Source organism: Oryzias latipes, chromosome 10, assembly GCF_002234675.1.
Source record: "Oryzias latipes chromosome 10, ASM223467v1".
Classification (NCBI taxonomy): domain Eukaryota; kingdom Metazoa; phylum Chordata; class Actinopteri; order Beloniformes; family Adrianichthyidae; genus Oryzias; species Oryzias latipes.
Genome location: NC_019868.2, coordinates 16078379 through 16222557, shown reverse-complemented (window position 1 = coordinate 16222557; position 144179 = coordinate 16078379). Strand labels below are relative to the sequence as shown.

Genomic DNA, 144179 nt, shown 5'->3' with positions numbered 1-144179 from the left:
TTACATTTGAGCTGATCAATTTCCCATTTCCACGTCGATTATTACCAACATCTGTAGCTTGTCAGATACAATTAAATGGATGGAAATAAAATGCCCCATCACAATGCGTAATGACGCACAATGGCTGATCTTGCGCTCTTAGAAGATGTGGCAAATGGAAGAATTCGGAGTGAACGGATCATTAGACAGCAAGAAGACTTGCTGGCAAACGAGGACGAGTGGCTTTTGAGCCGGTTCAGACTTCCTCGAGCCGTCCTGTTGGAGCTTTTGGGGGGGTGTCACCCGGTGCATCTGGCGCGTCGGTGTTCCCCCTGCGCCTCAGTCACCACTCCACTTAAAAGGGATTCCCCAATAATTGCCGCCAGTCTCTCATCAAAAGGGGTCAGCTCCGGTGCCCCCCCCCCCCCCCCCCCCCCCCCCCCCCCGTGGCAGACACCCTCTGGCGATGCAGCGCTAGGCGTTTTTTTGCCTCGACTTCGATGTCTGACCATTTCATTTTTATTTGGGCCACGGTCCGAGGTTGTGAGGCTATAGCATTAACGGCGTTTGCCGCTCACGTGCCTTTTTGGCATTAGTAATGCCCACACTGTGCCCTCCAAACAACACTTTTCTCCTCTTTTCCACCTCGCCAACAATAACTTCTACTTCACATTGAGTGAAGTTACGTTTTTTTCATTTCCTCTCGGTGTTTGCCATTGTTTCGCAGTCAATGAATATTCATTTGTGGGCGTTTTACAGACTATTTATGGGCAACTATGGGCGTGTCATGAAGCCGCAAAAGCTGCGCTGCATTTAGAATTAGTTGTGATTTATTAAGGGAAAGATGCGTAGGATGTGCGTGCGCACAGTTTTGTAAATCCAAATATTACTGTGCGTACACACGTCCTATGTTTCATCCGTACGCCACTTCTGACGCAAATCCTATGCAAAGTTTTATAAATGAGGCCCCAGGGCAGGGAGTTTGAAAATAAGCTGTTTGAAAAACTACAGCAACACAGTGGAAGAAAAGGGTCGAGGACTACACCATACTGTCCTCAGGGGAACGGTAAGGTGGAGCGCTGCTGGCCATGCTTCAAAAGCAAAAACAGACCCAGAAACAACAAGGGAAGAGCTCCACAAACAGAGCAAGAGGACAGTTCAGGGGATGATGATGACTGGACAGGAATCACAGGATGGCCAACAGATCATCAGGAGCGTCAGTGTGAAGTGGAACCTCCAACTGATCAAGGAAACACCGCAGCTGAATATCAAGATGAGAATGAACCACAGAATGAGGGGGGGAGGCCTTCATGAGGACATTGAGATACAAGAAGATGAATGTTCTAATGGTGCCAGTCTCAGTCAGCCTGAAACAGAAAGCAGTGATCAAGAAGAGGTCCAACCGACACTTGCTGAGGAAAGAAAGTATCCTTTCAGAATGAAAAAGCCAAAGTTAAGGTTTACTTAACATCAGTTAGGACAGCCTGTTATGGCGTCTGACTGAAATGTTCTATTAAAGATTTAAGATTAACGTGACAGCTAAGTTAGAATTAGTTTAGTTCAGATGTTCATTTCCAGTAAGACAACAAATCCTTTTATTTTGTAATGTTTAAGTGTTGTTTCTATACTGAAAAGAGACAGTATGCTTTATTTTGTAGAGGGGATGATTAAAGTGTTATGTTAAGGTTACTGTACCATACGTGAACTAGGAGGTTTAAACTATGTTAACATGCTTTACTCAGAGGGAATACAGATAACCATGCAAGTGATGGACGTAGCACTGGACTGTCAACGTGCACAATGACACTATCTGCAAGCATATGGCAGAGAAAAGAATAGAGAATTGAGGAATTGATACCCTCTGTAGTAACTACAGAGGCCCAAAAAAGACTGCAATTCCTTCACACTGCATGGCACAGGCCATTCCTTAACTGCATTTATTTTATTTTATTTTATTCTTTTTTTTTTTTTTTTACTTGTCCTGTCCAACAGCTGGGCAGGCAGATTAGAGCTGAAAACCTCTTGTTTTGGACATATTTTACTTTAACAAGAGGGGTTATTAATCTTCAGACAAACCAAAGGTATGACTGAATAAACCCCTTTTGTAATTGAGGCCAAACTTTATTCATTTCAACCATGATTGAAAATCTTTGGTGTTGGACCGGACGGAAAAGGAAAGAAGGGAAGAAGAGGGAGGGATGTCAGGGGGGGGGGGGGGTAGTGATAGGGGGGTGGTAAGACCATGAAGCAGCATAGAGCAGACAGGTTTACTGGCTGTTTATCATTACGGTACAGTTCGAATGTAGTACAAAAAGGGCGGGGCCTGTTCACACACACTCAAATATTATCAACACACCTGCTAGCTGCAAAAAATGTTCACATGTCAACATGTACACAAAACAGATAGTGTTCACGAACGCATACCTATGCCTTTAAACCAACTAGTGTGAAATCTTTAATTCATTCAATCATGCAAACTATTAGTGCAAAGGTGAGCTAACACCTGTGCTCAGGTGAGTGTTTATGTTCTTCTAAAATGGATGGTGGAATGTGAAAAGAAGGAGGAGGAGCGCCCAGCCACCCCCACACCCAGACCCCCGCCGCAGCAGCAGCGGCAGCCGGAATTCCCCCAACGCCACACGGGAACAGGCAGGGAACAACCGCCCCCCGGGCGACCAAGACCGCCACCCAGGCCAGGGACAGCAGGACCGCCGCGAGGCCCCCAGAGCCCGAGAGCAGGGAGGCGCGGAGGGAAAGAGAGCGCCGCCCCAACTGCATTTATTTTAGATGGATCTGTTGCAGTTCCATCTGCAGAAATATGGTGTCCTAAAAATCTCTCTTTCTGAAGAAAATTGCACTTCTCCCACTTCACTTTAAGGCCTGTATGTTTAAGGCGCTTAAACATCATCTCAAGTCTTTCTAGGTGAGATTGAAATGAGGGAGAATACACCAGGATATCATCAAGATATACGAGCATCATTTCAAACATCAAGTCACCCATAGCAGCCTGCATTAACTGTTGAAAGGTTGCAGGACCATTGCAAACACCCATTAGCATATGCAGGTACTCAAAAAGCCCGAATGGTGTTGTGAAAGAAGTTTTATGTCTGTCATGCTCATCACTTGCCACCTGGAGGTAGCCACTTGTGAGGTCAGTGGTAGAAAAGTATTTGGGGCCTTTTGGAGCATCAAAACTCTTGTCAATCCGTGGCAATGGGAATGCATCTTTCTTTTTAGTTTTCAGATTCAGTTTGCGATAGTCTACACAAAGACGTATGCTACCATCTTTTTTCCGTACCACCACCATAGGTGAGGCATATGAACTCTCACTCTCCTGGATGATACCTTTTTTCAACAGTGTTAAATTGTGCTCCTGAACTTCCTTATACTGGTAGGGTGGAAAATGTCTACATGGTTGTGTCACTGGTACATCATCATCCAACTTAATTTCATGCTTTACTTTTTTTTTAGTAAAACCCAAATCATCATCATCATCCACAAAACATCAACATACTGAGTCAGTAATGCATGTAGAGCAGCTCGCTCTTCATCAGTGCCCCCCATGTCCAAGTTGTCTAAGACTGATTGCACTTTACTGTTGTTGCATGCCGAGAAGCAACAAAGACTTGCTCCACATCTGCAGAGATGAGATGAAATTTAACATCACAAGTCTTGTCACTTTCCACACTTTCAACTACAGAGATAATACCCAGCCTGGTTCTTGGGCATAACCACACATCTTCAGATGAAAAGTTAACAATCTTGACTGGCAAAATATGACTTTTTCTGTTTACTAGAGCTGGAATAAGGGTCACATCTGGTGGAGGAGGTGTCTTTGCAGGCTCAATTATCAGCTGACTGGTTCTGTGTACCTCATCCAAGTGACCCTTAACCATGATTGTTGCCATCGAAGCAGCTGGAACATGTACCTTTTCTCTACCTGAAATTCTGACAATTCTCTTTTTTTTAACAGTACACGTCTGAATTTTCTGGAAACACTTCTCCAGCCTGAGTCCAAAGAGCCCCCAATGGCAGTGTCAAATTCTTTTGTAATCAGTTGTTGACATTTGCTTATGATATTCATGCCAATTATACAATCTCCTGACCCAGTGGCAAGATTAGGGCTTTTAAAACTAAGAAAACACAATTTGGGATCTTTAAACCCATTGTCTCAACCCGTATTTCAACACAATCCTGATATGGAATCTCAAGACCATTTTCAGCACTTATCTTTGGCCAAGTAGCAGTGGAAAGAATGGAATTGTCATCCCAAACATTTTCTTTCTGAAAATGTAATCTGTGATGGTACTCACTTGACTGCCCGTGTACTGAAGGGTTCTCTGTAGCTATGTTCCTTCTCTGTGGACACTGTCGTGCAATATGACCTGCAGTTTGACATATGTAGCATATTTGTTTACCATCGGCAGTGAAATTCAGTGCAGCCTGAGCCCTACCTGCTACTGGGACTCATTTTTGGTTGTGAGTAGTCAAATCCTTTACAGCCTTGGCAACTTCATTTATAACTTTTCCTTGTTCTGCAAGAAGCTTCACAACATTATCTAGAGAGACAGACTTCTTCATACACTGTTGGGATGTGCTGATCTGCCCTTGGTTCGGAAAACCCGTTCTGACACTGTCCAAATGCACTAGTTTCTTGTGAGCATTTACAGCTGTACATTGTGCATCTGCATAAATGGAACTACAGTAAACCCTTGTTTTTCGCGGGGGTTACGTTCCAGAAAGAGCCCGTGATAGTCAAAAACCGTGAAGTAGAAACCTCTATTTTTTTTTACAATTATGATACAATTAAATACTCTATTATACATTGAAAAGAAAGAACAAACCATTTTATAGGCTCAAGCATTTGTTTAACAAATCAAAGTACTTTAGAAACGTTTTTTAACAAATAACTTCTGTTCTGTACTGTCAAATAATAATTCTAATCATCAATGTGAACAGAAGGCGTCAAATCGCGGAGATTAGCCCTGCCCATCGCAACCCGCTTAATTGGATTAAACGGGAGAAAATATAAAATGATGATTATGAAAAAATACAAAGTACAGTCGCACAAATAGTGACTCGGGTGTATTTAACTGCTCTAAATTCAGACTGAGCCGCTGCATCCTGACTCCGCTCTGCAGATTTTTCTTCTTTTAAAGCCCGCGGTGCAGTTGCAGGTGTGTTTGTTCGGGAGAAGAACATAGTGATCGGCAGTTGGTGTCGCTCTTTTTTCTTCTTCGCAAAAACATCCTTATACTCCGACATGCCAACATCAATAGAATTTGCAAGTACATAATGTAAATTTGGCAAGCTGTTTTACGTACGTGTACATATTAACTCAACGTTATTGACGCACAGGTAGAGAAGAAGCAGAGTGGCTTTTTAGCCAATCAGAATGCAGAACACAATGCACGCTGCAAATCCGTGAAGTAGCGAAACCGTGAAAAGTAAACCGTGTTATAGCGAGGGATCACTGTACCAGACTTCATTTTGCTCTTCACTCCTCTTGTGCCTGCTGTCAGATCTTCTGAGAACCAAAAGTAAGCTTCTTCTTGCACTTCTATCCGAGATGAGTCAGGATGAGCTCTGACATATCTAAGAAGCTCTCTTCTCAAAGAAGGATCAATCAAGCCCTCTACAAACGGATCCCTTTGTGCTACCTTTTCATTTGCTAGTGAGTTGGGACAACGTTTAAGTACAGAGCTTAGTGTTTGCGATAAAGCATGAGCGAAGTCACGTATATTCTGACCTTTCTTTTATTAGCTAAAGTAGTTTAGTCAAACAAAAAAAAGGTTAAAGCTTTTGATGAAACTCGAAAATAAAGTTTTTAAAATGTCTTCCACTGGTGTTGCAGAAATTCAGTTGAAATACCAGAGATGTATTCTTCATAAAAGATGATTTTAGATCTCTTAAAATTAGACCCAGTATCGTTAAGTGCTTTTCATTTTCTCCACTTTGGGTGAAACTGAAATTTTTTGCAGCTCTGTGCTAATTTAAAAAAAAATGTGTTTTATTTTTTTTACTTCTTAATTCATTATTTCCTCCTTTCTTTTAGGAATATGAAGGAGAGCAGGAAAATGATTGTAATGGAGACATTACAATCTGTGACAGAGACGTTATAATTAATAGTTCATTAAAACACTCTGGAAAAAAAACACCTGGTTTCAACACTATCAAGAACATTTCAACATGTTTTGGTTCAGCTGCTGGCCTGAACTGCTGCTTTACAGAGGATTTTTGTTAGAAATGTTGAAAAAATGAATAGTTTTTTAACAAATATGCCAAACCTACATCAGTTCCATCTGTGTTCACCAGACGTGTTGAGAACTTGTGACACAGTAATGACTAAACTTGATGAAATCTGTAGAAAATGAGTCTGTTGTAACCGTCTTTGTCTTTCTAAATTGTTTGTGTTCTGAGTGAAGTTTGCGTTTTCTTCGTCTCATTGGGTTAGAAGTGGCTGTTTGTTGAGCTTCCTTCTTTCTTCAAGAAGTCTGGTGTGTCTTTATTTCCGTTTTCAGCTCTGATCGCTGCAGAAAAATGGAAGCCGTGGTCGCTCAGGGTGATTCAACGTGTAGAAAATGTATGTTTTAATATCTTATTCTTCATTATGTTATAGCTTTATCTTTAGTGTGAAGTGAACTCATTTTGAACTCATCAGGACTTATTCTCCAGTGACCTTCACTTGTGCTTTGTAGTTGCAGCAGCAACTAGGACTTCTTTGTGCAAATCTAGGAGTTTCCAGAGATGCAATAAATATGTCATGGACTACATTTCTACTATCTGGGTTGAACACCTTATCCTTGGGAAAGTGTTCAGATTCGTGTTCTCATGTAGAGGTTGGAGCTGACCTTTGCTCTGGATACCGGTAAAGGAACCTTGGGTTGTCCAGGAATGATTTACTCTGACCAGATGGGGACTCTTTTGATCATCGGACTGTGTGCGCCGGTAAAACGGGCCCCCGAGAGGCGGAGCGCATCTGAAGTTGGCAATCGTCAGCTATTGGCCAGAGGAAGCAGGCGGGCTATCAGCTGACGAATCAGAGCGACCAGGGGCGGAGATCCAGCGACCATGATCTTTCCGGAAGGCGGAGATTCAAACACATCTTAAAAAGACTGGTTTTAAAGTTTTCCATTGTTCTTAGGAAAATCTACGAGTAATTCGCATGTAACTTGTGCGTCAGTAGATCTTTACTTGAGAATCCAGATATATATGCATTAATGTTTAATCTGTGCTCTAGAACTATTGTCAGGGAAATAAACTTCGTGTATTTTTAATCCGGTTGAATCCTTGTTTGCTTTACCACTCTCGACTATCGAACACGCATGTACGGAAAGAACTGAAAAGCGAAGATTTCTTTCCTACAAACGTTTTGAAGTTTTATCTGACAGATTCTGTATTTCTTCATTTAAAGTTTGAAAACTGGAGAACTATTGTGTTTTGCTTTTTCCAACGTTTACTGCGACTGCACAAGTGTGACCTACACTTCAAAAGCCCAAACTCTGAAAGTGCTTCTGTCACAAACAAAAGAACATCAATTTAGACTAAACAGCTGAAAACTAAAATTCTGAAACATTTTAAAGGATTTGCTGTATTTTTGTTGTTCTACACAAAATAAAACATTAAAACTAATCAAGATACTTTTTTTCAGGTACAGAGAGTTTCTGTGATTCAAGACAGGATAAAGCTCAGTGTTATGGAGCTGATGGTGGAACTGTGTTCATACAGCTGATAAAGAAGACATAGAGACAGACTTTCCGGAACTTTCCAGAAGTTCCGGTTCCGGGTTACACAGCAGGACGCGTGGCGTGCCTCTCTGCGAATACTACTATCTTCAAATTACTTAAAAGGTTGATTTTCCCCAAAAAAGAGAGCTGACCATGCCCCAGAAGAAACCCCAGGAATACGAAGACCTCAAAAAGACTCTTGACATTATTCAAGAAACGCTGAAAAGTTTTATGGAACAAGTGTCGGCTAAGCTAACGCCACTTTGGGAAATGATGGAAGAGTTCCGAAAATTTCGGGCTCAAAACGAGCAGCGAGAAAACCGGGTCGAGATTCTGGAGAAAAGACTGGACGATGTGGAACAGCAAGTAAGGATGAATAATGTCATTCTCACTGGAGTACCAATCAAGTCTTGAGCGAAGCTGGATGCAGCAGGAGCCAACACTGCTAATGCTAGCGCTAGCATAGCTAGCAGTGCTAATACGGAGATCGGTGCAGTGTCTTTGGAGCAGCAAATACATTCATTTCTCACATCTAAAGGGATTTCCCTAGATCTCAATACCATCGAGACCTGCCACCTGCTCCCCAGGAGAAAGGAGACGGATAAACCAGCGATCCTCATCAGGTTTGTGAATCACAAACACAAGCTAGCTTTCATGACCCAAAGGAAACACCTGAAAGGTTCGGCTGCTTATCTGAACGACCATCTGACCAGAGGGAATGCTGAAATCTCAAACCATGCACGGCTTCTCAGGAAGCGTAAGCAGATTGAGAACACTTGGGTTAAAGGCTGCAGGATTTACGTCAAACCACTCGGTCCGGAGGACCGGTCCAAGGTTCTGGTTGTGAACACCATGAAAGACTTTGAAAAGTGTTTAATCACGGTCGTCTGAAACAACATGGAGGAATAAACCAAAGAGCCAAATAATTTCAAGAAATATGACACGTGGATTCATCACTTTCTCTGTATGTCTGACGTAACCTGAATAACAGCAGAGTTCTGACCTGCAGACAACTTGACCTCAACTTTCACCGTCGCTGATATCAGCTGAAGAAGGATATGGACCTGAATCTAATGTCTGCAGTCATAACATCGAAGAGAACAAACTCTGTTCAAACCCAGAAGATCAGCTGTTATCAGTAAAAGAAGAAATACCAACCTTGGACAATCGACAGTTATGGACCCTTTTTACTTTTCCCCTACCGCATTACTTTATTATAAAAAATAAAAATAAAAATACAAAAAAAAATATTAAAAAAAGGAAGACAAATGATTAATCACTTATTGAAAATTGTTAAATTGATTGACTTTTAATGATATTACTTCACTTTCTCCAAAAATTGATAAATTGATTCAAAAATCTTTCCTAATGTAGCATAATTTTGCACGTTTTTAACTTTTGATACTTGATGAAATTTTGCTATGAAAATTCCTGAAACAGTGTTGTGTCTACTTTACTGATACAGTATTATGTTTTATTCATATGAATGGCTTTTATAAGTAACATAATCTGCATATATTTCAGATGACTGATCTGCATTTGCCATGTTGATTTCTAAGATAGTTATTTTTGACGTAATACTTAAGTAATTCATCATTTTTTCATGTGCTTTATCGATATCTTATGATTTTTTATTCTGTCTGATAAAAACTGGGAACCGGATATTGATAAATCATGTAATAAAATGGTTATAGTATAACGGGGTGGGATTATATAAATTCGCTTCCTTCCACTCCCTTTCAAGCAATATTTATTAATATGTCTAATTATTTTAAGTTTGATTAGTTACTGTATGAATGAATAACACCCCACTCGGTCACTACGAGTACCAAGTAATGCCCTTTGGACTCACTAATGCCCCAGCCATATTTCAAAGGCTGGTTAACGACGTCTTACGAGATTTCCTCAACCATTTTGCTTTTATCTATCTAGACGATATTCTCATTTGCTCCTGTGATCTCGCCCAACATAAACATCATGTCCGCCTCGTTCTTGAAAGACTCCTCGAAAATCAGCTATTCGTCAAAGCTGAAAAATGCGAATTCCATGTATCCTTGATTCCCTTTTTGGGATACATCATCAAAAGTGGCAGTATTCGACCCGATCCAGCCAAATTAGCAGCAGTTGCTAAATGGGAGGTGCTGGATTCACGAAAGAAATAACAACAATTTCTTGGTTTCGCAAACTTCTATAGGCGCTTCATCCACAATTACAGTTCTATTGCCACCCCTCTCACCCAACTCACTTCCATTCTCAAGCCTTATACTTGGAACCCTGACGCCGACGGTGCTTTCAAAAAGCTTAAACAACTCTTCGTTTCCGCCTCCATACTCATTCAACCTGATGTCCATAGACAATTTATTGTGGAGGTGGATGCGTCGGATTCAGGCGTCGGGGCTGTCCTGTCTCAAAGGGAAGCCTCGTCAGGGAAACTCAAACCCTCAACACACTTCTTCCGGAAACTCAACCCCGCTGAACAAAATTACGATGTGGGCAATCTTGAATTACTGGCAATAAAACTGGCTTTGGAAGAGTGGCGACACTGGCTGGAGGGGGCTGAACATCCATTTATAGTATGGACAGACCACAAAAACTTGGCATACCTACGATCTGCCAAACGTCTCAACGCTCGCCAAGCCCGCTGGTGTCTGTTTTTCGACCGGTTTGACTTCATAATCACTTACCGTCCTGGCAGCCGTAATGTAAAACCGGACGCTCTCTCCAGAAAGTACAATCACACTAATTCTGACTCTCAATCAACTATTTTTCCCCCACTTGCATTGTAGGGAACCTCACCTGGGACATCGAATCTAAGGTCCTGCAGGGCCAAGGTGAGGAACCCGACCACCCTCCATGTCCACCTGGAACTCTCTACGTGCCTACTTCACTCAGGTCAGACGTCATAACTTGGAGTCACTCCTCATTAATTGCATGTCATGGGGGCATTCGTAGGACACTCTCTCTAATTAAGAGACTTTTTTTTGGCCATCTATGGAAGGGGACCTTCGTGAGTACATGGCTGCTTGTACTACCTGCGCCCGTTCCAAGACCTCTAATTCACCTCCTGCTGGTCATCTGAAGCCCCTATCTACTCCTAGCCGACTATGGTCCCATATAGCGGTCAACTTCGTCACCGGATTACCTCCGTCTCAGGGTCACACGGTCATCTTCACCATCATTGACCGTTTTTCCAAAGCCGCCCGTTTCATTCCCCTCCCTCAACTACCCACTGCCACAGAGACTGCTGAAATACTAGTAGACCAAGTTTTTCGTCAACATGGAATACCCTCAGACATAGTTTCCGATCGGGGCCCACAATTCACTTCCCAGGTTTGGAAAGCATTCTGCAACTCTCTTGGCGCCACGGTCAGTCTAACCTCTGGCTATCATCCACAATCTAACAGTCAGGCGGAGAGGGCAAATCAGAAATTGGAGGCGGCACTCCATTGCCTGACCGCTCAGAACAGCACGGATTGGTCCAAGTTTCTGGTTTGGGTGGAGTATGCTCACAACAATCATCCCTCCTCTGCTACAGGGATGTCTCCCTTCGAGGCCTCCCTTGGGTACTCACCACCTCTGTTTCCGTCACAGGAATTCGATCTGGCAGTGCCCTCGGTCCAGCTCCATCTCCAGCAGTGCCAGCAGATTTGGCACCAGACCAGGGCCCATCTACCATCCTCGTCAAAGGATCTGGCTCTCGTCGAAGTACATTCCCATTCAGGCTACCTCCCGCAAACTGGCCCCCCGATTTATAGGACCCTACGCCAATGACCGGATAATCAACCCCACCTGTGTCCGCCCCAAGCTGCTCTCGGCTCTCAAGGTACATCCCACGTTTCACATTTCACAGATCAAGCCCGTTCACGAGAGCCCTCTGTGCCCGCCATCCGCTTCCCCACCGCCCGCCCGGGTCATTGATGGCGCTCCGGCATACACGGTCAGTCGGATTTTGGACGTCCGGCGCCGTGGTCGTGGCTACCAGTTCTTGGTGGATTGGGAGGGATATGGTCCAGAGGAACGTTCGTAGATCTCCCGTTCCATGATTCTGGACCATTCCCTCATCTCGGATTTCTATCGTGCCCACCCGGACCGGCGTCCTGGACTGCCCGGTGGCGGTCGTTGGGGGGGGGGATACTGTCATGGTGTCTCTGTCAGCCCCACCCCTCTCTGCTCTGCTCTGGAGGATTCCCAGCTGTTGCCACTCACCTCGTCAGCCACTCTGCTCTGCTCTGGAGGATTCCCAGCTGCACCTCATTAGCCCTGCTGCTTTCTTAAGGAGATCCACAGCCAGTATTCGTTGCCAGTTCGTTGCTCCTCCATGGTGCTTGCTTAGTCTCTCAAGTTTATGCCAAGAAATTTAATCCTGTTTAGTAATTTATCTATGCCTCGCTTCCAGGACTCAATCATCACGAGTGCTACCTGGGATTTCCTCCGGAACCACCTGTTCTGTCCACGCTCTCCTCACCTGCCATTCATGCCCTCTCAGCCTCCGCAGAAGCCCTCCAGCCATGCCTCGCCTTGCTGCCTCCTACCTGCAGTCTCGAGCCGAAGATATCACCTCTGGGAGATCACCCACAAGAACTAAATTAATCAAATTACTTACCTCATAACTCTCCTGTGTTCCTTCCGGGTTCCAGCATCTGGGTCTGTCTCAAAGCCTCGAATATCATGGCAGGATCTTCCTAAAAGATGCACTTTGATCTGTTTGTATGCAGCTGCCCTGATTTTCTTTTCTTTTTTCTCTATGCTAATGGGGTTACATTAAGAACATGACAATGTGAGGAAACTGCTGTAATTTCTTCCTTTGGTTCTGTGCTTGAAACTGGCCTCAACATAAGATGTCTTAAAGGCTATTTTATGTTATTTAGGCAAGGCAAGTTTATTTGTATAGCACAATTCGTAGACAAAGTAATTCAACGTGCTTCACAAAACAGAAAAATGCATTAATTTTTATCAATTTTTTATTTTTTAAAAAGGAAGGAAAGAAAAGTGCAGATAGGACCTTTCAGTCATATACACGGCTAAACAGAAATGTTTTAAGTCTAGTTTTGAATATGAACACAGAAGAGGCCTGTCTTTCGACTTCAGGGAGGCTGTTCCATATCTTTCTCTGTTCCATATCTGGTCAGGACTCGAGCAGCAGCATTCTGGATGTACTGAAGCTGTTTTACAGCTCGTTTGGAGAGGCCGGTGAGCAGGCCGTTACAGTAGTCTAACCTACTGGAGACAAATGCATGAATAAGTATCTCCAGGTCTGGCTTTGACATCATGTTTTTGATTTTGGCAATGTTTTTCAGATGGTAAAATGCCGCTGATGTTACTGACTTGATATGGCTGTTAAAGTTCAGGTCAGGGTCCATGATTCTGACTTGATTTGAGGGTTTAAGAGACAGAGAATGAAGGTAGCTGCTGACACTTTCTCTTTGTTTCTGTGGGCCAAAAATAACAACTTCAGTCTTGTTTGAGTTTAGCTGGAGAAAGTTGTTATGCATCCACGCACTGATCTGTTGGAGGCAGTGGCTGAGTGAATCCACCGGCCCATATTCACCTGTTGTCAGTGCCACGTAGATCTGAGTATCATCTGCATAGTTGTGATAAGATATGTTATTACTGTGCATTAACTGCCCTAGTGGCAGCATGTAGAGGTTGAACAGAAGGGGTCCCAGGATTGATCCCTGGGGCACACCACAAGTCAAGGCCATGTAGTCTGAGACTCAACTCCCAATTTCAACAAAGTATTTCCTGCCTTCTAGATAAGCCAACTTAGGGCAGATCCAGAGATGCCAACCCAGTCTTGGAGTCTGTGCAAAAGGATCCCATAATCAACAGTATCAAAGGCAGCCCTCAGGGCTAGCAGGATTAAGACAGAGACTTTGCCATCAAAGATTATGATGTTTGTTTTTCATCATTTCTCAGTGACACAAAGCATAGAAATGGTGCAAATTGATTAAAAGAACCACATGATCCACAAAATGGAAGAACAAGCTCTGTATGTGATAAACAAAGGAGAATGTTTGGAGGCTTCTTGATAACAGCTCACATACTCACTAACATATGTGTTAGTGTTATGTGTTATTATTAAAAAAAAAATAATAAGAATTTAATAAAAAAAGATAAGGATGACCACCACTTCTGTCTGGAAGAGGTCAGTCAAAGTTGTTTCAAACTGAAAATTAACTCAAACTCAGTTTGTTGTCACTAAGAAAATCAACAAAACTGTAAAAATTCAAATTTACACCCTGAATGTGATTCACCTGCAACCAATTTAAAAATTTAAAAATTGTTCTACAGATTCCTTACTTACATATTCTTTTGATTAAGAAAGTAGACAGAGAAGCACACTACAGATGTGAGACTGAAGAAAAAAACAAAATCCTGAACTGTTTTATATATCTGTAAGTTATTTGTGTTTCGTGTGATTATTGACTTTTTGTTTTTTGCGCCTGGAGGCTTAGCATGTTATTTCCAGTTGTGACATGTACAAAGTCCCTGATCTATGAATTAGTATGTTGTTTAACCAACATCAAAGATGGACACGTCACCCCTCTTGTTAAAGTAAAATATGTCCAACACAAGAGGCCGTCAGCTCTCATCTGCCTGCCCAGCTGTTGGACAGGACAAGTTAAGAAAAAAAAAAAAAAAAAAAAAAGATGGACACGTCAACAGCTTTTCAGAAGCAGTTTGTCTTTGTATTTTCTGTGCTGATGGTTCAGTGCTGTGCAGCATTTGCAAGAATAACATTTGACTTTGTTAGATAATATTACCCTTTTGAAATTTCTCTTGTGATCTTTCCGGAAGCACAATTTAAAAAGTCACAAATAAAAGTTTGTCAAAAAAGAAAAAATGTGTGTGTCCTTTGGATTTATAATAAACCTGTTTGGATTAGTCTTTGCTAATCAATATAGACTACATTTTTTGGTCAAACTAAACTTGGATGAATTGTGGTGTTAAAATGTGTCAGAAGATACAATGATAGAAAGTTACAAAAAGAAAGAAAAAGTTTATTTTGAAGAAGAGGCAGAAACTTGTTCAGAACCAGCAACATGTTATCTTAATTGGCCTTTAGAAAGGAAGCAGTTTATCTTTTTTTCACCATCAAGTCATGATGTCATAACTTACTGTGCTGCACTTCTTAAGGAATGTGTTCACAAAAACTAAAACACAAAGATCAGTGTCCTGCACACTGACATAAAGATAATGATTAAAATGTGGAGTTTTTGTTGTTTAATACTAGAAGAAAGAAAATTAAAAGAATCCTGACCCTGTTTGGAACAAAGACTTGATGATACTTGTGGATCTTCTTGGCATTAAAGCAAAGAGTTTCAAAAATCATTTTGGGTTTAATGTGTAATTTTTTTCTTGCAACAGTTACAAACATTGTGGATCACACTTGTGAGTTGCGATAGGTCTTTATATTTCTGATTTTAAGATTCTGAAGCCAAAATGTTTTCAGAAGCTAAAAATTCAACCACAAGGGGGCACAATTCAGTGCATTCATGTGCTCAAGCAGCAATTTGGGAAAAATAAACCCTCCTAATGAGCATATTAATACTTTCCACAGTCACAAAAATTTACTACAGATTTTGGAGAGCTTGATCTTAACGTGACCCATCTTAACGTTACTATAACAGGGCTCCAGACTGCGACCAATTGGTCGCATTTTGCGACCAAAATTTGAGAGTGTGCGACTGAATTTTACATCCAGTCGCACATGTGCGACCAGTAAATTTGCCTCCCCCACCATCCGTATTTTTTATACATTAAATGTGGAAGGGGCACGTCAACGATCGATGAAATGAGCAATGAAATCATCAATGAGACGCGAGCGCACACGCACGCAGACAGAAACACACACTCGCGCGAATACTCATGAGACTGGAGCACACGCGAGCACACACTCGCGTGTCATTGAGTGATGCCTGAGGCGGCCAATGCGTGTGAGAAGAATAGGGAAAGTCACTGCAAGTGGCTAAAATGCGTGGAGGGGGAGGGGCCTAGAGATAATCGAGCGCGCGTAAACATCTGTGGGAAGGAAACTGAGGAAAAATATCATCACAACCTGATATGTGCGTCTGAGCTATGAGCAAGCGAACTATTGATTCGTTCTTCCGACCTGCAGCTAGTGTACCTGTGACAGAACTACAGCAGGGGTCTCAAACTCGCGAAGCAAACCGCGGTTCTCATCATGCAGGGCTGTTACGGCAGCACACCGCTCCCGCGGGAGATGGTCAGCTGAGCATAAATGTCCCACACCTACATGCGTGACAGCTAACGGGGCTTGAACTTTAAACACGTGTGAGCGACAACACGATTTAGTCTTAGACGCACTTAAAACACGTGGGGAAAATGCAGCGATAGACGTGTTTGAGATGATCCAGCGCCCTGGGGGGGGGGGGGGGGGGGGGGGGCATGAAGGTGAAGCTGCAGCGAGACTGAAGAACAGGAATTAGGAGTTGTCCTTAACATTCAATTTAGTTTTAATATGCCTCTCCCCCTCAGTATGATCTGTGATATCACATCTTTTATAATTATTTTAAGGTTTTGTAATGGATGTAGCCTTTTTTTAATCAGTTGGTATTTTAATTATTTTAATTGATCAGTGAACTACAAAAAACCCATCAGGACGCATCATGCATTGTTTTGTAGTCTGTAGGGCAGCTTTCAGTCAGTTCAGTACTAAATTTCCAGCTGCATTCGCTCAGGCTGGGGTCTTGCTTCCGCCCCTTTCTGGTGATATTTTTGTTTTGATTGACAGGTGATGTTAGAGCAAAAACAAAAATATATGTCTCACACCAGGTGATCTGTGCAGCGTTGCGTCCATCTGGGTGATCTCAAATTATTGTGCATCTTGGCTGCACCTATTTGGTGCCGCCAACATGAATTTCCATCCCCTAATATTTACATACATTTAAGTATTGTTTGAAACAGCACATTGTAATTTTTGCTTCTATTATTAAAGTATTTATTCGTAATACAGTGGAAATCAGTAGATTTGGTTAGCATGTTGATTTACGGTATGCGCCCCTAAATTTTCTGGTTGTGCTCCTAAAGTTGTCAGTTAGGGGCCACTGTGCTCCTAGTGAAAAAAGTTAGTCTGGAGCCCTGTATAACCTTGTTAAGTCTTAAACTGTCTTTAATCCAACAAAGTTTTAGCAGGTTATGTACAGGAGGCCAAATACTTAATGCAACAGATGAACAGAACTCTCACACACACAATTAAAATGTAGTCTTTATCTATTTTTTTTAAAAAACTTTTCATTATCTCATCATATTCTCTGGTCGTTTTTCTGACACATTTAAAATAAAAGTTTGAGACACTGTATTGATCTGAAGGTTGAAGATCTTTTATCTTAATTCATGAAGTTGGATTATTTTTCACCAAAGTTTCTGCATATATTGAGTTGTGGAGTTTATTCTCTCCTTTTAATTTAACTACTTGTCAGGAGTGTTGTGTGACAGTAGAGTGTCAGCAAGACTCAAAGGAAAGGTGTACAAGACAGTGGTGAGACCAGCCCTGCTCTATGGGTTAGAGACGGTAGCAGTGAGACAGAGACAAAAGGCTGATATGGAGGTAGCGGAGATGAAGATGTTGAGGTTCTCCTTAGGAGTGACCAGGTTAGACAGGATAAGGAACGAGTACATCAGAGGGACGGCTCATGTTGCCTGTGTTAGCGACAAAGTCAGAGAAGCCAGACTGAGATGGTTTGGACATGTTCAGAGGAGGGATAGTGGATATATTGGTAGATGGATGTTGGAGATGGAGCTGCCTGGCAGGAGGGCAAGATAACGGCCAAAGAGGAGATATGTAGATGTCTTAACAGATGACATGAAGTTGGCTAATGTTAGGGTAGAAGATGTTCATGATAGAGTGAGGTGGAAAAGGATGATTCGCTGTGGCGACCCCTGATGGGAAAAGCCGAAAGAGAAAGAAGAATTTAACTACTTGTCTAAACTCAATTCTTCATGCCTCAAATGCTGTTTTAAAATTTAGAATATTTCCATCTGTCCCTCTCATCAGGTTTTTTTTGCTGGAAACCAAAAGGGGAAGTAAAACTTAGATCACTGCCTTTCTTCCTGTCAGTCTAAAAAAAGGAGTAGAGTGAACCTTTGTCTGGTCAAAGTGTTCACACAGTCACCTCCAACAGTATCACTGAAAGGACTCACTGCAGATTGTTCAGAGTTAAATCAAATCTAATTAATAAAACTGCATGAATCCCCGTAAATAATAGGATGTCTTTAGTCATAGTTTTGATCTTCTTTTATTTCCAAACTGTGCGTGTTCAAAACAACATGTCTGTTTGTTCTTTGTTCTCTCTCTCACTTTCTATAGAAGACATCTAAAAGTGGAAGCTAAAACTCAGATCACTTCCTTTCTTGTCAGTCTACAAAAAGGAGTAGTGCGAACCTTTGTCTGGTCAAAGTGTTTACACCGTCACCTCCAACAGCATCACTGAAAGGACTCACTGCAGATTTTTCAGAGTAAATTATAAATATTTCTGGTTTCAGTAAAAGTCTGACAAAAGCTTAAGGAGAGTCGACAGACTGAACTGTGCAGAAATGACATCTGTGATCGGACTGTTGCTGATGCTGATCACAGTCACTGATGGTGAGTTGATCATCTCATTCCTGTCTAATGTTCTTTCCTTAATTACTTCTTTTTTCAATTTAATTAAATTCAATTTTATGCTTATTTTTAAGCTATACTGGCATCCCTGCCCTTAGACCCCCCTTCGCAGTAAGGAAAAACACCTAAAAAAACAGATTCCGGAAAAACAACAAAACGTCAGGGGTGCCCACATGAAGGAGGGATCCTCCCCCAGGACGGACAGGCAATTTACCAAAACTCATAGAGAAGAATTAATTTATCTAACTCTACAACTACACATTTAAAGTCCAGCAGACGAGCTTCATCCAGATGGAGTTGGGGGTACAGTCAGGGGTGGGACTCAAGCCGGAGACAGGATCCACAGCCAGGTGAAAGAGCAGTAGGAAAGGCTTTTTTCAGTGGCTTTTCTCAGATTAGTGTTTGATTTATGTTTGATCTGATTTAGTAAAAAACATTTTTAAAAAAGCAAATATTTCTTTTATTTTAAAAAGACTGGGTCTGCAGTTTTATCAAGAACCTCTTTCGACTAAATACTAACAGATGTTAAATTGAAGTTAATTTTTTTAATACTAAAATGCATTACTTCATTATGAATATTTGCTTTATATGTCTTTTTGTTTAAAAGATTCAGTCAACAAAATCAAAGAAGTACTAAAAAAGAAGGAACTCTTCTGTTTTTTCTTTCTTAAGCTTCAAATCTTCCAGGTGTGGTGACCCACTGTGATGGCAGACAGAATGGAACTCAGTGTTATGGAGCTTTGGGAGGAACCGTTTCTCTCCAGCTGATGGACGACTTCTCAGGAATATATAGATACCAGCTGAAAGCTAAAAACGTGAAAGTACTATCAGGAAGAAATAATACACCACCAGTGATTATAATGAAAGACAGATCTTCATTTATTCCCTCTAATGGAACATTTTGGATCCATAACCTGAGCAGGAATGACAGTGGTGAATATAAACTTCAAACATTTGATTCAAATGGAAAACAGACAGAAAACCGCACCCTACAGTTATTAGTTCAAGGTAAATATGTTTTTATCAGCTGATATTTGAAGTGATGTTTATACAAAAAATTTGACTGTATGTGGACAATCTACACAATAAGTGTCAAAGTTGGTGTTTAGTTTTTCCACATCTCTGCTCTTCATCAGAAAGATTGTGAATAAAGGTGTGTGTTCTTCTCAGCTCCTGTGTCCTCCGTCTCGCTGGTCTCTGAGTGTTTGTCTCAGGGAGAGATGAAGGAGTCCTGCTCCTCTGAGGGAGGGGACAGTCCTCAGTACAAGTGGACTCTGAATGGAAAGTCACTGACAGAAGCTGAGCTGCTTTCTGGAAACAAGCAGACAAACATCATCACTTTGAAACAACACGTCTCAGGACGTCTGGTCTGCTCCTCCTGGAACCACGTCAGCTCTGCTTCTAAAGAGATAAACATCACTAACTGTGGTGAGTTATGTAATGTTCGTGTTTCCAAAATGATGAAGAGGCAGTTAGCTTCCAGTCACTTCTTTTATTAGCCACGTTGTGCGACATCCACCATGCCACTTTCTTCTTCTATATCACCACTTTTACTACCAACCGGTGAGCCACCTAGTGGTCAACATAAGTCATTGCATAATATCACAACATCCCCCTTTTTCAGAGGTAAAATGCAAACCCAGAAATTATCAAAACATCACAACAGTGATAATTACTTTTGCAAAAAAAAACTAACCACCCTTAACATACACCAACATACATTTGTTCAACAAATGACCATGTATGTCATTGAAAGTTCTTTCTCACAAGTTCAATCTGTCAGGTTTCCTAATTTCTCTTGAGGATCTTCTCAACTCAGGAGTTGGAGTGTGCGCGGCAGTGTCATTGTCCATCACAGGTTTAGGAATCACTTGAGGTTCATCACAGGTCACACTGAGCTCACCAACACTCTCTTGAGGTGTTTTCAACAGATGGTTGCGTCTGAGGATTTGTCCATCATTTGTTTTCACAGTATATGATCGTGGAGTGACTTCTTTCAGAACAGTTGCTCTGGTACTCCATCCATCAGCATCCTCAATTCTGACAGAGTTGTTGGTTGTCAAGGGAGGAAGATGTTTTGTTGTCCTGTCGTAGAATGATTTCTGCCTCATCTTCTGCTGTCGTAGTTTATGTTCAATCCGTGCGGTATTATTTTCCTTTGATGTGCCGCTCAGATGGTTTGGTAAGGTGGTTCTCAGTTTCCGCTTCATCAGTAGTTCAGCTGGTGACAGACCGCTCTGAAGAGGTGATGCTCTGTAGCTCAATAAAGCCAAATATGGATCAGAGTTGCTGTCAGCCGCTTTCTTTAAGAGGTGCTTCAGAATGTGAACCCCTTTTTCTGCTTGTCCATTTGACTGTGGATAATGCGGACTTGATGTTATATGTTTAAAATCATACTGCTCAGCAAACTGCTGCCATTCTTTGCTGTTGAAGCATGGGCCATTGTCGCTTATCACAATGTGTGGAATCCCATGCCTGGCAAAGATTGATTTTGCATGAGTTATGACACAGTTTGAAGATGAGTTTGTTAATAACGCCATCTCAGGAAAGTTTGAGTAGTAATCTATTACCACTAGATAGTCCTTGCCTCTGAGATGAAACAAATCCATTCCAACTTTATGCCATGGGGCTACTGGTAACTCAGATACCACCATAGGCTCTTTGCTCTGCTTGCTCCTGTGTTTCTGGCATGTTTCACATTTGCTTATGAATGTTTCAATGTCATTGTTGATTCCAGGCCAGAAAACTGACTCTCTCGCCCTCCTTTTGCACTTTTCAATGTCGAGATGATCCTCATGTATTCTGTGTAACATGTCCATTCTCAAAGCCTGCGGGATCACAATCCTGCCCCTTTTTAAAAGCAAGCCATCCACAACACTAAGTTCACCTTTGACGTGGTAAAATTGTGGACTTGCACCAACTGGCCATCCTTCATCCATGTTCCTCATGACATGCTGTAGCTGCACATCCTCTGCTGTAGCTTCCGCTATTTGTCTTGACTTTGTGTCAGACACAGGCAGTGCAGTCGACACCATGTTCACATGACACTGGATGTCCTCCTCTGTTGCACTCACACTTTTGCCAGCAGGTGCCCTGGATAGAGCGTCAGCGAGGATCAGATTTTTCCCTGGAGTATAAATCAGATCAAAATCGTACCTCTGCATCTTCATCATTAACCGCTGTATCCTTGGAGACATCTCATTCAGGTTCTTTTAGATGATGGAAACCAGTGGTCGATGATCAGTCTCAGCTATGAAAGATGGTAAGCCGTACACATAGTTATGAAACCGTTCCAGACCATATGCTAGTCCCAAGCATTCTTTCTCGATCTGTGCGTATCGGCATTCAGCTTCGGTCATAGCCCTTGAAGCATATGCAACTGGTTTCCAGTGCTCACCCTCAGCCTGGAGTAAAACAGCACCGATGCCATCTTTGGAAGAATCTGTTGACAGTTTTATCTTCTTGGTGTGGTCATAAAATGACAACACTGGTGCAGTGGTCAGCGTGTTCTTAAGTTGCTGCCACTCACGCTCATGTCTAACTGTCCATTTAAATTCACTCTCCTTGTGCAGAAGCTCACGCATGCATGATGTCGTTGATGTTAGGTTGGGAATGAATTTGCCTATAAAGTTGACCATTCCCATGATGCGTAACACTCCTGTCTTGTCTGTGGGTTTTGGCATGTTCTGTATTGCCTGTATTTTGTCTTGATCTGGTTGAACACCACTTGCTGACAGTTTATCTCCAAGAAAGAGTATTTCTTCCACACCAAACTCACATTTGTTTTTGTTAAGTTTTAGTCCATAACTTTGTATACGATCCATCACTCTGCAAAGTCTCTCATTGTGTTCTTCAGCTGAGGACCCCCATATGATGATGTCATCAATGTAGACTCGAACTCCTTCCAAATTCTCGATGATCTGTTCCATCGCTCAGTGAAAGATTTCAGGTGCTGACTTTATTCCAAATGGCAGTCTGAGAAAGCAGTGGCGTCCAAAGGGAGTGTTAAAAGTGCAGTACTTTGTGCTGCTTTCATCCAGCTTCAGCTGCCAGAAACCTTGTGAGGCATCAAGCTTTGTAAAATATTGGGCACCTGACATTTCACTGATGATTTCCTCACGTGTGGGTATTTGGTAGTGTTCTCGTTTTATGCTCTCATTTAGGTCTTTAGGGTCCAAACATATTCTCAGCTCTCCATTCTTTTTCTTTGTGATGACCATTGAGTTGACCCAGTCTGTTGGTTCGTTCACCTTCTTGATTACTCCTAATCTGATCATTCTGTCCAACTCTTTCTTTAGGCCTTCTTTCAATGGAGCCGGAACTCTGCGTGCTGCATGCACTACTGGTTGAGCATCGTCCTTCAACTGTATTTTATAGGTGAAGGGCAAAACACCAAAACCCTTAAACACATCTGAGAACTTCTGGACTATTGCTTCCACAGAGTCCTTTACTGGGCTTGTGGTTGGGATGATTCTGTATATCCTTTTCACAAGTCCCAATTCTTCACAAGCTCTGTCACCAAGAAGTGATTCACGTCCCTCATTCACAACAAAGAAGAACAGGTGGTGCACTTTTCCTTTCACTGACACACTCAGTCTGCATGTGCCAAACATTTAATTGGCTGCCCATTGTCATCTTTCAGTCCACAACTTTTCCTCTTTATTTCTGGTTTATTTTGCATTGCGTTTATGTCAGCCATGTTGATGAGATTTGCTTTTGCACCCGTGTCCAATCTCATAGTGACTTCAGTCCCATTTATCATTAGTGGAGCTAACCATTTATCCTCTTTAGTGACATTATTTTCCTTGAGTGGATTATTTTCTTGTTCATTTTCACAATTTACCATTCCAACAAAGAAAGTGTCACCTAGCTCTGGCTCTTCAATTAAGTTTACAGTCTTTCCTTTCCTTCCCTCTTTTCGTTTGGAGAAACACTGCTTGGCGAAATGGTTCTTGCCTTGGCAGTTGGAGCATTGCTTACCAAAAGCTGGACACTGTCTGGGCTTGTGCTGCGAACCGCATGTCCTGCAGCTGAACTCCTCCTGCTGCTGCTGTGCAGGTCGGGTCTGCATGCGTCTTTTCCGCTGAAACGTCACCGCTCCGACCGCTGCAGCACCGTCGCTCACCTGCGCTGAGGCGACCGCAGACATCTCATTAAACGTCTTTACATGTTTGTGGGACAACTCACTGGCCTGGCAAATCTTAATGGCCCCCGGCAGCGTCAGTTCAGTCTCTCGAAGCAGCCTCTCTCTGATCTTGTTATTCTCCACGCCGAAAACAATCTGGTCCCGAATCATGGAGTCCTTCAGAGTCCCGAAATCACAGGACTGCACTTTTAAACGGAGGTCGGTCAGGAAGCTATCAAACGGCTCTTGTCCCCTCTGTGTCCGCGACCGAAACACGTATCTCTCGTACGTCTCGTTCTTCTTCGGAGAACAGTGCGCGTCGAATCTGCCCATAACAACATCCAACTTTTCTTCATCACCAGGATTGTCGAACACGAACGTGTTGAATATTTCAATGGCCTGTGGCCCTGCTATCGTTAGCAGTAACGCTACCTTTCTAGCATCTGGCTTCGTTTCGAGTCCCATTGCTGCAACATACAGCTGGAATTGCTGCTTGAAGGTGCGCCAGTTCTCGTCGACATTTCCCGTCAGTTTCAAACTCTCCGGTGGTTTCAAATCCATGTCGTCCTTTAAGTTTTACTCCTGGTACCATGTAATGTTCGTGTTTCCAAAATGATGAAGAGGCAGTTAGCTTCCAGTCACTTCTTTTATTAGCCACGTTGTGCGACATCCACCATGCCACTTTCTTCTTCTATATCACCACTTTTACTACCAACCGGTAGAGCCACCTAGTGGTCAACATAAGTCATTGCATGATATCACAACAAGTTAGAGGAATAAAAACTTTGAAAAGTTGTGATTACTCTGAACATCATACACTTTGTTTTCTCACAGGTTTCATTTACATAAACTGCACCTTTAATGGGACGAAGATATCAAAGTGGGTGTTTCAGGAAAACAACACTCTGTGTGTTGAACCAACAACAGAGACGCAAAGCATTATGGGTAAGGAGTCAGAGTCACTAACAGCATTTATCCATCACATATTTGTTAACCAATCAGTAAATTCAAACACAGCAAAATCTGCAAATTATATTCTTATAAACTATTTGACCAAAGTCCAACATGAAGTTAAAACTGAAGATATTATGTCATATCTTGAAAGAGTAAACATTTTTTTATACTTTGTTATGAATGGATCAGAGAAACAGACATTTTTACAAAGTATTAAGAAAATTCACTTTGGTTTGTTTTTAGTTTACTGCACATTACAACCCAGTCTTCCTTAATTTACCAAACGCAGAATCTCTTAATTTTAAACAAAGATGCTTTTCTTCAGGTTTAGACATTTCTGTGATTCTAGACATTATAAAGCTCAGTGTTATGGAGCTGATGGTGGAACTGTGTTCATACAGCTGATCAACAAAGACACAGAGACATACTTTACATTTGAATGAAGGAAGGATAACTTGATATTTCTCAAAGGGGAAAAAATATTTAACAGATTAGAGAACAGATCTTCATTTTTTTTAAATGGAACATTTATGATTCAAAACCTAATTTCACTTTTTAATTTTGGACAGCAACATTACATTATCTGTACTTTTAAAGTAGAATCTCATCATTTCAATAATTTCCTTGGTCGTTGATATAACATATTGTGTCGTCTTTGTGTCTCTAGTTCACACATATCCGTCCATGCTGAGATGCAGTCTGATGTTTCTGTTTTCTGTTGTTTCCTTTGTTGGAATTGGCGTCTATTTCAAGTGGAAGAAGATCAAATATGAGAAAGCTGAACAGTTTGCTGCAAGAAACAGAACAAAGTTTTCAGAGGATTTCTATGAAAATGAACAAACACTGTAAAGTTTAACACTGTTTAACCAAAATCATCGTAACATGAAAAGCTGGATTTGTCTCGACAATATCAATAAAAACACATTTTAATGAATTTCCATACCTTCTGAGATTTCTGATCTGTTTTTAAACTTTCATGACATATATGAAATGTCATTGACTGTAAATATTATGCAAACAAATACAGGAAGATCAGTCTTTAGGTTTAGTGCTGTTAAATATGAAAAATCTTTTTGGCTTTATTTTCTAATTACTAAATCTTATGTAAATATATTTGTAACTTGTACAGCATTTTTTTATGTTTTAGAAGATATTATGACTGAAAATAATGTTAAGGTTTTTTTTAATTCAAGTTTTCTTAATGCGCTTTTTTTTGTCTTTTATACATAGATTATCCTCTACTTCGACACATTCTGATTTCAACTTTGCTTTTGCTCCTTTATATTGAGAGAACTTTACAGTTTGCATAGAGGAAATAATTGTTTGTAATGAATGACTATGACCAGACAAATGCCTGATTTTTTATGTAATCTAAAATAATAAAGAGAAACAAAGAAAAAAATGGTTTTGGTAACAGTTCCATTTGACAAAGTGCATGTTTTTTAAGTAGTCCCTGTCATTTAAGGTAAAGATGCATGTCTGTGTTGGATGTTTCATGTGGAAAAATGTTTGTAAATTTTTTTTTTCGTCAGTAAAATTTGTTTGTTGTAAATGTTTTTATAAAAGCCAAAAAAATAAGGTTTGTATCATGGTTTCCACAACAAAAGATCACAGGTTTCAACATGTTATCATCTTGTCTGCATTAACCATTCTTTGTTTGTATTTGTGGAGATATCCAGACAATATTGTTACACTTAACCCTTGTGCTATCTTAGATGACCCCACCCTTACATTGACGTGTTCTCCCTACCATGACAATGGTGGATAAAGGTGAAGAGGAATTCATGTAATCCATAGATACCAGTGAAGATCACAAATCATTGAAGAAAAAAGGTTCAGTGCACTGTCTAGTGGGTATAGATGACCCAACTCCCAATGTTAAAGTGCCTAGGATAGCACAAGGGTTGAAAACTCTTTCTGCTGCTGGAGTTTGTTTTTCTCAGTGCTGCAAATGTGACTGCTGGGACTGAATCACTTCTTGTTGAGAATCTCTTTATGGATCCCAACAACAAACCACTAAATAAATGGTACCAGAATGATCCATTAAAGAAAGTCAGGAAGTCCTGATAATTATGACTGTTTTTTGCAGTGTGGGCGCCCTCTAGTGGTGAATTATCATGTAAATATTTTTCAGTGAAGCTTTTATCTCACGTCTGACTATTCAAAACTATGGAGCCCGTGTCCTGACATTAAGATATTTAAATATATCTTGTTCCCACAGATTAAAATCTTGTTCCCACAGATTATTATCTCGTTCGCAAGAAATACTATTCCGTTCCCACAAGATACTATTGCGTTCCCTCGAAATACTATTCCGTTCCATCAAAATACTATTCCGTTCCCTCAAAATGATTAACTCGTGCGAACGCAATAATTAATCCGTTCGAACGCAATAATTATTCACGTCATAAGTCATTCACGCAGATATGCTCTCTGTACGCCGGCAAAAGCCGCTTTCAGCGGTAATTTCCGTGTCTCTGTGACCCACATTCGTTCAAAAAAGGAACATAAAAAACAAAAATGATCACTTTATTACTGTCTCAATGAATATAAGAAAAATATCAAAAGATTTATGATAACTAGGCTGCTTTGTCATACGATAGCTCCTGCTAGGCTACTACAGCTCTGCCGCAGAGCTCTTTGATCTATGCCGGCATTTGGGCAACTGGCTGGTCGGTTGACAGACAGCTGATATTGTAGTTTAGGGTCCAATAAGAATAATAATATTCAGGACTTGTCTTTTATTAACTTTAGCAGTCAGTCCCTTTACATTCGAAGACTATTAGGCTACATGCTAACTAACTAGCCGATCATTTATCCTGTTATTAATTTAGGTCATAGATTTACAGCAGAAACCTTCACATTTCTGTCTGTCTGTGTCTCATTACATTGCATTGAAGACACGGAGGATGTTTAAAGAACAAATTTATTTATCTTAAAAAGCACAAAAGCATCCATCGTATTCACGTTCATTCACATCATCCTGATGGTACGCCTTCCGTCATCTTGCTGCAAAAGCCGCTTCCTGCCGCTACTTCCGTGTCTCTGTGAGCATTCAATAGGGGTAAAAATAAAAGCAAGAATGGTCGATCTGTTATTGTCTCGATGAAAATCTGAAAAATATCATATTAAGCTGGCTGCTTCACCTAATGCACTTACCTTTAGCTCGTAGCATAACAACAATAGCAGTACGTCACGTTTCCTAGCATGCTTAGCGGCCAATCATTGGTCTTGTTGTTACACCTCGGTTACAGGGACATGGTGATTGGCCAATGATTGGCTGCAAAGCGGCGGCGTACAGAGAGCATATCCGCGTGAATGACTTATGACGTAAACAATTATTGCGTTCGAACTGATTAATTATTGCGTTCGCACGAGTTAATCATTTCGAGGGAACGGAATAGTATTTTGAGGGAAGGGAATAGAATTTCGAGGGAACGCAATAGTATCTTGTGGGAACGGAATAGTATTTCATGCGAACGAGATAATAATCTGTGGGAACAAGATATTAATCTGTGGGAACAAGATATATTTTAATATCCTAATGTCAGGACACGGTGTTGTGTAGCCGGCGGCAGAAATCATCCACAAAACGGATCTTGTTTCTGGACTTTATTTTCAGCTTCAACTCACTACAACATGCAGCAGCTCAACTCCACACTCCCTTCTTCTTCTCCTTCCTCAGTCGTAACTCCTGCTCACTGCTCCGCCTAGTGGCGTCACGTGCTATAACAATAGCTGAACACAACATCCCCCCCTTACTTAAGGATAACCTGTGCTGTCACAAAAATCCCTGAATTTAATTCTTAATGCAATTTCCTTTGTGCATCAACAGCATATTTCAAGTAATGTCATTACTCACAGAATAAAGAGCAAGTAAGAATCAATTCACAACAATTGAACATATGTAGATTTTTTTTTTTTTTTTTTTTTTACATTACAAAGTCCTTAAGCCAACCTGGTGGCTTATGTGATCTGACAGGGCGATTTAGGGCTTGATGATCTTGATTAGGCTCCATTTCAACCCTTTCAGTACCGGCCTCTGGTGGTGAAGGGCATACAGGCAGCCTGTTTGGTACTGAAGCCAAGTGGGAAGCATGCCAGGCCCTTCCATCATCTAAGATGTAAGTGCTTGGGCCCACCTGCTGTTTGATCCTGATGGGAGCAGAGAATTGACGCTGACCTTTCTGCACGTGAACAGGTTTCCGTACACGCACTTTGTCACCTGCTCTGAAGAGAGGAGTGCGAGCACCTCTTTTAGCATCACAATACTGCCTCACGTGACTTTGGCGGAGTGACACTCTGTGACGTAGGTCGACAGCAGGCTGTTCCAGTGGTGGAGGAGGAAGAATGTTTAGTGTTGTCCTCATTTTGCGTCCGTGCATTAGCTCAAATGGTGACACACCAGTCATGGCATGTGGCGTAGCACGGTAAGCTTGAAGAGAAGAGGATGTTGCACTTTTCCAAGGTTTGTTTTGGATGATCGCAGCTTGAATCCAACCTTTAAACACTCTGTTAAATCGTTCTACTGCACCATTAGAAGAAGGGTGGTACACAGATGATCTTGTGTGCTTAATTCCTTTGTCGCGCAGAAAAGAGGAGAATGAAGCAGATGTGAACTGCGGTCCGTTATCTGTGACCAAACACTCTGGGTTGCCATAGCGACTGAAAAGTCCACTAAGAATTTGGATCACAGTTTCAGAGTTCACGGAAGGAGCAAAGGCAACTTCAGGCCATTTTGAATAATAGTCAGTAAGAGTGATTGCAAACTTACAGTCCCATGTAGCAGATTCAAAGGGTCCGACAATGCAGGCCTAGCTTTTCCCAGGGACCCTCTGGCAGGGGCACCGGTTGTAGTGGGGCCTGAAAAACTTTGGCAGATTTGTCAGTTTGTTGGCACAAGGAGCATTCGGTCACTTGGGAAAGCACTAATGCATCCATACCAGGGAACCAATACAGGTCCCTCAGACGTTGTTTTGTTCGCACCACACCCTGATGACCTTCATGAGCAAGGGCCACAAGTGTGGAGCGGAGGGAAATTGGCACCACTAAACGGGATCCCCGAAACACCAGGCTGTCTTGCACACTTAACTCATGCCTTATTTTGAAATAGGGTTGCAAAACAGGACTTACTGATTTAGCAGATCGTGGCCACCGCTGTTGCACCTGCACACGCAAGGAGGAAAGCTCGGGGCAAGAAGATGAAGCATCTTCAAACTCTTTGGCTGTCACGGACACAGGAGTTGTAGCTAGTAAAGCCACCAACTCAGGTTCTGAGTCCTCAGGAGGAAAAGAAGCGGCTGGCAGAGGTAACCGTGAAAGGCAGTCAGCTGTTTGGTTCAGAGGCCCCGCTCTGTACACGACGTCATATGTGAAGCTGAGAAGGCGTGCAGACCATCTTGCAATGCGCATCCCTGCTCGATCAGCTCCTTTTGTAGTCAGAAGCGTTGTGAGGGCCTGATGGTCTGTGCGCAGTGTGAATTTTCGTCCCCACAGGTATGTCCGCCATTTTTCTACAGCCCAGACACACGCAAGAGCTTCTTTTTCCACTGTGGAGTATTTCCTTTCAGTGGATGACAATGTCCTTGATGCAAATGCAACAGTTCTTTCAGTGTTGTCCGGTTGCAGCTGGGAGAATACAGCACCCACACCATAATCAGATGCATCAGTGGAGATTATGGTTGGTAGCTCAGGGTTAAACAAGGCTAGCGCAGGGCTTTCTAGGAGTAGACGTTTTACAGTTAGAAAGCATCGCTGTGCCTCTTCAGTCCATACAAACTGTGTGCCTTGACGTAGACAGGCTCGAAGAGGCTCCACCACTGTAGCATAATTAGGAATAAATTTTCCATACCAGGATAGCATTCCCAGGAATGAGCGAAGGCTCACAGCATCTGATGGAGCAGGGGCCTGTGTGATGGCCTGCAGGTGCTCCGTGTCTGGTTTTATTCCCTCAGCGGTTACTAGATGTCCCAGGAACTTCAGGCTCGTCTGTCGAAAGTGGCATTTCTTGTCATTAAGCTGCAAGCCTGCTGTTTTGAGTTTCTGTCGGACTGTCTCTAGGGCAGCATCATGTTCATGTGCTGTGCGCCCGTAGCATATTATGTCATCGAGGTAGAACTGTACATTTGGCACTCCATGCAGCACTGTCGCCATTAGCTTTTGAAAAGCTGATGGGGCTGAGGCAAGACCATAAGGAACCCTGCAGAACCTGAACAGTCCCTCATGGGTGATGAAAGCAGTTAAATCCCTGCTGTCAGGGTGCAGCAAAACTTGGTGGTATGCGCTCTCCAGATCGATGGTTGAGAATAGTGTTGCACCTGTTAGCGCTGAGAGTAATTCCTCCATGTGAGGAAGAGGAAAACTGTCCACCACAATGGCTTTGTTAGGCTCTCGCAGGTCCACACACATTCGGATTTTTCCATTTTTCCTTTGTGTGACCACTATTGGCGAGACCCAGGGAGAAGCATCAATGCGCTCAATCACACCAGCTGAGAGGAGGCGGTTCAGCTCCTCTGACACAGCAGACCGCACAGAAAAGGGAAGGCGTCTCAATTTTTGACGCACCGGAACAGCCGTTTGCAGCACCTTCACCTTGTGTATGAAACCAACAGCACATCCAAGGGTTGCAGGGGCAGCTGGCTGAGACACAGAGCATTCCATTAGAGCAGCAGAGGGTAAAGACAGAAAATGTGTGGATGGCAAGTATGCAGCGTTGCCCTCAATGCGCAGATTGAAAGCAGCTATTAAGTCTCTCCCCATGAGTGCAGTTCCAGAGTCCACAATGTGAAATGTTGCAGGTTTTTCAAGGTTCTGTATGCGCACAATTGCCTCCATGCAGCCTATCACTGGAATAGATGTTCGGGAGTAGGTCACCAGTTGAACAGTGGGCTGATGAAGCGGAGCGCCCTTGAACTTTTCCTCATATATGCAGAGTGGCAAGATGGAGACGGCAGCACCCGTATCCACAGTCAGTTTCATCGACTGTGAGCTTTCAGCCACTTTGATGTTCACTGTAACTTGTATTCCACCTGAAGTGACTGATCTGTCCACCAACAGAAGTGTGTACTCTGGTAATTCAACTTCTTTAACTGTATGTGTCTGCAAAGATCTGCACACTCGTGCAAAATGGCCTCTTTTGTTACAGTTTCTGCAGGTTGCTTTGGTTGCTTGGCATTCACTTGAGTTAGCCAAGTGTTTCTCAGATCCACATCGGAAGCATGTGCGTGTAGAAGGGGTAGAATTAGATTTCTGTACGTGCTTTGCAGGAAAATGTTGGCGTGGCTGTCTACGCCTGCATGCTGATTTCTGTGTAGTTACAACTTGCACAGGTGCCTGCTGGATACCCGCCATTGACCTAGCTTGTTCATTAACGGACTCAGCTTGAGTGGCTAACGTGATAGCATCTGCTAGCGTCAAGTTAGTTTTAAGCAGGAGCCGTTCTCTGATGCGGGGGTCAGCAACATGCTCCACCAGCTGGTCCCGAATCATATCATCCGCATTAGCAAAGTCACATGTTGAAGCAAGTTCTCTTAGGGCAGCAACACTGCAAAAATGAAGTTTCTAACCTAGAATTTTAATCTTAAATTTAGTCCAATAATCATTTAAAACTTGTTTTAAGAATAATTTACTATGCAAGAGAAGAATTCATTAGATTATTAATCTTGTTACAAGATTATTAGTCTTTTATTTCTTACTTAGTTTTATAAAGGCTAAAATTAGTCATTTTACATGTACAACAAGATAAATTACTCGCAGAGGCTTGAATTTTTATTTTGTGACCACTTTTAGCTGTAAAGACTTGTTTCAAGACCTAGTAACATGTGGACTTGAACACTGCAACAGCAACAAAGCTGTTAAGAAAAGTAATATTGCTATACCTGTTCTGTAACCCTTGTGCTATCCTAGGCACTTTAACATTAGGAGTTGGGTCATCTAGACCCACTAGACAGTGCTCTGAACCTTTTTTCTTCAATGATTTTTGATCTTCACTGGTGTCCATGGATAACATGAAATCTTTCCACCTTTGTCATGGTAGGGAGAACATGTCAATGGAAGGGGGGGGGGGGGGTCATCTAAGATAGATAGAAAAAGGGATAACCCTTGTGCAAATCAGTAACAGAACACAACTGTCACAAAACCTTCCAATCTTTCCTGTAATGTGTTCCAAATTAATTATTTCTGAGACAAGGCCCAACTCCTTCTCATGTAAAAATATATGGGATGCTCTGTGCTGATATCATTTTGACAGCATTCAAAAAGCTGATTATGGTTGACAAGTGATTAACAGACATTTCTGAAGTTTAGTTTAGATGACCATTGTTTAAAAAATGTGCTTTGACTCAAACATAATACACATATGTCTAAACAACCAAGATAAATAATTTTAACAGGGAGATGCAAAGGCAGTGTTGCTTAGGAATTACAGTTTTCTAAGGAAACAATGGCTTAAATCGTTTCAGATGCTGTTCAATCAGATTTGTAAGTCTTAATACGCTCTGCATTGGTAAAACGGGTGCAAAAACAATCTGGACTATCTCAAAGTCTGAAATAACATGAACATACGGTACTCCTTTTCCTCCTGCGGTCAATACCAGCTAAGAAGGGAATGGGGGGACGGGAGGGTTTCATAAATAACACAAAATTTATTTTCCCTAGTATTACCATACAACAATAATAGAGGTGAGTTTTAAAGTAGTGTGTATAATATCTTCTAATTACATCATACAACTTTGTGGACAAAGGTACATGTTTTGCGGTAACCCTCTCACCCCCACCCCCCTCAAGTCATTTGGTTGCGCCTGTCCTGACGGTTGGAAAGAGAGGGAAAAGCAGCAGCCACTTTGAACCAGACCCTTCTGATAGCCTGTTCGGTAAGTTTTTCTGAGACTATTTTTATTTTATTAAATATTATTACTTCACTCAATGTGAACAAATATTGTTCCCCGAAGCCTAATGACAGCTAGGTATCCAAGCTAGTCGACAAGTGTGACGAGGCAGCCAGTAGCAGAGCGGCATTCCGTCTCTTCTAGGCATGTTCGTATGACCTAGCTTAGCCACCAGAATTTCTTCCATTTAGAGGAACGCGAGGCTGCAGTGTTTTCTCCGTTTTATGAATGAGCGTCACTAGATCAGTGCGTACTATACATGCAGGCTAATATTTTTTGTTGTAGTTATCTTCACCTCCCGGAAATTTAATCAGTAATCAAAAGCGAGCAGGTGCTGTTCCCCCCGTTTGCAAGGCTCCGTCCAAGAAGTGAATGCTGGGACATGAGGTCATGTGACAGGTTTTGAGTAAACTGATAGGCTGCAACCAATGTCTACAAACATAAAGGAGCAAACGTAGCTTAATGAAATACTATTGGATTGTGGTATAAAATAATAAATAAATAAAACAGCAGTTTTATTATTGTTTTATTTATTTATAAAAATCAATAATGACTTTTGAAAGTACTTCAAAGTATTTTTACACATAGAGCCACATGATAGTTCAAACCCAGGAAACGAGTCTGGAATCTCTCTTATAACTTGAAAAGTTAAAATGTAAAAGGAAAATAGTGTAAATAGGATATCTGTTTCCAAAGGTTTTTTTGGTCAGCTAAAAATGGATCATTTTATAAACATATATGCCATGAAGAAGATTTCAGTGTTTACTCTGCCTCACAGCATCTGTTTAGCTTAATTGAACTGTACAATCTTTTTGGTTATATTCGTAATTACTTATTATTTGTTGATAATGAAGTAAAAATGGATTTGATATCAACCTTAATTCATGTAGTTCTCTGACTAGCTTTGCAATGATACCTCCCTTACTTGGATTAGACAAGTTATGAGAAGGTTATGACACTAAGAACTCGTATCTTTGATTCAGATCGCAAATATGTTGTTGTTTTGCTGTTTCCTTCAGGAATAAAATTATGCCCTCTATGTGATCACTTAAAATGCTTTACCTTTTCTTATTTTTTTGACCTACCTTAATTATCCTTATACCATTGGATATTGATATTGAGACATTACAGCTATTGTTGTTTACATTTACATTGTAAACAAGCTTTTATATACAGCAGTGTAAGATGCTTTCTCATTTATGTTGCTCTAATAAATAATGGAAGTATAACAGTTCATGTCGGCTAAAACCCATTGTATAATTCAGAATATGTCTGATATCTTCACTGATTTTTATTTTTCATTTTGGCAGAAACGGATAGCCTCGATAGATGTATAGAGAACCAAAACCAAACCAAGATGCTGTCTGCCAGATCCTTGACCTCGGATTTCAGTCAAGAAAAGCCTTCATTGAAAGTGATGTCCTAAAAGAAGATGATAGACCTACAAAGATTCTGGAGGCATATCCATGTTTCAAGGAGCTTCATCATGTAAGCAATTTACTTGTGTTTTTGATTGGTTGTTCCCCCCACCGCCCATCTTTACTAAGGAGGCATTTTTGTATGTTACTTGTGTTTTATGTGATGGAGGAGCTGCGGTGGATCCAGGATATGGGAAACGGCAAATTCAGATGTCAAGTACAGGACAGATGGGAAGACTTCTGCTCACTAGTGCAGTTTTACAGAGTTTGGAAAAAAGTGTTGAAGCCTCCCATGAACTTAAGTGGAGGTAACTCATTTTACTGTCTTTTTTTGCATAATGTTTTCAGAGGTGTTGGTCAGAATTGCGTTGTTATTATGCAAACTGATATTCAATTTAATGTAAACTCAACATTAAGCTGAAAATGAAGTTAATAACTGAGTTATTCTATTATATTGTTCTATTTTAGTTGAACACAACGTTGCACTCTTCAGAGCACTCCCAACGCTTTTCCCATCTCCAACTTCACCCCTTAAGAAACTGGCACATGCTAGTGAAGCATTGCTGCATGTTCTAGAGGTGAGTTTTTGTTCCCATTTGAAACTTTGATTTTGTGCTTGATTTTTGTTTGTCTCTGATGGTCTGTAATAACTGTGGGTAGAGACTGGAAGGAATAATGTGAGGATCCCAGCATTTATTTCTGTTTTTTTTTTCTGCCACTAGATATGCAAAATGGTGTTAATGACACCTAAAAAGTCAAAGTCAACTTTATTGTCAATTCTTCACATGTGCATCACATACAATGAATCGAAAATCCGTTTCTTACTCTTTCGTGTCTGTTCAGTAGAAGAAAAATAAAAACAAAGTATACGTTTAGAATAAAATAAATAAGTAAAAAGAAAGAAAAAGATACAATTTACAATATACAGTGATGAAAGTCTTCCGGGAATTCCCGGAAATCCGGGTTTTTGAGCAAACCGAACGTACTTTCCGGGAAATAAAGACCTGATCTCTACGGACAAATCGCTTTCCGGATTAAAAAATGGTCTGAAATCAGCTAATTTTAGCTTTATTTTCTATATTTCTCCGCAGATCGCTTCCTCTATGGTCGTGGCCATCTCTCGTCTTCCCGGCCTAATTGACCAATGACGGGACGTTTTAGTTGCTTTCGGATGCGTCGACGGGTCTGATTGGCTCTGTCTGCACCACGTGGTCAGCGTGACTTGCTTCCCTTGAGACCAAAACTGGCGGACCCACGCTAAACTTTCACAAACACATCTGAAGAGTTTGCGATCAAATTTGTGTTAAAATAATGGCAGGCATCGTCATTATTGAGCGTGGTCACGACCTCAGTTGTGAGAAGACGATAAAAAACAAATTGAAGTGGTCTTGGCTGGAAAAAAAAGATTTTTAAGGTAGTGTAGGTCAAATACTTTTTTGTGTAAAATAATCTCAAAACCACATTTTGAAATAATTTCAATTTTAGTTTTGAGTTTCAGTTTTTATTTTGAATAAATTTCTCTATCTAATTTATTTGTATTTCCTAATTACCATGATTTAGTTCAGTATAGTTGACATTAATTATAAGTATTTGATGGTTTGGACCCGCACTCCCTTAAAAAATAATGTTTACAATGTTTAGCTTAGTTTGTATGTTTGTTTTGATATTTCCCAGATTACTTAGTATTGGTGTTAAAGAATTGATGTATTATGTTATAGAATTAAAGTTTAAAGCAGATCCCATATTTTGATGTAATTATAGTTTGAGAAAACAGTGCAAGTGGATATGTACATCAGTCATTTCTAAAGCAGAAATAATGTATAAATAACTGAGGTATTTTCATAGAATATCATAGTTACTGGTGTTCTTTTTGCCATTTGGGGCTTTGATGTTACTATATTTTAGCAATTGTATGTTTTGTAGCTTTAAGGAAAAGCGTAGATTGTAGGATTGTGTTACTTTGAGCAATTTTCCAAATTCTTTTTTAGGACCAGCAAGTCCTTAATGGAGAGTCAAACTAGGGGTTCGACTCTCCATATATCCATGGTTTGAATGACAAATCATGATGCTCCAATTAGTCTTAGTTTCTTGATAAAGAAGTGAATAACTAGCTGCCAGAATGCACCAGAATGCATCTAAGACCACGTATTTTTCCAAAATTTCGCTCTGTGCCCGCCATATCGCTCAAAGAAAAGTTCAGGGATTTTTTCCTTACCTGACTTTCATCACTGAATATACAACATAGGCAATTTGCCATAAAAGTGCGAGTGCACTTAAGGCAGTGTCTCAAGGCAGCGGGGGGGGGGGGTTCGTTTGAGCACTGTTCATGGGGGGATATGGGTGGTGGGTAGGTGGAGAGGGGAGAGGGTGTTTAGCATCCTGATGGCCTGGTGTGTGAAACTGTTTCTGAGTTTAGTGGTCCGGGAGCAGAGACTCCTGTACCTCCTCCCTGAGGGCAGAAGGCTGAACAGGTTGTGTGCAGGGTGGTGTGCATCCTTGATTATTGTTAGTGTTTTTCGGGTGAGGCGGGTGATGTATAAGTCCTGCAGGGAGAGGAGTGGTGTTCCAATGATTCTCCTGGCTGTGTTGACTATGCGCTGCAGGGCTTTCCTGTTGCTGTGTGTACAGCTGCCCCCCCACACAGTGATGCAGCTGGAGAGGATGCTCTCGATGGTTCCTCTGTAGAATGTGGTCATGATGGCTGGTGAAGCACCTGATCTTTTTAGTTTCCGCAGGAAGTAGAGACGTTGTTGTCCTTTCTTTGCCAATGATGTGGTGTGGGCGGTCCAGGAGAGGTCCTCACTGATGTGAACCCCCAGGAATTTTGTGCTGCTCACTCTCTCCACAGCAGTACCATCAATGATCAGTGGCAGGTGTTGAGTGTGGCCCCTCTGAAAGTTGACAACAATCTCCTTTGTCTTGCCGACATTTAGCAGGAGGTTATTGTCTCTGCACCATTTTGTCAGCAGATCCACCTCTTCCCTGTAGTTGGTCTCATCGCCCTTGGTGATGAGACCCACCAGGGTTGTGTCGTCTGCAAATTTCACAAGGTGGTTTGTGCTGTGGGTTGTTGTGCAGTCATGTGTCAGCAGGGTGAAGAGCAGCGGACTAAGCACACAGCCTTGGGGTGCCCCGGTGTTGAGAATGATTGTGTTTGAGGTGTTGTTGCCGGCTCGTACTGTTTGTGGTCTTTGGCTGAGGAAGTCCAGTAGCCAGTTGCAGATGGGGGTGTTAACACCCAGCTTGTCCAGTTTGCAAATGAGTTGCTGTGGTATTATTGTGTTAAATGCGGAGCTGAAGTCTATGAACAGCATTCTCACATATGCGTCCTTTTTGTCTAAGTGGGTGAGAGCTGGATGGAGAGCAGAACAAATGGCGTCCTCTGTCGATCGTTTGGGTCGGTATGCAAACTGGAAGGGGTCCAGGGTGGGGGGAAGAGTGGACTTGATGTGTGACATGACTAGCCTTTCAAAGCACTTCATGATGATGGGCGTTAGTGCTATGGGGCGGTAGTCATTGAAGCAGGATGGTGATGGTTTCTTTGGCACAGGGATGATAGTTGTCAAAAAAGCCTAAATACAAGCATCTACAAAAATTATATTAATTTTCAAAATGGCAAATACGACCCTAGTGATGTTTCATTATTACTAACAAAACATTTTTAGTAAAAGTTACAACATAAACTGTTTTACCCTAATTATTTTTATCTTTAGCCAACAGATGATCCTGCCAAATACCTGGAGAAGAGATCTTTCTCCAGCCCGGTGTTGCTCTTTGATGGGTCCTGCTGTCTCGTGGCAAGTGGAGAAACTCCCATCACCACCTTTGCCAAAGAAGATCTTGGCCATAGGTTGTTTTATCTGTTGGCTTACCACTACACCTTCCATCTTACCCATCCCAAGTTTGTGGCAACCCTACTTTGTCAGTCAGACAGAAATATTGAAGGACAATATTCACGAGCGGGACACCACAAGTTCATAAAAAAAGTTTTGGCAGAGTGAAACGTTTTTACTGAGTGGTAGAGCTCTCACGGTGAGAAATGAATGCCTTGTTTGGTGATGTTAACCAGAGACACTCTTTTTCTTATTTCTCTTAACCTCAGATTATTTACTAGTATGGCCTGCATCAGCGTTCATTAAGATTTAGCTGTAAACCTATGTTAAATTTTATGTTGAAATGCTTCAAGCAGTTCTTTGTATTTGTAGAAGCAGAAGTATTCTATGTTAACAGTGTATTCAAAGCAATTTTGAAAAAAGCAATATAAATAAATATTGTTAAGTATACTAATCCTGTATGCTTGTATTTTTCTTGTCTTGGTTTGAGCTACAAAAGCTAGTAATTACACAATACTAGCTTTAATTCAGCTAGCAATAAGTCTCAATTCTAGTATAATAACTCTTGAATTAAAAGCATATCTTCTTACGGTTATCTAGTTTTAGGGTCTTTTTACTCAAAGTGAGTAATAAACAACTGTCAAAGAAGAATTTATAAACTAGTTTTGAGACTTTTTTACCTAAAAAATAGTGCTTGAAATGAGTATTTTACTACTAATTTTGAGTTGTTTCTCTCTTTCTAAAAGCCAAGATATTTTTTCTTATTTTAAGATATCTTATCAAGTGAAATTATCTTACCCCACTGGCAGATAATTTCACTTGTTTTAAGACAATATAATCTAAAAATAAGTCTAAATTTCTTGTATTTAGACAGTCAATTTTTGCAGATATGGGTTCTTGAGCACCCTGCACTCTCTTTCTGAAGGTGTGGCGTTCCACGACCACGTTTACTGTAGGCGTAAAATGCGCGCGAAGCGCGGCAATGGCTGTAGCTAGCGTGGTACCTGTCTCTGGTAATGTGTGGAAAATCCGCTGTCCTTCGGAGCCCAGACAGTGTAGTAGTAAGGCACGTAGTCTTATCTCTGGCCATGCATCTCCACCGGCATTGATGACTAGAAGATAATTTTCAAACATCCGAATCCACGTCTTGAACGGCATAATCGGTTCTCCCGGGCACGGCATAAAAACGTCTGGAAACGGCACATTTGAAGCCATCTTTTTTCACTGCAGACTATGCTTGTAGGTTCGCCTCGTCGCCAATTTGTTGTGTAGCCGGCGGCAGAAATCATCCACAAAACGGATCTTGTTTCTGGACTTTATTTTCAGCTTCAACTCACTACAACATGCAGCAGCTCAACTCCACACTCCCTTCTTCTTCTCCTTCCTCAGTCGTAACTCCTGCTCACTGCTCCGCCTAGTGGCGTCACGTGCTATAACAATAGCTGAACACAACACACGGGCTCCGTACAAACAGCCAACATTTCAATTTTCTTAAATAAATAGTAAAAAAAAATGTAATAGGATGTCAGAAGAACTGCTGATGCTAAATAAAAATGAATAGATTCTTCCAAAGCCTCTTTGTGGAATTTTTTTTATCAAAGATTTTATGTTTCTAAATTTGCTGAATTATATCTGCAAAGATTTGAAACTTTTTTGAGTCAATGTTCCAACAAAACCACAATGATTGCTTAACCCTTGTGCTATCTTAGATGACCCCATCCTTGCATTGACATGTTCTTCCTACCATGACAAAGGTGGATAAAGGTGGAAAGATTTCATGTAATCCATGGACACCAGTGAGGTTCACAAATCATTGAAGAAAAAAGGTTCAGAAGTAAGAAATAAACCGCATGCTGACAAGATGGCGGACGGGTCGCCGGCGTAATTCGATGCTCCCAACAAAACAGGAAAATAGACTCCTCAGAATCCACTATTAACAAACGAAGATAAGCACTCAATGAAAGGAGGAGTCGAAACCAGAGGAAAAATGAAAAGACAAGACCAGATGAAGGGAAGAAATGTAGATAAAGCCAAAGAAGACGGAGACGAACGTGCTGGTGCTAACCAGCTAGCTGAAACCATGCGTTGTGGACTGGACTCCATTAGCAAAGAAATCCGTGACCTAAGAGCTGACATGAAACAAGACATGATCTCTTTGAAGGAGCAAGTTACAGAGGATGTCAAGAAGGAAATCACCGAATTGAAACAAGAAATCTACCAACAACTGGCGACAAACAATAAAACCCTTCAAACGCACGGAACCCAAATTGCCGACGCTGAACAACGCATCGCGCAAATCGAATCCTGGAACATGGATGTGAAAGATGCCCTCTCTAAATCTCTGAAGCAACAAAAAATATTAAAAGAGCGGCTCACGGACATTGAGGGAAGAAGCAGACGTAACAACATACGAATATTTGGAATACCGGAGGACGAGGAAAAAAGCTCAGCGATAGACTATGTTACGAAACTCCTCATGGAGACGCTCTCCCTGCCTCCAGAAACCAGCTTTCAGATACAACGTGCCCACCGAGCGCTCACTCAAAAGCCAAGCCGCGGCGCACCACCGAGGTCCATGATAGTCAATTTTCTCCAATTCACTACCAAAGAATCGGTCCTCAAAGCAGCCTGGCAGAAGAAAATCGAGGTGGAGGGGAGACGGCTTATCTTCGATCATGATTACCCGACGGAGGTGGTCCAAAGGCGCAAAAAATACAGCGGAGTCAAAAAAGCGCTTAAGGAAAAGGGGGTCCGTTTCCAGACCCCTTTCACCAAGATGAGAATTCACTGGGACTCTGGAATGAGAGTTTATGAATCTGCACGGGAAGCGGCAGAGGATTTGAGAAGAAGAGGATTTACGGTGGAGCTCCCCACACCGGACAACACTAAAGATGACGTCATGCAGGAGCGGCTGCTTCATGGATTTCCATGGCAACGACCAGGCGAGAAAAGCGGAAATGGAGTAGCCCGGCGCGCAAAGGAGAAACTCCAGGAATTTGGACGAGCTACGTCTTAAAAGTTACAAATGAATATTAAGTTAAGTCCTTTCCCTTTTTTTCAACATATATAGTCTTCCTCCTCATATCATAATTTGTGCTGTTGGGAATATTTACCCATATGATGGAAATTGGACTAGTAGGTTTAGGTGAAAGATTTTTTCTCACCACTACTGAGGGGCCCTCCTTACACGCGAGGAACCCCCCCCTCCCACCAATAGGGGAAGGGAATGGCGTGTGTTCATTCCACTTTTGGAAGCTAAATTTGTTTCAGAAATGTGTTTTTTTTTCTTTTTGGGCTGCAAGTTCTGGCCTTTTGTTCAATGTTCTTGGGCTGTACATCAAGTTTTGGAAGAAACAAAGCAATGGGTTGTAATATAAAAATGGTTACACTTAATGTGAATGGTCTAAATAATCCCATTGAAAGGAAAAAAGTCATCTCAATGTTAAAGAAAGAAAATGCACAGATATTATTTCTACAAGAGACAAAGCTAAATGATCAAGAACACAACAAGTTTAAACAAATGGGATACAGAAACACTTTTTATAGCTCCAATGAATCAAACAAGAAAAGAGGAGTCGCTATTCTTATAACGAATTCCATACAATTTGAATGTAGTAAAGAGATAAAAGACAAAGGTGGAAGATACGTAATGGTTAAAGGGAAATTGCTAAACGAACTAATCACAATGATAAACATATATGCCCCCCCTGGAAGTAAAAAAACATTTTAAAAATCTTTATTTGACGTAATTGCACATGAGGCAGAAGGCATATTGATATGCGGGGGAGACTTAAATGTAACTCTGAAGAGCCTAGACACTACAAGTGCTCGGAACCAGCATAAACCTTTGGCAGGATTTATCAACACAACTCTAGAGGAAATGGGAGTTATTGATGTCTGGAGAGAAATACATCCATTAGAAAAAGACTATAAATACTATTCTGGGTCACACTCGGTTTATTCTAGAATTGACTATTTTTTAATGAACACATGGGATAAATATCGAGTGAAAGCTTGTGAAATTGGTACAACGAATGTCTCTGACCATAGCCCGGTCTTTTTAACAATTAATATAGACAGGAAAAAGATAAATACTTTGTGGAGTTAAACATATGAATTTTAAATAAGGAAACTGTGAAGGAACAAATAAAAAACACAATTAAAAGATTCATTGAAGAAAATGACAATGGTGAGGTAAACCCCAATATTCTGTGGGATACGTTAAAAGCAGTCTTGAGAGGAAATTTAATTGCCATTACATCAGCACAAAATAAAGAAAAAAAGGATAAATACAACCAGAAAGTGGCAATTTTAAACAACTTAGAAAAACAACACAAGCAAAGTCAATCTCAAACCATCCTGCAACAAATTAAAACACTAAGGACAGAAATAAAAGACATTTTAAGTGAAGAAATTGAAAAGAAAACAAGATTTATTAGACAAATGTACCATGATTCCGGCCCAAAGGCAAACAAATTGTTAGCAAGACGATTAAGAAAACAACAATCTAATAATACAGTAACTAGTATCAAAAAACCTGAAACAGACAAATTAACAGATGATCCAGAGGAAATACTAGAAATTTTTCAGAATTTCTACAAAGATTTATATTCAAAGCCCCCACTAGCAAGTGCAGACAATGTAACCAGCTTTCTTAACTCACTGGATTTACCATCAATAGGAGAAATGCAAAACAAAGTAGTACAATCAGAAATTAGGGCAGAAGAAATTAGATTAGCTATTGGAAAATTAAAGACCTGCAAGACACCCGGTAGTGATGGGTTCCCTTCTGAAATATATAAGCTGTTTGAAAGTGACCTGTCACCTTTACTACTCAGATGTCTTAATTGGACTTTAAAGGAAGGAAATATCCCCCCTTCATGGCAGGAAGCAGTGGTTTCTCTTATCCCTAAGGAAGGGAAGGATTCAAAATTATGCAAAAACTTCAGACCAATTTCTGTTTTGAATGTAGACTTTAAAATATATACATCAATATTATGCAAAAGATTTGAACTTTTTGTATCTGATCTAATAGAAGAAGACCAGACAGGTTTCATTAAAGGACGCCAGACACAAGACAATATTAGGAAAAGTCTACATATCATTAACCATGTACAAACGAAGGGAATTAAATCTGCACTTATTAGCCTAGATGCAGAAAAGGCCTTTGACAGTGTTAGCTGGGAATTTTTATACTTGGTCCTTAAAAAATTTGGATTTGAGGAGAATTCTATTAAAATTATTAAAGCATTATACCAAGCCCCAACAGCAAGAATAAAAGTAAATGGAAATCTGTCAAATAGAATTAAATTAGAAAGGGGCACAAGACAAGGCGATGCCCTAGAAGGAATAGAGATAAGCAACACAAAGCACATAATTGGCCTTTTTGCAGATGACATAATAATTTTTCTCAAGAACCCAGCCAACGAGCTTCCTATACTGATGGACTTTTTGAAAGTATTTGGTCACTATTCCGGATATAAAATTAATATAGATAAAACCCAAATTCTTACACTAAACTACTCCCCATCTAAACAGATTAAAGAAAGTTACAATTTGAAATGGGAAAGTAAGAGAATAAAATATCTGGGTGTCATTCTTACTAAAGAGATTGACAAACTATATGAAACAAATTTTGATCCGATTGAACAAAACATGCAAAAAGATCTGCAAAAATGGACTACTTACCCCTTAGATCTCAGCTCTAGAGTAAAAATAATTAAAATGAATATCACCCCACGATTTCTTTACCTATTCCAGGCTTTACCAGTAAGAATACCACAGCATAAGTTTAATTTATGGAATAAAAATATATCTAGATTCATTTGGAATGGAAAAAAGCCTAGGATAAGGTTTTCCACCCTTCAGTTATCAAAAGACAGAGGGGGGTTGGCATTACCAAATCTCAAAGAATATTTTTATGCAGCACAGCTGAGACCATTAGTCTGTTGGTGTGTACCAGAATATGAAGCAAGGTGGAAAGAAATAGAGATTAAAATCTTAAACATACCAATACAAACAATTTTAGGTGACGTTAAACAGACTGACTATAACCAAAGTAATGTTGACTTAATTACATCCTTTACAATAAAACTATGGGAAAAAGTAGTTAAAGAATACAAACTGCAAAAGGAAATAAAAATACTCAGTTGGATTGCTTATGATCCAAAATTTCAACCAAACCGATATGATTCAACATTTAGACACTGGATAGACAATGGCATAACTGCATGGTACTCTATTACAAAAGACGGAAATCTACTTAGCTTTAGGGAATTAAAAAATAAATTTGGATTGGGAAATCAAGATTTGTTTAGATATCTACAAATTCAGGACTTTTATACAAGGGAAATTAAACCTAACCTAGAACCTAAAAAAAGATACAGTATAACTAAAGTAATATTAGACGCTTATAAAAACAGTAAAACAAGGGTTATTTCATCTTTTTACCGTTGTTTTATTGAAAACAGGAAAAGTTCATCATTTTACATTAAAAGTAAATGGGAATCTGAGCTTAATCAAAAGATTACAGAAGAAGACTGGTTTAAAATGTGTCTCACACAGTGCTCTTCTACCAGCTATCAAATATGGAAGGAATTTGCATGGAAGAATCTCACACGGTATTTTATAACGCCCCAAATCAAAAGCAGACAACTAAAAACTCTACAGGCTTGCTGGAGACAATGTGGGAGTCAAGATGGGAATCATACTCATATTTTCTGGTCATGTCCTAAACTACTATCTTTTTGGAATGATGTAACAACTGTCATAAAAAATGTTATTGGATATCACCTGCCAAACGAGTTTACAACTCTGTATCTGGGTAATATTGAAGACTCTGTACTGAATGAAGATGTTTACCTAGTAAGGATATTACTCTTGGCAAGCAAGAAAACGATAACAAAAAAATGGCACAAAGTGGAGCCCCCTGGAAAAGATGACTGGTTGAAGATCATATGGACTATTTACTCAGTGGAAAAATTGACATTTCTACTCAAATTAAAGTTTCCATTTTCAAAAAAAAAAATGGCAAAAATGGTACAACTATATGGAAAACCAATAAAAAGTTCAGAGGATTTCGTGTAAGTTTAAAAAAAAAAAAAAAAAAAAAAAAATGTAATAACAATAAGAAAAACAGCCCAATTGCAGTTTGTTGTGTCTGTTCTGTTTGTTGTGGTTGCTGACCCGTGTATGTAAATGCTGTCAACTGAAAACGTTCAATAAAGACAAAGTTTAAAAAAAAAAAAAAAAAAAAAAAAGAAGAAAAAAGGTTCAGAGCACTGTCTAGTGGGTCTAGATGACCCAATTCCCAATGTTAAAGTGCTTAGGATAGCACAAGGGTTACACCATCTTTCTGACAGTGATGAACAATGAAATAATAAAGTTTGATAATAGTTGAAAAATTAAATAATTTGCAACATTTGAAAGTATTTGCTGTTTGTATTTATGCTGTCCTATAATAAATAGAAGGTTAAGGTCAACAAATGTGCTTTATTTCCAGGTGCATGCATACATATTAATGAATCATCAGCATACATTTGTATTTGAAGTGTAAATTGGTACATTTGTGTAAAAAACCTGTCAGATGAATAAGAATAAAACCAGTTAAGAACTGTGACAGAAAAACCAACCCAAGATTGTAACAAAATTGACAGATGTAACAAAATTGAGAGGTCATCTGTATCAAATGCTGCACTGAGATCTAAAAGAACTAAAATGGATAATTTTCCAGAGTCCGCAGCAATTAAAAGGTCATTCATTTCAGTCAGACAACTCTTGCAGTAGTAATAATATTTATTTTTTCACATCTTTTAGTTTGCTTTCACATACTTTGTTGCTTTCACATTCTTTGACATTCACCTTCCTTTAAGTTAGCATTCACTTTCCTCCGAGTAAGCATTTTGCATTCCTTCAAGTTAGCATTTCACTTTCCTTCAAGTTAACATTTCACTTTCCTTTAACTTTGCATTTCACTTTCCTTTAGTTTGGCATAAAACTCCGTGCAATTCCAAGAGACAAATTTCCATAAACTTTTGGGTAATAACTACCCCTAACGGAGCTCACAGGTGGAAGCCGGGGAGGAGGGTGGGGCAAAGAAAGCAGTGCTGCAGTAAAGAAGGATGAACAACTTACACACCTGGACTTAAATAGGATGCTGCACAGGTGAGTTGATTAACTGACCCACCCTAGGGGAGTGGCCTAAGTAAAAGCCTGCCTGAGTTGCCTGCCCGAAATGCTCCCAAGGTCGCTCACTTCAGTCAGACAACTCTTGCAGTAGTAATAATATTGATTTTTTCACATCTTTTAGTTTGCTTTCACATACTTTGTTGCTTTCACATTCTTTGACATTCACTTTCCTTTAAGTTAGCATTCACTTTCCTCCGAGTAAGCATTTCGCATTCCTCCGAGTAAGCATTTCACATTCCTTCAAGTTAGCATTTCGCTTTCCTTCAAGTTAGCATTTCGCTTTCCTTCAACTTTGCATTTCACTTTCCAATAGTTTGGCATAGAACTCTGTGCAATTCCAAGAGACAAATTTCCATAAACTTTTGGGTAATAACTACCCCCAACACTAATTTAATCAAGGTTGGAAAGAAATTAAATGTATATCAGAATGTAATCAGATGAAGTGTGTTTCAGAGGCATTCCATATTCAGACTTACAAGTATGACTGCTGTGTGTGACCCGGCACCTTTGACCGTTGGGCCGCTCCCATTCGAGTACAGCGCCAAGAAGGGAACACACTATCTAGTGGATCTGCTATGTGTGACCCGGCACCTTTGACCGTTGGGCCGCTCCCGTTCTAGTACGGCGCCAAGAAGGGAACACGCTATCTAGTGGATCTGCTATGTGTGACCCGGCACCATTGACTGTTGGGCCGCTCCCATTCGAGTACAGCGCCACGAAGGGAACATACTATTTATTGAGTCTGCTATGTGTGACCCGGTACCATTGGGCCGCTCCCATTCGAATAGAATGCCAAGAAGGGAACATACTATTTATTGAGTCTGCTATGTGTGACCCGGCACCATTGACCGTTGGGCCGCTCCCATTCGAGTACAGAAGCCAAGAAGGGAACACACTATCTGGGGGTTCTGCTATATGTGACCCGGCACCAAAGACCGTTGGGCCACTCCGTTTCGAGTATAGCGGCAAGTAGACGGCACAACTTAACATACAAGTCTGAAGCTTCCACTGGAATAATATAATAAAGCTTAAGTGATGTCCTAAATTTAAAAGCTTCCATCTGAGAACTATGAACGAGCTTAACGCTATAATTTTTATGCTTCCATCCGGCTCATAAGATACGAGCCTAAGTAACCTTGAATTTCGGGCTACAAGCATTTCGTAACACCGTTCAGAACGTCCTAATTTTGAGGCTTCCACCCTGCAAAGTTTTCAATAAAATCTTATCTGAGATTTTGTATGCCATTCTGATACTAACATATCAGTTGATTCAAGTAAGATAACTCATTGAAACTCTGAAGAGGTTTACCACCCCATCACTTCAGTGCAGAGTAGGTGCGTGGAATGCAGTCGTCGTTGCATATCCAGATCAAGGTGAAGGGGCAACAATCTGCAAGGGGGCTGCAGGACGAGCAGAGACTTTGGAACTAGGAAACCATCCGACTTCGTCGAGGGCTTGACGTCATCCTCCAGAAACTGAATTGCTGACCGGGGAGTATGGGTCACAGGCTCAGGAAGCGATGCATAGATAGACAAAGCAGTATTAGTCTTGGTAATGAATACATACATAATATAGACCTGATTAGGTTAGAAAGCTTAAGATGAAAGGGAATAAAGTCCTTTTAAGAACAACTCTGAGAAAGAGATATCAAGTAGTGAGCTTTAAAGAGAAGGTTCTATCTGTGTATTCATAGTACCATAGAAAGCCATTAGCACAGATTCCAACAAGAAAGACAGTCTATATGGAACCTGCACGTAATATATCAGCAAAATATATATTTTTATATATGCACCAATAGTAAGAGAGAAGTAACCTTTATTCATTTCCGGAGCAACCTTTATTCATTTCCGCACCTTAGGAAGGCCACAGAGGAGCAGGCGAATAGAAGGATAACCAAGGTCCAAGGATATTACGTAGATGAGGAAGGTCGCCATCCCACGTAGCATGGACAGCGGCTCGGCTAGATTTGAGGTTACATACTTGACATCATTGGTTCATAATAGGTAGACAACAAAAGCATGTATAACATAAAGTTAATGGCAAAGGGGTGCCTGGAAACCATAATGAAGAAATTTTGAAATTGAAGAGAGATCATAGAGTCTGATAGTATTTAAAAATGGCTGAACCTCATGCATTTAGAGGTGGTTAACAATAAGTCTGAAAAAGAGATACTCTTAGTAGAGTGTCATATGCTTAAAAGCAGGGCAGACTGAGGATTGGTTTGCAACAAAAAGTTTTTACTCTTGAAACTTAAGCTAGAGAGCATCAGTGAAAAATTCCACAGCCAGGAATTTAGCTCGTAATACAATTTATTTAAACATTAAACTATGTTCAATGATGGCACATTACTATTTATTATCGCACGCTTGAAATAAGCTTTGTAATAATCTCCACGGCTGAATTCTCTCAGGACCACATGAGCCGTTGATGAACCATTAGAGCTGAACGTTTGGATTAGCAACCAAACATTTTCAGGCGGTCGGACATTAGTAAAACAAATCTTCATACATTTTTTCTCTCCCCCAAAAGAGGGTGGAGCCACAAACAAGTGGAGGGAGACCGAAGACCTGAAACAAACATCGTTATAACAAAACCACGCTAATCGCACAGAATTAGAGACCAGAAAAGCAAAACAGAAAAATCCAGAACAACAGGAACACGGGGGCCCAGGAAGGAACTACTCAGAACGAGAAAACAAGATGAACGGATGACGGTAGGGAAGGATGCACACAGCAAAACACGTTGGGCCCAGTAGCGACCGATTCATATCTGACCTCCAAGATGGGATAAATAACGTGCCGCACAAACGCGAGAGATCACAGAGAGGCAGAGAGGCATGCATCACAAACCAGAGATTCATGCAGAAATAAATCCAGACGGGCAGAGAATCATACGCATTCCTTAAAAAAAGCAGAAACCGAGATCCAAAAAAGGAGTTGCAACCACGAAGCCGCAAAGACTGGTGACGACGAAAAAAGAACAGAGAAACACTTGAAAAAAAAAATTCAAAACAAAGGGGGCCCAATAGAATTACACTAAGTCCAGCACATGGTTTCTGAGAATTCAAGTCAAAAACATGACATACACAACAGCCGAAGGAAACTGACACATAACCCACCTAAGCCAGAAGACGCCACCGGGAGGAATGGAGAGGCAGAACAAAGGGAGCATCAGCAAAATCAGCCTTCCCCAGCCATGCACTGCGTCCGGTGGAATAAATCATAGAGATGGCAAGGTCAGCCAAAGAGCAAAACAAAACTGGACGGATCACGAGGAAGAAGATGCTGAAGAACCCCCCCCACAAATGGAGTAACCGAGGCGACGGCAGTTCTCACACAATCGCGTCAAACCTAAAAACGCGTGAGAGGCCTCCTTAGGGCTGACTCAACTTTTTTATTTACTAATTATTTATGTTTTAATCACACTGCGAAGGAAGAGCAGAAGCGGCCGTGTTACAGTGACCAGTCTGGGTCTTGGTTGTTTGGAGCCAACAGTTTTGTTTAATTTATTTATATATCTACTTGTGTATTTTCACAGTCCAATGCGTTCTCAATAACAACTCCCCCTACTGAGCAAACACCCCTGCTTACATAGCCTTGCCCCAATTGGATCAAACCAGTACCGAAGGGATGCGGGGTTAACAGCTGAACACCCCTTTCAAAATGGTTTCAGCTGAACTTTCAAAATGGCTGCCAAGCACTTAACAAACATTTGACCAAACATGCCCTGGTGAGGAAGCAGGGGAGCAGAAAAACAGGAAAATTGAGTGGACACAAGTTGACACACACCAGCAACAAATGCCACTTTGTTACGCTCACAGAAGAGACAAGTCCATAACTGACCAATCCAAATGCAGGTTAAACTAGTAAATGTGCAAAGCTTCAACAGAAAAGAAACCAAACAAAGAGCCACCACAACAAAGCCAGCACCGAATGAAAGCCCACACAGCGGAAACCAGACCAGGTGTTGAAGAAAACGCAGTGCTGCAGTAAAGAAGGATGAACAACTTACACACCTGGACTTAAATAGGATGCTGCATAGGTGAGTTGATCAACTGACCCACCCTAGGGGAGTGGCCTAAGTAAAAGCCTGCCTGAGTTGCCTGCCCGAAATGCTCCCAAGGTCGCTCACTACTCTCAGTAAGGCAGTTTCTGTGCTGTGGTTGGCCTTAAAACCAGATTGAAGGGTCTCAAATAATTTATTTTTATTTAAAAAGGAAATTATCTGTTCAGCAACTAGCTTTTCCAGGATCTTAGCCAAAAAAGGCAATTTTGAAATTGGTCTGTAATGCTCCAAGCAACTTGGGTCCAAAGAGGGTGTTTTCAGTAGTGGCTGAATCATAGCCACTATGATTCAGCTACAGTTGAAAGAGATGTGTTCATTAGGAACAGTATGTGGGAGCTAACGGATCCATCTATGTCTTTAAAATATCTAACTGGCATAATGTCCAGAGAGCAATGGGATGGTTTCATTTTATGAACAGTCTCAGAAAGAGTGTTGAGGGAGATTGACTGAAAAGCTTCAAAGACCACTGTGGGCCTCACAGGTGGATTTGGCTGAATAGGAGGTCACCAAGATCTGATGATGGATATTTGGGACCTAATGTTATTAATCTTGTTAATAAAATGATTTGCAAATTGTGCACAGATTACTGGGAAAGTCGGTAAATTGCTAGTAGGTGGGGTTTCACTTATCTGATTTCTGACCTTAAAAATTACCCTGGGATTACTTCTATTAGTTTCTATTAATTGCGAGAAATAGTCTAATCTTGTCTTTTTCATTTGACAGTTAAAATTATTCATGTGATGTTTCAGGATTTCCATGTCCACAGTTGATTTAGAAGCTTTCCACTTGCTCTCAGCTCTGTGACAGATTTTTTCCAAGTTGCGAATACTTTCAGTTATCCAAGGCAAGGATCTATTTTGGACTTTTCTCAACCTGAAAGGGGCAATTTGGTCTAGGACAGGGGTCGGCAACCTTTTGTACTCAAAGAGCCATTTGGGACCGCCCCTAATAAAAAAGAAAGCACTCGGAGCCACAACCCGTTTTGACATCATTATATATATTATGCATGTATATATTATTCAAAGGTGCTCATTACGTCGATCGCGATCTACCGGTCGACCTTCAATGACATGAGTGTAGATCGCGGGCCAGAAAAGATTTTAAAAAAAAAAAGTACTTCTTTAAAATCCACCAGCCAATCAAAATCCTCACTGAGAAGTAAGGGACTTGATTGACATGTAGATTGGCCAATCGGACATCGTCTGAAGCATACGTCGCTGCAAATGCACATTATGTTCTTTAAAAGACGATACCGCGGCCGCGTGTGGGAGGAGCTACTGGTTCTGGTCTGATCGCTGCATGGAGCGATGTGTTTATCAATGCATGGTAGACACGGAGAATGTGGAGAGATCAGGTTTATTATTTTGAAGAGTTCTACTTGGTAATCATGTTTCCATGTTTGAGTTCATAAAATCATCCCAGAGAAAGTCAACTTCAACTCCTGCAGTGAAAGCTGCGTCTCAATCTGATGCCCGTGTTTGCATCTCTCTGACAGAGTTTGAAGCCAAAGCCCCTCCTCTGCCTCTCCACCTGCTTTTCCTCTCTACCTGTTCACCTGTTCACATCCTCTGCAGCTGAGATTTGTTTCCCCCGCGCTCCTCAGTGTATTCTACACAGAGAGCGCAAAATACGGTCATAACAGGATGAAACGATAGTCGTGGCGCTCCAGCGCAGCACAAGGATGAAAGAGCCGGACGCAGGTTATAGCGGGGATAGAGTGGGTTAAGCAAATGACCCACTCTATCCCTCTATTGTACCCTCTATGTGTACAATATTCAATATTGTACACATTTTATTATTAGTCTGAACTTTCTTTTATTTAGAAAAATCTTTTATTTTGCTAAATCAGTCCAGTACGAAAAAAAAACATCAACAAAAGATGTGTTGGGCGGTTTTTGGCTGGGTCTGGCGGTTTTTAGCTGACTTTTGGGCTGGAAAACTGTGACTATCTGGCAACACTGGCGCAAACTCTCTGTCATCAGCGAGTTGGTCTCTGCACCACGGCACGTCAAGTTCCCGGCAGAAGATCGGAGTGTTTAATGGAGCCGCCCCGCGTGTCTCCTCCTGCTGTCAGCTCTGCAGGTAGTATACTTTAGGCTCTATTTTGACACCATAGCGATCGAATCCCGTGAATGCACCAGCGGCCACCGAGCAACTTGTTTTGATAACTTTGTAGCCGCTGCGGTGCGTTTAATATGGTGTCAAAATAGAGCCTAAAGTATTGCGCATCAAAACAGTAAAACCGCGCATCAAAACCCCAAATCTGCGAATCAAAATGCATAAATTGAGACCAAAACCCACAATTTGCAACCAAAAGCCTTTCCGCAAAGCACAATCCTATTTCTCAGCTGCCAATTTGTTTCCTCGCCATTCTGAAATCCTGTTTTTGAGTTGCAGTTTTATTTTGAAATTGTCTTTTTGAGTTGCGCTTTTATTTTTTGAGTCGCGCTTTTATTTTTTGCGGTTTTGATTCTAAAACCTGTCGACACGTAAAAACAGCGACATGTCAGTCAAGGGGAGGGGAGGCGGGACATCCCTGATATCCAGAAGCTCATTGGCTGCCGAATAAGACCGAGTCTTACGTCAACAGACCAGTTTAGAATGTGCCGGTAAGTTTTTCATGTTTTTCAAATCTTTTACTATATGAAACGATCAAACTTGTACTTTATTTAACCAGAGGACGCCAGCACAGTCAGATGAGAAGCTCCACCAGTAGCTGCTAGAGAAAAAAGATGTTAGAAAGTTAGATGTTGCTTGAAAAACTATCACCATTGTTCTCCTGTGTTAGCATGCTAGCTAGCTCAATGCTAGCGGGGTTTCCAGCTCTTCTCATGACTTTTATGGATTGAACAAAATCCATTTTTTACCACAGTGTCAGGATCAGTCATGTCAACCTGGGAATAATTGCCCGTGGATTGTCACTATGGTTAATCAAATAGTTTTTTAAGAAGTACATTCATGTATATATAAGGTTTTTCAATATTTCCTTAGGGATTACTTACACAGATGGATTGAACAACAAAGCAACATATTGCTGCAAGAAAGTGACACCTTTCCTAGTTTGGGATCAAGTTAATCCCTATTTAAAATAAATAAATAAAAGAAAGACAATTAAGAAACACAATTTTTATTTGAGGTACCAGAGCAAACTTCCCACAGGTGGGATCAATAAAGTTTTTCTGATTCTGAACTGTATTCCAAAATAATTTTATTCTCAACCTTAAAGATTGCAGGTTAACACAGGAAGTTACCCTTCACAATATGCAGCTACTGAGTATCAATTAAGGTGTGTGTGTGTGTGTATATACATCTTCTTCTTTCTCTTTGTGTGTGTATATACATATTATATTATATATTTTAACTTTCTTAAATACATTTTTCTTTGTGTGCAGGATGCTGTGGACATTGGACGATGACAGACTAACTTAAACCAGGCAGAGCAGGAAACTGTTGGAGTTGTTGTTCCCTCTGTGGCTGTCCTCTCTCCTCTCAGACCTGTTCAACCCTTGTGGGACATCAGAAAACCATGGCCAAGACATTAACTTTTATGTACTGATCTATGCATGTCTTCACAGCAGGATGTAACAAAAACTAACAATGTGAACAGATCTCATCTGCCTTACAAAATACTGCACCCCTTAAGAAAATAAATGGCTAATAATCAACACTAGTATTTTGTAAAGCTTCATTTTTTAATGTTTGACCATTGAATGTGTTTTGTACAAAAGACTGATGGTTTTGCAAAGATCTTTGAAACACAGAGTCAAGTGCATTAGATTCTGTGAAATTCTGAACCACAATTCAGAGAAATTAAAATAACTGTTTTTAAAACTCCTTAAAAGACTTGAGGTGGAAAAGTCACTGTTTTCGTACAGGCACTAAGAAATGGGAAGCAGACATTGTGCCTGGGCATGTTGTCAATGCAATCATGGTCAAAATGGACAACTATTTTAAAGGCTTCTCTCATCTCTCAGGAGATGTCTGTGAGCCTGCTGGACAGCCTTTGCATCACACTGGGACGTCTTTGGGGCCTGCATCTGGAAAGAAACAAAAACAGCAAAGTTAATTAACCAAAAAAAGAAGAGAAAAAATAAGATTAAAATTGTTTTCATTACCTTAAAGAAGTTGTAGACATCCACGTCGTAGCTGCCTCAGTATTCCTCCCTTTTTTGTTATGGCATGCATAACAATGGCCCTTATAGAAAACAGAGATACAGCAATAGTCAATTTTAAAACCACCACCCAATTAAATATACTAATAATTCTATTGATGTCTAATACTGGAATAATTTTAAGTGGAATAAAGCACGTTTTTGCTGGTCTCCTACAATTTACTCTGCTCTGATTCACTCGAATACCGGACTTCTGCCAGTCTGCATAGTGCAGACGCATACATTTTGAATAATATGGCACAGCAATATTGTTTCTCTGTTCAATAATTCCCTCTGTCTGTAAACCCTGAAAAATATTGAGAAACCTTATAGGTTATAACATATTTGATTAACCATAGTGACAATCCACGGGCAATTATTCCCAGGTTTACATGACCGATCCTGACACTGTGGTAAAAAATGGACTTTGTTTAATCCATAAAAGTCATGAGAAGAGCTGGAAACCCCGCTAGCATTGAGCTAGATAGCATGCTAACACAGGAGAACTATGGTGATAGTTTTTCATGCAACATCTAACTTTCTAACATCTTTTTTCTCTAGCAGCTACTGGTGGAGCTTCTCATCTGACTGTGCTGGCGTCCTCTGGTTAAATAAAGTACAAGTTTGATCTTTTAATATGGTAAAAGATATGAAAAAACATGAGAAACTTACCGGCACATTCTAAACTGGTCTGTTGACGTAAGACTCGGTCTTATTCGGCAGCCAATGAGCTTCTGGATATCAGGGATGTCCCGCCTCCCCTCCCCTTGACTGACATGACACTGTTTTTACGCGTCGACAGGTTTTAGAATCAAAACCGCAAAAAATAAAAGCGCAACTCAAAAAATAAAAGCGCAACTCAAAAAGACAATTTCAAAATAAAACTGCAACTCAAAAACAGGATTTCAGAATGGCGAGAAAACAAATCGGCAGCTGAGAAATAGGATTGTGCTTTGGGGAAAGGCTTTTGGTTGCAAATTGTGGGTTTTGGTTCTCAATTTATGCATTTTGATTCGCAGATTTGGGGTTTTGACGCGCGGTTTTACTGTTTTGATGCGCAATACTTTAGGCTCTATTTTGACACCATATTCAGGTCTCGCCCGATAAATACGAGCTCATTACGAAGCTGTTTTTTACGTGGCTCGCGCTTCGTGCGGAGCCAGCAGCGCCTTTGAAATGCCATGAAAAATGAACATACTAAAATAAAATTTAATTATTATAAAATACTCATTATTTTCCAAAGTCACAGGGAGCCACAACAGATGGATGAAAGAGCCACACGTGGCTCCGAAACGATGGGTTGCCGACCCCTGGTCTAGGAGTTAAAATTTGATTAAATACTGTTTGCTTCAGGATTTAAAACCCAAGGGGCCAAGAAAACATTTCCAAATTTTGCCGCAGTAGATGAGTTGAAGACACAAGTAAATGAAATTAGGCTTAGACTGAGGAGGATTATCATTTAGCTCTAGAGAAAATAAAATGCACTTATGGCCAGACATGATAAAATCAATACATGTTACATTGGAGACTGAGATCCCACATGTTAAAGTAATGTCTAGTGTATGACTTTTGAAATGGGATGATATAGTAGGCTACATATATAGCATTTAGCCTACAAGCCTTCAGATGTAAAGCAACTGCTAAAGAGTATGTTGATAAAAGACAAGTCCTGAATATCATTATTTCTATTTGACCCTTAACTACAATACCCGCTGGCTGTCTGTCTACTGGCCAGCCGGCTGCTCGAATGCCGGCATGACAAGCAAAAAAGCTCCACGGCGGGCCGGAGCTCGTAGGAGATATGACCGATGTGGCGAAGCAGCAAACTTGGGCATCCTAAATCTTATGATATTTTTCTTATTTTGGTTGAGACAACAATATATCGATCATTCTTGTTTTTATTTTTCCCCTCTAGAACAAATGTGGGTCACAGAGACACGGAGGTAGCGGCAGAAAGCGGTTTTTGCAGCAGGATGTATGTGTACGAATCCATGTATGTATGTGAATGAATCCAGACATGAAAACTTGATCACCGATGCTTCTGTCCTTTTTAAAATAAATACATTTGATCTCTAAATATCTTCCATGCAATGTAATGAGACACACAGACAGAAATGTGAAGGTATCTGCTGGAAATCCAAATATTGCTCACATCCATGTTTATGAATGACTTATGTCGTGAATAATTATTTCATTCGCACAAATTAATTAATGGGTGGGAACGGAATATTATTTTGTGGCAACAAGATACAAATTGGTTCGCACAACTTAATTATTGCTTGGGAACGTGATATTATTTTGTTGGAGCAAGATATTAATTTGTGGGAACGAGATATTTATTATTTTATCCATGTCAGGTCAAGGGCTCAGTATATTGTCTGAACAGCATATGTAAGGGTAAGAAATAAATGTTGCCAAATTTGTAACACACCCATATATTTTGGTATGTTATCTTTTATCATGTTATCATGTAATCAGTGATGCTCATGATTATAGAACAGCACTCAGCCTACTGAAGAATGTACAGTAGTTCGTCTGTCTCACCACAAGGGGGAGATTTCCTTTATGGAGCGGGCCAGAAGAGCAGCTGAGCCTGTTGACTGAGACACGGAGACAGAAGTTGACTGTGTGCTGTTTGTGTTCCAGCTGCTCACTGAAGGCTGACTTAAAAAAAAAAAAACAACAAGATTTGTCCGGGTCATCCTTTCAGGTGTGCTACAAACACTGGTTTCAGAAGTGGGATCAGCTGTGCTGTTGAAGAGAGGAGATTGGAGGACGACACACAAAGATGGAGTTGGAGGAACTGCAGCACCAGTTGGCAGTGAGAACCGACTGGATATCAGTCAGATATCAGAACCGACACTGCCTTGCTCCTTCCTGGACCAACCGTGGGCCAGATGGATGGCTGCCTGGGGCGTGGGCCGGGTCTCCTTTGGTGGTCCTGACTCGTACCTGGGGTTTGGGTGGGGGGATACCCAGAACTCCTGGATGGTGATGAGGTGCTCGTCTGGGGCTGTGGGCGCTCTTCTGGGGCGGGGTCCCACATTGGGCCCTCCTGGGGGGGGCTGCTCTCCTGGTTGGGCTGGAGCTTGCACTTTCTGTCCCCCCATGCCTCCCTGCTCTCGCTGCTGCTGCGGTGGGGGTCTTGGTGTGGGGATGGCTGGGCACTCTTCCTCCTTCTTTTCACATTCCATCATCCATTTTAGAGGAGCATAAACACTCACTTGAGCACAGGTGTTAGCTCAACTTTGCACTAATATTTTGCGTGATTGAATGAAATATTTCACACTAGTTGGTTTGAAGTACGTGTGTGGGAACATTATTTGCATTGTGTTCATGTTGACGTGAACGTTTTTGGAGCCAACAGGTATGTTTGTGGCATTTGAATGTGTGGGTGGACACCTTTATAGACTTGTAGTACATCTGAACCTCACTGTAATGATAAACATCCAGCAATTTGTTGCTTTATGCTGCTCCATGGTTTACCCCCCCCCCCCCCTATAATCACCCTCCTACCCCGCCCTCTCTAACATCCCTCTCTCTTATTCCCTCCTTTCCTTTTCCGTCCGGTCCAACACAAAAGATTTTCAAATATGATTAAAATGAATAAAGTTTGGCCTCGATTACAAAAGGGGTTTATTCAGACATACCTCTGGTTTGTCAGAAGATTAATAACCCCTGTTGTTAAAATAAAATATGTCCAACACAAGAGGCATTCAGCTCTCATCTGTTTGCCCAGCTGTTGGGCAGGACAAGTTAAAAAATTAAAATAAAAGGTGGAAGGATTTCTTTGCCGTTAACAAAGGCACGTCCTCCAACAACAAACGCCAGCTTGTTCTCCCTCCTGGCTTCTCAACGGCCGGCCACAGTCGGTTTCTCCGGTCGCGGTTCTGAAGCGTAGAAATTCTGTTGGAATGAAAGATGGTTTCCAATTCAAGCCAAAGATTTACTACCCTTACAATATTTCTAATGCAGATTTCCAGGCTCAATCAATTTCCCTGAATGCTTTTTATTAAAGTATGTTTAAAAAAAAACAAAAAAAATCTAATTAGTGGAGGCCACTCTGAGCTCTCCCCACCCTCTCTGTCTATTGGGTGGGTGCACAGCCATGAAAACCATTGTTGCAGTCAAAAAAAAGGGATTTGATAATTCAAACTTAGATTTTCCTTTTCCTAATAATTATATGTATTTGTTATTGTAATGCAGGAGGAAAGACTCGGACTAAAGACAAGCACGGGGTGGTGTACACGGACCACCAGCGACTAAAACTGGAGAAGGAGTTTCAGTATAACCGCTACATCATAAAGTTACTTTAAGCAACAACTTATTGGCTTCCTGTCTGAAATTTGTTTATGTGTTGTCAGGAAACCATATTGCAAACTGCACATGTACTTCAGCTGAAAATTCATCTGTTTTGTACAATGTCTGTCAAACAAAACCTTCACATTTCCTTATTTTGAACATTCTTCCCATTTACCATATTTACACCACGTCTTTTCTTTGCAGTTTTGGTTCCGTCTTTTTTTTTTAACCTAAAATGAAACTAGTTCCTCTTTTCACGTGACAAGCATTTCATTCACATACAGATATCCGTACAAAGTGAATTATTAAAGTGTGAAATATTAACAAAACACAACACAAGACAGCAATTTTTGTTAAAAAATGTAGCCTTATTGGAAACATGCTTTAAGAAAAGTCATTATAGAACAGTATGGCATTTCTTGCACAAGAAATGGCAAGAATGACTTGGTCAGATGTTATCCCATAGCGTTTAAGTAAGGGGCGGTCAAAAACTAATAGACGTACACCTTTCTCATTGCACAATTTCACAATTTCACAATATGATGCATGTTACAGACTGGCAACCTGCACCCCACTTTCACCCAAAGGTAGCTGGGTTGGCTTCAGCAATCTCACAACCCCAAAAGAGATTCATTGGGTTCATAAAATGGATATGATGGTTTATTGACCAACTCCATTTTCTCTGTGGGCACAGATATTGCTTAAAGTGGATATTGAAACAGCTTTTGTCGCAACCCTCATGAGATCTATTTAAAAGAACAAAAAGACAGCTCTTGGCTCATTTAAATTCAAGAGGGACCACCTTTACCAACGGTGTGTTTTAAATAACCAGGACCTGAGAAACAAAGCCAGTAACTCTGTGAAAGATTGGGGGTATGTCAGATAAATGCATCCGGACATTAAAGAAAAACACAATTAGAAACAACAGACAACAACAAGAATTAAGTTTCTCATGCACGAGGGAGAAGAAGCCAGTGTGACAGAAAACATCCACCACGCTTCTCTTCTCAAAGGTTCTGCCTCTCCCTGTGCTACTTTCATTAAGACTTCAAGTAGGAGGTTACAATTTCCAGACAAAGAGAAAGGTTCATTATGGGGTGTCATATAATGACCCATTTGGTGGATTCTAACTTCAAACAGTATTCCTTATCAGCTCAGGACAGTGTGTCGTAAAACCCCCTCTTCCTAGCTGGGGATGAGAAGCAGATGAACAAACACACAACTGTTTTATAAAAAGGTAAAAAGGTCAATCTGAGTTAACATTTAAACATACATTTAAACAAACACATTTAAACAATGATAATAATAAAACAATTTCTTTCACATGGTATTTAAAAATTAAAGACTGGAGGAAGAATTTACCTACTGATCTAATGAGATCATCCATCCACCTATCCATTCAATTTCTAAACCAATCCCTTTCGGGGTCACAGGGATGCTGGAGCCTATCCCAGCTACTGTTGGGCAAAGAGGGTTCATCCTGGACTGATCGCCAGGCTCTGCAAACATCATTAATGTATAAAAGATGGAAAAATATTTTGTGAAGTAGTACTAGTATCTAAAGCCTTTCTGAAATGTTTGTATGATGTTGATAGAATATTGGGAGTTAGAAAAACCGCTGTGCAAATTACTTTCAAACTATTAGGCATGAAGGGTTAGCTGTGGTTGTTCCAAATGACAAAGTACTCTCATCACTATTGCTTTACATGACTCCTGCATTACTTTGAAGTTATTTTCATCCAAATGACTGCGGAAGTAAAATATAACTACGTAAAGTGAATGTTGTAATGCAAAACATTTCATATTTAGATGAAATGTCGTATTGTTGAAAATTGTTTGTTAATAAAATTGTTAATTTTTAGTAAACTGAAGCACATGAAGCATGAGCAACCTTCAGCTTTAGTCATTTTTGTCAATAAAATTAAACATAGACAATCTACATCAACAAAAGAGAGAAATGAGAGACCAAATAGAGAACCTGATGCCAGTGTTCCTCAAAAAGACTCAAATAAAGTGCAGTACTATTTAAAATAAAGCAGTTTTAAATGGCTGCAATTTGCCTCAAACAAATAGAGTAACAAAAAAGACGACAGCATATAACCTGACAAAGCTATAGAGAAAGTCAGACACTAAAATACACTAAAGGTGATTGACTTAACTGAAGACAGCTGTGGATAATCATAAAATGAAACCAGTTGAGAATGTGACACAGAGGAAAAGACAAAACCTAAAAGCAGAATATAAAACGCAAAAACATAACTGAAAACAGATCTAAGGGGAAATCCTCACACACAAACCAATCAAGGTTTACTTTGTGGTATTTTATTCTCACAATCTCACTGCTTTAAAAACTTCCATTTAAGGCGGGAAACGTGTGGTAATATGAGAGTTACTAAACACATAGTGAGTAAAACGTTACAAGAATATACACAATGCAATAGTTAGTGCAATACTTTTCTTTTGAAATAAGTTACTCCCAACACTTTGTGAACAAGCCTGTACCTTTTAAGAGTGTAATGCATGCAATAGTAATTCATATTCTCTACCAGAACTCCTTACTTCCATCACATCATTGCCTCCTTTGACTCCTTTTCTATTTTTTAATCCTGACTCAAAACCTTTAATTAAGATGTCAATTTATTTATTGTGTTTTTAAGATTTTTATTTAAGTGATTTTATTGTGGGGGTTTTTTGTACGATGTCCTTGAGTGTTATGAAAGGCGCTTTTAAATAAAATGCATTACTATTACGTATTATTATTACTATTATTATATTCAAGTTCAGTATTTATTCTCTATTCAGTATTTTTTTTAAATATAAAAATAACAATTGAGAATTTGATTTGCTTGTGCAGAAAAGTATGACTGTATTGTGTTCTTTTAACAAAACCTTTGTAGCTCTACATCCAAAAAGGTAAATGACTAAGCGTACCAATTGTTGTTGTTGCTATTTTCTTGTCTCAAATAACCCAAACTGATGTTTGTGTGCAATACCTCCAACCCCCCATTATTTTCAGTCAGTTTTCGGTTATTTAAACAAAGGTACGACAAGTCAGAGAGTGAACGTATTCACACAAAACACCCACAGTTTCTTCTTTAAAATAACCAAAGAGGAACTCATAGAAGAAAAACGTTATTGGGCAAATTTTGAATATTGACTTCATCAACACCTGAACCTATCCTGTTTGTGTTCTACAGGTGAAGATCTGGTTTCAGAACAGACGTGCCAAAGAGAGGAAGATGACCAGGAAAAAACTGCAGCATTCCCAGCAGGCCTCCACGACGACTCCGACTCCTCCTGTGCTGGGTGGACACGCCGACGCTCACGCTGCCCCCAGTCACAGCAGCAACATGGTGTCAGATATCAAATCTGAGGAGTACTAGATGGATTGGCAAACCTTAACAGTTTCTGATTATGTAAATATTTTTTTGTTGTAAGTTCTCTAGAAAACAAATCATTCGCAGCAACATGGTGCATTAATGCTGCACCGGCTGACTTTTCCAATGCAGAGCTCTACAAGTTGCACTGATCAGAGTTAAAGAGCATTCATGAACCATTTCAGTTTTTTGTTTCAATCTATGCAGATTCTTAACAGATGTGACTTTTATTGTTTGTCTTTTTGAAAGTTTTTCCTATTTTTCTTTTTATATATATATATATATTAAGGGGTTTATATTTGGCTTTTTGGTGAAAAAAAAATTCTTGTTGCATTTTTCTTTCATTTTTACCAAACACCATCAAACTGGTGGCTCCTTCTGCAAACGATTTATGCAAAAATGATCTAGTCTTAATCCTGACGTCTTTAGAGTTCAAACTGAGATGGAAAGCTGAAAAAAACTAAAAAAGAGGCATGGTTCTCACTTTTTAACCCTTGTGCTATCCTAGGCATTTTAACATTGGGAGTTGGGTCATCTAGACCCACTAGACAGTGCTCTGAACCTTTTTTCTTCAATGATTTGTGATCTTCACTGGTGTCCATGGATTACATGAAATCTTTCCACCTTTATCCACCTTTGTCATGGTAGGAATAACATGTCAAAGTAAGGGTGGGGTCATCTAAGACAGCACAAGGGTTAAAGCTCTTTTTCTATTATTCTGATTTGTATTGGATATACATAATAAAACAAATGCAATCCAGTAGATTTGAGCAAAAAACAATATTTTCAGGTTTCAGATTTTAGGAGACAGGTTATGTCTTTGGCAATGCAAATTGAGAGCAGCTTGTTTTAAAAATGGTCATGTTGGAACAAAAAGTTCAGAATTGAGCAATGTTCCACAAGGCATGCAACATTGCTCAACTATCCAGCATGTGATTTTCTGTCAGACAGCCATGAAATGTCTAAATCAGTCCTGTCACAAGCATTTGTGTGGGATTTTAGCGAAAAAGAGAAGATCCCTTGTCTTTGTGGTCTCCTTCTGCTCAGTCAGTGCTCACTCAAACATTATAGGAAAACATTTGGCCAGCTGGTCTGTTTTCAATACATATATAAAGCAAAAGAGGAACAAGAAAGTGCAGACTAAGCTATGGAAAATGAGCTGATTTCAAACTTTGAAAGATAATCGGAAAAAGTTCAGTGTGAGAAAAAAAAAGAGACCATTTCCTTTATTTTTTTAAATTTCCAATGTTATACAATTCCTGCTTTATGCAGTCTTTGCCTCATTACTGTAAAAATACATTTTCCTCTGTGTTCCTCTGTGCATTCTTTTATATAATCACCAAAATGTGAACGGTTTTAAAAAAAAATTTTTTATTGAATTGATGCTTTACAGAGTAAAATAAGCCAAATGAAATGCATCACAGCATTTGATATCACCTGGCTTTAACAGTCAAGAATGAAGGTTTGATTGCAACTCAGCCTTGTCAGGGTGCAACTGCCTCTCAGGATTTTCAGCCTCTCACACAAAATGTAAAACACAAGTACACACAAAAAAAGTATCTAAGCTATTAAAAAGGTAAAGCACTGAATACTAGCGTGTGCCGGATCACCGAAAAACTAGTTATGTCATGACAATCCTACCAAGCTGCCGATCATAAATGTATTTTATGGCGCTTTGAATGCTCTGTATAGCTGTTAAAATTTAACCACAAACTATCACACCAACCGTCTTCAGTAATCTTTGTTTAGAAATGAGTCAATCCTGTAAAAATGCAATTCTGCATAGCAGAAAGGCAGAGAGAAAAATGTCTCATATATATTAAGTAAAAATCATAGCAGTATAAATATCTGTAAACATTCAAAAGGACCGTAATTATAGAGAGTACATTTTATACAAGTATCAGAACCCCAAAGTGATGCAGAAACTGACTCAGAAGTGTTGAATAATCATTTTTTCATTTTCTTATTTTCATCTTTAACCCATCAAATTGTATTTCTAATGAATTATTTGCACAATGAACAGTTTTTCTGTTTAAACGGGTTCAAGCAAATTCTTAGAAGGTTTAAATTTATCAACAAGACAGGAAATCTGATGGGACTCCCTTTTACTAAAACACACTACAAAAAGCATTAAACATATTTTGATTATTTTTGCTGGTGTCAGAGCCAGATCCAGGATTATGCTGTGGTTTTGTTATTCACTTCATGAGTTAAAATGTAATGGTTTATATGCTGTTTTACAAGATGCAGCAATCTTTAAGGTAGATCATTACAGGGAGGTGAAGTAAAGACTCAAAGAGCTTATTTTCTAAAATCTGAATCCTGAGGGAATATTTTCTGACATATTTTAAATGATAAATGGCATATTTTAACACACTATTTTCTTATTCACCAAATAAAAATAGTTTGACCCCAAAACATGAGTCAATTTAAAAACATTTAGTTTAAAAAAAAGATCAAAGCTCTCTGTTTGTTTGACTTTTCACAAACTACAAATATAAAAATCTACCATGTTTTCCTCACAAAACTGCAAACTGTACTTCATTTACTTTAAAAAAATTCAAATTCAAACCTGATTAGACTTGATCTAATCTCTCTCATCAGCATACAAACACTTTCCAAAGGAAGTCGCACAGACTAAAATAGAAAACTTGACTTGATGATAGAAGATCACAAACACAGCACTCCCCCCATCATCAGTCAGCCTGCTCATTGTTTTTTCAATTCAACATAAAGCTGCAGAATTGTAGACTAGCTTTGTTTCTGCTTACTAGCTTCTACTTAACAAAATATAAAGAGTTTGTGAGCAACACAGCGTCTTTTAAAAAAGTAATTCTCCTCCTCAGTCAATAGATTCCTGACCTCACTGATGTCAATATATTTGGGGTCAGAATAGATGAACTCAATGCGTTCGGGTTATTTTTACTTAAGAATGAACTAATACTAATACTGTTGCAACATTTTAAGATCGGTTTAAAAAGAAACAAAGCCAGAGCTGTCAGAGGAACAAGCTAAATCCTCCACTTTAGAGGATGATTTCTCAAGAGACAATCGTTTCTTAAAAATTAGGGAAAAAGGTGCAAAAAGTTGAGTGTAATTTATGTGCAACCTATGCATCTATTTTTATTTTTATATGTTAAAAATACTTTTTAAAAACGCTTTTCAAATATAAAGACAAGTTGAAGTTTAAATGTATAAAATAGAAAAAATAAACACATCAAAAACATCCTAATAATTAAACAGAAAAGTGTCCCTCTTCTGCATAATAACTTGCTCTGAAAGCACAAAAAATCTTTAAAAAAAAAAGCTTCATAAAGCTACAAGCAACAAAATTCATCCACACAAAGGCAAAATCATCTGCTGCTTTCCTTCCTTCTGCTGCAGTAGTGCAGTTCTTTTTAGCCTCTCAGGTCCCCTGTCTTTTTTGGACCATTGCATAAACGCACCCATCTGCAGCAGTGTCCATGTGCTGAGGTCGCTCCCTGAACTTGACCTGGCCGTACTCCACATCCACATCCTCACAAGGCTTTCGCGTCTGTTTTTTGCTCTGCTGATTCACAATCCTGACATCAGCGTAGATGAGCTCTTGATCCCCTACCTCTGCTGAGGAGCACACACACATATTTATATTTATGTGGAATCAGACATCCAAAAAGAAATAAAAGTGTTGATTTATACCTTTTACAATGGGTTTTTTCTTCCTGGTACAAATCATTGCGATTCCAACTAGTAAGAAGATTAATAGAGCAGACAGAACACCAGCTAGAATGGGAAGATGCCCTGTTGAAGTGAAAAATGGTTCAAACAAGCAGGTTAGAGTCAGAAAATAGGGAATATTTTGAAAAAAAAGAAGAAAGAAAAACAAAAGGTACTTCATGAATCACCTACAGCAGAGAAATATTTCACTTACAAATGTACCAAGGCTCCTCTGTGCCGTGAGTTACAGTTTGATTGTAGGCTGTGTTAAAAGGAGAGGTTGTTAGTGACCCTGACTCCTTACCCACAGTGCTTTGTGCCTCTGTTGGTGGGACTGTTGTTGGTTCAACACACAGAGTGTTGTTTTCCTGAAACACCCACTTTGATATCTTCGTCCCATTAAAGGTGCAGTTTATGTAAATGAAACCTGTGAGAAAACAAAGTATATGATGTTCAGAGTAATCACAAATTTTCAAAGTTTTTATTCCTCTAACTCACCACAGTTAGTGATGTTTATCTCTTTAGAAGCAGAGCTGACGTGGTTCCAGGAGGAGCAGACCAGACGTCCTGAGACGTGTTGTTTCAAAGTGATGATGTTTGTCTGCTTGTTTCCAGAAAGCAGCTCAGCTTCTGTCAGTGACTTTCCATTCAGAGTCCACCTGTACTGAGGACTGTCCCCTCCCTCAGAGGAGCAGGACACCTTCATCTCTCCCTGAGACAAACACTCAGAGACCAGCGAGATGGAGGACACAGGAGCTGAGAAGAACACACACCTTTATTCACAATCTTCCTGATGAAGAGCAGAGATGTGGAAAAACTAAACACTAACTTTGACACTTATTGTGTAGATTGTCCACATACAGTCAAATTTTTTGTATAAACATCACTTCAAATATCAGCTGATAAAAACATATTTACCTTGAACTAATAACTGTAGGGTGCGGTTTTCTGTCTGTTTTCCATTTGAATCAAATGTTTGAAGTTCATATTCACCACTGTCATTCCTGCTCAGGTTATGGATCCAAAATGTTCCATTAGAGGGAATAAATGAAGATCTGTCTTTCATTATAATCACAGGTGGTGTATTATTTCTTCCTGATAGTACATTCACGTTTTTAGCTTTCAGCTGGTATCTATATATTCCTGAGAAGTCGTCCATCAGCTGGAGAGAAACAGTTCCTCCCAAAGCTCCATAACACTGAGCTCCATTCTGTCTGCCATCACAGTGGGTCACCACACCTGGAAGATTTGAAAGTTAAGAAAGAAAAATCAAAATATTGCACATTATAGCTATTTAAAGTAAGATCACAGCACAGTTATACATAAATCTAAATATAAATATAATCAGATTAAAAGTCTGTTAAAAAATTATTTTCTAGTTAGTTACTCTTTGATTTTGTTGACTGAATCACTCAAATACAAAGATCAGTGAAGCAAATATATTAATTCATAAAGTAGTAATGTATGTAATGTATCTATTTTAGGGTTGAAAAATTAACTTCAATTTTACAACTGTTAGTTTTTGGTCAAAAGAGGTTCTTGATGAGATGGAAGTCCCAGGATTTTTAAAACAAAAGAAATGTTTGCTTTTTAAGAATGTTTTTTGCTAAATACAACCAATAATAAATCATAATAATAAATAATCAGGAATGAGATGATCAACTCACCATCAGTGACTGTGATCAGCATCAGCAACAGTCCGATCACAGATGTCATTTCTGCACAGTTCAGTCTGTCGACTCTCCTTAAGCTTTTCTCAGACTTTTCCAGAAACCAGAAATATTTATATTATACTCTGAACAATCTGCAGTGAGTCCTTTCAGTGATGCTGTTGGAGGTGACGGTGTGAACACTTTGACCAGACGAAGGTTCACTCTACTCCTTTTTTTAGACTGACAGGAAGAAAGGCAGCGATCTGAGTTTTACTTCCCCTTTTGGTTGTCAGCAGAAAATACCTGATGAGAAGGACAGATGGAAATATTTTACATTTAAAAACAGCATTTGAGACTTTAATTATTGAGTTTTAACTATTGAAACTATGGAAAGGCTTCCAGGTGACAGAAATAAAAAATGAAAAAAATCTGAAAAGGAATCTGTAGAACAAATAAAGAATTTACCATGTAGTTTAATAAGTAGTTAAATTAAAAGGAGAGAATAAACCCCACACCTCAAAATATACAGAAACTTTGGTAAAAAATAATCCAATTTCATGAATTAAGATTAAAAAAATCTTCAGATCAATGCAGTGTCTCAAACTTTTATTTTAAATGTTTTGGAAAAACGACCAGAGAATATGATGAGATAATGAGATGTTTTTACAAAACAATAGATAAAAACTTAATTTAAATAGTGCGCTTGTGTGAGTTCTATTAATCTATTGCATTTTAAAGGAATTTTGGCCTCCTGCACATAACTTGCTAAAACTTTGTTGTGTTAAAGACAGTTTAAGGCTTAATAAGGTTATAGTAACGTTTAAGCATCACCTGTGGGTCACGTTAGGATCAAACTCTCCAAAATTAGTAGTAAATGTTTGTGCCTGTGGAAAGTATTAACATGCTCATTAGGAGGGTGGATTTGTTCCATATGGCTGCTTTGAGCACATGAATGAACTGAATTGTGCCCCCTTGTGGTTGCATTTTTAGATTCTGAAAACATTTTGGCTTTAGAATCTTAAAATCATAAATATAAAGATGTATGCCAACTAACAAGTGTGATCCACAATGTTTGTAACTGTTGCAAAAGAAAAATTAAACGTTAAACCCAAAATGTCTGATTTTTTAAACTCTTTGCTTTAAAGCCAAGAATATCCACAAGTATCATAAAGTCTTTGTTCCAAACAGGGTCAGAATATATTTAATTTTCTTTCTTCTATAACCAGAAAAACTACACATTTTAATCATTATTTTTATGTCAGTGTGCAGGACACTGATCTTTCGTGAACACATTTCCTTAACAAGTGCAGCACAGTAAGTTATGACATCATGACTTGATGGTGAAAAAAAGATAAACTGCTTCCTTTGTAAAGGCCAATTAAGATAACATGTTGCTGGTTCTGAACAGGATTTTGCCTCTTCTTCAAAATAAACTTTTCTTTCTTTTTGTAACTTTCTCTCATTGTATCATCTGACACATTTTAACACAACAATTCATACAAGTTTAGTTTGACCCAAAAATGCGGTCTATATTGATTAGCATAGACAAATCCAAACTGGTTGAGTATAAATAAAAAGGACACACGTTTTTTATTTGTTACCTTATAAATTGTGCATCAGCAAAGAAGAAACATATCAAAAAGGGCAGAATAATCAAACAACGTATAATTTTATTCTGACAAATGCTGCACAGCACTGAACCATCAGCACAGAAAATACAAAGACAAACTGCTTCTGAAAGGCTGTTGTCGTCTCCATCCTTGATGTTGGTTAAACAACATGCTAGTTCATAGATCAGGGACTTTGTACATGTCACAACTGGAAAGAACATGCTGAGCATCCAGGTGCAAAAAACAAAAAGTCAACAAGCAAATGAAACACAAATAACTTACAATAGAAAACAGTTGAGGGTTTTTTTTCAGTCTCACATCTGTAGTGTGCTTTTCTGTCTACTTTCTTGATCAATAGAATAAGAAAGTAAGGAATCTGTAGAACAATGGCTTCAATTTTTTAATTGGTTGCATCTGAATCACATTCAGGCTGTGAATTTGAATTTTGCAGTTTTGATGATTTTCTTAGTGAGAACAAACTGAGTTTGAGTTAAGTTTCAGTTTGAAACAACTTTGACTGACTTTGTCCAGACAGAAGAAGTGATGGTCCTCCTTATGTTTTATTAAATTCATATTATCCTTTTTTGCAATCATATAAGTTTAAGAGTCTGGGTTTCTTTTCTATTACATTAAAAAATATGTTAGTGAGTATGTGAGCTGTTATCAAGCAGCCTCCAAACGTTCTCCTTTGTTCATCACATACAGAACTTGTTTTTCCATTTTGTGGATCATGTGGTAATTTTAATCAATTTGTTGCTTTGTGTTGCTGAGAAATGATGAAAAACGAAGGATAGCCTTAAAGACGTCTTATTTCGAGGCCCATAGATCAAGCGCAGTACAAAAAGAAGCCAAAGGAAGCAGCAGTTTCCTCACATTCTCACAATGTAACCCACATTAATATAGAGAAAAAGAAAAGAAAATCAGGGCAGCAGCATACAAACAGATCAAAGTGCATCTTTTAGGAAGATCCTGCAGATCTCTTCATCTCACTCAACTTGAATCTCCTTTGAACCTGCAACAGAAAACCACAAATCAACACTCCAGTCTAGGGAATCTTTTCCACTGACTGAAGAAATATGAGCCCATTCAAACTTTCTGTTCATTTGACCTTTAATGAACCTTTCATTAGCTTCATCTGAAACCACGATCTGCTTACACTTCATAATTTGTAGGCTCAGTCTGACGTGGGCGCTCTGCAAACTTCACTTGACTGTACTCCACCTCCACTTCTAACTTTTCAGAGACGCTCCTCTTCTTCTGCTGCTGCTTCATCTGAACTTCAGCATAGATTATTTGATGATCACCTGTGATTGAAGAGAAAATGTTACAATTTGTTCATTTAAATGACTTCTACTCAATTAAAATCTAACAGTATTATATTCTATTTATTTAAAAAAATTGAAAAGTGAAATGACAAAAATGAAAGAAAAGGTGAGCTTCATACCTTTGTTTTTGTTTTTTTTCAAAACACAGATGACAACAGTTCCAGCAATTAAGCAGATTAACAGAAGTGAAAGCAAAACAGCCAGGATGGACAGTGGATTCCTTTCTATTTGGAAGACAAAACAAATAAAGAACTGCAACAGAAATATGTGTTCTTGGAAGACAAGTAATCAGCATTAAAGTTAAAACCAAGTTCACTGTAGCCAAGATGACACAGGAGTACTTTTAAGTTTGGGGTAATATTCTCAAAATAAACCCACAGCGAAGCAAAAGTACAATTTAGAAACCAATAAATCATGAATCACATTACAGTTTGTTTCTGCATCTGTTTGGTGTCAAACATAAAAACTGACATGAAATGTTTTTACTTTACATTCACTCACAATATAAAGAGATTAAGATATTTAAATAGAATTAATGCAAAAATGCAACAACTCACCATTAACAGTTAACCAGGTGGTCCGTTTTTCTGTAATCTTTCCGTCTGAGTTAAACATTGTGAGTTCATATTCACCGCTGTCACTTTTACTCAGGTTTTTAATCATAAATGTTCCATTGTTGAAAAAAAATGAAGATCTGTTCTCCAATTGATTAGATATTATGGAATTTCTTTTCCCTTTAAGTAATACCAAGTCATCCTTCTTCCATTCAAATCTATTGTCTGTCTCTGTGTCTTCGTTGATCAGCTGTATGAACACAGTTCCACCATCAGCTCCATAACACTGAGCTTTATCCTGTCTTGAATCACAGAAAGTCTCTGTACCTGAAAAAAAAGTATCTTCATTAGTTTTAATGTTTCTATTTAATTTGGGGCCACATAGATAAATACAGCAAATCCTTTAAAATGTTTCTGAATTTTAGTGTTCAACTGCTAAGTCTAAATTTATGCTCTTTTGTTTGTGACAGAAGCACTTTTCAGAGTTTGGGCTTTTTAAGTTTATTTCACAATTGTGGAGTTGCAGTAAATATTCTATACTTGTTGTTCAGCTAATTCTAAGCTGATAAAAGCAAAACACAAGAGTTCTCCAGTTTTTAAACTTTAGATGAGGAAATACAGTTTCTGTCAGATAAAACTTCAAAACGTTGACTCACCCTGAGCGACTCCTACTAACAGCAACAACAGTCCTACCACGGCTTCCATTTTTCTGCAGCGATCAAAGCTGAAAACGGAACTGAATGACCCACCAGACTTCTTGAAGAAAGAAGGAAGCTCACCAAACAGCCACTTCTGACCCCATGAGACAAAGAAAACGCACAAACTTCACTCAGAACACAAACAATTTAGAAAGCCAGATGGTTACAACAGACTCATTTTCTACAGATTTCATCAAGTTTAGTCATTACTGTGTCACACGTTCTTAACACGTCTGGTTAACACAGAGATGGAACTGATGTAGGTTTAGTAGTTTTGTTAAAAAAACTGTTCATTTTTTTAACGTTTCTAACAAAAATCATCTGTAAATCAGCAGTTCAGGCCAGCAGCTGAAACAAAACATGTTGAAATGTTCTTGATAGTGTTGAAACCAGCAGGTGTTTTTTCTCTTTTTCAGAATGTTTTAAATGAACTATTAATTATAACGTCTCTGTCACAGATTGTAATATCTCCATTATAATCATCTTCCTGCTCTCCTTCATATTCCTAAAAGAAAAGAGGAAATAATGAATTAAGGAGTAAAAAAAATATATAAGAAATTCTTTTTTGAGTTAGCACAGAGCTGCGAACTGTTTCAGCTTCACCCAAAGTGGAGAAAAAGACAAGCACTTAACTATACTGGGTCTAATTTTAAGTTATCTAAAGATGATCTTTAGGTAAAAATACATCTCTGGTATTTCAACTGAATTTCTGCAACACCAGTGGAAGACATTTTAAAAACTGTATTTTAGATTTTCATCAAAAGCTTTAACCTGTTTTTTGTTTGGTTCCACTAAACTACTTTAGCCAATTTAGCTTTAAGCAAATTACTCAGATTTGAAAAAAAATCTGCTTTTATTTTCATAATTTATCATTTCAGTTTGTGTTTTTTTTTGGAGTACTGATTTACAAAAGTTTCTAACATTTGCAGACATAATTTAGCAAATTTAAAAACTTAAAACTCATGATTTACTTGGTGGACACCTAAACGAACAAAGTCTGGCATCAAAGACAGAACAAATTGATCCCTTGTTAATTGATTTCAATATTGATTTTATGGGTTATTCTGAAACTTGGTTATCACTCTCATTTCCAGAAACTTAGTTGCAAAACAAGATTACAACACACACAATATAACCAAACGTATTTTCTCACCCATTCAAATAATCAGAATCAGCTGTGTTAATCACTTGGTCTGGTCACAGGTGTATAAAATCAAACACTAAGGCATTCAGACTGTTTTCACAAACATTTGTGAAAGAATGATCCGCTCTCAGGAGCTCAGTGAATTCCAGCATTGGAACTGTAATAGGATGCCACCTGTGCAACTAATCCAGTGGAGAAGTTTCCTCACTCCTAAATCTTCCACAGTGAACTGTCAGCTCTATTAGAACAAAATGGAAGAATTTGTGAACAGCAGCAACTCAGCCATGAAGTGGTAGACCATGTAAACTGATGGGGAGGGCTCAGCAGAACCGTAATGCAAAGAAGTCACCAGCTTTCTGCACAGTCCATTATTACAGAGCTCCAAATTTCAAGTGACCTTCAGATTAGCCCAAGTCCGAATGCAGAGAACTTCATGGAATGGGTTTCAGGGCCGATCAGCTGCATCCAACCCACACATCACCAATTTCAATGCAAAGCGTCGGATGCAGTGGGGAAAAGCACGCCACCACTGGTCTCTAGAGCAGTGAAGACACCTTCTCTGGAGTGATGAGTCACGCTTTTCCATCTAGCAATCTGGTGGACGAGTCTGGGTTTGGAGGTTGCCAGGAGGACGGTACATTTAGGACTACACTATGCTGTGTGTGAAAAGGAGGAATCATGGTGGGGTTGTTGTTCAGGACTCTGGCATTTTTGGCTCATTAAATAATTCTATAGCTAAGGATAAGTACAATCTTGACACCAACTTTGTGTAAGAACATAAAGCGATACTTATTAAGCCACTAACCCATTTGGTAAATTTGTCAATTAAACACACAGAAGTCCCACTGACATGAAAAGTGGGTGTGGTTAGCCCAATATTTTAAACTGGAGCCTAAAAATGACACTCAAGTACAGGCCAATCTATATGCTCCATGTACTTTCCAAAAGAATAGAAAAATTGGTGGTACAACATACAACTGAACATTTGAACTATGTCACAATCCATTGCATCCTATGCAGTTTGGATTTTGTAGCCACTATTCAGCTTTGAAAAAAAAGGGGGGGGTTTTGGATTTAAAATAAATAAATAAAAAGTTGACTCTATTTCTCCATATTTGATCCATCCCTTGGGACAGCGGTGAACTGCAGAGGAGCCGCATTTGGGAACCAGTCCAATGCTGAGTGTTAGTAGTAGGGAGGCATTGGGTCCTATTGGATCCTATTGGTAAAGTCTTTGGTGTGACACGACCTTCCACGTCACAAAACAGACACTCTAACCCAGGGGTCAGGAACCTATGGCTCGCAAGCCATATATGGCTCTTTTGATGGTCACGTGTGGCTCGCAGACAAATGATCTTTACCGTAATTATACTTTTTTTTTTTTTTTCATTAGACCAGTCCTTCTCGGGCGCGATGTGTTGCCAGAGGCTTGCTGTAGTAGCAGTGCTTGGAGAGAAAAATCTGCGCCAGCACTATCACTTTACTATTATCTATTATTTCACAGAGTTTGTACCAGCCGGAAACCTATGAATTGCCGTGCCTAAAACTGCGTACTCCCGTCTCTGAGAAAGAGCGCACAGTTGCGGGGACGGGATGTGTGAGGAAGAAAGCAGAGGGTGCGGGGTTGTGGGGATAGGCAGGCGCAGCAAAGTGAATGAGTAAGCCCTGGCTGCAGCCTGCAGAATTGCTCAACATAGTGGAATGCAGGAACGCTGAGGAATGTGAACTCGCTGTGGAATGTTAACCCCGCCCACATTGAGCCCGTCTGCTGTGGAATGTTAACCCAGCCCACGTTGAGCCCGTGCATTTTATTCACCTTCATCAGTGCAGTTGTGATTGCAGGAAAGGGGAATAATCAGTGGAGAACATTTTGTGTCATTGGTAATTGTATGAGGAAGAAAGAGAACAGAGGGTAGGTACGACGGAGTTTTAGGGCCGCGGTGAGGAAAAGAAATTCTGGCCAACGCCTGCTGCACGGCGTTCACCTGCTGCTCTGCATGCTCACTTCCACAATAATCTCTTAAATTTAGGAGTTTTTTTCTCTCGCGCGCAACATTGCAACTTTTATCTCGACACGACGAGTTTTTTCTCGAAACTTTGTGTCGAGTTTTTTTCGTCATTTTTTTTGTGTCGAGTTTTTTCTCGTCATGACGAGATTAAAGTCGACATGACGACTTTAATCTCGTCATGTTGGCCTGAATTTTCTTTCCTCACCGTGGCCCTAAAAGTCCGTCGTAGGTAGGAAAATTTGAATGGTGCAATGTTTTTTTTATGTAAACTCAAAAAAATGATTCAAGCCCCTCTTTCATGTAACACAATAAAATTCTGTTTGTTTTATTTAAAAATATTTATTTTAAAAGAATGTATCTACATTTAGGTGACCTAACACAAAATGTATTAATAGTTTCCCCTATATCTCCAGTTATCCAAAATAATTGAGTTCAAGTAAGGGGCATGCTGTTGAATGCTGTTTTCCTGTTTCTCTTTATTTATTTATTTTGCCGTCTTACGGTTACAATTTTTCACCTATTTTAACCATTCAACTGTTAAAATGTTCAACTCCTTTGTCTAATGCCTGGCATGACTTTTGGTCCTTCAAATCCATCGACTTTTCAAAAGTGAAAACTTTGGTTCGTTTTTTCCACGTAAAAAACGAACTGTGGCATGAAATCGTTTCAACTCGGCTTCTCAATAAGACGATACACGACGAGCCTCATTTATGTAAATAATGAATCTATTTGATTATACCGGTGGCTTTATGTTGTCACAATAGTGTTAGCTCAGTGGATTAGTTAGCAGGTTTAACATACAGAGGTTCTGAGTTTGAGGTTGGTTTCAGACTGTTGTTGCATGGTTTTTTTCCCTTGCCTTTCTTGATAAAATTGAGTTTGACTAACTCAATTATATTTCGTTACATGGAATAATTTTCTTTGAGGTGGGGTTACTCATATTTATTGGATGGAAATCCTGCCCACATTTAAATTGAGTTCATCCAATGAGTTATTTTTTTGTGCCCGTGAGGCCAGACAAAATTTTTTTTTTTTTTTTTTTTTTTTAACTTGTCCTGTCCAACAGCTGGGCAGACAGATGAGAGCTGAGGGCCTCTTGTGTTGGACATATTTTACTTTAACAAGAGGGGTTATTAATCTTCAGACAAACCAAAGGTATGTCTGAATAAACCCCTTTTGTAATTGAGGCCAAACTTTATTAATTTCAAACATGTTTGAAGATCTTTGGTGTTGGACCGGACGGAAAAGGAAAGAGGGGAAGAAGAGAGAGGGACGTTAGAGAGAGGGGGGGAAGGAGGGTGATAGTAGGAGGGGAAGGGAGATAAGACCATGAAGCAGCATAAAGCAACAAGTTTACTGGTTGTTAATCACCATGGTAAGGCTCAAATGCAGTACAAAAAGGGCGGAGCCTGTCCAGACACACACCCAAGTGTCAAACACACCTGCTAGCTGCAAAAATGTCCATCTGTCGACATGTACACAAAACAGATAGTGCTCACACGCATACTTATGCCTTAAAACCAACTAGTGTGAAACATTTCAGTCATTCAGTCACGCAAACCGCCAGTGCAAAGGTGAGCCAACACCCGTGCTCAGGTGAGTGCTCATGTTCTTCTAAAATGGATGGTGGAATGTGTAAAGAAGAAGGGAGAGCGCCCAGCCATCCCCACCCCAAGACCCCCACCGCAGCAGCAGCGGCAGCCGGAATCCCCCCAACGCCACACGGAAACCGGCAGGGAACAACCGCCGCCCGGGCGACCAAGCCCGCCACCCAGGCCAGGGCCAGCAGGACCGCCGCAAGGCCCCCAGAGCCAGAGAGCAGGGAGGTGCAGAGGGAAAGAGAGGGCCGCCCCAGCCCAACCAGGAGAACAGCCCCCCCGCCGCGCCGGGAGAACCCAACGCAGGGCCCCACCGGAGAAGGACGCCCACAGCCCCAGACAGACAAAATTTTTTAACTCCCTAATACAACTCAACTCAACTCAACTCATCTTTATTTATATAGCACTTTCAATCAGCAGCAGCCGACACAAAGTGCTGAACAAGTGAAATGAAGAAAACAAACACTAAAACATCTTAAAACAGCAGATTAAATAGAGAGAGATAAAAACAATAAAACCAGTACAGCAACACAGCAATAAAAGAAGTCTCATGTTGAATTAAAAGCCAGAGCATAAAAATGGGTTTTCAGGCGGGTTTTAAAAATGGACAGTGATGGAGCTTCTCTTATGGACAGTGGCAGAGAGTTCCAAAGCTTTGGAGCAGCAACAGCAAAAGCTCTGTCCCCTCTGAGCTTCCGTTTGGACCTCGGTACCTCCAGAAGCAGCTGATCAGCTGATCTGAGGTACCGGGCTGATGAGTAAGGAGAGAGAAGTTCAGAGAGGTACAGCGGGGACAGACCATGTAAAGATTTAAAAACAATAAAAGAATCTTAAAGTGAACTCTAAAATGCACAGGCAGCCAGTGGAGTGATGCTAAAATTGGCGTGATGTGGTCTCTCTTACGTCCTCCAACCAGAAGACGGGCAGCTGCATTTTGAACACGTTGGAGACGTGAGAGAGACGACTGGCTGAGTCTCAAATAAAGAGAATTATAGTAATCCAGCCGGGACGTGATGAACGCGTGGATTACTGTTTCAAGATGTGCAGCTGTTAAAAAGGGTTTTACCTTGGCAAGTTGCCGAAGATGAAAAAAGCTTGACTTCACCACTGAGCTTATCTGCTGATCCAGTTTAAAATGACTGTCCAGTTTAAAACCCAGATTAGAAACATTTGTTTTTAAAAAGTTAGTCAAGGGACCCAAATCAACTTGGGAAGGTTCACTAAAATCACTCGGTCCAAAAACTAAAACTTCTGTTTTATTTTCATTAAAACTCAGAAAGCTAAGGGCCAACCAGTCCTTAATGTCCTGAAGACAAGACAGGAGCTGCTTCATGGAGAGATCATCCTTCTTTTTTAAGGGCAGATAGATCTGGCTGTCATCTGCATACAAGTGAAAAGAAATGCCGTGCTTCCTCAAGATTGACCCTACAGGCCCGTTCACACCGGGATGACTCGTGACTAAGCAAAGGGCACCAATGAGAGTGTGCACACCGACGCGAAAAAACGGCACGCTTCAAAGCGTCAAAAAAAAAACGCCTCGGGTTCGTTTTTTTTTTTTGACGCCTCGCGTCGAAATCTATTCGACCAATGAGAATGGCGCTTTTGCACACGTGTCTGGAGCTTCTGAAGTTACAGTAAAACACAACTTGGGGGCGTTCAAACACAAAACTGCCTTGCTGAGCACACATACCAGCGAAGAAGATAGACGCCAAGTAGCGTCTACACTGCCGCGAAGAAATAATGACGGACATTCTATAATATCCCCGAACCTTGAAATATTCATGTTATCTTTGTATTATTCTGACAAGCGCGTAAATACTTGCTCTCTTCTTCTGAGTGAAAAGCGACTTTAAGAAGCGTAAAGTTGCGCAGCGCCACCTTGTGTACAGGAGTATTTCTGTTTACATTAAGCGCCATCTAATGTCAGGGAATGAAATTGCATGTTCGCTCGGCTCATCGTCAGCGAAAATTGCCTGGGTGTGAACACAAAAAACGTGGCGAAAAACGCTGGCGAATAACGCCTGGCGAATATTCGTCCCAGTGTGTACGGGCCTTAAGGGTAACAGATACAGAGAGAACAATAGTGGTCCTAGAACGGATCCTTGTGGAACCCCATAAGAAACCCGAGTTGTGGAAGATTAAAAATAAAGACTCACATGGAAACTTGTAAAAGCCATAAGAAGACAGCAATCACTGTATAAATTACACATGTATAAATTCTCTAATTCAATTAAATATTTTTTTTTTAATTTAGCGCAAATTCGAACTACAGACGTCTCAATGGGCTTCATACCGGTAATTGTAAGGTAAACATACAATGAAAAAGGGATCATAAATACAAAGAATGTATTAGGATAATACTAAACTTTAACAAAACAGACTAAACTAAACTGATATCACTGCCCTTAGACCCCCCTTCACGGTAAGGAAAAACTCCTTATAAACCGGTAGGTGGCAATATTGCACATGGAAACTTGTAAAACCAAAGAAGAAGACAGGCTCAGCATGGGCGGGGTTAACATTCCACAGCGTGTTCACATTCCTCAGCGTTTCAGCCAATGAGTTATATCACTAGAGGAGACATCACGTGGTTCCTAATGGGAGGAGAGCACCGCCATCTTGGTGAGGTCAAGTTACTACTGCAGTGCATGCATGTGAACACATTTTTTGCATAATACCAGTTCATTTCGTTTCATTTCAACGGCCAAAATCAGAGAACTGAGTCCACGAAGTAGGAAGGTATATCATTTCACAGGTAAGTACTATAATGTTTTTCTTTTAATGCTGCAGGGGCTTCATTAATCATACACATGTTGACATGCATGATGCTGCAGGGCTATTATCAGCATGCTGCATGATGTACGGATAATTTGCTGTCGACATAAATGTAAACTTTATTTTGCTAAACCTGTATACAGCATACTAGGCTATTATAGTAATATAGATTTATACATTTCTGACTCAGTGACTGAACTTTTCTTGCAGGTTTCCAATGGATTCAGACTTAAGGAAAAAGTGGATCTTAGCTATCAAAAAAGCTAACCCAGATTGATCACTGTGGTACCAACTAGTAATACAGTCTGGATATGTTCAAAACATTTGTGGAAACACATTTTGATGAGAGGCCAGACTGTTTGCTTGAAACCCGACAGCATAACATCTGTGTTACACAAATTGATCACTCACATGAATCAGTATAAATCTATTGTTTTTCTTTGTTGTTGTTGTTGTTTTTTAGGGTAAATCTATTGTTCACTTTTGGACTTCTTTTGAATATTTATTTTTATTATCATTATTATTATTATTATTATTATTATTAATAGACTTATTTTTTTATTATTTATTGACTTATTATTTATTTATTGTTATTATTTATTGTTTGCATTGACTGACTATTGATTTATTATTATTATTATTATTATTGACCTATTGTTGGGTTTTTCTAAATAATTTAAATTACATGTCAATGAGGTCTAAAACTTCTAAATGTTTAGAAATTATTTTTAAAAATTCTTTGTAATATTTTTTTTATTTGTAAGAAGTCCTGCAACAATGCATTTTCATTAAAGTTTGAGCTTTTAAGGCTGACTGTTTCTCTTCTTTAACAACAACAAATGATGTATCTATATATATATATTATACATTTAAATATAATACATTTACATATTTGTATAAATATATATAAATGTAAAAATATATATAGTATATAAAAGCTACTTAGACACCACTAAAAGCAATAGAAATCATTGTCATGTGGGCGTCGTCGACCTCACCAAGATGGCGTCGTGCTCCGCCACCGTCGGCCAGGCTTCTAAAGCGGGTGTGTCTCCTCTAGTGATATAACTCATTGGTTTCAGCATTCCAATATGTTGTGCAATTCTGCAGGCTGCAGCCAGGGGTAGTTGAAGTGAAGGGGATTGGGAGTGAAGGGATTGTAAAAACGTAAAACCCGCTGCCCGTCACTCACTGCAGCGTGTGAGTATGTGTTTGGCTCCGCGTCTGCATGTGAGCAGTCTTTCTCACATCTACAGAACATTCAGACCAACCTAAGTTCATGTTTAAAGTCTCAACGCCTGTATGAAGCAGAAACTCACCACGGCACGTATCAACCAGACTAGACAGTCAGCAAAACTACGACGAGAAATACTCATCATTTATTAGCAACAGCATAACAGTGTTATTAAAAAGAATCCACAGACTAATTGTACTTTAAAAATGTTGAAATTACATCAAATGCACACATTCATTTGTATATTTAGTTTTAAATATATTGTTGCTTACTGACTTGGACTGGGTGGTATGGAGTCCTATACTGTTCATAATTAAATAAATAAATATTTAATTAAATAAATAAATATAACCTCATGCAAAAACACAATCAACCAATAAATCTCTTATAAATATATAAAGAGATCATGAAATTGGGAAAAACCTGCACACTGATTTTAAATTAGCCATTATATTATTCAATATATTTCATTTTGCTTTAAAAACCTTTTCATTATTTTAAAACAGCATTTTAAAATATTCATTTTATTCATGTGGAACATTATTATAATTCTGTCTTTTTTCAGAACCTTGGATTTCAAAATCAATATTTTCCAAAGTAGCTTTGTTTTTATTTCATGTTGCTGTTTTTAAGAATGACTTATTTATTTCATGAAGAGCTTTTTCAGAAGAATGGGTCTATCTGTCAATCAGTGATAGTGGGCGGGATCTAAACGCTCATTGGCTCATCCATTGAATTGGAATAAGGGAAATAGGAGGGCGGGAGCAGGGGAATATAAAGTTGGGAGAAGCGCTCTCGTCTCAGCGGGAGAGATTCAGGAGTGGCTGAATTAATTGTACGGCGTTTGTTGCAGGTCTACAGTAACCAAAATAAAGAACTTTAAAAGAGGTTAGTCTCCGTGCCTCAGTGTGTGAAAGGGACACTACATTATTGTATGGCTCTTTCGAAATTACATTTAAAAATATGTGGCGTTATGGCTCTCTTGGCCAAAAACGTTCCCGACCCCTGCTGTAATCCCAAGGCCATGGAAGGCTTTTGTTGGGGCAGTTTTTTTAGAAGTAAAGATGGAATTTGAAAAAATATATTTTTTCACAAAATTAACTCACTTTAATTTCTCCAAACAAGCAATTGACTTGAAAAAAGACAATCTTACTAATAGAAAACAATGTGTGGTTGTCAACAGCGCCAAATCGCCTTATTGAGAGTGCGCTGCAGTTGATTTTCAGTGTGGCACTGTTTGATTAAAACATTCATTAAAATAGTTGCACCCCATTTAATTTTATGTTGAGCTCTGAAATAATTAGTAAAATTATTGTTATGACTACTGTCAGATAAATGCATCTAGACATTATAGAAAAACAAAATTATAAACAACAAACCACAACAAGAATCAAGTTTCTCATGTACGAGGGAGAAGAACAAGTGTGACAGAAAAGGTCCACCACACTTCTGTTCTCAAAGGTCTGCTTCTCCTCGTGCTGCCTTTATTAAGAATTCACAATTTCAAGACAAAGAGAAAAGATAATTAGGGGCTGTCGTATAATGACCCCTTTTGGTGGATTCTAACTTTAAACAGTATTCCTTATCAACTCAGGACAGTGTGTCGTAACCCCCCCCCCCATCCTTGCTAGGATTGGGATGAGAAGCAAATGAACAGACACACAAAGCTGTCTAAAAAGGTAAAAAGGTGAATCTGAGTCAACATTTAGACAAATACATTTAAACAAATACATTTAAACAATGATAATAAAACAATTTTCTTCACAACTACGTAAACTGTTTGTATGTGTTAAAAACTGTTTTTTGGCCAAGTTTCGCCTTTAGAGGGTGCTTCCTGTTCCTGAAATTTTGGTGGAAATTTAATTTTCAATAATTTTTCTATATGTATTTTTTATACTGGATTTTACCATTTTGTTTGTTTACACAGGTACGAGCCTGTGGGCATAATATGTCATTTGGGTGTCCAAAATCACTTTGTTGCATTCAACAGACTGGGCACAGAGAAAAGCTGACACTACGATGGACTACAGGAATCCAAGAAGGCTGGACGAGGCGACATAAAAATCTCAGACATCAACAAAAGAAACTGGGAAACAGTTTCAACAACTCACCATTAACAGTTAACCAGGTCCGTTTTTCTGTAATCTTTCCGCCTGAGTTTGACAATGTGAGTTCATATTCACCGCTGTCAGTTTTACTCAAGTTCTTAATCATAAATGTTCCATTGTTGAAAAAAAATGAAGATCTGTTCTCCAATTGATTAGATATTATGGAATTTCTTTTCCCTCTAAGTAATACCAAGTCATCCTTCTTCCATTCAAATTTATTGTATGTCTCTATGTCTTCGTTGATCAGCTGTATGAACACAGTTCCACCATCAGCTCCATAACACTGAGCTTTATCCTGTCTTAAATCACATAGTCTCTGTAAATGAAAAGAAAAAGTATCTTTATTACTTTTAATGTTTCTATGTAATATGGGACCACATAAATACATACAGCAAATCCTTTAAAATGATTTAGAATTTTAGTTTTCAACTGTTTTGTCTGAATTGATGTTCTTTTGTTTGTGACAAGCACTTTTCAGAGTTTGGGTTTTTGAAGTTTATGTCACACTTGTGCAGTCGCAGTAAACGTTTTTATACTTGTTGTTCAGCTAATTCTAAGCTGGAAAAAGCAAAACACAAGAGTTCTCCGGTTTTCAAACTTTAGATGAGGAAATACAGTTTCTGTCAGATAAAACTTCGAAACATTGACTCACCCTGAGCGACTCCTACTAACAGCAACAACAGTCTGACCACGGCTTCCATTTTTCTGCAGTCATCAGAGCTGAAAACGGAACTGAATGACCCACCAGATTTCTTGAAGAAAGAAGGAAGCTCACCAAACAGCCACTTCTGACCCAATGAGACAAAGAAAACGCACAAACTTCACTCAGAACACAAACAATTTAGAAAGACAAAAGACGGTTACAACAGTCTCATTTTCTACAGATTTCTGCAAGTTTAGTCATTACTGTGTCACAAGTTCTTTCCTCTTTTTCATGCTGTTTTTAGCTTGGATTTTTTCTTTGTTGGGTTCCACTGAACTACTTAAGCTTTAAGCAAATTACTCAGATTTAAACAGAATTGTGATTCTATTTTCATAATTTATCATTTAATTTTGTGGTTTTGTTGGAGAACTGATTTACAACATTTGCAGACATAATTTAGTAAATTTAAAAACCTAAAACTCGTGATTTACTCGGTTGAAACCTAAACATTCAAAGTCTGGCATCTTAGACACAACAAACTGAATCCTTGTTAATTGATTTAGTTCTATTATTGATTTTTTAGGTTTTTCTGATAATTGGTTATCATTCTCATCCCCAGAAGTTTTAGTTGTAATACAAGATGGATGACAATCACAAGTAGAGGCCAATCTACATGCTTCCTGTAGTTTTAAAAAAAATAGAGAAATTGGTGGTACAACATATAACTGAACATTTCAACAATGTCATAATCCATTGCGTCCAATGTAGTTTGGATTTTGTAGCCACTATTCGACTGAATTTACAGTTAGTATATTTCTTGAAAAAACAAAGAAGTTTTTGGATGAGGGTGGTTGTGTTGGATTTTAAAACTGTTGACCACAAAATATTATTAACCAAATTAACTCACTTTAATTTCTCCAAACAAGCACTTAACAGTGGCACACACATACAAATTTGACGATATCCTTTTGTGTTCTCTATCTTTATTTAGCAGTTTTACACAAAAAAATGCATGAATATTATAAACTCGTATTAAAGGGGTGTCAAACTCAATCGCACAGGGGGTCTAAATCCAAAACATGCTTTGAGCTGTGTGCCGAACAAGCTAAATAAATACTGAACACACTAAAGCTAAACTTTTCAACCTTTTAAAAAGTTACTTTTTTAACATAAATATGAATAAAAACAGGAATATTGATCCAGAATAAATTATGTTAAACCTTAAATAACATATAATATTTTGCTCTCCATAAAAATAAATTCTGTCAAAATAATACAAATATGAACATGCTGTGGAACAAAACAGACAAAACCTGGAAATATTAATAATTAGACATAAATTAAATCATTTTGTTAGAGCTGGACTCCTGGCATGATTTTTAGCAATAAGTTCATTTCTGCTTGGTGTGTGATGTTCTGTGTGTCTTTGTGAAACAGTTTTTTAGACAGACAGGAAGAAAGGAAGTGATCTCAGTTTTTGCTTCCACTTTTAGACGTCTTATTAAGAAAGAAAGAGAGATGCAAGGAACTAACAGCCATGTTGTTTAAACACACACAGTTTGGTAATATAAGAAAATAAAAATCTCCGACTAAATACATGCAATTATTTCGGAGAAATTTATGCAATTACGTTAATTAGAATGAAGATTTCTCACATAAAGTGTTGCATAATTTTTAACTGTTTATATTTATAGAACAAAATGGTCAGAGAATGTTTGCTGAGGACAAAAGTACATTTCAAAACAAATAGGGATTTTTTTTCTGTGTTTTAGCTTCATATCGGTAGTGATGCAATATTTTTTTATAAAAGATAACACAGACTACATTTTTGTGCAAGTATGGGCATTTAAGAAGAGAAAAGGCTTGGGTATCACACTGGAGAAATAGAAAAACTGTCTAATTCAAGCTAAAGGAAGCGCGAGCCGGTGGAAGAGAATCTGCAGCCATAACTGTATTGACCTTACAATAGTCTGTGCAAAAACCTGGACTACCATTAGACTTAACAGTTTAGAAGCAGGGAGAGCTTCACGTGTTGCAATTTGGTTTTTGCCAAACCACATTCAAGAAGGTTCTCCCCCTCCTTCTACATGTCAGGGGAAAAGTATGCAATTATGTTAATTAGGATGAAGATTTGTAGAATTGAAGAATGTTCATACTAATAAAGTGTTTTCAAATTTGTACTGTTCATATGGGTAGGACTAAATGGTCAGAGATTGTTTACTGAACACAACAGTACATTTTATTAACGCTAGAAGTCCCAGACATTTCTAGACCTCATTTAGCCAAGAAGATGCTAGCTGGCTAATATCTTGGCTAAAATTAGCTAATTTAATTTGCAAATGTGGCCATTACCTGAGGAATGTGCGGGGAGTGTGGGGTGGGGTTGTTTGCTTGTTTGTATGGGGGAGAGTGAATGACAAGTCGCCTTCAGAGCTTCCTCTGTTTCATCACTCTTGAAATACTTCATAGCATTCAAGAATGGACTATTCAACATGCACAGCAAACAGAGCATGTTGATTGGTTCATGGTTCATTGCAATTGTCATCTTGCCGGGGCTTACCAAGTTACTACATGACTGGTTGTCAGCAAGCCTGAGAAACCCACAGATCATTGGAACTATGTCCCGTAACCGCGTCCAGACATAGTGCGACACCTACACTTTCATGACAGGTCCACCCACAGTGACCAAGCAAAGACTGATAAGTTTGCAGCAATTTCTGGTGTGTAGAGATCCAACTGCATTACATCCTACAATCCTGGACGACATATTACTATTGATGTGTTGATGTGGATGCTTTTCTCATCCAAGACTAGCTGCTGTTTCCTGGAATACATTGGCACAAAGCCTGGGAATTCTGTGATCAGGTTTTGGGTTGCTTGCGATTTGAAATCCAACTACATTTGCAATGCCCTCCCATATCTTCCTGGTGGAGCTTGCAAGAGAGTTGGCTAACTTTCATGTGGGTGTAAAGAAGGAACAAAAAGAAAAATTTGTTTGACAACAACCTTCCATACTTAGCCCTAGAAACAGAGCCATGCGTCAGGTAAAGCATCAGTGCAAGAGCAATTATGCCTGTAAGTGATGTGTTGATGATGCTGATACACATGTGGCAAATGCAGAAGAGAGATACAGTGAAAGTGCCAGGATTGTGATTGGTTGGTGAAATGTTCTCACTGACATTTTTAATTACTTGCAAATATGTGTAAAAATGTCTTTTGTTGTACTATTTTTATAAATAAGTCTCAGTGAAGGAAAAAACCACGAGGGTTGATCTCTCCCTAAGATGACAAAGCTTTATTGAAGTGATGTAACATGGACTCACCTGCGCCAGTTACTGCCTTATTTACATAAGGAAAGCAGCTGTTCACAGCTGATTTAGGACATTAGCTAAAAGTCTTCCAGCCAATTCGCTGCCCTGTGGGTTTTATAGGTAGAAAAGCCAAATCGCTGCTCCTTGGGACTTCTAGTGTAAAAACCAAAAAGGAAAGTTTCTCTGTGTTTCAGCTTCCCTTATAGATCATAGTTGTAGGTTTAGGGGCTGTCATCTGGACTTAGTTTTCACTTAGAGATACATCAATCTGACAAAACTTCAAAGACTATATAGTCAATTAGAGAAGGTGGTGCAATGTTTTTTCAAAAGCTATAGAAAAGTCTCTATGCATTCATGTTTGTTTTAGAAACATGGAGCGAGAAAAAAATGTAAGTTAAATTTATATTTTGTTTGTTCCTGTTGTGTGATCACATGTTAAGGCAATGAACACGTTTCTCATTTGGCAAACTGCAGAGAAGAATCTATAAACAAGAACTTATATTTAAATTCCTTTGAACTATCTGTTTGATGAAAAGGAGAAAAAAAAACTGAGATAAAAGCTCAACTGAAGAGTTTTTACATTAGAATTCACCGCTAGAGAGCGCCCACACTACAAACACAATAATGATTCTGTCAAGACTTCCTGTCTTTCTTTCATGGAACTTTCTGTATGAGGTGCCGTGTAGGACATTATTCAGAATTAACATTCATAAACACATAGGAAATCTCTCACACACACTAGTGAAATGCTTGTATACATACAACTGAAAATATATTCATTCACATACACATGTGAAAATGCTCTCACACACACTACCGAAATCCTCTCACACTCACTACCGAAATCCTCTCACACTCACTACCGAAATCCTCTCACACACACTACCGAAATCCTCTCACACTCACTACCAAATTCCTCTCACACACACTACCGAAAATCCTCTCACACTCACTACCGAAATCCTCTCACACACACTACCGAAATCCTCTCACACTCACTACCGAAATCCTCTCACACACACTACCAAAAAATCCTCTCACACACACTACCGAAATCCTCTCACACTCACTACCGAAATCCTCTCACACACACTACCGAAATCCTCTCAGACGTGGAAGACTCCGAAGATATAACATTAATTATTCCATTGAGGAAATTAAATGTAATTTTTTGAATGTTTCTATTTATTTTGATGTCTTACATTTTAGTTTATGAAATATTTATGAATACTGGAAAATCCCGTGTTTTTTTTGGGCCGGGTTTTTGGATTTTCATTTAAATGTTTAAAAATGAAAGTATTTTTTTTATAAAACAAGTGATATGGTTTGACTCTGAATATAAAATACTAAACTTTGAACTCACAAGTGTTTCATGTAATTAGACTATACGACTCATAATCCAATGTTGGAAAAAGAATGTTAAACTCTAACCTTGAGCACGATTAGCAACAACTGCTTAAGTTTAACTAAAAAAAAACTTTAAGTTAGGGTTAGGGTTTAACTCACAAGTTGTTCGTATCTGGCCAGAGCATCCAGACAAAATCTTCTGAGACGTCTGCTTCTCCTTGCCGCCCTGTGTTGCTGCATATCTGCTTGTTTTCGGTTTGATCTCACGAAAACGGTTGAATTATTGCCAACGGGACCATGGACAGATTCATATTCAAAGCCATTTTCAGTAAGGTGTAAGAAAACTGCAGAAAAACATGTCTCCTCACAAGAGCCCGTTAATCGTTCAGTGGCACAAAAATAAAAAATAAATATTGGCATGGACTAATAACTTGGGGGTTTAATTATGAACAAATACATTAAATCAACACCAATGTGTTTGTAAGTTAATTATTTATAAATCAGCCACGTTTTCCATGATCAGAACACAGCAGATTTGTAAATAGTCTTCGTAAAATGTTCATATTTTGTGTTTTTACTCTGACAAATAGGTGTCATTCTCCCCGTTAAATAGAAGTAGTTTGCCTCCAGAGCAGGTGGTGGCGGTAATGCTTTGTTTTCGTGTCAAGCGCCTTATAAACAACACCCGAAAGAAAAAAGTAGTGAGCATGGGTGTCCGCATTGCTTTCAAAATTCAGAGAACTTTATAGAGAACTATATAGTACTGCACTATATAGGGTTTTAGTAGTTAGGGATAAGGGAAGGGATTCGGACACAGCCCGTGTTTTGACAGCTGTGTAGTTAACGGGGTACTATCTCCAGTTACGGTATAATCCGTATCAGTGTGATAATGTGGTAGTAAAAGATTCCAGGACGTTTTGCAACTGTAGCTGCGATTACAGGCGCATTGTTTACCTGTTTCTAAGCCTTTAGGTATGACTGTTCATTGTAAGTGTTATCTGCACATCTTTCTCAGAACATGATGGATGTGTTGGTGGAGCAGTCCGCTGACCCCGCTCATGACGCGGAGTGGACTCTGGAAGTCGAAAATAAAAATGTATAAAAGAAAAACAAAAATGTCACCCAGACCAGTTTTCCCTCAGGTGCAAACAATCTTCTTCTTTCTCTTTCGGCTTTTCCCATCAGGGGTCGCCACAGCGAATCATCCTTTTCCACCTCACTCTGTCATGGACATCTTCTACCCTAACGTTAGCCAACTTCATGTCCTCTGTTAAGACATCCATATACCTCCTCTTTGGCCGTCCTCTTGCCCTCCTGCCAGGCAGCTCCATCTCCAACATCCTTCTACCAATATATCCACTATCCCTCCTCTGAACATGTCCAAACCATCTCAGTCTGGCTTCTCTGACTTTGTCGCTAACACAGGCAACATGAGCCGTCCCTCTGATGTACTCGTTCCTTATCCTGTCTAACCTGGTCACTCCTAAGGAGAACCTCAACATCTTCATCTCCGCTACCTCCATCTCAGCCTCTTGTCTCTGTCTCATTGCTACCGTCTCTAACCCATAGAGCAGAGCTGGTCTCGCCACTGTCTTGTACACCTTTCCTTTGAGTCTTGCTGGCACTCTTCTGTCACACAACACTCCTGACACTTTCCTCCAACCGCTCCAACCTGCCTGCACTCGCCTCTTCACCTCTTTTCCACACTCCCCATCACACTGAACTGTTGACCCCAAGTACTTAAACTCCTGCACCTTCTTCACCTCAGTCCCCTGTAACCTAACGCTTCTACCTTGATCCACCTCGTTCAGACACATGTATTCTGTCTTACTACGACTGACCTTCATGCCTCTTCTTTCCAGAGCAAACCTCCACCTCTCTAGCTGTTCCTCCACCTGCTCTCTACTCTCACTGCAAATTACAATGTCATCCGCAAACATCATTGTCCAGGGAGATTCCTGTCTTACCTCGTCTGTCAGCCTGTCCATCAGCATAGCAAACAAAAAAGGACTCAAAGCTGATCCTTGGTGTAGTCCCACCTCCACCTTGAACTCCTCTGTCTGACCTACAGCACATCTCACCACCGTCATACTTCTCTCATACATGTCCTGAACTACTCTGACATACTTCTCTGCCACTCCAGACGACCTCATACAGTACCACAGCTCCTCCCTCGGCACCCTGTCATACGCCTTCTCTAAATCTACGAACACACAATGCAGCTCCTTCTGACCTTCTCTGTACTTTTCCATCAACATTCTCAAAGCAAAAATGGCATCAGTGGTGCTCTTACGGGGCATGAAACCATACTGCTGCTCACAAATCTCCACCTTCTTCCTAAGCCTGGCTTCCACTACTCTTTCCCACAGCTTCATTGTGTGGCTCATCAACTTTATTCCTCTATAGTTGCTGCAGTTCTGCATGTCACCCTTGTTTTTAAAGATCGGGACCAGAACGCTTCTCCTCCATTCCTCAGGCATCTTCTCACTCTCTAAAATCCTATTGAACAACCTTGTTAGAAATTCCACTGCTGTCTCTCCTAAGCACTTCCATACCTCCACAGGTACGTCATCAGGACCAACGGTGCAAACAATCTATTATAGTTTAAAGTTTTTACTTTGGTCCGAGTTGTTTTAGGCTGCTGATACACATAACCATAGCAACGCTTTTGACTGCCGTTAAATCTCGCGATAATCAGCCAACTTCCGTTTCTACTGAAATGCCTTCCGTTTCTATCGAAATTTTCAGAAGTATGTGTGAGAGGATTTCAGTAGTGTGTGTGAGAGGATTTCAGTAGTGTGTGTGAGAGGATTTCAGTAGTGTGTGTGAGAGCATTTTCGGTAGTGTGCGTGAGAGGATTTTCGGTAGTGAGCGTGAGAGGATTTCAATAGTGTGTGTGAGAACATTTTCGGTAGTGTGTGTGAGAGGATTTCGGTAGTGTGTGTGAGAGGATTTTCGGTAGTGTGTGTGAGAGGATTTCGGTAGTGTGTGTGAGAGCATTTTCGATAGTGTGTGTGAGAGGATTTCTGTAGTGTGTGTGAGAGCATTTTCGGTGGTGTGTATGAGAGGATTTATGTAGTGTGTGTGAGAGGATTTCGGTAGTGTGTGTGAGAGGACTTCAGTAGTGTGTGTGAGAGCATTTTCGGTAGTGTGTGTGAGAGGATTTCGGTAGTGTGTGTGAGAGCATTTTCGGTAGTGTGTGTGAGAGGATTTTCGGTAGTGAGCGTGAGAAGATTTCAGTAGTGTGTGTGAGAGGATTTCTGTAGTGTGTGTGTGAGGATTTCGGTAGTGTGTGTGAGAGGATTTCAGTGGTGTGAGAGCATTTTCGGTAGTGAGTGTGAGAGGATTTCAATAGTGTGTGTGAGAGCATTTTCGGTAGTGTGTGTGAGAGCATTTTCGGTAGTGAGTGTGAGAGGATTTCAGTAGTGTGTGTGAGAGGATTTCGGTAGTGTGTGTGAAAGCATTTTCGGTAGTGTGTGTGAGAGCATTTTCGGTAGTGTGTGTGAGAGGATTTCGGTAGTGTGTGTGAGAGCATTTTCGGTAGTGTGTGTGAGAGGATTTCAGTAGTGTGTGAGAGGATTTCGGTTGTGTGTGTGAGAGGATTTCAGTAGTGTGTGTGAGAGCATTTTCGGTAGTGTGTGTGAGAGGATTTCGGTAGTGTGTGTGAGAGCATTTTCGGTAGTGTGTGTGAGAGGATTTTGGTAGTGTGTGTGAGAGCATTTTCGGTAGTGTGTGTGAGAGCATTTTCGGTAGTGTGTGTGAGAGTATTTTCGGTAGTGTGTGTGAGAGGATTTCGGTAGTGTGTGTGAGAGGATTTCAGTAGTGTGTGTGAGAGGATTTCGGTAGTTTGTGTGAGAGGATTTCAGTTGTGTGTGTGTGAGGATTTCGGTAGTGTGTGTGAGAGGATTTCGGTAGTGTGCGTGAGAGGATTTTCGGTAGTGAGCGTGAGAGGATTTCAATAGTGTGTGTGAGAACATTTTCGGTAGTGTGTGTGAGAGGATTTCGGTAGTGTGTGTGAGAGGATTTTTCGGTAGTGTGTGTGAGAGCATTTTCGGTAGTGTGTGTGAGAGCATTTTCGATAGTGTGTGTGAGAGCATTTTCGGTAGTGTGTGTGAGAGGATTTTCGGTAGTGAGCGTGAGAAGATTTCGGTAGTGTGTGTGAGAGGATTTCAGTAGTGTGTGTGAGAGGATTTCGGTAGTTTGTGTGAGAGGATTTCAGTTGTGTGTGTGTGAGGATTTCGGTAGTGTGTGTGAGAGGATTTCGGTAGTGTGCGTGAGAGGATTTCTGTAGTGTGTGTGAGAGCATTTTCGGTAGTGTGTATGAGAGGATTTATGTAGTGTGTGTGAGAGGATTTCGGTAGTGTGTGTGAGAGGACTTCAGTAGTGTGTGTGAGAGCATTTTCGGTAGTGTGTGTGAGAGGATTTCGGTAGTGTGTGTGAGAGCATTTTCGGTAGTGTGTGTGAGAGGATTTTCGGTAGTGAGCGTGAGAAGATTTCAGTAGTGTGTGTGAGAGGATTTCTGTAGTGTGTGTGTGAGGATTTCGGTAGTGTGTGTGAGAGGATTTCAGTGGTGTGAGAGCATTTTCGGTAGTGAGTGTGAGAGGATTTCAATAGTGTGTGTGAGAGCATTTTCGGTAGTGTGTGTGAGAGCATTTTCGGTAGTGAGTGTGAGAGGATTTCAGTAGTGTGTGTGAGAGGATTTCGGTAGTGTGTGTGAAAGCATTTTCGGTAGTGTGTGTGAGAGCATTTTCGGTAGTGTGTGTGAGAGGATTTCGGTAGTGTGTGTGAGAGCATTTTCGGTAGTGTGTGTGAGAGGATTTCAGTAGTGTGTGAGAGGATTTCGGTAGTGTGTGTGAGAGGATTTCAGTAGTGTGTGTGAGAGCATTTTCGGTAGTGTGTGTGAGAGGATTTCGGTAGTGTGTGTGAGAGCATTTTCGGTAGTGTGTGTGAGAGGATTTTGGTAGTGTGTGTGAGAGCATTTTCGGTAGTGTGTGTGAGAGCATTTTCGGTAGTGTGTGTGAGAGTATTTTCGGTAGTGTGTGTGAGAGGATTTCGGTAGTGTGTGTGAGAGGATTTCAGTAGTGTGTGTGAGAGGATTTCGGTAGTTTGTGTGAGAGGATTTCAGTTGTGTGTGTGTGAGGATTTCGGTAGTGTGTGTGAGAGGATTTCGGTAGTGTGCGTGAGAGGATTTTCGGTAGTGAGCGTGAGAGGATTTCAATAGTGTGTGTGAGAACATTTTCGGTAGTGTGTGTGAGAGGATTTCGGTAGTGTGTGTGAGAGGATTTTCGGTAGTGTGTGTGAGAGCATTTTCGGTAGTGTGTGTGAGAGCATTTTCGATAGTGTGTGTGAGAGGATTTCTGTAGTGTGTTTGAGAGCATTTTCGGTAGTGTGTATGAGAGGATTTATGTAGTGTGTGTGAGAGGATTTCGGTAGTGTGTGTGAGAGGACTTCAGTAGTGTGTGTGAGAGCATTTTCGGTAGTGTGTGTGAGAGGATTTCGGTAGTGTGTGTGAGAGCATTTTCAGTAGTGTGTGTGAGAGGATTTTCGGTAGTGAGCGTGAGAAGATTTCAGTAGTGTGTGTGAGAGGATTTCTGTAGTGTGTGTGTGAGGATTTCGGTAGTGTGTGTGAGAGGATTTCAGTGGTGTGAGAGCATTTTCGGTAGTGAGTGTGAGAGGATTTCAATAGTGTGTGTGAGAGCATTTTCGGTAGTGTGTGTGAGAGCATTTTCGGTAGTGAGTGTGAGAGGATTTCAGTAGTGTGTGTGAGAGCATTTTCGGTAGTGTGTGTGAGAGCATTTTCGGTAGTGTGTGTGAGAGGATTTCGGTAGTGTGTGTGAAAGCATTTTCGGTAGTGTGTGTGAGAGCATTTTCGGTAGTGTGTGTGAGAGGATTTCGGTAGTGTGTGTGAGAGAATTTTCGGTAGTGTGTGTGAGAGGATTTCAGTAGTGTGTGTGAGAGCATTTTCGGTAGTGTGTGTGAGAGGATTTCGGTAGTGTGTGTGAGAGCATTTTCGGTAGTGTGTGTGAGAGCATTTTCGGTAGTGTGTGTGAGAGCATTTTCGGTAGTGTGTGTGAGAGGATTTCGGTAGTGTGTGTGAGAGCATTTTCGGTAGTGTGTGTGAGAGGATTTCGGTAGTGTGTGTGAGAGGATTTCAGTAGTGTGTGTGAGAGCATTTTCGGTAGTGTGTGTGAGAGGATTTCGGTAGTGTGTGTGAGAGCATTTTCGGTAGTGTGTGTGAGAGGATTTTGGTAGTGTGTGTGAGAGCATTTTCGGTAGTGTGTGTGAGAGCATTTTCGGTAGTGTGTGTGAGAGTATTTTCGGTAGTGTGTGTGAGAGGATTTCGGTAGTGTGTGTGAGAGGATTTCAGTAGTGTGTGTGAGAGGATTTCGGTAGTTTGTGTGAGAGGATTTCAGTTGTGTGTGTGTGAGGATTTCGGTAGTGTGTGTGAGAGGATTTCGGTAGTGTGTGTGAGAGGATTTTCACATGTGTATGTGAATGAATATATTTTCAGTTGTATGTATACAAGCATTTCACTAGTGTGTGTGAGAGTTTTCATATGTGTTTATGAATGCTAATTCTGAATAATGTCCTACATGGTACCTCATATTTCTGGTACCGTTTATTTACTGGTTTGTTGTTGGGATGCATAAAGAGATTCTCAACAGGAAGTTATTCAGTCCCAGCAGTCACATTTACAGCACAGACCGCACAAAGAAAAACAAACTCCAGCAGCAGAAAGAGTATTTATGTGGAACAATATTGTCTGGATATCTCTCCAAATATAAACAAAGAATGGTTTATGCAGACATGTGATCGTAACATGTTGAAACCTGTGATCTTCTGTTGTAGAAACCATAATACAGACTTTACTTTGTGGCTTTTTGAAAAGCACTAGACTTAATAAAAAGACTTAATAAATCAAGCATTTGTCTGGTCTGGGTCAATCAAAAAACGATTTCTTCTATGAAAACTGTGCAGTTCTCTCAATATAATTTTTATTTTGGAAAAAAAAAAACGAAGAAGCAAAAGCAAAGGTGAAATCAGAATATGTACAAGTAAAGGATAATCTATATAAAAAAAGACAAAAAAAACATATTAGGAGTAGAATTATCAACATTCTTTACATTCAAAACATCTTCTAAAACATAAAAAAAGCTTTCCAAGTTACAAATATATTTACATAAAATGTAGTAATAAGAAAATAAAACTAAGCGTTGGGCTCTTCCGGCGCGGCGGGGGGCTGCTTTCCTGGCTGGGCTGGGGCGGCGCTCTCTTTCCCTCTGCGCCTCCCTGCTCTCTGGCTCTGGGGGCCTCGCGGCGGTCCTGCTGGCCCTGGCCTGGGTGGCGGTCTTGGTCGCCCGGGGGGCGGTTGTTCCCTGCCTGTTCCCGTGTGGCGTTGGGGGAATTCCGGCTGCCGCTGCTGCTGCGGCGGGGGTGTGGGTGTGGGGGTGGCTGGGCGCTCCTCCTCCTTCTTTTCACATTCCACCATCCATTTTAGAAGAACATAAACACTCACCTGAGCACAGGTGTTGGCTCACCTTTGCAGTAATAGTTTGCATGATTGAATGAATGAAAGATTTCACACTAGTTGGTTTAAAGGCATAGGTATGCGTTCGTGAACACTATCTGTTTTGTGTGCATGTTGACATGTGGACATTTTTGCGGCTAGCAGGTGTGTTGATAATATTTGAGTGTGTGTGAACAGGCCCCGCCCTTTTTGTACTACATTTGAACCGTACCGTAACGATAAACAACCAGTAAGTCTGTCTGCTCTATGCTGCTTCATGGTCTTACCCCCTTTCCCCTCCGATTATCACCCTCCTACCCCCCCCTCTCTCTAACGTCCCTCTCTCTTCTTCCCCTCTTTCCTTTTCCGTCCGGTCCAACACCAAAGATTTTCAAACATGATTGAAATTAATAAAGTTTGGCCTCAATTACAAAAGGGGTTTATTCAGACATACCTTTGGTTTGTCTGAAGATGAATAACCCCTCTTGTTAAAATAAAATATGTCCAACACAAGAGGCCCTCAGCTCTCATCTGTTTGCCTAGCTGTTGGACAGGACAAGTTAAAAAAAAAAAAAAGAAAATAAAACTAAGAAATTTTTTTATATTTAACAGTGAGAAACCTAAAGACTGATTTTCCTGTATTTGCTTGCATAATATTTCCAGTCATTGGTATTTCATAGAGGTCATTTCTTCTTGGATGTTACCATGGTTTTGGTTCAAAATTACTTTACAGTGTTTGTTCATTTTCAAAATATCCAGTTAGCGGCACTTCTGTGGGTGGAAATGCCTTGTTTGATGCCAGAGGTCAGAGGAGAAAGGCCAGTGTGGTTCCAGCTGATAGACAACAGTAACTCAAATGACCACTGGTTACAACCGAGGTCTGGAGAAGAGCATCTCTGAATGCACAACACGTCCATCCTTGAGGCAGATGGACCAGAGCAGCAGAAGACCACACCGGGTGCCGCTCCTGTCAACTTAGAACAGAGGCTACCGTTCACACAGACTCACCAAAACTGGACAATAAAAGATTGGAAAAACGTGGTCTTGTCTGATAAGTCTTCATTTCTGCAGCAACATTTGGATGGTAAGCTCAGAATTTGGATTTAACATGAAAGCATGGATCCAACCTGCTTTGAATCAGTGGTTCAGGGTGGCACCAATTGAGCATGGTTACAACGTCACAGCCTACTTGAGTATGGTTGCTGACCATGTCCATCCCTTCCAGCTTTATGCCATGTCATAAATCTGGAATCATGTCAGACTGGTTTCTTGAACATGACAATGAGTTCACTGGACTCAAATGTTCTCCAGAGTCACTAGATCCCAACCCAATAGAGAACCTTTGGGATGTGGTGGAACGGGAGATTGGCATCATGGATGTGCAGTCAACAAATCTGCAGCAACTGTGTGATGCTGTCATGTCAATATGGACCAAATTCTCAGAGGAATGTTTCCAGTACCTTATTGAATCTATGCCAAGGATTAAAGCAGTTCTGAAGGCAAAAGGGGGTCCACCCTGCTACCAAATTGTACCTAATAAAGTGACGGTAAGTGATCAATTGATTTTGCAAAAAAGACAGATTAAAGACTACATATAACCAAGGTACATTTATGTTTGTGTATGGAACCTGTGCGAAAGCAGCTTTTCTTTCCTCTTTAAGATTTTTTTATTTTTCTTCATAATGCACTTTAACACAACCTAGTTCAAATGCTAGAAACCAAAGCATGACATTAGAAGAGAGTTTAACTCACATTCTTATGTTCTCACAATGGAACCCAAAATTTACTAAAGAAAATGGACATAAATTAAGAGCAGCTGTGTCAGAACAGAACTCAGATGCAGTGTTTAACCCTTGTGCTATGTTCGATGACCCCACCCTTACATTGACATGTTCTCCCTACCATGACAAAGGTGGATAAAGGTGGAAAGATTTCTTGTAATCCATGGACACCAGTGAAGATCACAAATCATTGAAGAAAAAAGGTTCAGCGCATTGTCTAGTGGGTCTAGATCAGTGTTTTTCAACCAGTGTGCCGCGGCACACTAGTGTGCCGTGGGTGATGGTCAAGTGTGCCGTGGGAAATAGCCCTTAACTGATCTAAAAACAATTTCCATCTCCAGGAAATCAGCTCTGTGTTCATCCAAACAGGCCCTGATAAAACAGAGTAGTTAGGAATATAAAAGATCTTAAAATTACTTTTTCTTTGTGTTTATTTAATTCTATTAAATACATTTTGATAAGAATGACGGTACCGCGATTTACCTGCAGCTATAACTGTGTAAGGAAAAGTCCCGCCCCTTTAACTGTCTCCGCCAATCATTCTTGAAGGCTTAATCACATGTCATCAGTCTGACCAATCAGAAGTGCTTAAGGTCTTCACTTCCTTGTTCTTAATTCTGCTGATAAAGTCGCTCAGTTCTAACAGAAATACTAGCTAAAGCTCGTCTTTAGTGGTGTAGCTTTCCACAGAGTCCAGTGTCAGACCGTGGAACAAGTGAACAAAACAATGAAGCTCAGAGACGCTAGTCTTTCTGCCCTTTTTAGGCAGTTTTCACACTACATCTCCCATGATGCATTGGCTTAAAGGGCCAGTATCCCAGCGCACAATGAGTCGTCCTTGGTACTTGTTAAACGTCTTGAAACCACAACAAACAAACAGTTTCTAAATTTTCTAATTTAACTTTTATTTCATCTCTTAGAAAAAACAGCCGCAACTTCCTGCTTGCTTTTTCGGCCACAATTATCACAAAAATGCACGTGAGATTGCGGGGGGGGGGGGGGGGGGGGGGGGGTGTCGATCAATACAGACCATGAATTTCTGCCTTTTTTTTATTTTTTTTTGGATGCTGGTGTGCCGCGGAATTTTTGTCAAGGTTAAAGTGTGCCGTGGCTAAAAAAAGGTTGAACACTGGTCTAGATGACCCAACTCCCAATGTTAAAGTGCCTAGGATTGCACAAGAGCATTATCCTGATTGCAATGGCTATGGCACAGGATACAACCAAACAAACTGGCACAGGACAAGGGGAGACTCGGACTATTTAAGACATAAAGAAGGGAAACAAAGGTGGAAACAATCAGGGAAGACTAAAACAGTCACACCTGCACAGACAAGGGCAGGAAGTAACAAGGCCTGAAACAAGAGGAGAGTTAGTGTTTCAAAATAAACCTGGAAGTGCAACACGAGACAACACAGGTGACAGACATTGACTGAAAATGTACAACTCAGGACATAAGACAAGACTGACGAAACATTACAAGCTGTACACAAAAGTCTCACAACATAAAGGATTTCAGTCTCTGAGACGTCACTCATCAGCTGTATGAACACAGTTTCACCTTCAGCTCCTGTCTTTAATAACAGAAAGACCCTGCAACAGTCTGGTGACCCATGACCCCAAAGGGATTAGGTGGCTTTGGAAAATAGATGAATGAGGACAACACGTTTTCAGTTTTTAAGCTTTAGTTAAGGAAATAAAAAAATATTAATTCTGTCAGATAACTCTTTAAAACTTCAGCTCACATTACGTAATTGCAGCAACAGTTAAAACCACAGCTTCCATTTCTCTGTAGTGGTCAGTTTAACCATCAGCATGAACGTGTTTTCTCAACACAAGATTGAGAAGTGCTTTCTTTCACTACTGAGCCTTACAAGAAATGGTTTTATAATTACAGTTCAGTCTGTTGATTCTGCTGAAGCTTTTATCAGACTTTTCCTGAAATCCAAAATATTCATATTTTCTCTGGACAATCTGCAGTGAGTCCTTTCAATGAGGCTTTTGGTCTGAACACTTAGACCGGACAAAGGTTCGTTGTACAAATTTTTTAGACTGACAGGGAGAAAGGAAGTGTCATGAAGTTTTGCATCCACTTTTAGTGTTCCTTTTTAGAAAGATTTAGAAAGATGTAAAAAAACAAAACTAACTGGCATGTTGTTTTAAGCACAGTGTGATAATAGAAAAAGATAAAATCTACGACTTAAGACATGCAAACACGCTTGGAACAAATTCTGCAATTACCGGTATCTTAACTTGGATCAGGGATTTCTTAAAAAATTTCAATTGTTTGACAAATAAAGTGTTTTAAAATTGCTACTCTTCATAAAAACTGAATGAAATGGTCAGAGAATGTTTGCTGGAAACAAATGTACAATTTAAACCAAATTAGACGTTTTTCTGTGTTTCAGATTTACGTCTTACAAAGACTTCAAAGATAGTGAAACTAGTCAATATGAGGAACTGCTGCATCGTTTTACAAAAGATAGACAAAGACTTCACTTTTTGTGCATTTAAAAAGAGAGAAGGCTTGGGTGTGATAAAGGAGAAACAAAAAAGCGTCTGACTCAAGATAGAGGAAGAAAAGAAAGTGATCCGTTTTGTGTTTTGTTTTCCCCCCTAACTTGTTATATCCAACAGCTAAGCAAACAGTTAAGATCTTAAGGCCTCTTGTGTTGCAAATATTTTTCTGAATACAATAAAAAAAAAAAAAAATTAGGATTAACAAACACGTGTAAAAGAATAATTATTCTGACAAGTAGAATTACTGAGAAATGGCTGTTTATTTCCTAATAGAAGTCTATGGGATTTTGGCTTCTTGGCATCAGCAGGTACTTGTTATTTTGAACCCCAGGGGAAGGTTCTTTCAGGCCAATCCCTATGTACATTCAGTGGTTGTGACCTGGTTCAAGCATTGAAACAAAGGAAACCAAAACAGAAATTTACAGCAGAGGTTTTCCCACGTTCTAATGTTCTAACATTATTATTATTATTATTAGCTCAGCTAAAAGTCCACAAAGCTAAATAAGGCTCAGACAGGCAGGGGTTAATAACAGGCATGAGATCATCAGAGGAAAAACGGGATAGTTAAGATCCAGTTGAGAGTCGATGCAGGTGGCAGGCAAACAAAGTCAGACACAGAGTCAGGTAACAGAAGCTCAGGTCCAAATACACAGCTAGGTAATGAAGGCAGAGGGGACAAACAATACTTCACACTGAGCTTCATCTCAAGTTTTACATCAAGGAGCCTGAAAGACTGATCTGCCTGTCTTTGTTTGCATATTTTTTACAATCAATGTAATTTCCTCCACATCATGCAATCCTAAAATCAGTTTGGAAAACGTTATATGTTTTCATCAAAATGATCCGTACAAATCAAGCTTCTCCATTGAAATGTTTCCATGATTTTGGTTGAATGTTGCTGTACAGTGCTTGTTCATTTTCATAGAAATGCTCTGAAAACTTTCTTCTGTTTCTTGCAGCAAACTGTTCAGCTTTCTCAGATTTGATCTTCTTCCACTCGAAATAGACGCCGATTCCAACAAAGGACACAACAGAAAACAGAAACATCAGACTGCATCTCAGCACGGACAGATCTGTGTGAACTAGAGACATAAAGACGACACAATATGTTAGATCCATTACCAAGAAAAGTTTTTAAATTACAAAGGAGATTCTGTTTTTAGTATTCTGCATTGAGGAAGACTAGATTTGTGTGCAATACAAACCAGTTTTTTTCCCACTAAGAGATAACTGAGAGTCCCAGGTTAACATATGAAGCATGTTTTTGGACTTTGTGAGAATCCAGAGTGGCTGCACAAAACTTACTAGAGGTAAACATGCAAACTCCACACAGAAAGGCCACAAATGGAATTTTAACCAGAGCCTTCTCCATAAAGCAAGGATGCTAACCGCTATGCCACCATGCAGTCTGGACACCATTGTTACAGAGTATTAATAAATTTTGTTTACTGTTTTAATATGGTCTAAATTATATTTTAATTTGGAAGAATCGGATTTACCTTCAAGCTGGTCCACATTTACTTATTGGTTAACAAATGTGTGAAGGATGGACAATAATGGTCCTCTGACTCCTTACCCACAGTGCTTTGTGCCTCTGTTGGTGGGACTGTTGTTGGTTCAACACACAGTGTTATTTTCCTTAAACACCCACTTTGATATCTTCGTCCCATTAAAGGTGCAGTTTATGTAAATGAAACCTGTGAGAAAACAAAGTATATGATGTACAGAGTAATCACAACTTTTCAAAGTTTTTATTCCTCTAACTCACCACAGTTAGTGATGTTTATCTCTTTAGAAGCAGAGCTGACGTGGTTCCAGGAGGAGCAGACCAGACGTCGACGTGTTGTTTCAAAGTGATGATGTTTGTCTGCTTGTTTCCAGAAAGCAGCTCAGCTTCTGTCAGTGACTTTCCATTCAGAGTCCGCCTGTACTGAGGACTATCCCCTCCCTCAGAGGAGCAAGACACCTTCATCTCTCCCTGAGACAAACACTCAGAGACCAGCGAGACGGAGGACACAGGAGCTGAGAAGAACACACACCTTTATTCACAATCTTTCTGATGAAGAGCAGAGCAGTTAAATAACTGTATCCCCGTCGTGCTTGAATTATCATCAATTCCATAAAAACATATTATCCAATGTTCTTTTTGTTCTTAGGTGATGTTAAATTCAGTGCAATCTGGGATATAATGGTATGTTGCAAATTATCGACATACATGAATTGGCGGCATAACACCGTTCTACACTACACTGTTGCTTTCATAGTCAGAGGTTCAACGACTATCTTAATTCTCCCCTCTCAGTACCCTGTAGATTGCTTTTCCTGGGAAGCTGATCTCCTCGTAAAAGAAGAGCCTTCTCTGGTTTTCCAGTGCAGAGGCACTGTCCCCTACCACCATACAAGGTCACAAAGGTATACACATGGTGCCACATAGGGGCACCTTGACTATCTCTGTGACATTGGTTAGTCTGAAAGCAACTTGGAGTTCCACTGACTGAACTACAGAAAGTTTTTGAGGAGATCTGCACACCTTTGCTTTGGCTGCTGCCCTCTTGACCTTGCTGGCCGACTAATAGGACTGATGTTTGAATATGTTTTAAAAGTGAAAAAAACATTTACCTTGAACACACAAGTCTATGGTCTGGGTTGATAATTGAAGTCCATCTGAGTTATAGCTTGTAAGTGTGCATTCACCACTGTCAGTTCTGCTCAGATTGTGGATCAAAACTGTCATATTACTGGGAAAAAATGAAGATCTGTTCTGCATTTCATGAGAATATTTTTGATCTTTTCCTCTATATATTACAACCATGTACTTGGTATCAGCCACTTCCTCATTTTTTTTTATTTGTGAGAAGTCGTCCATCAGTTGGAGAGAAACAGTTCCTCCCAAAGCTCCATAACACTGAACTGAACTCTGTCTGCCATCACAGTGGGTCACCACACCTGGAAGTCAGAAAAAAAAAAGATCACACCGCTGTTCTATAAAAAACCTGTCTATTTCATTTTTTATGTCTATATAAAACCAAATATCAAGAAAAGGTCTGTGGAAAATCTTCAGTACAGCAGATGGTATATTTTTGATCCACTATTAAAGTTTTTCCAGTGGTCTTATACTGGAATCATGATTATGCTGTTCTTGGCCAAAATTTTAAAAAACTGTGTCATTTTCCAGGACATAGTTTTGGCAGAGAGGCAGTAGCTCATTAAAAATTTGCCCCTGAATTGTGGGCATAGCATTTGGAGTGGAATAAGACTGCCCCCATTTCCCATTATCCGTGTGTTCACACAGTCTCTCGCTGGATTACAGCCCCTCACAACCCCAACACTCCAGTGCCACAAAAATGGCGAGCAATATTAGAGCTCTCCAGTTGCACAATTTTGAGTCAGATGCAAGCTCGGACAAGGAAAACAAAAGACACAGATGGATCTATTATTTTCAATAATAGATGGAACTCCGGCAGATGCTAACAGTCCATCAGAACAAGGCTTTTTCTGTCACCCATTTAACACCTTTAAACATAAGCACACCACACCCAAGTCCCAGATTCTGTACCCTGGTTGCAATTGGACTTTTACCTGTTACTCCTTAGTGTACTATTTTTGTTTTTCTTTATTCTATTTCATTTTTTTATATACATTACCTTTACCAGTTTCTATTTATAAACTGCATTTTGCACAGTTGCATCCATGTACATCTATATATTAGCACACTCTCTACCTCGTTTTTGAACAACTGACATCCTCCGTCTGTTTTGAGCTGCTCGGATCTTGTTGCAATTTACAATTGTAATGACAATAAATGATTTTGATTTCTGTTGAGGGAATGATTCAATAGTTTTACAAATTAAAGATAGTCATGACTCAGAAGTAATGACATTGCACATACATTTGTTGATTTTGGTGCAAACCACTAATTTGGATTTTATGAGTTTTGTTGTTTGGGTCAAGAAAGATTCCTAAAGAGACTGGAAGCAAGTGGTTTTAAATAAAAAAAGTTCATCATTATTTTAAATGTTTTTTACTAAATGTGATTAATAACGTGTTATCTAATAATGGAAATAAAGAAAAGAATGGGATGATCAACTCACCTTCAGTGACTGTGATCAGCATCAGCAACAGTCCCATCACAGCTGTCATTTCTGCACAGTTCAGTCTGTCGACTCTCCTTAAGCTTTTCTCAGACTTTTACTGAAACCAGAATTATTTATATTTATCTGCAGTGAGTCCTTTCAGCAAGGCTGTTGGAGGTGATAGTGTGAACACAGCGTCCAGACAGATTTTCGCTATATTCCGTTTTTTCTTGGGGGGGGGGGTTGTTTTTTTTTGGGGGGGGGGGGGGGGGGGTTGGCTGACAGGAGGAAAGAGATTGACCTGAGTTTTACCTCCCCAGTTCATCGACAGCAGAAAAATCCTGATAAGAGATAGAGATTCTATATTTAAAATAAAACAGCTTTTGAGACCTCAAAATTTGAATTTAACTGTAGAAACTATAGTCACTATAGTTAGAAAGTAGCAGGACATAATGTGAAAACAAAAAATAACTTGCAGGAAAAAACGTCATAGAGAGAGGAGTAAATTGTCTCGTTTGCTTTGTTTTACTGACTGTAGTCTGATGAAATGTTCAATCAAAGAACACTGATAATTGAAAACTGCTGTAACAAAAACAAAAAGATACACATTTTAATCCATATTCTTATGGCAAAACATTGATCTCCTTGATTTACTGTTTGCGAACACACATCCTTGAAGAGTGCAGAAAAAAAAAAAAATTACAAACCGCTTCCTTTCTCAGTCAAAAGGTCAAGTAAGATAATGTTTTGCTGGTTCTGAAAAAGGATCAAAGTTATCTGCATCTTCATAAAAAGCAGCTTTTGTTTCCTCATCAAACTTTTTTCTTTTTTGTGACACATGTTAACACTTCTGGTCATTCAGGTTTAGTTTTATGGGGTCCTTATAATATGGCCAACAAAACAACAAAAAGGGGTCTGTATTGATAAGCAGAGGGTTGAATCAGAAGTGCACACTTGATCTTTAACAAATTAAAAGTTGAGTAACAGCAAAGATTAAAGGGCAAGTTTCTAAATGGGACAAAGTTCCGCCTTCCGATGGACTGCCAAATCATCCAGTGTGTACCTGTCGGTTGTCCAGTAGCTGGTTAGGCATCATTTTGACCCCAATACAGGATTAACCGAGTCTAGAAAAGAGATGGATGAAGGATATCATCAAACTGAATGAAATAAAGTTTCACACAAACTGTGCAGTCATGAACTATCAACATAAGAATTGCAAAAACAAACTGCTTCTGAAAGGATTTTGATGAAAACAGTTCTTCACATGCCAAGAGAATTTATTGTCTTCAGTTTAGTTCAGGCTGCACGGTGGTGCAGTGGTTAGTGCTCTTGCCTCACAGCAAGAAGGCCCCTGGTTCAAGTCCCAGCTGGGGGACATGAAAAATACATCAATTGGGGACCTTTCTGTGTGGAGTTTGCATGTTCTCCCCGTGCATGCGTGGGTTTTCTCTGGGATCTCCGGCTTCCTCCCACTGTCCAAAAACATGCTTCATAGGTGAATTGACAACTCTAAATTGTCCATAGGTGTGAGTGTGAGAGTGCATGGGTGTGTGATTGTGGACATTCTACCCTGCGACAGACTGGCGACCTGTCCAGGGCATCCCCTGCCTATGCCCAAGTGGCCGGGATAGGCTCCGGCAGCCCCGTGACCCCGAAAGGGACAAAGCGGTACAGAAAATGAATGAATTTTAGTTCAGTTATAGAAACGTATTTTTATTAACAATATAATTTAGGTTAATTTTATAAACTACATGACAAGGCCAAACAATTTGTGACAAACAATTTGTACAATTTAAACATGCAAAGTGTTCATGAGAAAAGCTGAGAGTCAGTGAGCAAAATAATGTCAGCCTTTATATGAAAACAGATTTTTTTCCTCCATTTCACACATATGTAGTATTTTACTTTTTAAACAACCCAGTCTCGTCCCCAAACGTGCAGTTTGTCCACATGGAAAAACGTAGTACTTCTACAGTAACGACCCCCTAAATTGTGAGATGGATATGTTCCATTTTCCTATTCATTTTCTATGAGCCTTCTCATGATCACGTTACTTTTATGGTTTTGCGTGCCGTGAACAAAAAATATGGCGGATGCTCGTTCATTTTTCGGTGGAAAATCCAACAAAACAAGATATTTTGAGGACTAATCTTTATTTTGATGACATTTCGAGCGAGACATATACCATTTACTTTCAGAATGCATTCATAAACATACAGTTTGTAGTTTACTTGTTTCGCTCTGCGAAAGTTTTTTTGGGGGGCTCTGAAATGTAAAATAGTAACGTTTACACGTTTTGTCTTAAATTAAAAGAACATGAAACAGCAAAATGTGTATAAGTAAACTGCAACATGGTCTGCCTTTTTGTGACTTTTTTTAGTTACTTAGTGAGACCTAACTGAGCTTTAGATTAGTTTTAGGTTGAAGCAACACAGCTGTTAAATTTTAATGATCATTGTTTGCAAATCGCTTCTTTTAATTTAATGTGTGAGGATCAGGGTTAAATTTTCTTTACTGCACTAAAACTTATTTTAGAGAGGCTTTAAGAAAAAGCATTTTACCCCCATTTGGCATTTTTAAATGACTCGTGTTGAAGCGAAAGAGTAAAGAATAAAGTTCGTTTTTTTGTCTATCAGCTGCTTCCTCTAGGGGGCGTCACTGTGAATCATCCACCTCTCCTCTCCAGCGTCATCGCTCACAACAAACACCTGCATGTTCCCATCTGGGCTTTGCATGTTATTCAGGGGTTTCTACAGCGCTCCGCCTCTGACTCTTCATCCTCCTGATGTGCTCAAATCTCCTCTGGGTAATTTCTGCTTCACTTCCGCTAAACAGTTGAACTCAAAAATCAGAGCTTTGTTTCAAGATAATTTAGTTTCTGTTCCATCAGCTATCTTTTATTGGGCTAATTTCACTTCTAACATTGATTGGAAAAAAGTCTGGTCTTTACCACAAAAATACTTCTTAACAAATAAAGTCAAAGAAATCTCTTTTAAACTCCTACACAGATTTTATCCAGCAAAGCATTATTTAACTAAATTTAAGGCTGACATAAACACCAGTTGTACTTTCTGCCAGAAACAACCTGAAACCTGCTCTCATTTATTCTGGTCTTGTGATTTTACATACAGATTTTGGAAAAACATTCACAAATTTATCACCGATTCTATTTTTGCTGACATACAACTTTATTATAAAAACATACTTTTTGGTTTTCATAGCTTTGATGTCAAAGACCGTGATGCTTTCTTTTGTGTAAACATGGTATTATTTATCGCTAAATTTCATATACACAAAAGAAAATTTTCCAATAAAAAACCGGATTTCTTTGTGTTCAAACTGGAACTGCAGCGTTATTTAAACTTAATTTCTGCTTCAAAAAATACAAAAGCTCAAAAAACAATTAGCATCTGTAAATCTTTTGGACTGCTGACATAGATTTACTCTCGCATTTTCTCTTTTCTCTTTATTTTTTTGTTTCTTTTTATTTCTTATTCCCTTTTGTGTTTATTATTAATAATTAGTATTTTTTAAAGAATGCAACATGTTTGTTCTGTATTCAGAATTTTATTGTACATTATATGTGCATAATTGTTGTATTCTCTTGTTTTGTATGTTGCAATTGTTCAATTAAAAAAAAAAAAAAAAAAAAAAAAAACACCTGCATGTCCTCCTTTTATACGGTGGCCCAGAAGGGTCACAACACAACACATTAACTTACCTCACAACACATTAACTCACAACGGAAGTAAAGCAGCAATTGAAGTGCTTTTATTCTGAAATTTCTACTGGGCTGAGCAGCTAACTACCTAACAGAAAGTAATGTCACAGTGAGCTGTGGAGGGAGCTGCAAGCGCGCTCCTCTCCTTTTTTCCGCTCCGTCCTGTGTGTGCGTGTGTGTTGGGGACTGCACGTGCCTGTGTGAGAGGACGGAGCGGAAAAAGGAGAGGAGAGGAGCGCGCGTGCAGCTCCCTCCACAGCTCACTGTGACATTACTTTCTGTTAGGTAGTTAGCTGCTCAGCCCAGTAGAAATTTCAGAATAAAAGCACTTCAATTGCTGCTTTACTTCCGTTGTGAGTTAATGTGTTGTGAGGTAAGTTAATGTGTTGTGTTGTGACCCTTCTGGGCCATGAGTTAATGTGTTGTGTTGTGAGTTAATGTGTTGTGTTGTGAGTTATTGTGTTGTGTTGTGAGTTAATGTGTTGTGTTGTGAGTTATTGTGTTGTGTTGTGAGTTATTGTGTTGTGTTGTGAGTTAATGTGTTGTGTGTAAAGTTAATGTGTTGTGTATAAAGTTAATGTGTTGTGTGTAAAGTTAATGTGTTGTGTATAAAGTTAATGTGTTGTGTGTAAAGTTAATGTGTTGTGTGTAAAGTTAATGTGTTGTGTGTAAAGTTAGTGTGTTGTGTATAAAGTTAATGTGTTGTGTTGTGACCCTTCTGGGCCACCGTACTTTTACCACCAGGGGGGTATTCCAGAAAGCAGGTTATGCTAGCTCCCACGATAAGTTTGAGGCTAAGGAAGTTGATAACCTCAGCTTTTTTTTTTTTTTTTTTTTTTTTTTTTTTTTTATTGAACAATTGCAACTTACAAAACAAGAAAATACAACAATTATGCACATATAATGTACAATAGAATTCTGAATACAGAACAAACATGTTGCATTCTTTAAAAAATACTAATTATTAATAATAAACACAAAAGGGAATAAGAAATAAAAAGAAACAAAAAAATAAAGAGAAAAGAGAAAATGCGAGAGTAAATCTATGTCAGCAGTCCAAAAGATTTACAGATGCTAATTGTTTTTTGAGCTTTTGTATTTTTTGAAGCAGAAATTAAGTTTAAATAATGCTGCAGTTCCAGTTTGAACACAAAGAAATCCGGTTTTTTATTGGAAAATTTTCTTTTGTGTATATGAAATTTAGCGATAAATAATACCATGTTTACACAAAAGAAAGCATCACGGTCTTTGACATCAAAGCTATGAAAACCAAAAAGTATGTTTTTATAATAAAGTTGTATGTCAGCAAAAATAGAATCGGTGATAAATTTGTGAATGTTTTTCCAAAATCTGTATGTAAATTCACAAGACCAGAATAAATGAGAGCAGGTTTCAGGTTGTTTCTGGCAGAAAGTACAACTGGTGTTTATGTCAGCCTTAAATTTAGTTAAATAATGCTTTGCTGGATAAAATCTGTGTAGGAGTTTAAAAAGATTTCTTTGACTTTATTTGTTAAGAAGTATTTTTGTGGTAAAGACCAGACTTTTTTCCAATCAATGTTAGAAGTGAAATTAGCCCAATAAAAGATAGCTGATGGAACAGAAACTAAATTATCTTGAAACAAAGCTCTGATTTTTGAGTTCAACTGTTTAGCGGAAGTGAAGCAGAAATTACCCAGAGGAGATTTGAGCACATCAGGAGGATGAAGAGTCAGAGGCGGAGCGCTGTAGAAACCCCTGAATAACATGCAAAGCCCAGATGGGACGGCATCAAACACTACTGCAAATTCTTTGGGAGTTATTGGTACTTTATACTGCTTTGTGAAATCTGAGTAGTTATATAATAATCCAGGTTCTTTGAATAATTGATTGAGGAAAATTATACCATTATTAAACCAATTATTTAAAAACAGAGTTTTCCTTTTATAGACAATATTACAGTTATTCCAGATAATACAACTCTGTGGAGAAAAGTTGTGTTTGTAGATCAGAGCCCAGGCTAAGAGAACCTGTTGATGAAAATTTGACAGTTTCAAAGGGATTTTTGGAATACTATAGTTACAGCACAGCAGGAAGTTAAGGCCTCCTACCTTTGAAAATACAAAATGTGGAATAAAGTTCCAGATAGATGTGGAGTTATTAAGATATTTCTTAATCCAGATTACCTTGAGTGTATTGTTAAGGGCAGTAAAATCAATACAATTTAAACCGCCTTTATCAGAGGTATTTAAAATAACAGATTTTCTGATATAGTGAGTTTTATTTCTCCATAGAAAGTTATATAATATTCTATTAATTGTATTGCAGACTGTGTTATTAACCTGTAGAGATTGAGCTGCATACGTCAAACGAGAGATTCCTTCTGCTTTCGTAAGCAGAACTCTGCCCTTCAAAGACAAATCTCTTTGCAGCCATTGGTTTAGGGTTTTTTTGGTTTTATCTATTATTGGAGAGAAATTTATAGAACATCTGGATTGCATATCTTTAGTGATTTGAATACCAAGGTACGTAACAGATGTTTTTACAGGAATACCTTGGATAGATGTAAGCAAACAGTTTTTAACAGGCAGAATTTCACATTTATTTAAATTAAGGGTAAGTCCTGAAGCTTTAGAAAAGGACTGGATGATATTAATCGCCACAGCTACTTGTGAAGCGTCTCGGAGAAAGAGAGCAGTGTCATCTGCTAGTTGACTTATGAATATTTCCCTCTCAGCCACAATTAAACCTTTTAATGGGCTGAGTTTGATATGTAGGTTAAGGAGTTGAACAGAAAGAAGAAACAGATAGACTGACAAGGGGCATCCCTGCCTTACCCCACGTTTCAAGAAGAATCTAGGAGAAGTTCCGCTGGCGAGTTTTATAGAACTATTACTATTGACATATAAAGTTTGAACAGCATTGCAGAAGAATTGACCAAAACCAAATTTATTTAAAGCAGCAATAATAAAATTGTGTTCTAAAGAATCAAAGGCTTTATAAAAGTCTAGAAAAAGAATGAGACTGTCATCCTGCACGAGTTCTGAGTAATCTAGTATGTCTAAAATTAATCTAATATTGTTTGAGATATGACGATTCTGCATAAACCCAGACTGATTTTCATCAATAATTGTATCTAAGACTGGCTTTATTCTATTTGCAAGAATCAAAGCCAATATCTTATAATCACAATTCAATAAGGTGATTGGTCGCCAGTTATCTAAGGAAAGAGGATCCTTTCTCGGTTTAGGGATCAAGGTAATCAGTCCCTGAGATAACGTGGGAGGGAGTGCACCCTTGTTAATGCTTTCTTCAAAAACTTTTAATAAAAATGGGGCTAAATTGTCAGAAAACTGTTTATAGAACTCGGCAGTAAGGCCGTCTGTTCCAGGAGATTTATTTATTTTCAGATATTTTATAGCATCTGTAACCTCATTCAAAGAGATGACATCATCACAGCAGACTCTGTCCGCTTCACTCACTGGAGTAATATTATTGACAGTGTTAAGAAAGGTAAGGGCAGATGTTGAACAATAGTTGGAAGAATAGAGTTTACTATAAAAATCAGAACAATATTTTGCTATGGTACTTCTATCATCAGAAATGACCCCATTAATATTTAATTGTGAAACAGAATTGCTATTGGACTGGTATTTCTCTAGCCTGAAAAAATAGGCAGAGTTCTGCTCTCCTTCTTCAATCCACCTTCTCCTAGATCGGATAAACGCTCCTTCTGCTTTGCGCTTATAAATGTCATCTAACTTGTGTTGTAAGTCTATTAAAGCTGTTTTATCCGTTTCATCTAGGACATCTGTTGGCTTAGATGTAAGAAGAGCAATCTTCTGTATTACATCTGTCTCAACAGCTCTTCTTTTTTTTGTTAAGTCAGAGCTATATTTTCTAAAAAATTTACCAAGTTCGTATTTCAAAAGTTCCCAATTATTACAGAATGAGTGTTCAGCTAGTGCTTTGTTCCAATAAAGTTTTATTAAGCGATGAGTTTCAGAAATCACCTCCAGATGCTCAAGAATGGTGCCGTTTAACTTCCAGTATGAAGCTTTGGTGCCAGAGGAGCTCGACAAAGGGACGGTTAGATGAATTGTTTTGTGGTCTGAAAGCGGTGTGGCATGAATATCTGTTTTAACATTTTTTAAGTCTTTAGAAGTAAGCCAGAAATCAATGCGTGAGTGTCTGGTCTGTGATTTGTTACACCATGTATAAGCTCTTTGGTTTGGATGCGAGTCTCTCCAAGAATCAATTAAATCTAAATTTTGTGCAAACAACTTTATAGGAGAGTTAGAGTCTGGACTCCTGGGAGGCCATCTATCCATAGAATTATCAAAAACTGTGTTAAAATCCCCTCCAAATATTATAAAAGACTTTGGGTATTTAAATATAAATGTGTTTATAAACGTGTTTCTAGTCTATTGAAGAGAAGATTATTTTCTGTTCGGGAGTTGAACCCGTACACGTTGACTAGAATAAAGACGGAATGGGCTACTTCAAGTATCATAAAAATGTAATGACCATCTTTATCGCTGTCAGATAGCAAAACTTTTCCATTGAATCTGTTTTTGAGAATGCAGACACCAGCAGCTCGCTCTGTACCATGTGACATCCACACATCATTTCCCCACTGTGACCTCCAGAAGGATTTGTCTTGTTCAGTTGAGTGGGACTCTTGGATAAAACAAAAATCTGAATTAAACTGCTTACAAAACAAAAAAATGGCTTTACGTTTAACATTGTTTCTTAAACCTCTCGCATTTAAAGAAATAATGGATAAAGACATAAAGTTGAAATAGAAAAAAAGAACAAAAACAAAAGATATTTAGACCAAAGAAGAAGAAAAAAGAAGTTGAGTTAAGGATTTTTGGTCGCTTAGGAACAGAAAGAGGATAAGAACCTGCAAACCAATACTAAAGCGCTGTGAACTAAGACCCTAACAATAATTATTTGCTTATGAAATAACACCAAAGTGATGGGCGTTATTAGTCCCATCTTACTCATAAGAGTAAATATTTTAAGAAAAAAATAAATAAAAATAAAACCCACAATGCTGCTACTTAATTCACATTTAAGTATAGTGTAATACTTAAAATAACATTATAATGTTATATCAAAAACAAAATTAAAGCAAGATAAAAATTAAAATAAAAAGTAGCAGCTTGAATGCAATAGCTTATGAGCTCAAATAAAATCAAATTTTAAGCAACAGTATCATTTTTGATAAATGTGGAAAATAGCAAAAAACGTTCAGATCCAGCTTCCACATCTGCAGCCTTCGTTAAGGCGGCAGGATTTCTTTACCATTCACAAAGGCACGTCCTCCAACAAAGAACGCCAGCTTGTTCTCCCTCCTGGCTTTCTCCACGGCCGGCCACAGTCGGTTTCTCCGTTCGCGGTCCTCAGCAGACAGATCCTCCGCCATCCTCAGGTTGTGTTCTTTCAGGAAGGCAGATTTCTTTGCAGCGCGCCAGACAGCATCGCGGTGAATCCTCGCAGTGAACTGGATGATGATCCCTCTCGGTTGGTTGTTGTTCGGTCTCTTCGGGCCGAGTCTGTGTACCGTATCCACAACATCGGGGAGTTTGTCTTTCGCCTCCGGTAGAACAGACTGGCAGATCTGGATCACTTCTTGCCGCACGTTCTGATTTTCTTTCTCAGCCAAACCGCGAAGTTTCAGATTCCAGCGGCGGGAGTAGCTTTCCAGCTGGGAGATCCTTTTTTCCTGTGTTTCCACGATTGTTTTATATTTCTCCAGTTGTGCCTCAGCGTGGACCACTCTGTTCTTCATGTCACTGATCTCAGTGCAAACAACATCAACGGAGTCTTTTACAGCTGAGATTTGCATGGAGTTCTCCTGCACAGCTTTTTTCATCTCAGAGATCTCTCTGGAGTTGCCGCTAATTAACTTTTCCAGAGTGTCTGACCCAGTGGCGGCTCTACACTAACTTACTCCCTGGGCGAGTAACCCCACCAGTGCCCCCCCCCCCCCCCCCCCCCCCCCTGCACACATACAAAATTTGACAACATCCTGTTGTGTTCCCTATCCTCTATTTAGCCATTTTACTCAAAAAATGCATGAATTTTCTAGACTCGTATTACAGCGGGGGTCAAACTCAGTCACACAGGGGGCCTAAGTTAAAAACACGCTTAAGGTTTTGGGCCGAAGAAGATAAACATTTACTGAACACACTAAAGCTAAACTTTTAAACCTTTTAAACTGAAATTTTTGAACATAAATATGAATAAAAACAGGAACATTAATCCAGAATAACTCAAGTTAAACCTTAAATAACTTGTAATATTTTGTTCTCCATAGAAATATATTCTGTCAAAATTATACAAATATGAACATGCTGCAGGACAAAACAAAGAAAGCCTGGAAATATTAATAAGAAATTACATATCAAATAATTCCATTTTTGTTGCTCTTTCATCATTTTTTTGAGCATTTTTTTTTTAGAGCTGGACTCCTGCTTCATTTTTAGCAATAATTTCTTAATGTGTGACGTCCTGTGTGTGTCTTTGTGAAACATATCAGAGGGATTAGATCTAAAAAATAAAACTTATTGTGATTAATATGTTTAGGTCTTATAAAACATTAAAGACTAAATCATAGAACTCATCAGTGGGATTACTCCAAAAATATTTGGCATTTCCCTAAATTTGTGCAACACCAACAGTAGAAATCCTCCAAAAAAACTGAATCCTAAAAAAATGGTCTGCGCTCATCCCCCCTCCCCCTCCCTTTCCCTCTGACACACGCGGCTCCGTCTCTATGAGGGGAGGCGCAGCTGCGGCTCAGAGTTGATTGGGAGTCCTTTTCTATCTGACAATCACCTGTTAGTGTGATTCAGCCAGCCACCGGCGAGCTGCGCTCCCCTCTCGAGTTTTTTGACTTATGTTCCAAAGACTACCGCAAAGAGGTGTGGCCGCAAGCGTCTTGCAGCAGAGGGCGGTGGTCACGTGCGCATCGGGTCTGCTGTGTCGGAGCAAAGACTTGTGGGAAATAATCTCCATTGCCTGCTTTCTTCGAAATAGACCTTTTTCGCAAAAACCGGAAGTACGTCATCAACGTGTAAACCTAGTTCCGGTTTGTGCTTCGCTGGCGGAGAATGGCAGAGCCTAGAGTGTTTTCGAAGAGCCTGAGTTGTGTTCCGAAGTTCACCAGCACCGATGTGATGAAGAGTGTGAAGATGCAATCGTCCACTAAAGGAAACAAATTGGACATGGGATATAAATTCGTCCACGAAGAGTTTATCCACCATTACCAAGGTAAGCTTCAGCTAGCTTTAGCCATAGCCGCATCACCGGTAACTCTGTGTGTTTACGTCAACTGTAAATCCTGGTGTTATTAATTTGTAATATAAGGCATCGCAGTGAATATGTTGTGTGTATGTTTAAGTGAAAAGGCATGAGATTAACATAACACCCAAAAATTTGGTGAAGCTGTAAATAAGAAATGTTAAGTTGCCCGTATGCGTGTTCATTTTGCTGCGGTTGCGGCACTTTCTTCACTTACTAGTATTATTTTTCTGAAAGTATGGTGAGCAGAAGTCCTCTTTTCCTGGACATGTCCTCTCTTTTGATACTTATATAATAAAATAACATTGAACATAGATGAAATGTAATTATATTTGCTTCATGTATGCAGCTCTGAACACCAATTACTCTCGATGAAATATCTCACAAACTCACTTCACTCCTCTTTTTTACAAACTCAAATCTGGTCACCCTATTGACAGTTATAGTTTCATGTCATTCTGAACATTGATGTAGCAACATAAGTATGTCCTAATTTTAACCTATATAATTTATTGTGTCTAGATATCACTGGACGCAGAAAGTGCCAACCTGAAAGCTTTCGTCTGCAGTTGTGTGGCTGCTAAAGGATTTTGCAATCACATAGTTGCCATCCTGTTCCAGACCGCACATTATTCACAGCTGGGTCTGCAGGCTGCTCCACCCCCCTGGCCTGCACGAGTGGCTTGCAAAGATGGCACAGGTGGGTTTGTGATCATATTGTCATTATTTTTTAAGAACGTATGTGTATCCATAACAACTCTAAATTATTATAAAAACACCCCAAGTAGTTACTACAGACTTTAATTGCTTTCTGCCTTTTACTTATAAGGGAATCCATCCTGAACCGGTTAGTGAGCTGATGGTGCAAAAACCCAAAACAGTTGGCAGGGACGGTCAGAGGTCCACACTGTACAAGGCATACAGGTGATTAACTTTTTGTTGCTTTGTGAGCAAGTTAAGTTTTTTTTTTTTTTAATCTTATGACTAACCAAATTATGGTTACAGCAGATATAATGAATTAAATTGAAATGTAGTTATGCACTTATGTCTAACTTTTGTGTGTTGTGTTTCTCTTGTGTAGGACCACAGCCAGATCCATATGATGGCATCTGGAAGCAGATTATGCCAGGTGCAGCCCCAACCTCTCATGGCTGGGTTGGATGGGTTTCTGAGATGGAATGAAAGAGAACTTGGATATATATTGTGGCAAATGCATGAATGCATACCTTAAATTACACTTGTCTTTAACAATCAGTTCAGCCTTCTGTCTTACTGTTGATCTGTAATGTTATTTTTTATTGTAAATGTTTGATGTTATTTGCATACCAAAAAATTAAACGAGGCACAATTTTGACCAAAATTGTTTTATTTGTTCATCTAATTTTTTTGCGTAGTCAGTCACATTTCAACAGAAAAATATTACGAATATAACAATTATATTTAATTAGATTTTAAGAATATGTGGAAACACTAAATTTTTCCATACTATTTGCACATTATACATTATTTACATACCAAACATTAATTCACTCTTCAAAACAAAAAAGTCCATGATAATTTGCCAAAACACGGCGGTTAAGCCAGATCTGATTCACACTGCCCATCAGTGTGAGCGGCACAGAGAGTTCCTGATGTGAAAGGACTTTATCCTACTGATCACTCTTTCCACCATAATTCTGAGGCGGGTGATGGCTGCGGTTTGTTCTGTTTCCTCCTTGCTGAATTGAGCTGAAAGCTTAAAAGGTGGAATGATGATCTTAGATCCAATGTCAGTTAGGAGGTCTTGAACGAGGAACTTTTGTCCGCCATGACATCGTCTCCTGGCTCCAGCAAAGGAACTTGGCTTCTAAGTCATGGATGTAATCCAAAGCCTCATCCAGAGCACCTGTGAAGATAAAGAAATTAAAAATCAGTCTTAATATATTAATGCTACCTTTCAACACAACACAGTAATCATGTTTTGAAAAGTATGTTAAGTATTTAATTACAAATACATTTCATTTATTTTTGTTAAGGAAATTACAAAATGACAAAATGCTCAAAAGTGATTAAATACATGTAATTAAAATAGGTGAGAGCATGAACATCTTTTATTATAAATATTAATTTGTTCAGGTAGAAATGCATGTATCCAATAACGGTACACATAGTTGACTAACGTTAACCAAACACATTATGAACAACCTTACCTGCAGGTGGGTGTGTCACGTAGTCGTGATCCATCTTTACTGTCTTAGCTTAGCCACCATGTCGCTAGTATCTTCACAGCTTAGCTGCATAGCCTGACGTTTGAGGTTCTGTCATATTCTGACTCCCTTCTCAAAGGATCAGTAAAGTTGTTCCAAGGGAAAATACTCGGGGCAACACCACTCTTCAGGCGACGAACGACGCAGCCGCACCACAATCCCGGAGCGAAGTTAGTAAGTGCCGGCAGCAGAGGGTGCTACCTGTGTTTACATTAAAACTATGCCCTTCATCTCTTCGGATCGCCTATATCCATTTGGGTTTCAGGTTTGGATCCACAGGAAAATAATGAAATGAAAGGTAAGGCTGTTTTTGGTTGGAAGACGAACAGCCTGGAACGCAACAGAGACTGCAACTCTTCGACTCTGCCATTCTTCATATCTGCTGCTACGCTAACAGGAAGTTGTTTTACACGTCATTGACGTATTTCCGGTCGAAAAATGCGGAAGTGTGAAAAAGGTCTATTGGGTTGAGCACGGATGTTTGTTCTGCCTAATTCCTTTTCATGTGCCTGTTTTACGTTGTTTCACTCTGAGGTATTTTTTTTTTTTTTTTGTTTTTTTTTTGCACCATAAGTGTGAAGAGCAAATAGGAGGAAGACATTCTTAAGAGTCTGATGTGTCAAACTAACAGCATTAAGCGTCGGTTGCTGAAGCATTTTCAAATTAAAAGCTCTAAGCTTCCTCTTCGAATATAGTATGTAGCACATTATGTGTAACGCCTCAGGCACGGCAAATGCCGCCCCCTATGTATTGCCGCCCTGGGCGACCGCCCACATCGCCCATATCAAAAACCGCCACTGGTCTGACCTCGAGTTTATCAATTGTGTAAGTGACGAGAGTTGAGAAAGAACAGCCTCTGTCTCCGTTTCTGTGACTTTTCTCAGCTTACCAGCTGGGGAAGCAGTGGGTGTGCAGGGAAGAGCAGGGAAGTCTTCTTCTTCCATTAGGAATGGTTCCGAAACTGCCTCCATGTAGTCATGCATTGAGTCAATTAATTTGACTTTAGCATCAGTAGTCTTACTCGACGCAGACGGCTTTGCAGGTTGGCTAACGTTAGCAGGTTTGCTAACAGAGCCAACACTCGCTAGCGATTTCTTGAGTTCCGTCTTTCTCTTCTCGGCTTTGCTCATATTGCTTTGAGAACTATGCAAAAAGTATAAAGAAATTGTAAAGAGGTAAAAAAAAAATCAAGAAAGGGTCTTTGCTCACCGTGTATTATTACAAAAAACAGTTAGGTTTGCAGAGCTCAGCCAAACACGACTGTTCAGAGCGCCATCTTGGTCACCCCCCAAGTCCCAATTCTTCACAAGCTCTGTCACCAAGAAGTGATTCACGTCCCCTCATTCACAACAAAGAAGAATAGGTGGTGCACTTTTCCTTTCACTGACACACTCAGTCTGCATGTGCCAAACATTTAATTGGCTGCCCATTGTAATCTTTCAGTCCACAACTTTTCCTCTTTATTTCTGGTTTATTTTGCATTGCGTTTATGTCAGCCATGTTGATGAGATTTGCTTTTGCACCCGTGTCCAATCTCATAGTGACTTCAGTCCCATTTATCATTAGTGGAGCTAACCATTTATCCTCTTTAGTGACATTATTTTCCTTGAGTGGATTATTTTCTTGTTCATTTTCACAATTTACCATTCCAACAAAGAAAGTGTCACCTAGCTCTGGCTCTTCAATTAAGTTTACAGTCTTTCCTTTCCTTCCCTCTTTTCGTTTGGAGAAACACTGCTTGGCGAAATGGTTCTTGCCTTGGCAGTTGGAGCATTGCTTACCAAAAGCTGGACACTGTCTGGGCTTGTGCTGCGAACCGCATGTCCTGCAGCTGAACTCCTCCTGCTGCTGCTGTGCAGGTCGGGTCTGCATGCGTCTTTTCCGCTGAAACGTCACCGCTCCGACCGCTGCAGCACCGTCGCTCACCTGCGCTGAGGCGACCGCAGACATCTCATTAAACGTCTTTACATGTTTGTGGGACAACTCACTGGCCTGGCAAATCTTAATGGCCCCCGGCAGCGTCAGTTCAGTCTCTCGAAGCAGCCTCTCTCTGATCTTGTTATTCTCCACGCCGAAAACAATCTGGTCCCGAATCATGGAGTCCTTCAGAGTCCCGAAATCACAGGACTGCACTTTTAAACGGAGGTCGGTCAGGAAGCTATCAAACGGCTCTTGTCCCCTCTGTGTCCGCGACCGAAACACGTATCTCTCGTACGTCTCGTTCTTCTTCGGAGAACAGTGCGCGTCGAATCTGCCCATAACAACATCCAACTTTTCTTCATCACCAGGATTGTCGAACACGAACGTGTTGAATATTTCAATGGCCTGTGGCCCTGCTATCGTTAGCAGTAACGCTACCTTTCTAGCATCTGGCTTCGTTTCGAGTTCCATTGTTGCAACATACAGCTGGAATTGCTGCTCGAAGGTGCGCCAGTTCTCGTCGACATTTCCCGTCAGTTTCAAACTCTCCGGTGGTTTCAAATCCATGTCGTCCTTTAAGTTTTACTCCTGGTACCATGTAATGTTCGTGTTTCCAAAATGATGAAGAGGCAGTTAGCTTTCAGTCACTTCTTTTATTAGCCACGTTGTGTGACATCCACCATGCCACTTTCTTCTTCTATATCACCACTTTTACTACCAACCGGTGAGCCACCTAGTGGTCAACATAAGTCATTGCATAATATCACAACAAGTTAGAGGAATAAAAACTTTGAAAAGTTGTGATTACTCTGAACATCATACACTTTGTTTTCTCACAGGTTTCATTTACATAAACTGCACCTTTAATGGGACGAAGATATCAAAGTGGGTGTTTAAGGAAAACCACACTCTGTGTGTATTGCACATTTCAACCCAGTCTTCCTTAATATCCCTAAACGCAAAATCTCTTAATTTTAAACAAAGATGCTTCTTTTACGTAAATAGTTTCTGTGATTCTAGACAGGATAAAGTTCAGTGTTATAGAGCTGATGGTGGAACTGTGTTTTCTTTTCAATAATGGAACATTTATGATTAAAAACGTAATTTCAGTTTTTATGTTGGACTCCAACATTATCTGTACTTTTAAAGTAGAATCTGAGTAGAGCTGTTTCTCTCCAGCTGATGGACGACTTCTCAGGAATATATAAATACCAGCTGAAAGCTAAAAACGTGAATGTACTATCAGGAAGAAAAAATACACCACCTGTGATAATAATGAAAGATACATTTTCATTTATTCCTTTTAATGGAACATTTTGGATCCATAAACTGAGCAGGAATGACAGTGGTGAATATAGACTTCAAATATTTGATTCAAATGGAAGAATGACAGAAAACCACATCTTACAGTTATTAGTTCAAGGTAAATATGTTTTTATCAGATGATATTTGAAGTGATATATATACAAAAATATCTGACTGTATGTGGACAATCTACACAATAAGTGTCAAAGTTAGTGTTTAGTTTTTCCACATCTCAGCTCTTCATCAGAAAGATTGTGAATAAAGGTGTGTGTTCTTCTCAGCTCCTGTGTCCTCCGTCTCGCTGGTCTCTGAGTGTTTGTCTCAGGGAGCGATGAAGGTGTCCTGCTCCTCTGAGGGAGGGGACAGTCCTCAGTACAGGTGGACTCTGAATGGAAAGTCACTGACAGAAGCTGAGCTGCTTTCTGGAAACAAGCAGACAAACATCATCACTTTGAAACAACACGTCTCAGGACGTCTGGTCTGCTCCTCCTGGAACCACGTCAGTTCTGCTTCTAAAGAGATAAACATCACTAACTGTGGTGAGTTAGAGGAATAAAAACTTTGAAAAGTTGTGATTACTCTGTACATCATACACTTTGTTTTCTCACAGGTTTCATTTACATAAACTGCACCTTTAATGGGACGAAGATATCAAAGTGGGTGTTTCAGGAAAACAACACTTTGTGTGTTGAACCAACAACAGAGACGCAAAGCATTATGGGTAAGGAGTCAGAGTCACTAACAGCATTTATCCATCACATATTTGTTAACCAATCAGTAAATTCAAACACAGCAAAATCTGCAAATTATATTCTTATAAACTATTTAACCAAAGTCCAACATGAAGTTAAAACTGAAGATATTATGTCATATCTTGAAAGAGTAAACATTTTTTTATAATCTGTTATGAATGGATCAGAGAAACAGACATTTTTACAAAGTATTAAGAAAATTCACTTTGGTTTGTTTTTAGTTTATTGCACATTACAACCCAGTCTTCCTTAATTTACCAAACGCAGAATCTCTTAATTTTAAACAAAGATGCTTTTCTTCAGGTTTAGACATTTCTGTGATTCTAGACATTATAAAGCTCAGTGTTATGGAGCTGATGGTGGAACTGTGTTCATACAGCTGATCAACGAAGACACAGAGACATACTTTACATTTTTTTTTAAATGGAACACTTATGATTCAAAACCTAATTTCAGTTTTTACAGCAACATTACATTATCTGTACTTATAAAGTAGAATCTCATCATTTCAATAATTTCCTTGGTCGTTGATCTAACATATTGTGTCGTCTTTGTGTTTCTAGTTCACACATATCCGTCCATGCTGAGATGCAGTCTGACGTTTCTGTTTTCTGTTGTTTCCTTTGTTGGAATCGGCGTCTATTTCAAGTGGAAGAAGATCAAATATGAGAAAGCTGAACAGTTTGCTGCAAGAAACAGAACAAAGTTTTCAGAGGATTTCTATGAAAATGAACAAACACTGTAAAGTTTAACACTGTTTAACCAAAATCATGGTAACATCCAAGAGGAAAAGCTGGATTTGTCTGGACAATATCAATAAAAACACATTTTAATGAATTTCCATACCTTCTGAGATTTCTGATCTGTTTTTAAACTTTCATGACATATATGAAATGTCATTGACTGTAAATATTATGCAAACAAATACAGGAAGATCAGTCTTTAGGTTTAGTGCTGTTAAATATGAAAAATCTTTTTAGCTTTATTTTCTAATTACTACATCTTATGTAAATATATTTGTAACTTGTACAGCATTTTTTTATGTTTTAGAAGATGTTATGACTGAAAGTAATGTTGAGGTTTTTTTTAATTCAGGTTTTCTTAATGCGCTTTTTTTTGTCTTTTATACATAGTTTATCCTGTACTTCAACACATTCTGATTTCAACTTTGCTTTTGCTCCTTTATATTGAGAGAACTTTACAGTTTGCATAGAGGAAATAATTGTTTGTAATGAATGACTATGACCAGACAAATGCCTGATTTTTTATGTAATCTAAAATAACAAAGAGAAACAAAGAAAAAAATGGTTTTGGTAACAGTTCCAGTTGACAAAGTGCATGTTTTTTAAGTAGGCCCTGTCATTTAAGGTAAAGATGCATGTCTGTGTTGGATGTTTCATGTGGAAAAATGCTTGTAATTTTTTTTTTTTCGTCAGTAAAATTTGTTTGTTGTAAATGTTTTTATAAAAGCCAAAAAAATAAAGTTTGTATCATGGTTTCCACAACAAAAGATCACAGGTTTCAACATGTTATCATCTTGTCTGCATTAACCATTCTTTGTTTGTATTTGTGGAGATATCCAGACAATATTGTTACACTTAACCCTTGTGCTATCTTAGATGACCCCACCCTTACATTGACGTGTTCTCCCTACCATGACAATGGTGGATATAGGTGAAGAGGAATTCATGTAATCCATAGATACCAGTGAAGATCACAAATCATTGAAGAAAAAAGGTTCAGTGCACTGTCTAGTGGGTATAGATGACCCAACTCCCAATGTTAAAGTGCCTAGGATAGCACAAGGGTTGAAAACTCTTTCTGCTGCTGGAGTTTAATTTTCTCAGTGCTGCAAATGTGACTGCTGGGACTGAATCACTTCTTGTTGAGAATCTCTTTATGGATCCCAACAACAAACCACTAAATAAATGGTACCAGAATGATCCATTAAAGAAAGTCAGGAAGTCCTGAAAATTATGACTGTTTTTTGCAGTGTGGGCGCCCTCTAGTGGTGAATTATCATGTAGATATTTTTCAGTGAAGCTATTATCTCACGTCTGACTATTCAAAACTATGGAGCCCGTGTCCTGACATTAAGATATTTAAATATATCTTGTTCCCACAGATTAAAATCCTGTTCCCACAGATTATTATCTCGTTCGCACGAAATACTATTCCGTTCCCTCAAAATACTATTCCGTTCCCTCGAAATGATTAACTCGTGCGAACGCAATAATTATTCACGTCATAAGTCATTCACGCAGATATGCTCTCTGTACGCCAGCAAAAGCCGCTTTCAGCGGTAACTTCCGTGTCTCTGTGACCCACATTCGTTCAAAAAAGGAACATAAAAAACAAAAATGATCACTTTATTACTGTCTCAATGAATATAAGAAAAATATCAAAAGATTTATGATAACTAGGCTGCTTTGTCATACGATAGCTCCTGCTAGGCTACTACTAGCTCCGCCGCAGAGCTCTTTGATGTATGCCGGCATTTGGGCAACTGGCAGGTCTATTGACAGACAGCTGAGCTAGTTTAGGGTCCAATAGGAATAATAATATTCAGGACTTGTCTTTTATTAACTTTAGCAGTCAGTCCCTTTACATTCGAAGACTATTAGGCTACATGCTAACTAGCCGATCATTTGTCCTGTTATTAATTTACGTCATAGATTTACAGCAGATACCTTCACATTTCTGTCTGTCTGTGTCTCATTACATTGCATTGAAGACACGGAGGATGTTTAAAGAACAAATTTATTTATCTTAAAAAGCACAAAAGCATCCATCGTATTCACGTTCATTCACATCATCCTGATGGTATGCCTTCCGTCATCTTGCTGCAAAAGCCGCTTCCTGCCGCTACTTCCGTGTCTCTGTGAGCATTCAATAGGGGTAAAAATAAAAGCAAGAATGGTCGATCTGTTATTGTCTCGATGAAAATCTGAAAAATATCATATTAAGCTGGCTGCTTCACCTAATGCACTTACCTTTGGCTCGTAGCATAACAACCATAGCAGTACGTCACGTTTCCTAGCATGCTTAGCGGCCAATCATTGGTCTTGTTACACCTCGGTTACAGGGACATGGTGATTGGCCAATGATTGGCTGCAAAGCGGCGGCGTAAAGAGAGCATATCCGCGTGAATGACTTATGACGTAAACAATTATTGCGTTCGAACGGATTAATTATTGCGTTCGCACGACTTAATCATTTCGAGGGAACGGAATAGTATTTCGAGGGAACGCAATAGTATCTTGTGGGAACGGAATAGTATTTCATGCGAACGAGATATTAATCTGTGGGAACAAGATATATTTTAATATCCTAATGTCAGGACACGGACATTTTCAATTTTCTTAAATAAATAGAAAAAAAAATATAATAGGATGTCAGAAGAACTGCTGATGCTAAATAAAAATGAATAGATTCTTCCAAAGCCTCTTTGTGGAATTTTTTTTATCAAAGATTTTATGTTTCTAAATTTGCTGAATTATATCTGCAAAGATTTGAAACTTTTGTGAGTCAATGTTCCAACAAAACCACAATGATTGCTTAACCCTTGTGCTATCTTAGATGACCCCATCCTTGCATTGATATGTTCTTCCTACCATGACAAAGGTGGATAAAGGTGGAGAGATTTCATGTAATCCATGGACACCAGTGAGGTTCACAACTCATTGAAGAAAAAAGGTTCAGAGCACTGTCTAGTGGGTCTAGATGACCCAATTCCCAATGTTAAAGTGCTTAGGATAGCACAAGGGTTACACCATCTTTCTGACAGTGATGAACAATGAAATAATAAAGTTTGATAATAGTTGAAAAATTAAATAATTTGCAACATTTGAAAGTATTTGCTGTTTGTATTTACGCTGTCATATAATAAATGGAAGGTTAAGGTCAACAAATATGCTTTATTTCCAAGTGCATGCATACATATTAATGAATCATCAGCATACATTTGTATATGAAGTATAAATTGGTACATTTGTGTAAAAAACCTGTCAGATGAATAAGAATAAAACCAGTTAAGAACTGTGACAGAAAAACCAACCCAAGATTTCAGATGTAACAAAATTGAGAGGTCATCTGTATCAAATGCTGCACTGAGATCTAAAAGAACTAAAATGGATAATTTTCCAGAGTACGCAGCAATTAAAAGGTCATTCATTTCAGTCAGACAACTCTTGCAGTAGTAATAATATTTATTTTTCACATCTTTTAGTTTGCTTTCACATACTTTGTTGCTTTCACATTCTTTGACATTCACCTTCCTTTAAGTTAGGATTCACTTTCCTCCAAGTAAGCATTTTCCATTCCTTCAAGTTAGCATTTCACTTTCCTTCAAGTTAGCATTTCACTTTCCTTCAAGTTAGCATTTCACTTTCCTTTAACTTTGCATTTCACTTTCCTTTAACTTTGCATTTCACTTTCCATTTCACTTTAGTTTGGCATAGAACTCCGTGCAATTCCAAGAGACAAATTTCCATAAACTTTTGGGTAATAACTACCCCTAACGGAGCTCACAGGTGTAAGCCGGGGAGGAGGGTGGGGCAAAGAAAGCAGTGCTGCAGTAAAGAAGGATGAACAACTTACACACCTGGACTTAAATAGGATGCTGCACAGGTGAGTTGATTAACTGACCCACCCTAGGGGAGTGCCCTAAGTAAAAGCCTGCCTGAGTTGCCCGAATCATAGCCACTATGATTCAGCTACAGTTGAAAGAGATGTGTTCATTAGGAACAGTATATGTGGGAGCTAACGGATCCATCTATGTCTTTAAAATATCTAACTGGCATAATGTCCAGAGAGCAATGGGATGGTTTCATTTTATGAACAGTCTCAGAAAGAGTGTTGAGGGAGATTGACTGAAAAGCTTCAAAGACCACTGTGGGCCTCACAGGTGGATTTGGCTGAATAGGAGGTCACCAAGATCTGATGATGGATATCTGGGACCTAATGTTATTAATCTTGTTAATAAAATGATTTGCAAATTGTGCACAGATTACTGGGAAAGTCGGTAAATTGCTAGTAGGTGGGGTTTCACTTATCTGATTTCTGACCTTAAAAATTACCCTGGGATTACTTCTATTAGCTTCTATTAATTGCGAGAAATAGTCTAATCTTGTCTTTTTCATTTGACAGTTAAAATTATTCATGTGATGTTTCAGGATTTCCATGTCCACAGTTGATTTAGAAGCTTTCCACTTGCTCTCAGCTCTGTGACAGATTTTTTCCAAGTTGCGAATACTGTCAGTTATCCAAGGCAAGGATCTATTTTGGACTTTTCTCAACCTGAAAGGGGCAATTTGGTGTAGGACTTTAAATTTGATTAAATACTGTTTGCTTTAGGATTTAAAACCCAAGGGGCCAAGAAAACATTTCCAAATTTTGCCGCAGTAGATGAGTTGAAGACACGAGTAAATGAAATTAGGCTTAGACTGAGGAGGATTATCATTTAGCTCTAGAGAAAATAAAATCCACTTATGGCCAGACATGATAAAATCAATACATGTTACATTGGAGACTGAGATCCCACATGTCAAAGTAATGTCTAGTGTATGACTTTTGAAATGGGATGATATAGTAGGCTACATATATAGCATTTAGCCTACAAGCCTTCAGATGTAAATTGACTGGTAAAGAGTATGTTAATAAAAGACAAGTCCTGAATATCATTATTTCTATTTGACCCTTAACTACAATATCAGCTGGCTGTCTGTCTACCGGCCAGCCGGCTGCCCGAATGCCTGCATGACAAGTAAAAAAGCTCCACGGCGGGCCGGAGCTCGTAGGAGATTCGACCGATGTGGCGAAGCAGCAAACTTGGGCATCCTAAATCTTATGATATTTTTCTTATTTTGGTTGAGACAACAATATATCGATCATTCTTGTTTTTATTTTTCCCCTCTAGAACAAATGTGGGTCACAGAGACAGGGAGGTAGCGGCAGAAAGCGGCTTTTGCAGCAGGATGTATGTGTACGAATCCATGTATGTATGTGAATGAATCCAGACATGAAAACGTGATCACCGATGCTTCTGTCCTTTTTAAAATAAATACATTTGATCTCTAAATATCTTCCATGCAATGTAATGAGACACACAGACAGAAATGTGGAGGTATCTGCTGGAAATCCAAATATTGCTCACATCCATGTTTATGAATGACTTATGTCGTGAATAATTATTTCATTCGCACAAATTAATTAATGGGTGGGAACGGAATATTATTTTGTGGCAACAAGATACAAATTGGTTCGCACTACTTAATTATTGCTTGGGAACGTGATATTATTTTGTTGGAGCAAGATATTAATTTGTGGGAACGAGATATTTATTATTTTATCCATGTCAGGTCAAGGGCTCAGTATATTGTCTGAACAGCATATGTAAGGGTAAGAAATAAATGTTGCCAAATTTGTAACACACCCATATATTTTGGTATGTTATCTTTTATCATGTTATCATGTAATCAGTGATGCTCATGATTATAGAACAGCACTCAGCTTACTGAAGAATGTACAGTAGTGGAAAACGCTCCTCTGAGCCTCCCTTAGGGTTAGTGCCGGTGCAAAACCCATGCAGGGAAAGTCAAGCAGGTTCGAGCTTTAGCTTATATGCTGAAAGACAAATGAAAGGAGCGCGTCATAGAAACTTAAAAGTGACAGACAGCAGTTCTCACAAGCAGAATCATGATGTCATTAAATGCGGTTTATTAAACATTAGATCCATTTCCTCCAAGTCCCTCTTAGTCAACGAGTTAATTACTGATAGAAACCTTAGTCTTTTAGCCTTAACAGAAACTTGGCTCCATCAGGATGACTATGTTAGATTGAATGAAGCAACCCCCCCCCACTTATGCTAACTATCAGAAATCCAGGATTTCAGGGAAAGGAGGGGGTTTGGCAGTAATATCACAGTCTAGCTTACTTCTCAGCCCTAAAGTTAAAAATGCTTATAATTCATTTGAAAACATCACATTGTCTTTAAGTCACCCAAACAGGAAAACTCCAAAGCCTGTTTTACTCATAATTATTTATCGCCCCCCCGGCCCATATTCAGAATTTTTAACTGAGTTTTCCGACTTCCTATCGACTATTGTCTTAGATTCTGATCAAACTATAATATTAGGGGATTTTAATATTCATGTTGATGACCCCAGTGACTGCCTAGGAAAGGCTTTTGCAGCTTTATTAGATGATGTTGGTTTCACCCAAAGTGTGAATGAACCCACTCACTGTCATAAGCACACCCTGGACCTTGTTCTAACCTATGGTATAGAGATCAGCCAGCTGAGTGTCCTTCCTCTTAACCCCATCATTTCTGATCACTTTCTGATTACCTTCCAGTTTACACTGGAACATCCTTCTGCTCCAGTGAATAAGAAACAGCTTAGAAGAACCTTAACTGACCGTTCTGTGTCTGAGTTTAAACACACAGTTCAGCCAGTACTTAGTGATATTCTGAGAAAATACTCTGAGACCAGCTCCCATATTATCAGTCCTAATATAAATGACCACTTTGTTAATGATGCCTTACAAGCTCTCAGGAGTACACTCGATGTTGTTGCCCCCTTGAAACCTAAGTTCGTCAGACAAAACCGAGTAGCACCGTGGTTTAACGCTGAAACTCGTTCTCTTAAACAAGAAACCCGTAAGTTGGAAAGGGAATGGCGCCGCTCCGGTTCAGAGCAGTCTCTGAATACCTGGAAACATAGCCTTTTAAATTATAAAAAAGCCCTGCGTAGAGCTAGAAGCCAGTACTATTCAACCTTAATATCAGAGAATGGAAATAATCCAAGATTTCTTTTTAGCACTATTGCTAAATTAACTCCCTGTCAGAGCTCAGTAGAACCACATGTTCCTGTTTCTCTCAGCTCTGATGATTTTCTTACATTTTTCGACAGTAAAATCTCAAATATTAGACATAAGTTAAATCAAGTTATTCCTACTATCAGCCCAGAGCAGGCTGAAGCGGTAGAAGTGGAGGCATCCATAGAAACCTCTGTAACATTAGACTGCTTCACTGCTGTGGATCAAGCGGAAATAACATCAATTATTACGTCCTCCAAATCCTCAACGTGTCTGTTAGACCCAATTCCCACTAGACTTTTTAAAGAAACTTTTCCCCTAATTAATGATCCCATATTAACAATGATAAATGCCTCTCTGGAAACGGGTTACGTGCCACAGTCTTTTAAATATGCAGTTGTTAAACCTCTTCTGAAAAAGCCCAGTTTGGATCCTAGCATCTTGGCCAACTATAGACCAATATCAAACTTGCCCTTTATTTCTAAAATCCTAGAAAGAGTTGTAGTTAAGCAGCTTTACTGCCACCTACAGGACAACAGCCACTTTGAAGACTTTCAGTCGGGGTTTAGACCTCACCACAGTACGGAAACTGCACTAGTTAGAGTCTCTAATGACTTGTTATTGGCCTCAGAAAAGGGACTACTTTCTATTCTGGTCCTGTTGGACCTCAGTGCAGCCTTTGACACTATCGACCACGGTATTTTACTCCATAGATTAGAGCAGGACATAGGGATCAGAGGATCTGCTCTCCAGTGGTTTAAATCCTATCTGTCCGATAGGTATCAGTTCGTTAATGTAAATGGCCATTCCTCTCAGTGCACTCGAGTCAACTATGGAGTCCCACAGGGCTCAGTCTTGGGACCGATCCTGTTTACGCTTTATATGCTACCCCTAGGAAACATAATCAGGAAACACAGCATTAATTTTCATTGTTATGCCGACGATACGCAGTTGTATTTATCCATGAAGCCTGACCAGAATGACCAGATAGAGAAACTGAACGCCTGCATCAGTGACATCAAGACCTGGATGACAATTAATTACCTCCTCTTGAACCCAGAAAAAACTGAGGTCATTATACTTGGTCCTAAAAACCTCAGAGATGCTCTGTCTGCTCAGATAGTCTCCCTGGATGGCATAAGTATAGCCCCCAATTCCACAGTTAGAAACCTTGGGGTTTTACTTGACCAGGATTTATCATTTAAGGCTCACATATCTCAGGCGTGCAGAACTGCCTTTTTTCACCTGCGGAATATTGCTAAGATCAGAAATATACTTTCTAAGAGTGATGCTGAAAAACTCATCCATGCATTTGTTACGTCGAGGCTGGATTACTGTAACTCCTTGTTAGCAGCGTGTCCTAAGAGTTCCTTAAGAAGTCTCCAGCTTGTTCAGAACGCAGCAGCTAGATTGTTAGCTGGAACCAGCAGAAGAGATCACATCACTCCTGTGTTAGTTTCGCTCCATTGGCTCCCAGTTGATTCCAGAATCAAGTTCAAGATCCTCCTGTTAACCTACAAGGCCTTACATGGAATGGCCCCGTCCTATATTAAGGACCTCATAGTCCCTTACCATCCAATGAGAACACTTCGCTCGCAAAATGCAGGACTGCTTGTGGTTCCTAGAATTAGTAAAAGTACGGTTGGAGGTAGAGCGTTTAGCCACCAAGCCCCTGTCTTATGGAATAAACTCCCAGCTCATGTAAGAGAGGCAGATTCAGTTTCTACATTCAAAGTTAGACTGAAACATTCCTCTTTGCACAGGCTTATTGTCAGACTAGTTAGCATTCAGAGATTATTTAACTTAATGTTAATGTGTCTAAATTAAACTTAATAACAATAACTATTTGTCATAAAAGGCTGCTAGAAGTTGAAGCTGGGGTAACTATGGTGCTCCGGGGTTCTGTCCTCTTTTATCTTCTACTTCTACCCTTCCTCTCCTCTATTCTTGATCATCATTTATCATTTAGTTCTCCATGCCTCTGTTTGGTGCAGTGGGATTCATGTATTGTCCCTCTTTTCCTCTCCCCTCCTGGGGAGTGGGAGTGCTTCCAGACTCCAGTTGGCTCATCTGTGCTCCTGTTCCTGACCGTTTACCTCGCCTTTGCTCCCGCTCCTACACCTGGCTGTGGATCCTGCCTCTGGCTCATCTCTGGCTCGTCTCTGCTCTGTGCCTGACCGAGTACCTCGTCTCTGCTCCTGCTCCTACACCTGGCTGTGGTTCCTTTCTCAGCACGACTCGCGCCTTTGACTGTCCCCACAACCACGACTGGATGAAGCTCGTCTGCTGGACTTTAAATATGTAGTCGTAGATTTAGATAAGTTAATTCTTCTCTAAGAGTTCTGGTACATCGCCTGTCCGTCCTGGGGGAGGATCCCTCCTTCATGTGGGCACCCCTGAGGTTTCTTCGTTTTTTCCGGAATCCGGTTTTTTTGGGAGTTTTTCCTTACCGCGAAGGGGGGTCTAAGGGCAGGGATGCCAGTATAGCTTAGTCAGTTTGTTTGTTAATTTTTGTATTTTCCTATTGAACTCTTTGTATTCATGATCCTTTTGAGTTCATGTTTTACTTCGAAGCCCATCGAGACGACTGTTGTTGTGATTTTGGGCTATACAAATAAAATTGAATTGAATTGAATTGAATTGGAGTCGGCAGAATAGGAGGTCACCAAGATCTGGTAATGGATATCTGGGACCTAATGTTATTTATCTTGTTAATAAAATGATTTGCAAATTGCTCACAGATTATTGGGAAAGTTGGTAAATTGCTAGTAGGTGGGGTTTCACTTATCTGATTTCTGACCGTAAAAAGTACCCTGAGATTATTTCTATTAGCATCTACTAATTGCAAGAAATAGTTTGATCTTGTCTTTTTCATTTGACAGTTAAAATTATTCATGTGATGTTTCAGGATTTCCATGTCCACAGTTGATTTAGAAGTGTTCCACTTGCTATCAGCTCTGTGACAGAATTTTTTTCCAAGTTGCGAATACTGTCAGTTATCCAAGGCAAGGATCTATTTTGGACTTTCCTCAACCTAAAAGGGGCAATTTTGAAATTAGGCTTAGACTGAGGAGGATTACCACTTGGCTCTGGAGAAAATGAAACACACTTATGGTCAGACATGATAAAATCAATACATGTTACATTGGAGACTGAGATCCCACATTTTAAAATAATGTCTAGTGTATGACTTTTGAAATGGGATGATACAGTAGGCTACATATAGCATTTAGCCTACTAGCCTTCAGATGTAAATTGACTGGTAAAGAGTATGTTAATAAAAGACAAGTCCTGAATATCATTATTACTATTTGACCCTTAACTACAATATCCGCTGCCTGTATGTCTACCGGCCAGCCGGCTGCCTGAATGCCGGCATGACATCAAAAGAGCTCCACGGCGGGCCGGAGCTCGTAGGAGCTATGTCCGATGTGGCGAAGCAGCAAGCTTGGGCATCCCAAAATCTTATAATATTTTTCTTATTTTCATTGAGGTTATAATAATATATCGATCATTCTTGTTTTTATTTTTCCCCTCTTGTACAAATGTGGGCCACAGACACACGGAGGGTGCTGCAGAAAGCAGCTTTTTCAGCAGGATGGAGTGCGTATGTGAATGAATCCAGACATGAAAACGTGATTACCCATGCTTCTGTGCTTTATAAAATAAATACATTTAATCTCTAAACATAATCCGAGTCTTCCATGCAATGTAATGAGACACACACAGACAGAAATGTGAAGGTATCTACTGGAAATCCAAATATTGCTCACATCCGTGTTTTTGAATGACTTATGTCGTTAATATTTATTTCGTTCACACAAATTGATGGGTGGTAACAGAATATTATTTTGTGGCAACAAGATATAATTTGGTTCGCACATCTTAATTATTGCTTAGGAACGAGATATTATTTCGTGGGAGCAAGATATTAATTATTTTATCCATGACAGATCAAGGGCTCAGTATATTGTCTATCCTGTATATTTTTGTAGGGGTAAGAAATAAATGTTGCCAAATTTATAAATGTTGCCAAATTTGTCATACACCCCCATATATTTTGGGTATATCTTTTATAATGTTATCAGTGAGGCTCATGATTATAGAACAGCACTCAGCTTACTGAAGAATGTACAGCAGTTCTTCTGTCTCACCACAAGGGGGAGATTTCCTTTATGGAGCGGGCCAGAAGAGCTGCTGAGCCTGTTTAATGGGACTCGGAGACAGAAATTGACTGTGTGCTGCTTGTGTTCCAGCTGCTCACTAAAAGCTAACTTAAAAAAAAAAACATTTGTCCGGGTCATCCTTTCAAGTGTGCTACAAACACTGGTTTCGGAAATGGGATCAGCTGTGCTGTTGAAGAGCAGAGATCGGAGGACAACACACAAAGATGGAGTTGGAGGAACTACAGGACCAGCTGAGTGAAGTTCTGCTGCAGCTAAAGCTGGACCAACTGCAAGAGGGGTGTTTTCAAGCAAAAATCTCAACTGAAAAACAAAGCATACGCTGATTAGTCAAGCAGTTGACACTGCAATGGAAAATGAAGATGAGGAGGTAGCACATACATATTTGGACCGCTTAATTAAACATGCAAATGAAGTGAAAGAGACAGCTAAACGAAAGTTAGTGATGATACCAATCAAGATGCAGCTGCCTAAACCAGTCTGAAAGAGCAGCATGCAGCTTTAAAGCTGATTTTTCAGACTGCAAGCAAGAAATTAGAGGAAGAGATATCAAGGCTAACGAACAAAACGTCCTCCCAAGCACAAAGCAATCATTCAAGTTTTGACTTTACTGGTCCAACAGCAGTGCTACCTGAACTGACAATGACTGTTGGCCCTGTCGTGGGGGGTAGGGGGGTCTCCATGGGAGAGGTGGAGGGCCCACTATCGGCACAGGACCGTGGAGGTTTAACGGGTTGGGGTCTCCGCTGAGGCTGGTTGGCAGTGAGAACCGAGGACCAAGAGACAGAGCTCTCCAAGGGCCAGTGCCTGGGGGCGGGGGCATGGGCTTGCTCGGGGGGGGGGCTGTTTGACCACCGGGGGACAGTCTACCAGCAGTCCCCGACTTACCCCCTTCCTCATATAATCTCTTAATAGGGTGATGGGGGTTCAGCCTGCAATTAGGACCCCCCCTTCCCCCTCTGAGTTTTTATTGCACTTTAGACATGTAGGACCCTTGGTGGGGGGGTGCTTGGACATCACTGTGAGTAATCTGGAGATGTCCCCTCAGTGCCCTACCCGCCAATTTTAACTGCACCCCCTTAGTACACACACCTTTTACCCCTAAAATACACACTCCAATACAAACACACATACATGCACTCACACACCCTCACAAACACACGCACATGCCTTTCACAAGGAAGGTGGGACCTCGGATCCTCTGTCCCCTACAACATCCCTGGTATTGGGCCCTCTGCAACGGCGGTCGTGTCCCTTGGGTGCTGGCTTCCTGGGCCCAGCAGCCCTCTTTCCACGCAGGGAGAGGGATCCCTGAGTTCTCTGGCAAGACCAAGAGCCGGGGATCACATCACATCACATCTGAGCCTGGGGGTGTCCGTGTCCCTGTGGTGTGGGTTCTGGTCCTTGCCCTTGAGGGTTGGGCCTTGACAAATTTCCAACTGTGGGCAAGCCTGGTCGGGCCATGTTTAAAACACTTCCTGGGCTCCTCCTCCTACCCTGGGTGTCCTCCTCCTGGACGGGGGCGGCTGGCCCCTGCCTTACTCTCTCCTGGACCAACCGTGGGCCGGGTGGGTGGCTGCCTGGAACGTGGGGCGGATCACCCTTGGGGGTTCCTGACTCGTACCTGGGGTTTGGGTGGTGGGATTCCCAGAACTCCTGGGTGGTGATGAGGTGCTTGTCTGGGGCTGTGGGCACTCTTCTGGGGCGGGGTCCCGCGTTGGGCCCTCCCGGTGCGGCGGGGGGGCTGCTCTCCTGGCTGGGCTGGAGCTTGCACTTTCTCTCCCCCTATGCCTCCCTGCTCTCGCTGCTGCTGGTGTGGGGGTGGCTGGGCACTCTCCCTCCTTCTTTTTACATTCCATCATCCACTTCAGAAGAACATAAACACTCACTTGCGCACAGGTGTTAGCTCACCTTTGCACTAATATTTTGTGTGATTGAATGAAATATTTTACACTAGTACTAGGTATGCGTGTGGGAACATTATTTGTATTGTGTACATGTTGACATGTGAACGTTTTTGGAGCCAACAGGTATGTTTATAACATTTGAGTGTATGAGTGGACAGGCCCCGCCCTTATAGACTTGTAGTACATCTGAACCTCACAATAATGATTATAACCATCCAGAAACTTGTTGCTTTATGCTGCTTCATGGTGTCCCCCCTCCCCAATTATCACCCTCCTACCCCCTCCCCTCTCTAACATCCCTCTCTGTTATTCCCTCCTTTCCTTTTGTGTTCGGTCCAACACATTTTCATATATGATTAAAATGAATAAAGTTTGGCCTTGATTACAAAAGGGGTTTATTCAGACATACCTCTGGTTTGTCAGAAGATTCATAACCCCTGTTGTTAAAGTAAAATATGTCCAACACAAGAGGCCTTCAACTCTCATCTGTTTGCCCAGCTGTTGGACAGGACAAGTTAAAAAAATAAAATAACAATAAAAATAAAAGGTGGCAGGATTTCTTTGCCGTTAACAAAGGCACGTTCTCCAACAAAGAACGGCAGCTTGTTCTTCCTCCTGGCTTCTCAACGGCCGGCCACAGTCGGTTTCTCCGGTCGTGGCTCTGAAGCGTGGAAATTCTGTTGGAATGAAAGATGGTTTCCAATTCAAGCCAAAGATTTACTACCCTAACAATATTTCTAATGCAGATTTCCGGGCTCAATCAATTTCCCTGAATGCTTTTTATTACAGCATGTTTAAATAAAAAAAGCTAATCTAAATAAATAGTTGAGGCCACTCATTCTGAGCTCTCCCCACTCTCTCTGTCTATTGGGTGGGTGCACAGCCATGACAACCGTTGTTGCAGTCCAAAAAAAGAGGATTTGATCATTCAAACTTAGATTTTCCTTTTCCTAATAATTATATGTATTTGTTATTGTAATGCAGGAGGAAAGACTCGGACTAAAGACAAGTACAGGGTGGTGTACACGGACCACCAGCGACTAGAACTGGAGAAGGAGTTTCAGTATAACCGCTACATCATGAAGTTACTTTTAGCCACAACTTATTGGCTTCCTGTCTGAAATTTGTTTATGTGTTATCAGGAAACCACATTGGAAACTGTACATGTACTTTAGCTGAAAAATCCTCTGCTTTGTATAATGTCTGTCAAACAAAAACTTCATATTTCCTTACTTTGAACATTCTTCCCATTTATCATCTTCACAACACATCTTTTCTTTGCAGTTTTGGTTCCGTCTTTTTTTTAACCTATAATGAAACCAGAAACTAGTTCTTCTTTTTACGTGACAAGCATTTCATTCACATACAGATATATGTGGAAAGTGAATTATTAAAGTGTGAAATATTAACAAAACACAACACAAGATAGCATTTTTTTTCTCAAAAATTTAACCTTATTGGAAACAAGTTCTAAAAAAAGTCATTATAGAACAGTATGGCATTTCTTGCACAAGAAATGGCAAGAATGATTTGGTCAGATGTTATCCCCATAGCGTTTAAGTAAGGGGCGGTCAAAAACTATAGATCCACATCTTTCTTGATAAAATGGATAGATATGATGGTTTATCGCCCAACACCATGTATCTCTGTGGGCACAGATATTGCTTAAGGTGGATATTGAAACAGCTTTTGTCGCAACACTCATGAGATCTATTTAACAAAGAAACAAAAAAAACTCTTGGCTCATTTAAATTCAAGAGGGAACTCCTGCACCAACGGTGTGTCTTAAATAACCAGGACCAGAAAAACAAAGCCAGTACCTCTGTGAAAGATTGGGGCTTGCAGCTATATAAAATTCCATTTAAGGCGGGAAATGTGTGGTAATATGAAAGTTACTAAACACGTAGTGAGTAAAATGTTACAAGAATATACACAATGCAATTGTTGGTGCAATACTTTTCTTTTGAAACAAGTTACTCCCAACATTTTATGAACATGCCTGTACCTTTTTATAGTGTAATGCATGCAAGAGTTATTCGTATTCTCCACCAGAACACCTTACTTCCATCACATCATTGCCTCCTTTGACTCCTTTACCAATTTTTAATCCAGACTCATAACCTTTAATTAAGATGTCCATTTATTTATCGTGTTATTAACATTTTTATTTAAGTAATTTTATTGTGATTTTTTTTTTGTACGATATCCTTGAGTGTTTTGAAAGGCGCTGGTAACCCTTGTGCTATCCTAGGCACTTTAACATTGGGAGTTGGGTCATCTAGAGCAGTGTTTTTCAACCAGTGTGCCGCGGCACACTAGTGTGCTGTGGGAGATGGTCAAGTGTGCTGTGGGAAATTGCCCTCATTAACTAATCTAAAAACATTACCCATCTCTAGGATATCAGCTCTTTGTTCATCCACACAGGCCCTGATAAAACACTGAAAAATTAGGAATATGAAAGATCATAAAATTATTTTTTCTTTGTGTTTATTTGATTCTATTAAAGACATTTTGATAAGAATGACGGTGTGGGTACCGGATCAACTCGTGCTGCCGGATGTTCTCGGGGTCCTTCGACCAATGATGACGTCACCCTACGGCAGTGGTTCCCAAACTGGGGGGCGCGCCCCGAGGTACTGCAGGGGGGCGCGGTGGAGTTTAGAAACAAAGGATTTGTATGTTTGTGTCAGTGTGGGGGGGCTCGAAAATATTCTAATCTTCAGAAAGGGGGGCCCTGCAGGAAAAGTTTGGGAACCACTGACCTACGGTAACACCAGTTGGACTAACTACTTAGCGAGCGATTTTACGTTGTACCGCGATTTAGCTGCAAGTAAAGCTGTTTGCGGGAAAAGTCCCGCCCCTTTAACACTAGAACGTCCGTAGGGCAGCCATTTGGCTTTTCTACCTACAATGTCCAAGGGACAGCCAAGTGGCTGTATTAGTCAAAATTTACATGCCCAAAGAGCAGCCTTCAACATAGTTTGCACATGAACAGCACAGCCATTAGGTTGTTCTCTTCTTTCTCTTTCGGCTTTTCCCATCAGGGGTCGCCACAGCGAATCATCCTTTTCCACCTCACTCTATCATGGACATCTTCTACCCTAACAATTGTTCTTCTACCCTAACAGGTTGTTCTATTGGCATGCAAAAAGGACAAGCCAAGTTGCTGCGCAAGTTTTCACTATTTCCCACTATTTCACTATATATTTATTGTCACTTCTAGTAAGAGGTCACCACAGTTTGGTGTTTCTTTTTTGGATGAGATTTATTGTTCATGCACAAGAGACACTTCTTTACCGACATAATACTGAAATGTTCAAGCAAACAAATCACGTGGTCAAAGTCATATCTTCAACCCACTACTTGTCTGCACATACTTGGTACTGCCTCAAAATCTCCTTTCTGCATTTGCCACATGGTATACTTGTAGCAATCAACAAGGTTGTTTACTGATTCTGGAAGCTCTCAGTGAATTTTGCCTGGGTTGAAAGTTTGATGCAGTAGGCAACAACAAACCCACAAACATTGGAGATTGCAGGAAACCTGTCAGTCCCAACTTGTTCCATGCACGTGCCCTTGACATCAAAGTGTAAATGGCGCATGATATCTTTCAAGTGGTTTCTGACTATAGTTTTTTTAGATCAGTGGATTTCCCATTTTCGCCAACGATCTTGCATCTTGCGTTTTGCATGGATGGAAGTTTTATCCCCCCCTCACAAGGAGGATGGCAATGAACCCCATTAGTTCAGGGAGGGCCATGAACCAGCTGTCATCTTCTGTCTGACGTTCATGCTGAACAGTACAGTCCCTAATAGTCTGAAGCATGTCCAGAGTGATGAAACACAGGAAACTCTGTAAGCGAGTCGACACCGTACTTCTGACCAAAGCAGTAGGCTCTTCCTCAGCAGTGTAACATTCAATTGTGCTGTGATGGAGAGGCAATGTGATCTGATTTCTGAGGTCTGAGCAATGAAAACCTTCAGCAATGTAAAGATATATGTTGTTTCCCCTTTTTATTTTAATTTTTTTTGTTGAATTCTAGTCGAAACTATAAATTCCAAAACATGTCAAATAGGCCTCCTTTCCCTCCCCAGTCCAAGAAACATGTGGTTAAATTAAATGACTAAATTTCTCATAGGTGTGTATGTGAGTGTGCCTAGTTATTCATCTATGTGGCCCTGCAATGGACTGGTGACCCATCCAGGGTGTACCCCTCCCCAGTTGCTTGTGACTAGCTGGGATGTGCTCCAGCAGACCCCTGTGATCCTGACCAGGATGAGCAGGGACAGAAAATAAATGGATAGACAACTGCTAGAATCAGCAAATGAGAACAAGATGTTCATGAAATCTTATCAAAAGAAATATCAGTCTGAGTCCAGCTGAAGGAATATCTCCTCTCCCTCAGAGTCAAATGGGTTGACTTGCTCCAGGATCATTTTCAATGTCTGCTCAGGGTAGTAAAAATAAGGCATCTTGGTTTTTCAGTTGACAAACTGGGAGTCAAAGTTTGTCAGAGCTTGGAGGCTCTTTTGAAGCAGAAAAAACCTCCCCCACCCTGATCTGAGTAAAGAATGTGGTTAGCTAGGACATGTCTTCATCCAGATGATCAGGTAGTTGGTGCTGCATTTACAAATGAAAGGTGGCTAATGAAGGCTGTTGAATTAAGGCCCGTACACACCGGGACGAATATTCGCCAGGCGTTATTCGCCAGCGTTTTTCGCCACGTCTTTTGTGTTCACACCCAGGCGATTTTCGCTGCCGATGAGGCGAGCGAACATGCAATTTCCTTCCCTGACATTAGATGGCGCTTAATGTAAACAGAAATACTCCTGTACACAAGGTGGCGCTGCGCAACTTTACGATTCTTAAAGTCGCTTTTCACTCAGAAGAAGAGAGCAAGTATTTACGCGCTTGTCAGAATCATACAAAGAAAACATGAATATTTCAAGCATCAGTAGCTCCAACTGGTACTTGGTTCGGGGATATTTAAGAATGTCCGTCATTATTTCTTCGCGGCAGTGTAGACACTACTTGGCGTCTAACTTCTTCGCTGGTATGTGGGCTCAGCAAGGCAGTTTTGTGTTTGAGCGCCCCCAAGTTGTGTTTTACTGTAACTTCAGAAGCTCCAGACACGTGTGCAAAAGCGCCATTCTCATTGGTCGAATAGATTTCGACGCGACGCGTCGGAAAAAAAAAACGAACCCGAGGCGTTTTTTTTTTTTGACGCTTTGGCGCTTGGCGTTTTTTCGCCTCGGTGTGCACACTCACATTGGTGCCCTTTGTTTAGTCACGAGGCGTTAAACGTCGGCGAAAATCGCCGGCGAAATTCGTCCCGGTGTGAACAGGCCTTTAGTCATTTCGAGCCACCCAGCCATTTGGCTGTGCTCTGGACGCTGCAGGGGGAGTGAAAAATCCTGGGCGTTCTAGTGTTAACCATCTCCACCAATCATTCTTGAAGGCTTAATCACATGTCAGCAGTCTGACCAATCAGAAGTGGTTAAAGCCTTCATTTCCTCGTTCCAATTTAGCTCATAAAGTCGCTCAGTTCTAACAAAAATACCAGCTAAAGCTCGTCTATAGCAGTGTAGCTTTCCACAGAATCGGGTATCAGACCGTGGAAAAAGTGAACAAAACAATGAAGCTCAGAGACGCTAGTCTTTCTGCCCTTTTGGGCAGTTTACACTACATCTGCCTCTCAGGATTTTCAGCCTCTCACACAAAACGTAAAACACAAGTACTCACAAAAAAAGTATCTAAGCTGTTAAAAAGGTAAAGCACTGAATACTAGTGTGTGCCTGATCACCGAAAAACTAGTTATGTCAGGACAATCCTACCAAGCAGCCCATCATAAATGTATTTTATGGCACTTTGAACGCTCTGTATTGCTGTTAAAATTTAACCACAAACTATCACACCAACCGTCTTCAGTAACCTTTGTTTAGAAATGAGTCAACCCTGTAAAAATGCAGTTCTGCATAGCAGGACGTAAAAAAGCAGAAAGAAAAATGTCTGATATATGTTAAGTAAAAATCATAACAGTATAAATATCTTTAAACATTCAAAAGTAATCATAGCAAGTACATTTTTATACAAGCATCAGAACCCCAAAATGTTGCAGAAACTGAATCGGAAGTGTTGGATAATCATTTTTTCATTTTCTTTCTTTCATCTTTAACCCATCAAATTGAATTTCTAATGAATTATTTTCACAATGAACAGTTTTTCTATTTAAACGGGTTCAAGCGAATTCTTAGAAGCTTTAAATTTATCAACAAGACAGGAAATTTGATGGGACTCCCTTTTACTCAGAACACAAAACAAAAAGCATTAAAAATATTTCGATTATTTTTGCTGGTGTCAGAGCCAGATCCAAGATTATGCTGTGGTTTTGTTATTCACTTTATGAGTTAAAATGTAATGGTTTATATGATGTTTTACAAGATGCAGCAATCTGTAAGGTAGATCATTACAGGGAGGTGAAGTAAAGACTAAAAGATTTTATTTTCTAAAATCTGAATCGGGAGGGAATATTTTCTGACATATTTTAAATGATAAATGGCATATTTTAGCACATTATTTTCTTATTCACCAACTAAAAATAGTTTGACCCCAAAACATGAGTCAATTTAAAAACATTTAGTTTAAAAAAAGATCAAAGCTCTCTGTTTATTTGATTTTTTACAAACTACAAATATGAAAATCTGCAAAAACTGCAAACTGTACTTCATTTAATAAAATACATAATAAAACCTGATTAGACTGATCTAATATCTATCATCAGCATGCAAACACTTTCCACAGGAAGTTGCAAAGACTAAAATAGAAAACTTGACTTGATGATAGAAGATCACAAATACAGCATCCCCCCATCATCAGTCAGCCTGCTAATTATTTTTTCAATTCAACATGAAGCTGCAGAATTTGACACTAGCTTTGTTTTTGCTTACTGGCTCCTATTTCACAAAATATAAAGAGCTTGGGAGCAACACAGCATCTTTTAAAAAGTAATTCTCCTCCTCAGTCAATAGATTTCTGAGCTCACTGGCGTCAATATATTTGGGGTCAGAAAAGATGAGCTCAATGCGTTTGGGTTATTTTTACTTAAGAATGAACTAATACTGTGGTTGCAACATTTTGAGATCTGTTCAAAAAGAAACAAAGCCAGAGCTGTCAGAGGAACAAGCTAAATCCTCCACTTTAGAGGATGATTTCTCAAGAGACAATCGTTTCTAAAAATTAGGAAAAAATGTGCAAAAGGTTGAGTGTAATTTATGTGCAAACTATGCATCTATTTTTCTTTTTATGTATTAAAAATACCTTTTAAAAACGCTTTTAAATATAAAGACAAGTTGAGGTTTAATTGTATAAAATAGAAAAAATAAACACAATAAAAACATCCTAATAATTAAACAGAAAAGTGTCCCTCTTCTGCATAATAACTTGCTCTGAAAGCACAAAAAATCTTTTAAAAAAAAAGGTTCATAAAGCTACAAGCAACAAAATTCATCCACTCAAAGGCAAAATCATCTGCTGCTTTCCCTCCTTCTCCCTCTCAGGTCCCCTGTCTTTTTTGGACCATTGCATAAACGCACACATCTGCAGCAGTGTCCATGTGCTGAGGTCGCTCCCTGAACTTGACCTGGCCGTACTCCACATCCACGTCCTCACGTGGTTGTGGTCGCGTCTGTTTTTTGCTCTGCTGTTTCACAATCCTGACATCAGCGTAAATGAGTTCTTGATCCCCCACCTCTCCTGAGGAGCACACACACATATATATATTTATGTGGAATCAGACATCCAAAAAGAAATAACAGTGTTGATTTATACCTTTTCCAATGGGTTTTTTCTTCCTGGTACAAATCATTGCAATTCCAACTAGTAATAAGATTAATAGAGCAGACAGAACACCAACTAGAATGGGTAGATAAGCTGTTGAAGTGAAAAATTGTTCAAACAAGCAGGTTAGAGTCAGAAAATAGGAAATATTTTACTTTAAAAAAATAAAAACAAAAGGTACTTCATGAATCACCTACAGCAGAGAAATATTTCACTTACAAATGTACCAAGGCTCCTCTGTGCCGTGAGTTACATTTTGATTGTAGGCTGTGTTAAAAGTAGAGGTTGTTAGTGACCCTGACTCCTTACCCACAGTGCTTTGTGCTTCTGTTGGTGATGTTGTTGGTTCAACACACAGAGTGTTATTTTCCTTAAACACCCACTTTGATATCTTCGTCCCATTAAAAGTGCAGTTTATGTAAATGAAACCTGTGAGAAAACAAAGTATATGATGTACAGAGTAATCTCAACTTTTCAAAGTTTTTATTCCTCTAACTCACCACAGTTATTGATGTTTATCTCTTTAGAAGCAGAGCTGACGTGGTTCCAGGAGGAGCAGACCAGACGTCCTGAGACGTGTTGTTTCAAAGTGATGATGTTTGTCTGCTTGTTTCCAGAAAGCAGCTCAGCTTCTGTCAGTGACTTTCCATTCAGAGTCCACCTGTACTGAGGACTGCCCCGTCCCTCAGAGGAGCAGGACACCTTCATCTCTCCCTGAGACAAACACTCAGAGACCAGCGAGACGGAGGACACAGGAGCTGAGAAGAACACACACCTTTATTCACAATCTTTCTGATGAAGAGCAGAGATGTGGAAAAACTAAACACTAACTTTGACACTTATTGTGTAGATTGTCCACATACAGTCAGATATTTTTGTATAACTATCACTTAAAATATCAGCTGATAAAAACATATTTACCTTGAACTGATAATTGTAGGGTGTGGATTTTTGTCTGTTTTCCATTTGAATCAAATATTATCAGTCTATATTC

At 39.7% G+C, this 144179-nt stretch overlaps 7 protein-coding genes and 1 long non-coding RNA gene across 14 annotated transcripts in view; 2 read left to right on the top strand and 6 right to left on the bottom strand.

Moving 5' to 3' along the window:
• Positions 1-18094: 18094 nt before the first annotated feature.
• On the top strand, positions 18095-26010 carry LOC111948016. 4 transcript variants are annotated; one of them, XM_023959215.1, is made up of 5 exons: positions 18095-18312; positions 19003-19338; positions 19501-19758; positions 24290-24400; positions 25077-26010. In XM_023959215.1, the coding sequence occupies exons 1-5, from the start codon at positions 18264-18266 to the stop codon at positions 25256-25258; spliced, it is 936 nt and encodes a 311-aa protein (XP_023814983.1). In that variant the 5' UTR covers positions 18095-18263; the 3' UTR covers positions 25259-26010. The 4 variants fall into 4 exon arrangements, with proteins under 4 accessions (XP_023814983.1, XP_023814984.1, XP_023814986.1 ...); XM_023959216.1 differs by having other exon boundaries at positions 18098-18312; positions 19018-19338; XM_023959218.1 differs by having other exon boundaries at positions 18099-18312; positions 25163-26010.
• On the bottom strand, positions 20079-22281 carry LOC111948015 (uncharacterized protein K02A2.6-like). The gene is made up of 2 exons (XM_023959214.1): positions 21487-22281; positions 20079-21423 (listed from the first exon to the last, which is right to left on the bottom strand). Exons 1-2 carry the CDS (start codon positions 21525-21527, stop codon positions 20094-20096), a joined length of 1371 nt encoding a protein of 456 aa, XP_023814982.1. The 5' UTR covers positions 21528-22281; the 3' UTR covers positions 20079-20093.
• A 6479-nt stretch (positions 26011-32489) lies between the features above and the next one.
• Positions 32490-39004, top strand: LOC111948014. Of its 2 annotated transcripts, none has more exons than XM_023959213.1 (5): positions 32490-33279; positions 34605-34782; positions 34882-35020; positions 35181-35290; positions 38426-39004. In XM_023959213.1, the coding sequence occupies exons 2-5, from the start codon at positions 34624-34626 to the stop codon at positions 38711-38713; spliced, it is 696 nt and encodes a 231-aa protein (XP_023814981.1). In that variant the 5' UTR covers positions 32490-33279; positions 34605-34623; the 3' UTR covers positions 38714-39004. The 2 variants fall into 2 exon arrangements, with proteins under 2 accessions (XP_023814981.1, XP_023814980.1); XM_023959212.1 differs by having other exon boundaries at positions 32926-33279; positions 34873-35020.
• A 15467-nt stretch (positions 39005-54471) lies between these two features.
• LOC110015755 lies at positions 54472-55661 on the bottom strand. 2 transcript variants are annotated; one of them, XR_002874000.1, is made up of 3 exons: positions 55622-55661; positions 54914-54993; positions 54472-54835 (listed from the first exon to the last, which is right to left on the bottom strand). It is a non-coding gene; the product is annotated as an uncharacterized LOC110015755 (long non-coding RNA). The 2 variants fall into 2 exon arrangements; XR_002873999.1 differs by lacking the exon at positions 55622-55661 and having other exon boundaries at positions 54914-55412.
• An 8318-nt stretch (positions 55662-63979) lies between these two features.
• On the bottom strand, positions 63980-104292 carry LOC105354907. 2 transcript variants are annotated; one of them, XM_011480229.3, is made up of 7 exons: positions 83684-83839; positions 67992-68279; positions 67243-67563; positions 66823-67080; positions 66539-66751; positions 66307-66408; positions 63980-66231 (listed from the first exon to the last, which is right to left on the bottom strand). In XM_011480229.3, exons 2-7 carry the CDS (start codon positions 68038-68040, stop codon positions 66035-66037), a joined length of 1140 nt encoding a protein of 379 aa, XP_011478531.1. In that variant the 5' UTR covers positions 68041-68279; positions 83684-83839; the 3' UTR covers positions 63980-66034. The 2 variants fall into 2 exon arrangements, with proteins under 2 accessions (XP_011478531.1, XP_023814977.1); XM_023959209.1 differs by lacking the exons at positions 67992-68279; positions 83684-83839 and adding an exon at positions 104229-104292.
• LOC101175245 lies at positions 69548-72287 on the bottom strand. The gene is made up of 5 exons (XM_020706605.2): positions 72122-72287; positions 71469-71792; positions 71031-71135; positions 70743-70890; positions 69548-70598 (listed from the first exon to the last, which is right to left on the bottom strand). The coding sequence occupies exons 1-5, from the start codon at positions 72168-72170 to the stop codon at positions 70577-70579; spliced, it is 648 nt and encodes a 215-aa protein (XP_020562264.1). The 5' UTR covers positions 72171-72287; the 3' UTR covers positions 69548-70576.
• Positions 104293-112749: 8457 nt separating the features above from the next.
• On the bottom strand, positions 112750-118466 carry LOC111948013. Its single transcript, XM_023959211.1, has 2 exons — positions 118274-118466; positions 112750-113842 (listed from the first exon to the last, which is right to left on the bottom strand). Exons 1-2 carry the CDS (start codon positions 118447-118449, stop codon positions 113197-113199), a joined length of 822 nt encoding a protein of 273 aa, XP_023814979.1. The 5' UTR covers positions 118450-118466; the 3' UTR covers positions 112750-113196.
• Positions 118467-141043: 22577 nt separating this feature from the next.
• The window catches only part of LOC110013392, a 54844-nt gene continuing 51708 nt past the window's right edge, over positions 141044-144179 (bottom strand). Inside the window, exons 5-7 of the mRNA XM_023959205.1 lie at positions 143495-143614; positions 143177-143278; positions 141044-143101 (exon numbers count right to left, since the gene is read on the bottom strand). Coding sequence (XP_023814973.1) covers positions 142902-143101; positions 143177-143278; positions 143495-143614 — 422 coding nt within the window. The 3' untranslated portion in view covers positions 141044-142901. The remainder of the gene's footprint in view (positions 143102-143176; positions 143279-143494; positions 143615-144179) is intronic.

What these genes read in the sequence shown, in the direction of transcription:
- LOC105354907 (XM_023959209.1), bottom strand. Translation starts at nt 104,277, where the DNA reads ATGACAGCTGTGATGGGACTGTTGCTGATGCTGATCACAGTCACTGAA. An exon ending in GCTGATCACAGTCACTGAAG is followed by an intron (nt 67,564 to 104,228) that starts GTGAGTTGATCA and finishes CAAATCTTCCAG; the next exon opens with GTGTGGTGACCCACTGTGAT. An exon ending in GATAAACATCACTAACTGTG is followed by an intron (nt 66,752 to 66,822) that starts GTGAGTTAGAGG and finishes GTTTTCTCACAG; the next exon opens with GTTTCATTTACATAAACTGC.
- LOC111948013 (XM_023959211.1), bottom strand. Translation starts at nt 118,449, where the DNA reads ATGCATGACTACATGGAGGCAGTTTCGGAACCATTCCTAATGGAAGAA. An exon ending in ACACAATTGATAAACTCGAG is followed by an intron (nt 113,843 to 118,273) that starts GTCAGACCAGTG and finishes AGCCGCCACTGG; the next exon opens with GTCAGACACTCTGGAAAAGT.
- LOC111948015 (XM_023959214.1), bottom strand. Translation starts at nt 21,527, where the DNA reads ATGTCTCCAAGGATACAGCGGTTAATGATGAAGATGCAGAG. An exon ending in TTAATGATGAAGATGCAGAG is followed by an intron (nt 21,424 to 21,486) that starts GTACGATTTTGA and finishes CGCTCTATCCAG; the next exon opens with GGCACCTGCTGGCAAAAGTG.
- LOC111948016 (XM_023959215.1), top strand. Translation starts at nt 18,264, where the DNA reads ATGACATCTGTGATCGGACTGTTGCTGATGCTGATCACAGTCACTGAT. An exon ending in GCTGATCACAGTCACTGATG is followed by an intron (nt 18,313 to 19,002) that starts GTGAGTTGATCA and finishes TTCTTTCTTAAG; the next exon opens with CTTCAAATCTTCCAGGTGTG. An exon ending in CCTACAGTTATTAGTTCAAG is followed by an intron (nt 19,339 to 19,500) that starts GTAAATATGTTT and finishes TGTTCTTCTCAG; the next exon opens with CTCCTGTGTCCTCCGTCTCG.
- LOC111948014 (XM_023959212.1), top strand. Translation starts at nt 34,624, where the DNA reads ATGTATAGAGAACCAAAACCAAACCAAGATGCTGTCTGCCAGATCCTT. An exon ending in GTTTCAAGGAGCTTCATCAT is followed by an intron (nt 34,783 to 34,872) that starts GTAAGCAATTTA and finishes CTTGTGTTTTAT; the next exon opens with GTGATGGAGGAGCTGCGGTG. An exon ending in TCCCATGAACTTAAGTGGAG is followed by an intron (nt 35,021 to 35,180) that starts GTAACTCATTTT and finishes GTTCTATTTTAG; the next exon opens with TTGAACACAACGTTGCACTC.
- LOC101175245 (XM_020706605.2), bottom strand. Translation starts at nt 72,170, where the DNA reads ATGGAAGCCGTGGTAGGACTGTTGTTGCTGTTAGTAGGAGTCGCTCAG. An exon ending in GAAAAAAAACAAAAACAAAG is followed by an intron (nt 70,891 to 71,030) that starts GTATGAAGCTCA and finishes CTTCAATCACAG; the next exon opens with GTGATCATCAAATAATCTAT. An exon ending in GAGCCTACAAATTATGAAGT is followed by an intron (nt 70,599 to 70,742) that starts GTAAGCAGATCG and finishes TTTCTGTTGCAG; the next exon opens with GTTCAAAGGAGATTCAAGTT.